Source organism: Ornithorhynchus anatinus, chromosome X1 (genome assembly GCF_004115215.2).
Source record: "Ornithorhynchus anatinus isolate Pmale09 chromosome X1, mOrnAna1.pri.v4, whole genome shotgun sequence".
NCBI classification, from domain to species: Eukaryota; Metazoa; Chordata; class Mammalia; order Monotremata; family Ornithorhynchidae; genus Ornithorhynchus; species Ornithorhynchus anatinus.
Genome location: NC_041749.1, coordinates 114,611,389 through 114,750,503, shown reverse-complemented (window position 1 = coordinate 114,750,503; position 139,115 = coordinate 114,611,389). Strand labels below are relative to the sequence as shown.

The window sequence follows — 139,115 nt, the reverse complement described above, 5'->3', positions numbered from 1 at the left end:
CGGAGAAAACGACGGCAAGCGGGAGTATGGCCTGGGGCTACTGGTGAGCTCAGGCTCCAGGGGCCTGCAAACGAGAAGAGACCAGGGGACTCTCTGGTGAGAGAAGAGAGAAAGGAGGGCGATGAGAGAGGCGAGGAGAGATGAGCTCCATCTCCAGGGATATATATTCAGGGCCTCTCCCTCTCCGTTGGGGAGCGAAGGAGCTACAACCGGGACCATAGGGACAAATTCCTTTTCCGCCGGTGGTCTGTAAGTAGGGGGATGGACAAGAAGAATTGCGAGGGTGCAATCCGTGGGCCTCTCTCTCCCCGAAGTCTCCGTGTCCCTCTCCCATGCCTCCAGGCAGCCCATGAGCATACCCTGGACTTCAACCAATTAATTAATCAATGGCATTTATTGAGCATTTATTCTGTGCCAAGCATTGTGCTAAGCACTTGGAAGAGTACAATATAAAAGACATTCATTCATTCATTCAATCGTATTTATTGAGCGTTTACTGTGTACAGAGCGCTTGGGAAGTACGATTCGGCAATAAATAGAGACAATCCCTACCCGCGACGGGCTCACAGTCTAGAACGGGGGAGACAGACGTCAAAACAAGTAAACAGGCAACAGTAACATCATTATAAATAAATAGAATTATAGCTATATTCACATCACTGATGAAAATAAATAGAATTATAATTATAACTATGTACATATACACACAAATGCTGTGGGGTGGGGAGGGGATAGAGCAAAGGGAGCGAGTCGGGGCGACGGGGAGGGGAGGGGGAGCAGAGGAAAAGGGGGGCTTAGTCTGGGAAGTCTTCCTGGAGGAGGTGAACTTTCAGTAGGGCTTTGAAGGGGTGAAGAGAGCTAGTTTGGCGGATTTGAGGAAGGGAGGGCATTCCAGACCTCAGGTAGGACCTCCCCCCGAAGTCTCCGTGTCCATCTCCCATGCCTCCAGGCAGCCGATGAGAATACCCTGGACTTCAATCAGTTAATTCGTGGCTCAGTGGAAAGAGCACGGGCTTGGGCGTCAGAGGTCAGGGGTTCGAATCCCGGCTCTGCCACTTGTCAGCTGGGTGACTGTGGGCAAGTCACTTCCCTTCCTCTAGGCTTCAGTTACCTCATCTGTAAAATGGGGATTAAGACTGTGAGCCTCGCGTGGGACAATCTGATTACCCTGTATCTCCCCCAGCGCTTAGAACAGTGCTCTGCACAAAGTAAGCGCTTAACAAATACCAATATTAATTAACTAATCAGTGGTATTTATTGAGCATTTACTCTATGCCCAGCATTGCGGTAAGCACTTGGAAGAGTACAACATAATAGGAGATAAATGCTCAATAAATGCCATTGATTAATTAATTGGTTGAAGTCCAGGGTATGCTCATGGGCTGCCTGGAGGCAGGGGAGAGGGACACGGAGACTTCAGGGGTGGAGAGGGGGAGGCCCACGGATTGCACCCTCGGAACTCTTCTTGTCCATCCCCCTACTTCCATGATCCCTGCCCTTAAGGGGTTTACAATCCAGCCGAGATTTGCATCCCCAAATTCCCTACCTACATTTTCTTCAATTTACAAATAATTTAAGTAACATAAGCACTCAGAAAGTGTGCCCATTTGCGGCTCAGTGGAAAGAACGCGGGCTTGGGAGTCAGAGGTCATGGTTTCTAATCCCGGCTCTGCCGCTGGTCAGCTGTGTGACCTTGGGCAAGTCACTTCACTTCTCTGTGCCTCAGTTACCTCATCTGTCAAATGGGGATGAAAACTGTGAGGCCCACATGGAAGAACCTGATCACCTTGTATCCCCCAGCACTTAGAACAGCGCTTTGCACATAGTAAGCGCTTAACAAATACCACAATTTATTTTATTTATTTTATTGGGCGGTCCCTCTGCGGGCAGGGTCCGTGGTAGAAGGAGTCACGTGAAGGGACGAAGCCCAGATATACACACATGCGCCGCCATCGATTAGACAACCTATGTATATTTGTCAATTTATTATGCTTTTTACCCACTTCGATTACAAGCACCTCGAGGACAGGGATGGCGTCTTTTATTCCGCAATCAATGAATTCAGCGTTTATCACATGCTGAACACTGTACTGAGCGCCTGTTGTGGTTGCCCAGCGCGCTCTGCACACAGGAGGCACCTCGAATATACCGCCGATGAGTCATATGTGAAAACACTCCCCAATTCGGCGTTTGAGTTACCGCATCAACGCCAATCGGAAGGCTGATGGGTCTGGATTTGGGGGGTTCGAGGTTCACTGTGTTAAAAGTTTAAATTTTTTACATTTTCTCACTACTGGGACGGCGATTCGCCACTAATCCCTACAGCCAGGCTAACCGCCCCTATGAATCGCTTTCTCACTCGCTCTTCGACTCCGTTGAGCTCCTCATCCCTCACTAGCGGTATCGGTCATGGGTTCGAATCCCAGCTCTGCCATTTGGCAGCTGGGCGACTGTGGGCAAGTCACTTCACTTCTCTGGGCCTCATCTGTCAAATGGGGATGAAGACTGTGAGCCTCGCGTGGGACAACCTGATGACCCTGTATCTACCCCAGCACTTAGAACAGTGCTCTGCACATAGTAAGCGCTTAACAAATACCAACATTATGATTATTATCGCTGTTCGATCCTCCGTCTCGCTTACCCAAAACAACCCCAACTCCCCTGTCCTCTCCGTCGGGGCCCCCTGCTCCCCCCGCCCCCCACCATCAGGCCCACAGCCGTGGCCTCAGGAGGTGCATCCCCCAGCTCCAAATTCATGGTCCCCCTGGGCCAAGAGGTTCCTCAAAGTAGTCGCCGGCCATCTGGGCCTTTCCCTCTCCGTTGGGGAGCGAAGGAGCTGCAACCGGGACCCTAGGGACAAATTCCTTTTCCGCGGGCGGCCTGGAAGTAGGGGGATGGACAAGAGTTCTGAAGAGGGCGCGATCCGTGGGCTTCCCCCTCCCCTACTCCTCCTGGGCCAAGAGGTTCCTCAAAGTAATAATAATAATAATAATGTTGGTATTTGTTAAGCGCTTACTATGTGCAGAGCACTGTTCTAAACGCTGGCGTAGACACAGGGGAATCAGGTTGTCCCACGTGGGACTCACAGTCTTCATCTCCATTTTACAGATGAGGTAACTGAGGCACAGAGAAGTTAAGTGACTTGCCTGCAGTCACACAGCTGACAAGTGGCAGAGACGGGATTTGAACCCATGATCTCTGACTCCAAAGCCCGTCCTCTTTCCGCCGGGCACCTGGATTCCCGAAGTCCTGGTCTCCGCCCTCAGATTCTGTGGGATCGAGGACCCAGGGAACAAGGGGGTCCCGCTCCGCCCGCAGATTGGCCCTACAGGGAGAGGTTGGTGGGCCCCTCTTCTTTTCCTATCTCCGATTCTTTCCCCGGCCCCGCCTCCACGATCCTCTTCATTCATTCATTCAGTAGAATCTCTGGAGCGCTTACCATGTGCAGAGCACTGGACTAAGCGCTGGGAATGGACAAATCGGCAACAGATAGAGACAGCCCCTGCCCTTTGACGGGCTGACGGTCTAATCGGGGGAGACGGACGGACAAGAACAATAGCAATAAATAGAATCTAGGGGATGAACATCTCGTTAAAACGATAGCAAATAAATAGAACCAAGGTGCTGTACATCTCATTAACAAAATAAATAGGGTGATGAAGATATATACAGTCGAGAGGACGAGTACAGTGCTGAGGGGGAGAGGGGGAGGAGCAGGTGGGGGGGAAAGGAGGGCTTAGCTGAGGGGAGGTGAAGGGGGGGTAGAGGGAGCAGAGGGAAAAGGGGAGCTCAGTCTGGGAAGGCCTCTTCCTCTCCCCCCATCTCGGGCTGACCCCTGCCCCTTCTCAGCTTCGCCGAAATTCGGGCGCTGGCCCCCCGCCTTCCCGGCGACCCGTGGGAAGCTGCCTAAAAAGCTGGGAAAGGAGGACACGGTTCCGGCCGCCACGGAATAAATCAGGGGCTGGCGCCGGCGCCTGGGGCCAGCTGGCCTGGTCCCCGGTTTGCCGAGCGCCCCGAACCTCTCTGCTGGCCTTCCCGTCACAGAGAGAAGCAGCGTGGCTCAGTGGAAGGAGCCCGGGCTTAGGAGTCACCGGTCGTCGGTTCCAATCCGCCACTTATCGGCTGGGTGACTTTGGGCAAGCCACTTCACTTCTCTGGGCCTCAGTTCCCTCATCCGGAAAATGGGGATGAAGACTGTGAGCCTCACGGGGGACAACGCGATGACCCTGTATCTGACCTTAGGACAGCGCTCGGCACATAGTAAGCGCTTAACAAATACCAACAATATTATTATTATTATCAAAGCCCGTCAATGGGCAGGGATGGTCTCTATCTGATGCCGAATTGTCCATTCCAAGCGCTTAGTACAGTGCTCTGCACATAGTAAGCGCTCAATAAATACTCATACTCAATAAATACTCATAAGCGCTCAATAAATTTCCGTTACCCTATTTATTTTGTTAATGAATTGTACATCGCCTTGATTCTATTTAGTTGCCATTGTTTTTACGAGATGTTCTTCCCCTCGACTCTATTTATTGCCATTGTTCTTGTCTGTCCATCTCCCCCGATTAGACTGTAAGCCCGTCAAACGGCAGGGGCCGTCTCTATCTGTTGCCGACCTGTTCATCCCAAGCGCTTAGTACAGTGCTCTGCACATAGTAAGCGCTCAATAAATACTATTGAATGAATGAATGAATACTCCTGAATGAATCTCCCCTTCATAACTTCCGAGGCGAAACCTACCCCCGGGAGCCATCGAACGGACCACCCGCGCCCCGTTGCTGTGCGTGGCTCAGTGGAAAGAGCCAGGGCTTGGGAGTCAGAGGTCATGGGTTCGAATCCCGCTTCCTCCACTGTCAGCTGGGTGACTTGGGGCAAGTCACTTCACTTCTCTGGGCCTCAGTTACCTCATCTGCCAAATGGGGATGAAGACTGTGAGCCTCACGTGGGACAACCTGATGCCCCCGTATCTCCCCCAGCTCTTAGAACGGTGCTCGGCACATAGTAAGCGCTTCCAACAATATTATTATTATTATATCTCTGTCTGTGTCTTTTCCCTAGCCCCTGGCGGTGGCCAAGTGGAAGAGGAGCGAGGAACGGCACCCCTCTCTGCCCGGGTGACCATTGCCCTTGTCCCAGGCCGGGCACCTCTGTGCCCGCTTTGAAATCTCTCTTTTCGGTTGCCCCGGGGTTGGGTCCCGGGGTCGTGCCGTGCTGCGATCCGCCAGTGCCCCCTGCGGGCCCTGGGCGAAAGTGCACCCTGCGCGAAGCTACGCCGAGGAATCCTCCGGAACCTAGGGAGGATAATAAGAAGAAGAAGAAGAAGAAGAAGAGGAAGAAGAAGAAGAAGAATGTTGGTATTTGTTAAGCGCTTACTATGTGCAGAACGCTGTTCTAAGCGATAAGGTAGATACAGGGTCATCAGGTTGTCCCACGTGAGGCTCACAGTTGATCCTCATTTTCCAGATGAGGTAACTGAGGCCCAGACAAGTGAAGTGACTTGCCCACAGTCACCCAGGTGCCAAGTGGCAGAGCCGGGATTCGAACCCATGACCTCCGACTCCCAAGCCCGGGCTCTTTCCACTGAACCACGATGCTTCTCTGCAGACCTCTACGGACAGAAGGAGGCTAAGGGTTCCCAGGCCCTGAGCTCATTGGGATGTCACGTCTTGGTTTTTTGGGGTGGTTTTTTTTGTTTGTTTTTTTCCCCAGAAGCCCCACAGCTTTCTCTCCTGAATTTCCCAGATTAGGGAGGTTCAGCCAACCCCGCGCTAATTAAATCTGTTATTCCAATTTGAAGGTTTCATTGTTTTAGAGGGTAACCCCGTGACTCATCCGGGGAGCCTCTGACAGTGTCTCCATGACAGCCACCTCCTACACGACCATCTACCCCCCAACCCCCCTTCGGCTTTTCGCCACTTGCTCCAAGATTCCTCCGAGGAGCCTATTATCAGTGTGGGGGTCCTTCTGAGTTTTTGTTTTTCCAGCCCTCTCTTTCTATGTTCCCAGATGGGAAGGCCCATGGCGAGAGGATTTGGCCTGTCCCAGGACTTCTAAGCTTCTGTGGTTTGGTTTCCCTAATTATGGCAGAGCACAAAGGCTGACTGGGGAAGGGATAAAAAGCAATAGTCTAGTTGGGCTTGGACCAACAGGAGCGTTTGTGTTTCTACACGTCTCTGGAAAACACAGCAGGCCCCTTCTTAGAGAGGGCTGGCTCTCTAAGATGGCTGCCTCCTCCCTTCCCTTCAACCATGGCAGCAGCCATTTTAGGGAATTCTGAGATTTCACTCCCCTTCTTCCCCGCTTATATACATGTGTTTTTTCAATTGTACATTCGATTATTAATTTTGATTACTCCGTAAATAATTTTATGTCTCCTGCCCCCATCATCGTCATCATCATCATCATCATCATCAATGGTATTTAGTGAACGTTTACCATGTGCACTGTACTAAGCGCTTGAGAGAGTACAATACAACACAGTAGGTAGACGTGTTCCCTGCCCACAGCGAGCTTACAGTCCAGAGGAGACAGGCGTTAATATGAGTAAATCATTTATAATATATAATGTAGAGATATGTACATAAGTGAGAGCTCACCCCCTCCAGGAGGCCTTCCCAGACTGAGCCCTCCCTTTTCCTCTGCTCCTCCTCCCCTCCCCATTCCCCCTTCTCTCGCCCTCTGCTCTTCTCCCTTCTCCTCCCCACAGCACTTATGCATATTTGTATATATTATTTATTACTCTATTTATTTTAATGATGTGTATATATATCTATGATTCTATTTATCTTGATGATATTGATGCCAGACTACTTGTTTTGTTTTGTTCTGGTTTGTTTTGTTGTCTGTCTCCCCTGTTTAGACCGTGAGCCCATTGTTGGCTAGGGATTGTTTCTATCTGTTGCCGAATTGTACATTCCAAGCGCTTAGTACAGTGCTGTGCACATAGTAAGCGCTCAATAGATACGATTTAATGAATGAATGAATGAATGAATGAATGAAGTGTTTTGGGGCAGGGTGGGGTGAATATCAAATGCCCAAAGGTCACAGTACAAGTGTCATTAGAGTGTCAGCTCCTCCAGGGCAGGGATTATATCACTTGGTCGTTTTGTACTTCTCAAGTAAGGGAAGCAACATGGCAAGAAGGTCATGGGTTCTAATTCATTCTCTGCCACCTGTCTGCTGTATGGCCTTGGGCAAGTCGCTTCACTTCTCTGTGCCTCAGTTATCTCATCTGTAAAATAGGGATTAAGACTGTGAGCCCCATGTGGGACAGGGTCTGTGTCCAACCCGATTTTCTAGTATCCACCCCAGTGCTTAGTACAGTGCCTGGCACATAGGAAGTACTTAACAAATACCAGAATTATTATTATTTAGTACAGTGCATAGCACCCAGAGGGTGCTCAATAAATACTTTTACTATTTAAAGGATTTAATAACAATAATTATGGTATTTGTTAAGTGCTTGCTATGTGCCCAGCAAGGTACTAAGCGCTGGGGTAGATAGAAGCAAATCGGGTTGGACACAGTCCCTGTCCCAGATGGGGCTCAGAGTCTCCATCTCTATTTTACAGAGGAGGTAACTGAGGCCCAGAGAAGTGAAATGATTTGCCCAAAGTCACACAGCAGACATGTGGATTTGTTCTGCCCAATGTTCCCGTTAACCTGCCCTAGTGGTTAGTGGGAAGTTCTTCCTAGTGGGAAGAACAAATAACTGGGAGTCAGGAGACCTGGGTTCTAGTTCCGGCTCCAGCACTGGTTTGCTGTGTGACCTCGGGCAAATCACTTAACTTCTCTGAGCCTGTTTCCTCATCTGCAAAATGGGGATTCGATGCCTGTTCTCCATTCCCCTTAGATTGTAAGCCTCTTGTGGGACAAGGACTGTGACCTGATTGTATCTACCCCAAGGCTTAACATAGTGTTTGTCACAAAGTAAGTGGTTAAGCAGCAGAGAAGCAGTGTGGTCTAGTGGATAGAGCACGGGCCTGCTAGTCAGAGATGTGGTGAGCCCCCAACAAGCTGCCTTATCAGTGACTGTGATCCAGTGGACAACGAGGAAGAGACTGGTGAAGGCGCTGACCTACTTGGGACAGGTGATTGCCGGCCTGGGGGAGCCGAACATGGAGGGAGGCACGGCCTTCCCTCCCTGCTCTAGCCGGTAATGGGCCTGGACCTATCAATGACTGCTATGTGTAGCAGAGTCACAGGTGAGATGCCTACAGTAGATAAAAGGTGGTCGCTTTGAATGGAGAGGAAGCAGCTGGAGTAGAAGCATACAGGCAGGCCGAAGCAGAGCAGGGGAGAGCAGCACTCAGAGGAAGCACCTTTTGGGAGAAGTGGTGTGTGAAGGAGGCTTGATGTCAGCAGTCTGTGTCACCAGGATCTTCTCCCAACTATCTGCAGTGGGATTGACAGATCAGACAGAATGGGTTTCCCTTGACCAGCAGACTGGAAGTGGACCCCTGGTGGAGTGTGTGTGTGTGTGTGTTTGTGTCACTCCCTTGCATGTTGGTAAAAATAAGTAAAAAAACTTTCCACAGTAACCTTGGTGGCGGATGGTGTGGTGTGACTCTGCTATGTGTCAATGAGGCTCCCCCCGGTCCAGGAAAGTTCTGGTGGTGTGAGCTGGGGGCTCGTGACAAGAGGACCTGAGTTCTAATGCTGGGTCTGCCATTTGTCTACTGTGTGACACTGGGCAAGTCACTTAACTTCTCTGTGCCTTGATTCCCTGATCTGTAAAATGGGGATTAAGACCTGTGAGCCCCATGTGGGACATGGATTGTGTCCAACCCACTTATCATGTATCTATCTCAGTACCTAGAACAGTGTCTGGCACATAGTAGGTGCTCAACAAATTCCATTAAAAAGTCACAATTATTATTTGCTTGAACCCTTTCACCTCCCATCCATCCTTCCTCCTTCCCTCAGCTAGTCACTTCCAGTCAGTGCTTGACCACTGCTATCTGCCTGGCCCCTTCTTTTCCCTCTCCTCTGTCCCATCGCTAAGTTGAGGAGTCAGATGATTTTCCCCTTTCCCTCCATGACCCCAAATGATCTCAGTCTGATCATCCAACTCAAATCCAAGGGCAGGATCACAATCAATCATTTATTATTTACTAAGTGCTTACTGTGCACAGAGGTCTGTACTAAGTGCTCTGGGGAGTTCAGTGCAGTAGAGCATGGAGCTTACCGTCTGGTGGGAGGGCCAGACGTTAAAATCAATTACAGTTAGAGGAAGCAAAGACTACAAGGATATATAAATGCTTAGCGGGTACATACCCAATTACATGGGTGATCCAGAAAGAGAGGAGAATGGGGGGATAGATGAAGTTAGAGAAAGCTTCCTGGAGGAGATAGGGTTTTAGTAGGGCCTTGAAGATGGGGAGAGTGGTGGTCTGTTGGGTATGAAGGGGGAGGGGGCTCCAGACAGGAGGGAGGATGTGACCAAGGGGTCGAAGGCAAGAGAGATGAGATCAAGGTACGGTGAGGAGGCTAGTGTTGGGGGAATGAACTGTGCAAGCTGGGTTGAAGTGGGAGGGGAGTGAAAATAGGAAGGAGAGAGAGAGCTGATTCAGTGACGTAAAGCCAATGGTGAGAAGTCTCTGCTTGATGCCCCCTTCTTCTTCACCTCGCTACTCTCCTACTCCAACCCAGCCTGCACACTTCACTCCTCTAATGCCACCCTTCTCACTGTGCCTCGATCTTGCCTATCTCGCCGCCGATTCCCCGCCCATGTCCTGCCTCTGTCGGATTTGAGGAGGGAGGGCGTTCCAGGACAGACAGTTACTCTCCCCCTCTTCAAAGCCTTATTCAAGCTGCTTTACACTGAGAAGCAGCGTGGCTTAGTGGAAAGAGCCTGGGCTTGGGAGTTAGAGGTCATGGGTTCTAATCCTGGCTCCACCACGTGTCTGCTATGTGACCTTGGGCAAGTCACTTTACCTTTCTGTGCCTCAGTTCCCTCATCTGTAAAATGGGGATTAAGACTGTGAGCCCCATATGGGACTACCTGATCACATTGTATCTACCCCAGTGCTTAGAACAGTGTTTGACATAGTAATTGTTTAACAAATACCATTATTATTATTATTATTATTGAAGGCACATCTGTAGGAGGCCTTCCCTAAGCCCCTTTGCCCCTTTCCTCTTCTCCCACTCCCTTCTGTGTCACTCTGACTTGCTCCCTCTATTCTTTCCCCCCTTCCCAGCCCCACAGCACTTAGGTACATATCTGTATTTTTATATATATATATGATGTCTATCTCCCCTCCTCTAGACTGTAAGCTCGTTGTGGACAGGGAATGTGTTTGTTTATTGCTGTATTTTATTCTCTCAAGCGCTTAGTACAGTGTTCTGCACACAGTAAGTGCTCAATAAATATGATTGGATGAATGAATGAATGCAGAGGTGGATGGGCAGCCAGTACAGGTGTTTGAGGAGTGGGGAGATGTGTACAGATTGATGCTGTGGAAAAACTATTCAGGCAGCAGAGTGAAGTATGAACTGTCAAGGGATGAGGCTTCTTCTGTGACTCTAGGTCTGAGGTCTGGTGTTGGCTGGGATTCTAGTGTGCCTTCAAAATTACTCATATTTCATTACTCTTACATTTCAATTAATAGTATTTATTGGGTACCTACTGTGTGCAGAACTTGGGAGAGTACAATATCATTAGAAGATGCAATTCCTGCTGTCAAGGAGCTTACAACAGTCTATATTTCACTTAACTGGTATGATTAGTAAATAAGTGAAATATGGAAGGAAACAGTGTGGCCATTGGAAAGAGCATAGGGCTGGGAGTCAGAAGGCCCAGGTCCTAATTCTGACTGGGCTTCTTCCCTGCTGTGTGACCTTGGGGAAGTCACTTAACTTCTCTGTCCCTCACTTTCCTCACCTGTAAAATCCAGGGCTGTGGGTTAGTGGAGCGAGAGCGGCGGAGGGAAAGGGGGGCGAGAGAGTCGAGATGAGTAGAGAGGGTGGAGTTGAGAGCGGAGACCTGCTCGTCGAGAGTGGGAAGAGAGGACAGGGCGGCGAGGTGAGGCGAGATGCTATTGGAAAGACGGATGGGATCGAGAGAGCGGAGGTCTCTGTGGGGCAGTAGCGAAGATTTGCAGGGGGAGGGAGTGTGAGAGATGAGGCAGGTGAGAAGGTTATGGTCAGAGAGAGGGATTTCAGAGTTGGTGAGGGAGGAGATAGTGCAGCGGTGGGAGATGACGAGATCGAGGGTGTGACCGAGTCGGTGAGTGGGCGCGGTATGGTGGAGGAGGAGGTCGGCAGAGTCAAGGAGGGATAGCAGGCGGGCGGCAGAGGAGTCGTCGGGTACATCCGTATGGATGTTGAAGTCTCCAAGGATCAGAGTGGGCAGAGAGAAGGAGAGAAGGAAGGTGAGAAAGGGGTCAAGGTGGTTGAAGAAGTCGGAGGTGGGACCGGGAGGGCGGTAGATGACGGCGACAAGTAACTGGAGTGGGTGGTAGAGGCGAATGATATGGGCTTCGAAGGAGGGGAAGGAGAGGGAGGGGGGAGGAGGGATAGTGCGGAAGCGGCATCGGGGCGAGAGGAGGAAGCCGACGCCTCCTCCCTTACCGGTGAGTCTGGGGGAGTGGGAGAAGGAGAGGCCTCCGCTGGAGAGAGCGGCGGCGGAGACCGTGTCTTCGGGAGAGAGCCACGTTTCCGAAAGGGCGAGGAGGAGGAGAGAGCGGGAGAGGAAAAGGTCATGGATGAAAGGTAGCTTGCCTGTAATAGAGCGGGGGTTCCAGAGGCCACACTTGAAAGTAGCTGTGGGTGCAAGGGGAGGAGGGGGGGAAGGGCGGGGGGAGGGGAGGGTTTGGATGGGAAGGAGGTGGCGGGGCCCTGGACGAGGAGAGGGGGATGAGGGGTGGCGGTGGGACAAGAGGACTGGGATGGGGCATGGGTGGGGAAGAGAGAAGGGGGGAGGGGGTGAAGAGGGGGTTTGGTGGGGGGAAGAGTAGGGGGAGGGGGAAGAGGGGTAGCGCTGGTAAAGTGGGGTTCTAGGGCGGGAGAGAGGAGGGGGGGAGGAGACAGAGGAGAGAGCGGGAAAGAGCTGAGCGAGAGAGGGGAAGGGGAAGGGGAAGGGGAGGATAGGAAGGGGCGGGAGGGGGGAGGGGGGGAGGAGGGACATGGCGAGGCCAGAGAGGTGGGTGGCAGCACTGACAACAATAAACAGTAATAAACGAAATCGGTAATATAGCAACATGATACAATATGATACAATACAGTAGTGCTAATATAGCAACATGATACAGTATGATACAATATAGTTGTGTTAATAAAAGGGGTGATGATCAGGGTCGGGGGTAGGCTCGATTAAGGGGCGACCTGATCAAATTCAAAGTCTGACGACAATAAACAATAAAAAGCGAGATCGCAAATATAGCAACATGCTACAGTAAGGCACACTACAATAGTGTTAATAAGCAGGCGATGACCAGGGTCGGGGGACGAGCCGACCCTACCCGATCAGACTCAAAGTCAAGCGGCCTCCGTCCGCCTCCTACGCTCCTATGCTCGAGCTGCTGAGCGCTGCTGGCGAAAGTCCAAGCACCAAGCCGACCTCACACACTTCAAATTTATCCTTTCCTGCCTTAACTCTGCCCTCTCCTCCGCCAGGCAAAGCTTCTTCTCCTCCCTCATCGACACCCATGCCCGTCACCCCCGCCGATTGTTCCGGACCTTTAATTCTCTCCTTAGGCCTCCTGTTCCTCCCCCTCCCCCATCTCTCACCCCCAATGATCTGGCCACCTATTTCCTCACGAAAATCAACACGATCAGGTCTGAGCTCCCCAAAGTCACCCCTCCGCCTCTCCCCTCCCCCCCCACAACCCCCTCCCCTACTTTCCCATCCTTCCCTGCAGTATCCTCAGAGGAGATCTCCTCCCTCCTCGCAAGTGCCACCCCCTCCACCTGCGCCTCGGACCCCATTCCCTCTCACCTTCTTAAAACCATCGCCCCTGCCCTCCTCCCTTCCTTAACTTCTATTTTTAACCACTCACTCTCCAAGGGCTCCTTCCCCTCTGCCTTCAAACATGCCCACGTCTCCCCCATCCTAAAAAAACCCGCTCTTGACCCCACTTCCCCCTCCAGTTATCGTCCTATCTCCCTACTACCCTTCCTTTCCAAAATCCTAGAACGAGTCGTCTACAATCGATGCCTAGAATTCCTTAACTCCCATTCTCTCCTAGACCCCCTCCGATCTGGCTTCCGTCCCCTCCACTCTACCGAGACTGCTCTCTCTAAGGTCACCCGTGACCTCCTTCTTGCCAATCCAATGGCTCCTACTCCATTCTGATCCTCCTTGACCTCTCTGCTGCCTTTGACACTGTCGACCATCCCCTCCTCCTCCATACCTTATCTCACCTTGGCTTCACGGACTCCGTCCTCTCCTGGTTCTCCTCTTACCTCTCTGGCCGGTCATTCTCGGTCTCCTTCGCGGGCGCCTCCTCCCCCTCCCATCCTTTAACTGTTGGAGTTCCTCAAGGGTCAGTTCTTGGCCCTCTTCTGTTCTCCATTTACACTCACTCCCTCGGTGAACTCATCCGCTCTCACGGCTTTGACTACCATCTCTACGCAGATGACACGCAGATCTACATCTCCGCCCCTGTCCTCTCCCCCTCCCTTCAGGCTCGCATCTCCTCCCGCCTCCGGGACGTCTCCACCTGGATGTCGGCCCGCCACCTAAAACTCAACATGAGCAAGACTGAGCTCCTCATCTTCCCTCCCAAACCCGGTCCTCTCCCAGACTTCTCTATCACCGTGGATGGCACGACCATCCTTCCCGTCCCGCAGGCCCGCAATCTCGGTGTCATCCTTGACTCGTCCCTCTCGTTCACCCCACACATCCTATCCGTTACCAAGACCTGCCGGTTTCACCTCTACAATATCGCCAAGATCCGCCCTTTCCTCTCCGCCCAAACGGCTACCTTACTATTACGGGCTCTCGTTATATCCCGGCTAGACTACTGTGTCAGCCTTCTCTCTGACCTCCCTTCCTCCTCTCTCGCCCTGCTCCGGTCTATTCTTCACTCTGCTGCCCGGCTCATCTTTCTGCAGAAACGATCTGGGCATGTCACTCCCCTTCTTAAACAACTCCAGTGGTTGCCTATTAACCTCCGCTCCAAACAAAAACTCCTCACTCTAGGCTTCGAGGTTCTACATCACCTTGCCCCTTCCTACCTCTCCTCCCTTCTCTCTTTCTACCGCCCACCCCGCACGCTCCGCTCCTCTGCCGCCCACCTCCTCACCGTCCCTCGGTCTCGCCTATCCCGCCGTCGACCCCTGGGTCACGTCCTCCCGCGGTCCTGGAACGCCCTCCCTCCTCACCTCTGCCAAACTGATTCTCTTTCCCTCTTCAAAACCTTACTTAAAAATCACCTCCTCCAAGAGGCGTTCCCAGACTGAGCTCCTCTTCCCCCTCTACTCCCTCTGCCATCCCCCCTTTACCTCTCCGCAGCTAAAGCCTCATTTTCCCCTTTTCCCTCTGCTCCTCCACCTCTCCCTTCCCATCCCCACAGCACTGTACTCGTCCGCTCAACTGTATATATTTTCGTTACCCTATTTATTTTGTTAATGAATTGTACATCGCCTTGATTCTATTTAGTTGCCATCGGTTTTTACGAGATGTTCTTCCCCTTGACGCTGTTTAGTGCCATTGTTCTCGTCTGTCCGTCTCCCCCGATTAGACTGTAAGCCTGTCAAACGGCAGGGACTGTCTCTATCTGTTGCCGACTTGTTCATCCCAAGCGCTTAGTACAGTGCTCTGCACATAGTAAGCGCTCAATAAATACTTTTGAATGAATGAATGAATAAAATGGGGATTAAATGAAAAGCAGGATGGCCTAGTGGAAAGGGTGTGGGCCTGGGAGTCAGTGGACCTAGGTTCTAATTCTACTCCATCACTTGCCTGGGCAAGTCACTTAACTTCTTTGTGCCTTGGTTTCCTTATCTGTAAAATGGGGATTCAATACTTCTCCCTCCTCCTTAGTCTGTGAGCCCTCTGTGGGACAGGAACTATATCCAACCTGATTAATAGCTATCCCAGTGCTTAATACAGTGCTGGGCACATAGTAAATGCTCAATAAGTACCATTGATTAATAAATACCAGTGATTATTGTCAACTTTAAATATCTGTTTTCCCCACCCACTTAAGACAGTGAGACCTGTGTGGGACAGGGCTGATGTCTGATCTGATTGTATCTACCACAGTGCTTTGCAGATACTTAATGAACATCACTATAACTTTAAATTGACATTAACTGAAGTTCCTTTTGTGAGTTTTTCACCTTCCTTTCCCTCAGAGCAAGAGATGCCAGGAAAAAAAGAAAAGATTATGACCATTTCCCAGGGTAGGGAAATTGAGGTGCTTGAAACTACATCCCAAGTTGACCCAAGTTGTATCATCTCACCAGCCATCTCTACTACTTCTATACTTTATTCCTGTCGTCAGTACTGGTGTGTGTGTTTAACTGTAAATTCAGTTTCTGTGGTGATTATTTCTAAATGTTTTTATACCTGTCTCCCCCCCCTTAGAGTGGAAGTTCTTTGTGGGGAGGGAACATGTCTCTTCACTCTAGTATACCTCCCAAAGCACTTAGCAAACATTGCATTCAGTGGGAGCTCAATAAATATTCATTCAATAGTATTTATTGAGCGCTTACTATGTGCAGAGCACCGTACTAAGCGCTTGGAATGTACAAATCGGTAACAGATAGAGACAGTCCCTGCCCTTTGGGCTTACAGTCTAATCGGGGGAGACGGACAGACAAAAACAATAGCAATAAATAGAATCAAGATACTGTCAGGTAGAATCAAGATAAATACCATTATCACTACGCCTTGAAGAGCCATATGGGGTCATATGGGGCCATATGGGGTTGATCGGCCACTTCCAGCTCTACACGCATGCGTTGGTTCCAGTTGCATAGTATGTTTGCATTTCCAGTTCAGCCATTAGGCTACCGCATCAAACACCACTTGCAGCCTGCATTCTCTGACCTAGTGCCATCATGTTCACACACCACATTTTTTAAATGAATGAATCAGTCAATCCTTTATTGAGTGCTATATGCACAGCACTGAATAAGGGCTTATTGTACAATACAACAGAATTAGCAGACATCTTCCCTGCCCTTAATTTTCTTCCAATCTAGGAGGGAGACAGACCTTAATGTGAATAAGTGATTTATAAAAATTTAAAGATATGAACATAAGTACAGTGGGGGTGGGGTGAATATTAAGTGGCCAAAGATTGAAGTGCATAGATGACACAGAAGGGAGAGGGAGACAGAGAAAAGAGAGTTTAAGCGGGGAAGGCCTCTTAAAGAGATTCATTCATTCAGTCGTATTTATTGAGCACTTACTGTGTGCAGAGCACTGTACTAAGTGCTTGGAAAGTACAATTCGGTAACATATAGCGACAATCGCTGCCCACAACGGGCTTACAGTCTAGAAGGGGGCAGACAGACATCAAAACAATAATAATAATAATAATAATGTTGGTATTTGTTAAGCGCTTACTATGTGCAGAGCACTGTTCTAAGCACTGGGGCAGATACAGGGGAATCAGGTTGTCCCACATGAGACTCACAGTCTTAATCCCCATTTTACAGATGAGGGAACTGAGGCACAGAGAAGTCAAGTGACTTGCCCACAGTCTCACAGCTGACAAGTGGGATGCTGATGCCATAATCCAGTCAGGATATGATGAGTGATTGTACAAACGTGGTAGCGATCTGGATGGAGAGGAAAGGAAGAGATGTGACCTTAGTAATGTTCTGAAGGTGGAGAGTGGTGGTCTAGTGTAAATGGAGGGAAAGGGAGTTCCAGGCTAGGGGGAGGATGTGGGAAAGGGGCCTGCGGCGAGATAGACAAGTTTGGGGAACAGTGAGTAAGCTGGTGCTAGAGGAGCGGAGTGTACAGGCTGGGCTGTAGTAGATTAGTGAGGTGAGATAGCACTGAGTTCCTTAAAGCTGATGGTAGGGAGTTTCTGTTTGATGTGGAGGTGGATGGGCAGCCACTGAAGGCTCTTGATGAGGGGGGAGACATGAACAGAATGTTTTTGTTGATTAATGATTTGTGATTGGAGTGGGAAGAGACATGCCAGGAAGAGGCCAGGAGCGAAGAGGCTAGTAGTAGTAGTCAAGGCGAGATAGGATTTTCTCCTTTTCCCTCTGCTCCCTCTGCTGCCTCTCTGCTCCCCCCTTTCATCTCCCCTCTGCTAAGCTCCCTTTCCCCCCTTTCCCTCTGCTCCTCCCCTTCTCCCTTCCTCTCCCCTCAGCACTGTGCTCATTTGCTCATTTGTATATATCTTTATTACCCTATTTATTTGGTTAATGAGGTGTACATCCCCTTGATTCTATTTGTTGCTATTGTTTTTGTCGGTCTGTCTCCCCCGATTAGACTGTAAGCCCGTCAATGGGCAGGGATTGTCTCTGTTGCCGAATTGTACATTCCAAGCGCTTAGTACAGTGCTCTGCACATAGTAAGCGCTCAATAAATACTACTGAATGAATGAATAGGACAGAGGTTGGATCAGCACGGTAGCAGTTTGGATGGAGAGGAAAGGGCGGAATTTAGCAATGTTATGAAGGTAGAACTGAATACGTGGATGGAATGAGAGATGAGTTGAGGACAATGCCAGGTTTAAGGGCTTGTGAGTTAGAGAGTCCAGAGCAGTCCATGGTTAAAAATCACAGTTTAATTTCCAAATTTTCAAACTTTGGGATTAAGACTCTCTAACAAATCCTGATTCTGTGACTGGGATGCTAATCACTAGCTGTTGTTTGATCCGAAGCACGACCTAGTGGATAGAGCCTGGGAAGGACCTAGGTTCTAATTCTAGTTCCACCACTTGTCTGTTTTGTGAGTTGGAAAAGTCACTTCATTTCTCTGTGCCTCAGTTATCTTTTTATGGTATTTAATTGCTTTCTATGTGCTAGGCACTGTACTAAGCACTGGGGTAGATACAAACTAATCAGTTTGGGCACAGCCCCTGTCCTAAATGAGCTTCTCAGTCTCAATCCCCATTTTACAGATAACTGAGACCCAAAGAAGTTAAGTGACTTACCCGAGGTCACATGACAGACAAGTGGCAGAGCCAGGATTAAAACCCAAGCCCTTCTGACTCTCAGGCCCATGCTCTGTCCACTAGGCCACACTCCTTCTACCTCATCTGTAAAATAGGGATTAAGTTTGGAAGGTCCATGTGGGACATGGACTTTGTCCAATCCGATTAGCTTGTATCTTCTCTAGGTTGTAAACTCGGTAAGGGCCGGGAACATGTCCGCTAATTCTGTTGTATTTTACTCCCCCAAGCGCTTAGTACATTGCTCTGCACATAGTTAGTGCTCACTAAATACCACTGGTTGATTTGATTAATTGATCTATTCCAGCGCTAAATACTGTGCCTGGCACATAGTAAGTGCTTAACAAACACAGACCTTGAGCCCCCCGCTTAGACTGTGAGCCCGTCATTGGGCAGGGATTGTCTCTATCTGTTGCCGAATCGTACATTCCAAGCGCTTAATACAGTGCTCTGCACATAATAAGCGCTCAATAAATACTATTGAATGAATGAATTGGTCTGCTGTGTGACCTCGGGCAAGTCACTTCACTGTGCCTCAGTTATACCTCATCTGTAAAATGGGGATTGAGACGGAGCCCCATGTGGGACAGGAGACTGTCCAACCTGCTTACTTTATATCTACCCCAGTGCTTAGAACAGTGCTTTGCACAAGCGCTTAAATGCCCTCTAGACTCTGAGCTCGTTGTGGGCAAGAATTGTCTCTATTGCTGTGTTGTACTTTCCCAAGGGCTTAGTACAGTGCTCTGTACACAGTTTTATTAAGTGCCGTCGGGTCATTTCCGATTCATGGCGACCATAGATATATTTTCTCCAGAACGTCCTGTCCTCTGCCATAATCCACAACCTTCCTAATGGCTCTTCCGTTACCGTTGCTATGGTTTCTAGCCATCTAGCTGCCGGTCTGCCCCTTCCACGTTCTCCCTGGATTTTTCCTAGCATCAGTGTCTTCTTCAGAAAATTAGTCCTCCTGATGATGTGGCCAAAATATCCTCATCCAAGTCGAGTCATTTGGCCTTCCAAAGACCACTTTGGTTTCATTTGCTCTAAAATCCATTGGTCTCTTTTCTGGGCAGTCCATGGTATTGGCAAAAGCCTTCTCCAGTGCCACCTTTCGAAAGAATCGATGAACTTTCTCTCCTGTTTTTTCACTGTCCAGCTTTCGGATTCATACACTGTCACTGGAAACACCATAGAGTGGACAATCTGTATTTTTGTGGCCATTGTTAGGTCAGCGCATTTCACAACTTTTTCCAGGCTCTTCATTAGCAAGTCCAGTGAGCGCTCAATAAATACTGTTGAATGAATGAATGAAAGTCTTCCTCACATTTAATCTTTGGCGTATTTCTTGGCTAAATACCATTAAATACCTTTATTTATTCCTTTATTATTATAATAAAATTATTATTGTATTATTCCTTTATTATTGATTATCGATCCTAGGAGAGAAAAGTAAGCGCTCAATAAATACGACTGAATGAATAAAATGACTTTATTGGGGAGCAGCGTGGCTCCGTGGAAAGAGCCCGGGCTGGGGAGTCCGAGGTCATGGGTGCGAATCCCGCTCTGCCCCTTGTCAGCTGTGTGACTGTGGGCAAGTCACTTCACTTCTCTGGGCCTCAGTTCCCTCATCTGGAAAATGGGGATTAAGGCTGTGAGCCTCACGTGGGACAACCTGATTACCCTGTATCCACCCCAGCGCTTAGAACAGTGCTCTGCACATAGTAAGCGCTTAACAAATACCAACATTATTAAATACCATTTTTTAAAAAAGGCGGTGCGGGGGCGAGCACTGCCTGAGGGAAGAGGTGAGTTGACGGAAAGAGGAAGGGCGGTGTCTCTTTAAGACGCCCGCGGGAGCCCCGCCCCCTCAGCCTCACCAGGAAGCAGTTCGGAGTTGGTCGGGCCGCGCGCGCCTCGAGCTGCCCCCGGCGCGCGCCTCGTCGGCCCCTTTCGCTTTCCGCGCCTCGTCGGCCTGGCTCGTGAGTTGCCCCGAAGACTCCTCCCACCCCACAAGCTCGGGGGCCCCGGGGAGGCCGCTGGCGGTCGGTCAGTCAGTCAGTCGTATCTACTGAGCCCTTACTGCGACGATCTAAGGGGATTAGGGGGAGGAGAGGGGCTAGTCTAGAGAAGCAGCGTGGCTCAGTGGAAAGAGCCCGGGCTTGGGAGGCAGAGTCATGGGTTCCAATCCCGCCACCCTGCCAGCTGTGTGACTGTGGCCAAGTCACTTCACTGGGCCTCAGTTACCTCATCTGTAAAATGGGGATTAAAAGTGTGAGCCCCATGTGGGACAACCTGATGACCCTGTATCCACCCCAGCGCTTAGAACAGTGCTCTGCACATAATAAGCGCTTAACAAATGCCAACATTATTATTATTAGTCTGGGTGGAACCGGCGAAGAGGAGGAGCCCGGTTTCGGGAGAGAGAGCTGACGGGCCACGTGACAATTCTTTTTCTAGCCTCCCGTCGCCCTTCTTTTTTTCTTTTTAAACCCTTCGTGCTCCGGCATTTCACTCCACCCGTCTGACTCCCCCGGGCCCTCTCTGGAAGCCGCAGACCGTGACCTTGCCCTGGTTATTACAGTCATGTTTATGATGATGATGTTGGTATATGTTAAGCGCTTACTATGTGCAGAGCACTGTTCTAAGCGCTGGGGGAGATACAGGGGAATCAGGTTGTCCCACATGAGGCTCACAGTTAATCCCCATTTGACAGATGAGGTCACTGAGGCCCAGAGAAGTGAAGTGACTTGGCCACAGTCACACAGCTGACAAGTGGCAGAGTCAGAATTCGAACCCGTGACCTCTGACTCCCTGATGACCCTGTATCTCCCCCAGCGCTTAGAACAGTGCTCTGCACGTAGTAAGCGCTTAACAAATACCAACATTATTAGGGGTTCTAATCCCAGCTCCGCCGCTTGCCAGCTGTGTGACTTTGGGCAAGTCACTTCTCTGGGCCTCAGTTACCTCATCTGTAAAATGAGGATTAAGACTGTGAGCCCCACGTGGGACAACCTGGTTACCCTGTATCTACCCCAGTGCTTAGAACAGTGCTTGGCACATAGTAAGCACTTAAATGATGATGGTACATCATTATTATTATTACTAGTCTCCCGCCTCTTCTCCACTCCAGTTCACTCGGCTGCCTTCCCCCTCCAATTATCGCCCTATCTCCCTACTACCCTTCCTTTCCAAACTCCTAGAACGAGTCGTCTACAATCGATGCTTAGAATTCCTTAACTCCCATTCTCTCCTAGACCCCCTCCAATCTGGCTTCCGTCCCCTCCACTCTACCGAGACTGCTCTCTCTAAGGTAACCCGTGACCTCCTTCTTGCCAATGGCTCCTACTCCATTCTGATCCTCCTTGACCTCTCTGCTGCCTTTGACACTGTCGACCATCCCCTCCTCCTCCATACCTTATCTCACCTTGGCTTCACGGACTCCGTCCTCTCCTGGTTCTCCTCTTACCTCTCTGGCCGGTCATTCTCGGTCTCCTTCGCGGGCGCCTCCTCCCCCTCCCATCCTTTAACTGTTGGAGTTCCTCAAGGGTCAGTTCTTGGCCCTCTTCTGTTCTCCATTTACACTCACTCCCTCGGTGAACTCATCCGCTCTCACGGCTTTGACTACCATCTCTACGCAGATGACACGCGGATCTACATCTCCGCTCCTGTCCTCTCCCCCTCCCTTCGGGCTCGCATCTCCTCCCGCCTCCGGGACGTCTCCACCTGGATGTCGGCCCGCCACCTAAAACTCAACATGAGCAAGACTGAGCTCCTCATCTTCCCTCCCAAACCCAGTCCTCTCCCAGACTTCTCTATCACCGTGGACGGCACGACCATCCTTCCCGTCTCTCGGGCCCGCAATCTCGGTGTCATCCTTGACTCATCTCTCTCGTTCACCCCACGCATCCTATCCGTTGCCAAGACCTGCCGGTTTCACCTTTACAATATCGCCAAGATCCGCCCTCTCCTCTCCCAAACGGCTACTTTACTGCTACGGGCTCTCGTTATATCCCGGCTAGACTACTGTGTCAGCCTTCTCTCTGACCTCCCTTCCTCCTCTCTCGCCCCGCTCCGGTCTATTCTTCACTCCGCTGCCCGGCTCATCTTCCCGCAGAAACGATCTGGGCATGTCACTCCCCTTCTTAAACAACTCCAGTGGTTGCCTATCGACCTCCGCTCTAAACAAAAACTCCTCACTCTAGGCTTCGAGGCTCTCCATCACCTTGCCCCTTCCTACCTCTCCTCCCTTCTCTCTTTCTACCGCCCACCCCGCACGCTCCGCTCCTCCGCCGCCCACCTCCTCACCGTCCCTCGGTCTCGCCTATTCCGCCGTCGACCCCCGGGCCACGTCCTCCCGCGGTCCCGGAACGCCCTCCCTCCTCACCTCCGCCAAACTGATTCTCTTCCCCTCTTCAAAACCCTACTTAAAACTCACCTCCTCCAAGAGGCCTTCCCAGACTGAGCTCCTCTTCTCCCTCTACTACCTCTCCCACCCCCCCTTCACCTCTCCGCAGCTAAACCCTCTTTTCCCCCTTTCCCTCTGCTCCTCCCCCTCTCCCTTCCCATCCCCTCAGCACTGTACTCGTCTGCTCAACTGTATATATTTCCGTTACCCTATTTATTTTGTTAATGAATTGTACATCGCCTTGATTCTATTTAGTTGCCATTGTTTTTACGAGATGTTCTTCCCCTTGACTCTGTTTAGTGCCATCGTTCTCGTCTGTCCGTCTCCCCCGATTAGACCGTAAGCCCGTCAAACGGCAGGGACTGTCTCTATCTGTTGCTGACTTGTTCATTCCAAGCGCTTAGTACAGTGCTCTGCACATAGTAAGCGCTCAATAAATACTATTGAATGAATGAATGAATCTTTCTACAAAAACGTTCAGGACATGTCACCCTCCTCCTCAAAAAATAATGTTGGTATTTGTTAAGCGCTTACTGTGTGCAGAGCACTGTTCTAAGCGCTGGGGTAGACACAGGGGTATCAGGTTGTCCCATGTGGGGCTCACAGTCTTAATCCCCATTTTACAGATGAGGTAACTCAGGCCCAGAGGAGTTAAGTGACTTGCCCACAGTCACACAGCTGACAAGTGGCTCCAGTGATTGCCCATCCACCTCTGTATCGAACAGAAACTCTTCACCATTGGCTTTAAAGCAGTCCATCACCTTGTCCCCTCCTATCTCACCTCTCTTCTCTCCTTCTACAACCCAGCCTAAATACTTCACTCACCTAGTGGTAATCTTCTCACTGTGCCTCGGTCTCACCTGTCTCACCGCTGACCTCTGGTCCACGTCCTGCCTCTGGCTTGGAACGCCCTCCCTTCTCAAATCCACCAGACGTTTACTCTCCCCCCCTTCAAAGCCTTATTGAAAGCACATCTCCTCCGAGAGGCCTTCCCAGACTAAGCCCCCCTTTTCCTCATCTCCCACTCCCTCCGCTTTGCCCTGACATGCTCCCTTTGCTCTTCCCCCAACCCCACAGCATTAATGTATATATCTGTAATTTTATTTGTATTGATGTCTGTCTCTCCCCCTCTAGACTGTGAGCTTGTTGTGAGCAGGGAGTGTCACTGTTTTATTGTTGTACTTAATACAGTGCTCTGCACACAGTAAGCGCTTAATAAATGCGATTGAATGAATGAATGAACTGTAGCCCAGAATCCCAGCCCATGTTCTGGAATTTTGGGCCCCAGTAGATAATGGCATATGATATCACCAAATGGAGTCCAGTGCAAGCTCAAAAGTCTCTAAACGGTCTCTCTTTCTGCAGCAGAAGACAGGCGCTGTAAGTGCCAGGCGTAGCCAAGGTACAGTTGGATCTGCTTCCTCCCTCCAGCCTACTTTCAGAAGCTCTTTGGTAGGATTCCCTAGCTGCCTGGCCCTTGCCAAGATGGCCCCAACAGTGCCCTTGATCTGCAGTGGGACAGTGAGTAGGTGAGACTCCTTTTCTGCTAGCAGAGGGTTGACTGAACCCTTTTGCCCTAAATCTGGGAAGTTGGGCCGTTCCCTCCCCTGAGAGGAAAAGAACACTTATCTGCCCCAACTTGCCACTATACTTGGCCCTGATGGCCCGCCATTCGTTGAGCATGGATGATCTAAGACCAGACCCCCCCCCCCCCATTTGGAATGGCAGAGGAAAATTGGCATTGACTCAGAGAGAGGGAATGAGGCTCTGCTCTTACTTGGGGCCTTTTCCTGCCACTGGCAGATGGCTGGTTGGTTGCATGCCCACTGTGCGTGTGTGTGTTTGTGTGGGGGGGAGGAGATATGATTCAGACCTTCTGTGCCCTATGTGCCCACAGGGTGAGTTCTGTTCTCAACCGGGATGTGAAGCAGTTTGGGAAGAAGCATCTGTTTGACCAGCGGGAGGAGACCTGCTGGAACTCAGACCAGGTGAGCCAAGAAACAGGGGAGCTGGAAGGATATCTCCTTCTGCTCCGATTGGACAGGGCTCATAACCCATTTGCTGTCGGAAATCCCGGTTGCCCGACACCACACGAAACCTTTGTGTGTCTTTACCCTACCCTCCCTTTAATAATAGTAATAATAACTGTGGTATTTGGTAAGCGTTTACTATGTGCCAGGAACCGTTCTAAGCTTTGGGATGGATACAAGCAAATCGGATTGAACAGTCCCAGCCCCTATTTTACAGATGAGAGAACTGAGGTACAGACAAGTGAAGTGACTCACCCAAGGTCACACAGCAAACAAGTGGCAGAGGCGGAATTAGAACCTATGACCTTCTGACTCTAGGGCCCGCGTTCTATCCACTGTGCCATGCTGCCCTTGCTTTTGGGTTTTTGCTCATTGCCTTTTTACTGACTTTTCTCCACTTGTCTGCCACGGAGAGGGGTTTGAGGTCTACCCTATATCAGGTGAACAGCTTGAATTTTTCAGAGGCAGCCAGCGAGGCCATCATAGGGTTGGAACCAGGCAACCAGGTAGTGATGGCTGACAGGCCCATTGCGGGCAATATCATTATTACTGAGAAGCAGCGTGGCTCAGTGGAAAGAGTCCAGGCTTGGGAGTCAGAGGTCATGGGTTCGAATCCCAACTCTGCCACTTGTCAGCTGGGTGACTGTGGGCCAGTCACTTAACTTCTCTGTGCCTCAGTTACCTCATCTGTAAAATGGGGATGAAGACTGTGAGCCTCACGTGGGACAACCTGATTACCCTTTATCCACCCCAGTGCTTAGAACAGTGCTCTGCACATAATAAGCGCTTAAATACCAACATTATTATTATATTAGGGGAAGCAGCGTGGCTCAGTGGAAAAGCCCGGGTTTGGGAGTCAGAGGTCATGGGTTCGAATCCCAACTCTGCCACCTGTCAGCTCTGTGACTGTGGGCAAGTCACTTAACTTCTCTGTGCCTCAGTTACCTCATCCGTAAAATGGGAATGAAGACTGTGAGCCTCACGTGGGACAATCTGATTACCCTGTATCTACCCCAGTGCTTAGAACAGTGCTCTGCACATAATAAGCGCTTAACAAATACCAACACTATTATTATTATTATTACTCCACGGGTAGGCACAAATCCTTTGCCGCCTGCCAGCCGAGGGGGAAGGCAGAGCTGGGCTTCAGGCAACTCCCCCTAATACCCAAGGCTACCCCTGTGGACTGGTCTCCCCCTCTAGACTGTAAGCTTGTTGTGGGCAGGGAGTGTGTCTGTTATATTGTTATCGTATTCTCTCGAGTGCGTAGCACACAGTAAGTGATGAAGAAATACGATTGACTGACCGACTGGTCTCCACTTCTTGGGCTACAGGGTGTCCACTGGGTGTAACCGTGAGCCCGTCATCGGGCAGGGATTGTCTCTGTGGCCGAATTGTCCATTCCAAGCGCTTAGTACAGTGCTCTGCACATAGTAAGCGCTCAATAAATACTATTGAATGAATGAATGTAACCCCCACCTATCTCTGCTTTCTGGTTTAGGGCTCCTCCCAGTGGGTGATGCTGGAATTTCCCCAGACGGTCAAGGTGTCCCAGATCCAGATCCAGTTCCAAGGCGGGTTCACGTGCCGCCAGGGCCGCCTGGAAGGTAATGCTGTTCTTTGGGGGTGGGAGGGTGGTGATAGACGTGTACTGTTGACTGGGGCCAGCGGCTCTGCCCTCCTGGGTCCTTGCAAGGGTCACCCTGTGGCAGAGCCGGGCTCCTTGTCCCTCGGCCAGGGACCCCCATGTGACCCGCTCTTCCCTTCCTGTTGTAGGCGGCAGGAAGAGTGAAACGTTGGTGAAGATCACAGATTTCTACCCCGAAGACTTCAATTCCTTGCAGATATCCTTTTCTGCTATCAGGCCTCTAGCTCTGGCTTTCAGTTCAATCCCATTCCCCCCTGGAATGGGAGGGATGGGAGTGCCTCTTAACCAGCCCCTTGGAGTAGTAGAGGATGGCTTTCCTTTCTTATCGTAATGTCTTGTTAAGTGCTCACTATGTGCTAAGCACTGGATTAAGTACTGGGATAGATACAAGGTAATCAGGTCAGACACAGTCCCCGTCCCACATGGGACTCTCATTTTAATGGAGAGGGAGGATAGGTATTCTATCCCCCTGTTACAGATGAGGAAACAGAGGCCCAGAGAAGTTGTGACTTGTCCAAGATCAGCCAGCCGGCCAGGGCTAGAGTTGGGATTAGAACCCAAGTCTCCCGCCTCCCAGGCCCATGCTGTTTCCATTAGGCCTCACACAGCTTTCAGTGCAGTTTAAACAGTGGAGCAGGCATCTGAGGAAGGATGTGTTTTCTGCCTGGACCAGGGGGCTGGACCAGATGACCTCTTGCTCCTCCCCACTTTTGGAGGCACTATCTGTTCCACAAGGGTTCTGTTGGTAGAGCTCAATGCTGTCCACCCCTTCCTTAGGAAGGTCCTCTGACCCAGTTTCGGCACAAGGGTTGTCAAACTTTAGAGTGCAAAGATCCTGGGCCTGTTTTGCCTTCACTGTTCTGTGCACAGCTTTCCCGTGGCGGACGTGATGCTGGACAAGTTGAAAGTCACCTTCGAGAACAGTACCGACTTCTTTGGCAGGATCATCATCTACCACCTGCGAGTTTTTGGGGAGAGGCTCTAAATGACTTGGGGGTGAGGAGCAAGAGTGAACAAACCCAACTCCAACCCTTTCCCCATCCGTTCCTGTCCAAGCACAGTGGCCCTGGCCTTTTCCCTGTTCAACCTGGGTCAAGGCAGGGCACATCTGTGAGCGAGAGACGTGAGAGTAGGGATGCTGTGACTGGGAGCAGCTTCCCGGTGTCTTTCTACGCCCGGTCCCCAAGGAAGTAACTAGCCACAACTGGACCTTGTTGCAAAACCAGTTCCTTTGAAACCTTAAGCCTAAAACCTTTGGACCCAGGAGCCGTGGCAGGCACTAAGCTAAGCTGGGTTCTGGGCCTGAGAAAACCGTTCCCTGTTATCACCTCCCTCACCCTTAACCAAGATCCTCCCCTCTGCCCTGATCCCATTTTCAGCCCAATCTTGATGGCACCTTGTGGCTATAATCAACTGGGAAGCAAAGGGGGGAGGGGGAGACAGCCAGCAGGTCTGCCCAATCCTCCCTCTCTTCTCAGCTGCCTCAGAGCCAGAGCGTTGCTACATGCCTTTCCTTCTCTGGGACTGAAGCAGGGCTGCCCACGTCACACGATGGTAGAGGAAATGTATAGCCACAAGGCCAAGGAAGAGCATGTTTGATTTTATTTGTCGCTGCCCCTGTTGGCCAAGAAGCAGGAGCTGGCGAGTGGGTGTCTGGCTGAAGCTGGAGACAAGGTGGAGGGATTCAGCTAGCGGTGTTAAACCTGGCAGATTAGCAGGGCTCTTGCCTCCCAAGCCCAGCAGCAGAGACTGGATCCCAGGCCTGGGGGAACTGCTTAGCCAAGGACCAGAGAAGATGTCCACTTGGCCTTCAGGTGAACCTCACTTCTGACTGAAGGCAGTCCACACCCTGCTGCAGAGCTCCCGAGAGGACAAGAGAAAGGAGGGAGGGGCCCTATTTCTGGTCGCAGTGAAGTCTGGTCCTCCAAGTCTCAAGACTCTGCACTCGGAGAGGTGACTTTGACTCTCAGTCCCCGAGGGATGGAGCCTCTAGTACTGGTGACAGAGCCAAGAGACCCAATCTGGAGTCTTGGGCTCTTCTCTGACCTGCCTGGAAACCAGCACCCTAAAGTAACGGAGCTCCCGGCCAGCTAGTCAGCCAGCCTGCCTCCTGCCGTGAGAGGTAGTGAACCAAAGCGTAGAGGGTTAAGGCCGTGGAGAGGTTGGGGGTGACCTTCATGCCGTCTCCGGAGGCAGCTTGTTCTGGAACAGTTTGAGAATGTGATTTTCGATCACCTGTTGAACTGAGGTGGAGAGAAGAGAGAGTGAGTCTTTAAGGCCATACCGACAGAGGGATGGGAATTTTATAACATCAGTAGGTGTCAACCCAAAATGGAAAAATAAAAATAAATGGGCACTCTCCAACCACCCCCTTGCTTCCTGAGATAAATTAAATCTTTTTTAAAATGAGACTGAAGTCTTGGTTTTCAAGAATACAAGATCCCCGTCTGCATGAAAGCAGAAGAGAACTACTACCATCTTTCAAACCTGAGGTTAAACAGCCAGTTCTGGGCAGAAGGGTCTCAGCTGGGCCCCCTGCTGTGGATGTCAGTTTGTTCCCTTGATTGCCTCAACCAGGGTTGGTGGGCAATAATGGGGAGGGGTTAAATGGGAGGAGGTGGAGGGTGCAGAGAATGCCAACCCTGGCCCCAACCTCTACATGCTGGGAGCCTGAGACTGCATTAAGGGGGCTGGACACCCACCTGAGTCTGGAAATGCAGCCTAGGATTCTGCCCATCAACCCAGTTGCCAACTTGTTAGCACTCACCCACTAACACTGTTGACTTGTTAGCACTTGCCTGTTCACCCTAAACAGCCGCTACTGAATCCGCCCAGCTGGGAGCTCCTGGGTGCCTACCCATTTGAGGAGCGTGCATTGGTCACTGGATGTTTCAGGTTGGCTGATGCAGCTCTGGACTTTCTTCATCACTCTGATCTCCCCAAGTCCCCTCCCTCTGGTCAGCCAGTGCCAATTCCCCTCAGTTGACTCCCATTGAACCCCTCCCTGGCCTCCCCCTTTCCCTTCTGTTGTTTCCCCCTGCCCCCCAACACATACAGCCTCAGTCAAGTAGGGCCTGTGGAACTCCTGCTCCGTCATGGAAATCTTCCCTTCATTTTTGCCCTCTTCCTGACGCAGTCACTGATCCTCACCATTCCTGAAACCTGGCTCTCCCCAGATGAGTGTCTCCCCTGCCAGTCTCTCCCAAGGACTTTTCTCCCACTCTCAAGACTCACTGGGAAAAGGGGAGGAGTTGGCCTCCTTCTTGCCCCCCTCCATGTCACTCTCATACAATCCCATCCTCCCCAACCCTCTCTCCCTTCCTATAAAGCCCATTCCAACCACCTCTACCACCCACTCCAGTTGTTGCCATTATTTACCGTTTCCCCCCGCCGCCCCCCCCACCAGGCTCCACCTTCAACTTTCTGAACCATTTTGACCTTGTTCTAACTTTCCTTCTCTCTCTGCCCCTACACTGATCCTCGGAGATTTCAACATCCACATTAATGCTCTGATGAACTTCTTGCTGCCCACTTCCTCTCACCATCAATTCCACTGATCTCCTGTTCCACCCCACACATTCACCAATTTGGCTACATGCTCATCATTAGCCAAATTCAGTGGCCTCTACTCCATCCCAATCCTCATTGATCTTTTTGTTGCCTTCGACCTGGTGGACCAACCCCTTCTCCTGGAAATATCTTACCTCGATTTCACCGACACTGTCTTTTTCTGGTTCTCCTCCTATCTCTGACCGCTTCTTCTCAGTCTCTTTTACAGGCTGCTTCTTTGCTTCCCACCCTCTAACTGTGGGGGTGCCTCAGGGTTCAGATCTGGGTCTCCTATTCATCTACACTCACTCCCTTGGAGAACTCATTCGCACCCATGGCTTCAACCACCATCTCATTCCCAAATCAACATCTCCAGCCCCGACTTCTGTCCTCTGCAATCTCACTTTTCTTCCTGTCTTCAGGATGTAATATAATAACTGTGGTATTTTATAAGCGCTTACTATGGGCCAAGCACTGTACTAAGTGCTGAGGTGGATACAAGCAAATCAGGTTGGATACAGTCCCTGTCCCATGTGGGGCTCACGGTCGCAATCCCATTTTACAGATAAGGTCACTGAGGCACAGGGAAGCAAAGTCACTTGCCCAAGCTCACCCAGCAGACTTGTAGCAGAGCTGAGATTAGAACCCATGACCACCTGACTCCCCGGCCCGTGCTCTACCCACTACACCATGCTGCCCCGCCAACACCTCCAACTTTAAATTTCCAAAACAGAACTCCTCATTTCTATCCAAACCCTATCCTCCTCCGACACATAGCCAGTACTTAACGAATACCACAATTATTATTATGCTACTCTTTCTTCTAAACTACTTTAACGTCTGTCTCGTGTGAACCGTAGTCTCCAAGTGGGCAGTAATCACATCTATGAACTCTGTGTTGCTTTTTCAACAGCATTTGCTAGGCGCTCACTATCTGCCAAGCACTGGGGTAGTTAAAAGCTAATGAGGTTGGACACAGGCCATGTCCCATGTGGGGTTTACAGTCTTAATCCCCATTTAACAGATGAGGTAACAGACACCGAGAAGTGACTTGCCCAAGGTCACACAGACAAGTGGCAGAGTCAGGATTAGAACCTCAGTCCTCTCGACTCCCAGGCCCATGCTCTTTCCCTTAGGCCTCTCTGCTGTACTGTACTTTCCCCAAGTACTTAGTCCAGGACCCTGCACATATAAGCGCTCAAATCCCATTGACTGAAAAATGCTGTAAGAACAGAAGCTCACCCCTTAGTGGGTCAGATAATAAAAATAATATGTGTTCAGCATTTAAGTTTGTACCAAGCACTGTACTAAGCACTAGGGTAAATTCAAGCTAATTAGGTTGGACACAGCCTCTGTCATCTGTGCACCAGAATCTGTGACCTTGAGGCATCTGCTATTCTCCCCAGCCCCGCAGCACTTGCGTACATATCTTTAAATTATATATTATTATTTATATTAATGTCTGTCTCTGCCTCTAGACTGTAAATTTGTTATGGGCAAGGAATGTGTCTGCTAGTTCTGCTGCACTTTCCCAAGTGCTTAGTACAGTGCTCTGCACATGGCAAGCATTCAAATACCACTGATTGATTCTCACTGGTCCATTCTTCCCAAGCTTCTGCCTTCCTGGAGGATCTACAAGCTGGTTGCTCTCCGGGAGACCCATTCTCATGATTAGGAATGGACCACCCTAACACCCTAATCCTGGCTCCACCACTTGTCTGCTGTGTGACCTTGGGCAAGTCACTTCACTTCTCTGTTCCTTAGTTTACCTCATCTGTAAACTGGGGATAAAGACTGTGAGCCCCATGTGGGACCCAGACTGTGTCCAATTTGATTAGCTTGTATCTATCCCATCACTTACTACAGTGCCTGGCACGTAGTGAGTGTTTAATACCATAAAAAAAAACCCAAACTCTTCAGGATAGCATAGTGGATAGAGCGTGGGCCTGGGAGTCAGGAGGTCATGGGTTCTAATTCCAGCTCCGCCGCTTGTCTGCTGTGTGACCTTGGGCAAGTCACTTCACTTCTCTGTGCCTCAATTACCTCATCTGGAAAATGGGGATTGAGACTGTGAGCCTTATGTGGGTTAGGGACCTTGTCCAACCCGATTTGCTTGTATCCACTCCAGTGCTTAGTACAGTGCCTGGTTTTAACAAATTCCATAATTATTATTATTATTCCCCTCTCTATCCCTAACTTTCCCTCTAGTAATGCATTTTGGATCAGTCAGCCATTTCTTTATCCAAACCCCTCTTGAGCCTGCTGCTGTTTTTGACCTCAAACAGTTTCCTATGGTAACAAATTCCATTTCTTTACCACCCACTAGGTGACAAAGGGCTTTTTCTGTTTGATCTGATTCTCCCACCCTCAAGCTTCCACAGAAGCCCCCTCCCCTAGGAGCATGGCATTTGGCAAACGACAATCATGTGTTGGCTCAATCCACACCCTTCCTGGTCCGGTAGGCCTCAATCATGTGCCCCCTCTGCTTTTGGAGCCTGGAACTGAGCGGGAAAGGCCAGAACAAAACAAAAACATGTCCAGATCTGACTTACAGGGCAGAAGGACTAGCTGTCTGCCACCTCAGGTCAGTGAGCAGATAACAACAGGCTGCGGGAGAACGGCTTCAGTAGGCAAGTATAAAAAAGAAAAAAATCAGTTGCTGGAAACCATTGGGGGGCAGATTTTCTGTTTTCCAGTTAATTCTCCAATAGTGGAGATGCGGAGGGTCAGAAGGAAATTAATTTGGTTTCCTTTAGGCCTAATAGGGCTCTCCACCTATTAGGCCTAAAGGAAACCAAATTAATTTCCTTCTGACCCTCCGCATCTCCACCCACAGTAGAGACATGGCTCTTGATATGGAACCCCCCGAGGCCCCCTAAGGTGAAAAGAGTTCATCCTGGCCCTAGCTCCCAGAAGGAAAATTGCCTTTTTTGTGTCCCAGAGCCACAGCGAGGTCCATTGGGGTGTAGCCTGAATCCGCCTCGGTCGTCAAGTCAGCCCCTCGTGCTGAAAACCAAAGCCAGAAACAGTAGTGAGCAAAACAAGAAACCCAAGACCTGCCTTCCAAGACCCCCAACCCAGCATCCTGAATGATGCTTCATTTTAGCTTCCCTGCTCGGAAGCAGTGCCCGGTCTGAACCCACTTTGGGAGCATCCCCCTGTAAGACCTCCCCAAGTTACCTGGGGGGGCGGGGGGGGTTCTGCTTTCTTTTGCAAGGGAAAAAAGGGAAAAGCATCCCAGATGCTCCTTTTCCCATTCCTCAGATCCCTCTGCCCGCTCCTCTCCATACCCCACAAAAGGCCTGGATCTGAGACTCTTCCTGCCCTATGATAATTAATAATTATGGTATTTAATAATAATGTTGGTATTTGTTTAGCACTTACTATGTGCAGAGCACTGTTCTAAGTGCTGGGGGAGATACAAGGTAATCAGGTTGTCCCACATGAGGCTCACAGTCTTAATCCCCATTTTACAGATGAGGTAACTGAGGCTCAGAGAAGTGAAGTGACTTGCCCAAAGTCACAAAGCTGACAACTGGTGGAGCTGGGATTCGAACCCATGACCTCTGACTCCCTAGCCCGGGCTCTTTCCACTGAGCCACGCTGCTTCTCACTTACTTCTAATTTAAGCACTTACAATGTGCCAGGCACTGTATTAAGTGCTGATAGGAGGGGCAGTCAAGCCCCAGCTGTCACTTACCCAGTAACGCTTCCACACACTTCACGTGGTTACCCCGCACGGCATACAGCAGAGGCGTCCCCCCATTCTGCAGGGAAATAATAATAATGATGGTAGTTGTTAATAATAATAATAATGCTGGTATTTGTTAAGCGCTTACTATGTGCAGAGCACTGTTCTAAGCGCTAGGGTAGACACAGGGGAATCAGGCTGTCCCACGTGGGGCTCACAGTTTTCATCCCCATTTTCCAGATGAGGGAACTGAGGCACAGAGAAGTTAAGTGACTTGCCCATAGTCACACAGCTGACAAGTGGCAGAGCTGGGATTCGAACTCATGACCTCTGACTCCAAAGCCCAGGCTCTTTCCACTGAGCCATGCTGCTTCTCTTAAGCACTTACTACATGCCAGGCACTGTACTAAGCGTGAAACGAGGGGTTGGGATCACCACCAAAGAAAGCTGCCCTCAAATCCACCGCTCTTCTACCCTCTTGTTTTTCCTCCTTCTTTCCAGCTGACTCTCAAGAGGAGATCTCTCACTGGCCTTCCACATCTATCCCCTCCACCCGCACTTCTGACCCAAGCCCCTCCCTTCCCACCCACCAAAATCCCTTTCCCTTCAAACACACTCAAGTCACCTCCATCCTAAAAGTGTCAATCATATTTGTTGGGCACTTACTACGTGCAGAGTACTGGATTAAGCGCTTGGGAAAGTATGCTGTATCAGACACATTCCCTGCCCCAAACGAGCTTACAGTCTAGAGGGAACGTCTGCTCCAGATCCCAATGCCCCATCTCCCTTTCCCTGACCAAGCACCTTGAAGGGGTTGTATACACCTGTTGCTTCCGCCAACTGTCTCCTTGACCCACTATAATCTGGTTTTCACCCGTTTCACTCCACTCTCCCAGCATTTTGTATGGAGCTGCCCATTTATTCATTCATTCGTATTTATTGAGCATTTACTGTATTCAGAGCACTGGATTAAGCGCTTGGGAAAGTACAATACTGCAATAAAGAGAGACAATCCCTGCCCACAACGAGCTCACAGTCTAGAGGTGGGAAGATAGACATCAACAGCCACTTAGCAAATATTACACAGGAGGAGGAGGAGGAGCATGGCCTTACCCAGTCATAGATGTTGATGTCGACATCCCGCTCCAGAAGCATGACCACAATATCTGTGTAGCCGCCCGTGCTAGCCAGCGACAGGGCGCTCTCCCGTTCCTTGGCCAAGACATGGGGGTCGGCACCCTGCAAGACCAGATGGCATCATGAAGAGAAGGCGTTAGAGGGCAACACGATTGGGTGAAGATGAGGGGGGCCGGGGCCCCGTTCACCACCTCTGAATCAATCACTCGATCATATCCATTGAGTGCTTTACTGTGTGCAGAGTTCTGGACTAAGTGCTTGGGAGGGTACAGTGAAACCGAGTTGGTAGACAGAGTCCCTGCCCGACAAGCTCACAGTGCAGAGGGGGAGAGAGACATAACAAAAATAATAATAATAATAATGGTATTTGATAAGCGCTCACTATGTGCCAAGCCCTGTTCTAAGTGCTGGGATAAATAGAAGGTAATCAGGTTGGAAACAGTCCCTGTCCCACATGGGGCTTACAGTCTTACTCCCCATTTTGCAGATGAGGTAGTTGAGGCAGAGGAGTAGAGTAACTTGCTCAAGGTCACACAAGCAGACAAGTGTCAGAGCCAGGATTAGAACCTATGCCCTTCTGACTCCCAGGCCTGTGCTCTATCCACTACACCATGCTGCTTCAGATATGTACACAAGTGCTGTGGGGACTAGAGGAAATGCTACCCGTGGAATACAGAAAGATAATTTCCTGTTTGGACCTTAACTTGAGAGGTGTTTTCATGCCTACTAATGCTAAGACATGCTACTCAGACTGGTCTCGTCCTTGGTTGTATCCTTCACCGAGGTAACTGATGCTGTCATTTGACTGGTTTTTCTTCCAGCTAAGAGTTCTACATCCTTAGCCTTGTTCCGTTCAATGCTTTTACCGTTGGACACCAAGGTCGGGCCACTCTCCTTACTGGAGGACTAAGCCTGTCATCCAAACCGTCTTGCAAAGACTTCTTCCGAAGTACATTTTTACACTTTCCCCATACAGGTGTCAAAATTCTGGGCTACAAGTCCATGTTCTGGTTGGGTGGTTTCTAGAGGGCCTGCATTCTCCACGAATTGAAATACGTCACCCCAATGCTGGGATTTGGATCTTGTGGCACTCGGAGATTTACCCAAAATCAGTTTTGCTAGGCAGAGTCGAGGAACACACTGGGGTTTTTACAAGCAAATCACAATTTCATTGATCCACACCCTTCATCTGCTAGCATGTTTCTTTGACACCCACATCTCCTCAAACTCATAGCTGGCCAGGCTAAGTCAGGGCAAGGCATTGATCTGAAGCTGGTTGCAGGGAAAGGGGCTTCAGATGATGTGAGCTCGTTGTGGACAGGGAATGTATTTGATGTTAGAGTGTACTCTCCCAAGTTCTTAGCACAGTGCTTTGCACACAGTAAGCACTCAATAAATACGATTAATAATAGAGTGGTTCCAAATTTTCATTATGAGCATCCAATGTGCTCCCACCCCCATCTCTTCTTATTCTATCAGTCTCTGGAACTGACTGGCACCACTTCTGCTGACCTACAGACATTGCTTTCTCTGCTGGGAATGTACCAGCCTCCGAAGGGCTGGGCGTACCACCCAGACCCTTCAGTTGTCCAAACTCCTCTGGGTGTGTGTCCGAAGTCAGCACGTACTGGGGATCACTGGGTTTCTTTATGGTCTTCTCGGTAGTTTTCTGCCCCCTTTGGAGCCACAACATGGGAAGCAGTGTGACCTAGTGGATGGAGCACAGGCCTGGCAGTCAGATGGACCTGGGTTCTAATCCCAGCTCGGCCACCTGTTCCGCTGTGTGACCTTGGGCAAGTCACAACTTCTCTGTGCCCGTTATCTGTAAAATGGGGATTAAGCCTATGCCATGTAGGATATGGGCTGCGTACAACCTGATTATCCTGTATCTACCTCAGCTCTTAGTATAGTGCCCGGCACATAAGCACTTAAATTCCAAAACAAAAATAGCACAACCATTTCCTTCCATATACACCTAGCACACCCAGGCTCTCTGACATTTATGACAGCTGTGGTCTTCCTCCCTGAAGGTCTTTCAGAAAAGAGCGGAGCTTGCTTAAGTGCAGGCCTGCCTGGAGGCGAGAGAATTGACTGGATGACCTTTCTAGTTTCCTCCCGGGTAAAGGTTTTCTGCTGGGGGAGCTCACCCCTGACAGAGCATGAACCCACCTCTCACCTTCTTAGCTTTGGCTTGCTGTGGCCAAGAGGATGAGAGTCTCTCCAGAAGCAGAGTACTCTCCTGCTTGGAACTACCCCCACTTCTTATCCAACAGGTCACCAACTCTCCCCAACTTCAAGCACTACTTTTAAAAAAAATTACACTTCCTCCATGAAGCCTTCCCTGACTAACCTCAGCTCCCCACCTTATTCTTCCTCCCTTCTGCATCACCTAGGCACTTAGGTCCATACCTCCTTACACTCTACCATTTCCCCTACCTGTAATCACTGAATGGTATTTGAGTGGCGTACTCTGTGCAGAACACTGTAATGCAAGTATACAGGGTCCATGCCCAGCAGCTTACAGACTAAAGGGGGGAGACGGACATTAAAATAAAATTACAGCTGCCTATGTACATAAGTGCTGTGGGGCTGGGGGGGGGGGGGGAATTGACGACAGCGTGGCTCAGTGGAAAGAGCACAGGCTTTGGAGTCAGAGGTCATGGGTTCGAATCCCGGCTCTGCCACTTGTCAGCTGTGTGACTGTGGGCAAGTCACTTCACTTCTCTGGGCCTCTGTTACCTCATCTGGAAAATGGGGATTAAGACTGAGCACCACGTGGGACAACCTGATTCCCCTGTGTCTACCCCAGCGCTTAGAACAGTGCTCTGCATATAGTAAGCGCTTAACTAATACCAACATTATTATCATTCTAACATCTATCTCCCTCACTAGACTGTAAGCTCCTTGTGGGCAGGGTTCCTATCTGCCAACTCTATTGTATTGTACTCACTCAAGCACTCAGTACAGTGGTCTGCACACGGTAAGCACTCAGTAAATACCACTGATTTATTGACTGACCGAGGGGGGTTGGCTATGCTCTTTGCCTGCCATTCTGGTCCCCTGGGAATGCTCCAGGCAGCCCTGCTTAGTGCTTTAGGATTGCTTTTTTTTTTTTTTTTTTTAACCCCCTTGCAAGACACTCCCTGGCTTTAGGGGTCTAAAGTTGGTAATCAGAGTGGCTGAAAATAATAGAGGCCCAGCTATGTGACAACCTCCCCTTCACCGTTACATTGTCCTCTCCCAAGCGCTTTGCACAGAGTAAGCGCTCAATAAATACAACTGAATGAATGAAAGAAACACAGCCAATCCTCGTACTGAAGGATCTCTGTAGCTTGGTGATGGTATGGGTTGGAGGTCAGTCCTAACAGGCCCCCGCTTAATGAGCGATAGTGGTTTGTCCGAGAACCCTCCTGGAACCAGCGGGCTGGCTCCTTCAGCAGCGTCACCGCGGTGCTTAAGGTTAGCTGTTGGATTCGTTCATCTTGCAAACTGCTCCTCTTTCTTGCTGCTCTTGGCCGGCAGGCTGGGTGTTTCGCGAAGAAAACACACGCCCCAACACCTCTCCTTGAATAGCTCGAGCGGAAACCGTCCCGCTGGCCGGAATCTGAACTCAGCTCCTCTAGAGAGGAGCCGCGGAGGCCTCTTAAGAGCGAATGGTTGCTGGCGCAGGTGGGTGTGGAGGAAGAGCCCAGCTCCAGGCTCTGAATTTAAGTCGGGATGTCACGCACCCAGTCCACGTGTGAGAAAGGGAGGTGCAGCTTAGAGGCTGGCCCGAGCTCGGATTTGGTTACGGGTCCTTGGTTCGCCTCAGGTCCCAGAAGGGCAGCCTGGGCCTCCTCAAGCTTTCAGTGGCTAGTCCCTGGCTGGGGGAAACGTCACAAAGAGGAGCCATCGGGACCCCTGTTTAAGGCTCCGGTGGACCCGCCTGCCCCAGTCCCCTCCCTGGAGCCACGTCATTCATGCTGACTGGATCGCATCCCCCTTGGAATGAGCGAAAACACACACGTTTGCAGGGGTGTCCTTGCTGCCGGGCTACAGTCCCAAGAAAAACAAGGGGCAGGACAGGCCTGGAGGGCACAGAGCCAAAAGCTCTAGCGGAAGACGAGAGCCTCAATAAGCCCCTCGAGCTTCTTGAAGAGACGGGGAGGGATGAGCTAACAGGAAGAAGGGAAAATGCCAGGTGTGTTTCCCACCTGCTGTCGCTATCCCCTTACCCGCTCCAGCAGGTAGCGGACCGTCTCGATCTCTCCAAAGGCGGAGGCCCAGATCAGGGGGGTGAAGCCGCGCTCGTCCGGTTTGTTTATCAAGTTGTCACCTGGCAGTGAGGGAAGTGGGGCTGAAACACCTCCCCGCCCTAGTCTCCAGAGCAGCAACCCTGCTGCAGCCCAACCCGACACCTGGCAGGGGGAGGGGAGAAGGGCGGGGAGAGAAAGACTGGTGACAGCAGTCACCCACCCAGGTTGGTCAGGGATATTTTCGGGGGGGAAGGGGCGGGGGGGGGCTCAAGCTGGTGCCCAGTTAGATCTGAAGCCAGAGAGGAGAGGCTACAATACCAACATTTTTCAGATAGAGGAAGAAACAAAAACACCCAACCGTTGACTTTCCCCGCAGAGCCAAATGCCAGTGATGGGGCAGACGGAGGAATAAAAGCAGCCATGCAAATGAGCACTGGCCCATGGAAGAAGTCAGGCGGCTGATGTTTACCATTGCCAGATGCATCAACACAACGAGATTGGTAAGCGTGGGGAGGGCTGGTATATGCTGCAGGCTGGTAGGTTTCTGAGCATATCTGCATGACTGGTTTAAAAATCTTCCCTGTGCTGAGCCAGGATGATGCATCAGGAGGGAGGTGTTCACTGACACCCGACAGCTGTGTTTCCAAGCAAAGCAAACACACGGAGGCCACGGCTGAAGGTTCTCCCAGTCGGCGGCTTCATCCGCCTCGGAAATACTGGCTGAGAAGTAGAGAGTTCAGGGAGGAGAGGAATTCCTGCTCAAAGTTTCACGCACCTTTTCGAAGATATTCTTTCAACTGGTTCAGTTCTCCCTGAGCAGCTACTTGGTGGATGGACAGAGCTGTGATTTCCCAGATTGAGGTGGGGCGGGAGGGTGGAGAGAGAGGAAAACAAACAAAAAAAACAAAACCAAGAAAAACCCAGCAGCTTGTACAAGATCGGAATCACCTTGCTGTTCTGAATGTGTGCGTGCTGCAAACTGACAGAGTTCTGTGTTAGGATTCGGGGGAAAAGAGCCAAGATATCAAACTTTGGGGAGGTATAGCAAAGCTTAAAAACTTTAGCACCTCAATCCAATTGATTCCTCCTGTCTCCCGTTAGGATTCACAGCCGTTTGAAAGACTACTCAGTCAGTGTCCAGGGGCTGTTCACAACCTAACAAAGCCATGACCTTGAGGGATAGTTTGCAGTTGACTAGTGACCACCTGTGGGTGGATTATCCATGGCAGATGTCAAAACCCACCTGCCTTCTCTGTAGCCTCCCACGCTGTAGCATCTGCAGTTCCCCAGGGCCCTGTCTCACATCTCCGGGACAAGTCCTTTGGTTAACTTCTTCCCTGCTGCCCAGATGGGGGCACAGGTTCCTTCCCCTGCTTGGTAGTATTCGCCCCACATCACCCCCCTCCATCAATGTGGACAACTGAGAGCTGTGTGTAGTTAGGCAGCAGCCGAGGACAGATGTCGGGCTGGTCAAGATTTCTGGGCCGGAGTAGCCTTCCCCCACTCCCTTTTTCTGAGCAACCCTCTCTTAGTCAGCCTTCCCCCTCCTCCTGCTCTTTAGCTGTGGAGTAAACGTCCACGTGCCCAGCCCCTCCCCGCGTCGGATTCGACGGAGCCACCTGGTCCGGGGTCCCCGGGACGGCCGATACTCACAGTCGAGCGTGGCGGGCAGAGCTGAGATCTCGTTTCCCCGCTGCCGATTTGTCAGGGTTGTGGAGTGCTTCAGTGAATTGCCCACTGAGTGACAAGAGAAGGGAAGTGAGGAGAAGGAGGTGGTGGGAGAGGCAGGGGGAAGGAGTGGGGGAGGGTGTCTCTCAGGGCTTCCTGGTGTGGTGAGAATCGGTAAACACATTGGAAAAGAAAATGCTTTTAGCTTCTTTGGAGCCACGCGGAGGCTTGACACGGGTGGAATTGTACTTTCCAAGCGCTTAGTACAGTACTCTGCATAGAGTAAGCACTCAATAAATCGTGGCTCAGTGGAAAGAGCCTGGGCTTCGGAGTCAGAGGTCATGGGTTCGACTCCCGGCTCTGCCACTTGTCAGCTGTGTGACTGTGGGCAAGTCACTTCACTTCTCTGTGCCTCAGTTCCCTCATCTGTAAAATGGGGATTAACTGAGAGCCTCATGTGGGACAACCTGATTACCCTGTATCTCCCCCAGCGCTTAGAACAGTGCTCTGCACATAGTAAGCGCTTAACAAATACCAACATTATTATTATAAATGTGATCGAACTGAACTGGCATGTGCTCTAGGTCCCACATCCTAGAGGTGCACAGCCGTTGCCCCCCCAAACCCGCCACATGCATACCAACTGCAGGGAGCACTTTAGCACAGTGCTCTGCACACACCCTCCAGGATTCAACTGGGACCCGAGGGGCCAGAGCAGGGTAAGTGAAGAGCGGGAGGTGGAATGCAAATTGCTTAGTCCCACCAGTCCACATTCACGGTCATGGCTTGCAGCTGTCACTGTCAGGAAAAGCAGCAGGGGAAGGGAGAGGAAAAGAGTCGCCCCTCACACCAGGCCAGGGTTTGGCCTAGATGGGACAGGGCCAGTCTTCCAGCCTGGTTAGAGAACTACTGTGTAGCCTCCTGACTGGAGCCAGTTGCACTGGTCTGGCGTATAGAGAGCAGAGAATTTTTGGCAAATTCTGGTCTCTGGCATTTCAGCTCTCACACCGCTTGCCCCATTCACTGGAAGCTAAAGGTCTGGGATACTGAAACTACCTCGAGCCAATAATAAGATCAGAAGGTTTGCTGCCAACCCCTTGCTCACACCCTCCCTTCTGCCCGGTACAGCTGGCAGATCACTTCTCTCCCCATCTTCAGTGCCCTTCTGGAATCACATAATAATAACTGTGGTATCTGTTAAGTGCTCAGTCTGTGCCAAGCACTGGACTATGCGGCGCCGGGGTAGATACAAAATAATCGGGTTGGTCACGGCCCTCATCCCACGTAGGGCTCACAGACTGAGGAGGGAAAACAGGTACTGAATCCCCATTTTACCAATGAGGTAACTGAGGCCCAGAGAAATTCGGTGACCTGCCCAAGGTCCTCGTCCACCAGACGTCTATGCCTCAGGGAAAGAGACAAGTATGTTTCTCCCCTGTTCGTGGCATTGGTGAATGTGGGGGAGGGGACTTGGGGGAGGGTCTTAAGGCCTCCTAGGGGTTACGATCCCAGAAATAGAACATGTTCATCGGCAGCTTCCAAATCCCGAGGCTCCGAGCCGTGCCAGGCCCCATTCCTTGTTCCAGGTGACCCATCTGCAACTTTTGGGGGGAAGGGGGGAGGGGACAGAGCCCCTGCCTCCTGCCCAGTGTGGAACCTGGAGGACGGCAAATGGGTTCCCCCTTGTTATCCCAGCTCTCCCAAGGGGAGCACCACCCAGGCCTCGGCTTCCCTTTGTCTCCCTCTGATCTTACGGCCGCCTTCCCTGAAAACTCACTATTTGGCGGGCAGAAGCCAGGATCCAGATCCGAAATCATTTGGTCTGGGGTGCAAGGGAGGAGACGCAGCATCACGGTTTCTGAGTCATCCGGGTCATCCCCAGGGGTTTCCTTTGCTTCTCTGAGGTCGGTGGGAGACAGCTCCTGGGTTTGGCTGGGACTGCTGGCAGTAGCAGAACCTTTAGAGCAGGAGTCGGCGGCTTCCTCCTTCCCCTCCATGAAAGCAGCTTCTGTGAAAACAAGAAATGGCAAAAATGAAGGCCAACCACGGAGCCTCCTGCCGACCCCTCCTGTCCCAAATCCCTGAGCCGCCACCCTCCTGGTTCTTCAGAGCGCTGACCCTCTCCACGGCCCTACTGTTGGCCTGGCCGAAAGCTCTGGTCTGGGAAATCGGAAACTAGGGTTCAAGTCCCGGTTCTGCCTTTCCCATCAGTGGGGAAAGCTCCTAGGGTGTTCCGGGAGGTGGATGGGCCCAGCAGGAATCCTAAAAGAACGCAGGCCGATGCAGGCGGCAAAGACCACAGCAACTGGGTCATAAGTGCTACGGCACCGCTTCGGTGGCCGTCACTTTGGTCGACAATGGGGTCTGCGCATTAAAAAAAAACAACTGCATGCACTGTACACTGTGCAGCACCCCTGCCCGCCTGCTGGATTGTTGCGCTCCGTGCCCTACCAAGACCCGGCCCCTTCAATCAGTTCCTTCTTTCAGGTTCTCGGTCCCAAAGTTTCAGGACCGAAGCTCATCGGCCCACTAAGACCCCTCCTGATTTTTTTTTCTTCGCAAGCTACTTTTTCCACTTGAGGCTAAAGGGAGGAGGCCAGGGTCAGCTGGACTCTGACAATTTCTAAGATTTGCATATGGCATTTCAGTACAAAGGGCAGCTTTATATTCTGACAGAGGATCAGGGAGCGGCGGGAAAGGGAGAGAAATGGGGAGAACGGGAAGCATGGGGAGTCGGAAAGGAAGAAGAGAATAATCCTAAAAGGGTGCACTTCCAAAATGTCCCATTTTCCTTGCACGACCACTCTAATCTGCAAGTCCTTAGGTGCGCCCTTTCCCATGGGAAGCAAAGTTCACCCACAATTCAGCCTAGAGAGCTAGAGGGGAAGCTTCCAAGGTTAGGGGGATCACCCACCCGGGGCCTGACCGGTTGGGGTGTCTCGTGGTGGGAGAAGAAACCCGGCGTGTGCCCTTACCGTCCGGGCTGGATGCCCGCTCCCCGCAGCTTGTAATCAGGGCTGTGGGTTAGGGTGCCAAGCTCTCTCCAGGAGCAGTAGTACAGCCTCCGGGCCTTTGTGTGGGTGGAGGGAAAAACTTGCAGCTTTCCTTTCACTCCCTGGCCCGCAATTCCCTAATCCCTTTAGCGGGGCTGCCCACAATGGACCCGCATTCTGTCCCCTCCCACCCAGCAACAGCTGCAGAAAGGAAAGAAGTGAAGAAGGGGATGGGTTGGGGAATAGGAGCACATTGGCTCTTTAAAAATTCGGCTCGGGCCGGAATGGAGAGGGTGGGGTTTAGCTCGGGCAACGCGCCCCTTTAACTGGGAGAATTCCTTCCAAGAGCGCGCTCGTCACAGCCTTTTCAGGGCCTCCCCTGAAACCAATGTGCGAACAGCGGGGGCGGGTGGGGGCTTCGGGACAATTTGAAGGTTTAAAGGGACAATGCCACTTCCTTTCCTTCCCTTTACCCTCTTACTCTCTTCCCAAGTGCCACCCTGTGGGTGAGGGTGGTCTCATGGGCATGTGTGGGGGCCTAGGAGAAGCTTTGTCCAGGGCCGGTGACACGCATTCCGGCAGTCGTGGAGGGCGTAAGGAGAGGCCCTTCATAGTCAGTGGTGAGTCCAGGGGCTCGAAATAGGGATGCAGCCCCTGCAAACTGTGTAAGAGCTGGGGGGTTGGGTAGGGGGAAGTAAAGTCAGGGACCTGGAGTTCTTCCTCCCATAATCACCATCGAATAGGACAGGGCGACTCCTCTCCCCCGCCCCACCCTGTGATCCAGGGGGCTTTTCAACTCCTCCACCCGCCTGTGGTCATGCCCCCGTCCTGCCCCTCCACCCACCGGGGCTGAAGTTACTCACCGACCCCTTGCTCCTTGCTGCTTTGGGGGGAACCTGCCCGACACCGGAACTCTGGGCGCGCGGCCCCGGGTTTCCGCGGGGAAAGAGGGGCGCCTTGCACCGCCTCCCCGCTCTCCTCCGTTTCCGCCGCCTTCTCTTCCTCCTTCCCCGCTCTGACCCGGCCCCTTCCTACCCCCCTCATGGAGGAGCCGGAGATGCAGCTCAAGGGAAAAAAAGGTAGCGGTGGGGGCGGGGACCGCATCTCGCAACGCGGCGGGGGCCCCCTACCCCTGAGGACCTGAATTTGGATTTTTTTTTTGAGGGGAAGAGATAAAGGGTAACACCGGAAGTGTGTGCGGGGGGGCAAGGCAATGAAAAGGACAATAATAATAATGGCATTTGTTAAGCCCTTACTCTGTGCAAAGCACTGTTCTAAGCGCTGTGGGGGGGGGGATACAAGATGATCAGGTTGTCCCACATGGGGCTCAGTCTTCACCCCCATTTTACAGGTGAAGGAACTGAGGCCCAGAGAAGTGAAGTGACTTGTACATCGCCTTGATTCTATTTAGTTGCCATTGTTTTTACGAGATGTTCTTCCCCTAGACTCTATTTATTGCCATTCTTCTTGTCTGTTTGCCTCCCCCGATTAGACTGTAAACCCGTCAAACGGCAGGGACTGTCTCTATCTGTTGCCGACTTGTTCATTCCAAGCGCTTAGTACAGTGCTCTGCACATAGTAAGCGCTCAATAAATACTATTGAATGAATGAACTTGCCCAAAGTCACACAGCTGACAAGGGGGGGGGAGCTGGGATTAGAACCCATGGCCTCTGACTCCCAAGCCCAAGCTCTTTCCACTGAGCCACGCTGCTTCTCAAAAGAGCCCCTCTCCCCGCAAACGAAAACAGATCCACCCTCAAACTAGCTCCGAACAAACAAGTTCCAAAAAGCCCCGGAGATCCAAAGGAAACTGCCAAACCAGTGGTTTGGTATGACCCTGGAACAGTCACCTTGGATCGGTACTGGCCGTTAATTCTGAAGGCCTTTCACTCTATAAATATTCCTCCATATGTTGATTTTTCTTATTGGAAGGAAGCAACTGAGGTACAGCGACATTTAGTGACTACTGAAAATTATCCAGCAGTCAGTCGACTTCTCCAGCCTCGATTTGCCGGAAGGGAGGAGAATACCTCTTAAACCGCTGCAGACAAAGGATCGTGGTGCATCGGGGCTTTGCTGCAGACTCATTTCCCTGGCAACAACTCCCCGGTGGAAGTTGTTGCTTTCTGTTAAGATGCACTCGTCTGTTCTCCGGCCGGACTGTAGTGGCCCAGGCGATTGAATCTGCCCAAAGGTTCAGGACGTAGGCCTGGTCTTCACTGAAATCACTTGTTCAAGCCTCCGGCGGATCTGGTGAATGGGTGGGGGAAATGCCTCTCAATCCTTGCCCAATCTGGTTAAGCCAGTTTGAGCTGTTGGAGGGGACTTCTCTCCCAAGGGATGCGAAGGAACAGAAATGGCACTGTTACAGAGAGCAGGCTTTGATGTCAGGTTATGTAAAGAGGAATGTAAGGGGGTGATTTTAATTGTTTGCTTCTTTCCCTGTCTTGTCCCTGTCTTTGCTGCAATCAACACAGTTACAGACAAATTCACAGAAAGCGTGTATGTCTTAGCCAATGAGCCATCGGTGGCACTGTACAGGTTACAGGAGCATGTGAGGCGGTCACTCCCCGAACTGGCACAGCACAAGGTGAGCCCTGAATCTGCTTTAAATTATATTTAAGCGTTCACTATATGCCAAGCGCTAAGCCCTGGGGTCTACCAGTCAAGCTAATCAGGTTGGACACAGTCCAGGTCCCACCTGGGGTGCACAGTATTTATTCCCATTTTACAGATGAGGCAACTGAGGCACGAAGAAGTGAAGTGACCTGCCTAAGGTCACCCAGCAGACAGCTGGCGGAACAGGGATTAAAGCCCAGGTCCTTCCGACTCCCAGTCTCGGGCTCTATCCACTAGGCGACACTGCTTCTTGAACCTCTTCCTTAGGTGCGTCTTTGTTTTTCTTCCCCCATGATTCTTGTACTCGCCCAGGTGCTTCGTGCAGTGCTCTGCACACAGGAAGCCCTCAATATTGTTTTGTTAATGAGATATACATCACCTTGATTCTATTTATTGCTGTTGTTTTAATGAGATGTACATCCCCTTGATTCTATTTATTGCTATTGTTTTTGCCTGTCTCCCCCGATTAGACTGTAAGCCCGTCAGTGGGCAGGGACTGTCTCTATCTGTTGCCGATTTGTACATTCCAAGCGCTTAGTATAGTGCTTTGCACATAGTAAGCGCTCAATAAATACTATCGAATGAATGAATGAATAGTAAGCGCTCAATCAATGCTATTGAATGAATGAATAAATGCCAATGATTGATTGGCATGTTTTTAGATGAGAGCAGCTTTGGATAAAGCTGTTGCCTTGGATTAGTAAGAATAGATCAAGTAGAAAAGGGTGCTGATTTTCATGAAGGTTACTTCTTAGTAAGGGGCTGGCTGGGCTGTGGGTTTTGGGGGTCTCCTTTTAAAGGCATAGCCTGGTTAAAACGTTGTACTGATTGTAAAGCCTATTTTGAGTTTCTTGGCGGAGCTCAAAGCATGTCGAGATTGTTAACTCTCAGCAGCCCTGAAGCTTAGGCAGAAATTGTAAGAGAAGCTGAGCCCCCTCCCCTCCCCCACCCCACTGAGAATTTATTCATTGGCCAACGTTTTCCAGGAAGCCAGAGGCCAGAGCTGGGAGTGAAATTTCCTGTTTAGTACTTTTTCCACTGGACCCTACTGCCAGCAACTTTTTCTGTGCTCACAATTGCCACTCTGTGTGGGTATTCCTCAATGTGTGTGTTTTTCAGTCTGGCGGGGAGGGAGGGGCTGAGGCCCAGAGGGGTTTAGGGAGGGTTGAAAGGCAGAGTCAAAGAGCTACTGACTATCCAGGGTCACCCAATGGTCAGAATTCTGTAGGCCTGATTTCCTGGAAGGGAGGATATTGCCTCTTTCATAACTACAGGCCAAGGAATCTGGTCCTTCGGGATTTTCGTGGTTAAAGAGTAGCGCCGTACCCCAGTGCCAACTGCAGCCTCATTTCCCTGGCCTCCACCCGGGTGGAAATTGATATGCTCTGTGCGGCCGGACGTGCCCATTCCCAGCACCACTGTGGTGCCCAGCCCCTGCTCCCAGCTTCCAGCACAAGGGCTGTTGGAGATCAGGTGGGGTCTCACGGGACTTAATCCCTGCATCGGTTAGCCCCGGGCTGGGCGGCGGGGGAGGGAATTGCGAGGTCTGATTTTTCTGACTGGTCTTGGGCGGGCGGGGGGGGGGTATTTTCTGCTTGAAATGTGTCTGTGGAGAGAATGGGAGATGGCAGGAGAATAAGTAGAAAGATGGCCCACAAGAGGCAAAGGAAGATAATGAATTTCAGCTAGCAGATGTGGTTACATTCCCCCTCCCCTCCGCCCCCCCCCCCCCACCAAGCGCCAATTCCTGACGCTTTAATGCCAGCCCTGTTGTCCTTCTCCGTCTTCTGCCAGTCATGATTCATTAGGAGTGAGGCCCCATGCTTGGATTACTGCTCTAGGTCTATGCTAATGCAACGTCAGTCCTCATTTTTCACCTTTGCTTTACTGCCTTCGTTTTCAAATTAACCTGGATTGCGGCACTTTATTATTCAATTATTTATTACCGGTTCATATGTGTGTGTGTGTGTGTGTGTGTGTGGCGGGGGAGAGTGTGCGGATGCTGAGAAGATCCCCATCTCTAGGACACGGGGGCAGATTCTAATGTTATTCCCGAGCTGTCATCTGCCTTGATTGAGTCAGGATCACCCCAATTTCAGGGGCTTATGTCCCCTGAACAAAAGAAAATTGGGCAAAATGTAAGGCAAGTCAGGCGGAGGGAGGAAATCTGTTTCTAGCAGTGATTATAGGGTACCTGGAGGAGGAAGGGAAGAGTCGGCAGGATTAGATTGCCGGCTGCATCGGTGATGGGGCGTTCCCGCGGGGTCCCAAGGTTTCCGATCAGAAATTGTCGCCGAGTCTTCGGAAGCAGCGTGGCTTAGTGGAAAGAGCCTGGGCTTGGGACTCAGAGGTCATGAGTTCGAATCCCAGCTCTGCCACTTGTCAGCTAGCTGTGTGACTGTGGGCAAGTCACTTAACTTCTCTGTGCCTCACTTACCTCATCTGTAAAATGGGGATTAACTGTGAGCCTCACGTGGGGCAATCTGATTACCCTGTATCTCCCCCAGTGCTTAGAACAGTGCTCTGCACATAGTAAGCGCTTAACAAATACCAACATTATTATTAACCTGCATTACACTTTGGATTGACGTGGAATCGGACTTGGTACGCACGGTCCCGGTGTTGAAGACTTCTTCCCCCGCTCCTTTCGGCAGTCAGGTCCATTACTGGGGACCCAAAGGCTCTCTGCCTGGCCGCCCCTGAGCATCTCCCGTGGTTCCCTCTTCCAGACTGACCGTGATTCAGCTTTTTCTGGCGATGCCACCGGGTTTGGGCGATTGTGACTGCGGAATCAAGCAATCTAATTGATTGAGTGCTGACTGTGTGCAGAGCACTGGACTAAGCACTTGGGAGTTGGTAGGCTCGTTCCCTGCCCATAATAATAATGATGATGGTATTTGTTAAGTTCTCACTATGTGCCAAGCACTGTTCTGAGCACTGGGGTAGATACAAGGTAATCAGGTTGCCCCATGGGGTGCTCACAGTCTTAATCCCCATTTTACAGATGAGGTAACTGAAGCACAGAGAAGTTAAGTGACTTGCCCAGAGTCACACAGCTGATGAATGGTGGAGCCGGGATTAATGTTGGTATTTGTTAAGCGCTTACTATGTGCAGAGCACTGTTCTAAGCGCTGGGGTATACAAGGTAATCAGGTTGTCCCACATGAGGCTCACAATCTTCATCCCCATTTTACAAATGAGGTAACTGAGGCACAGAGAAGTTAAGTGACTTGCCCACAGCCACACAGCTGACAAGTGGCAGAGCTGGGGTTCGAACCCATGACCTCTGGCTCCCAAGCCCATGCTCTTTCCACTGAGCCACGCTGCTTCTCATGAGCTCACAGTCTGGGGGAGGTGGAGAATGACAGATGTTAATATAAATAAATAATTACAGATATGTACATAAGTGCTATGGGACTGAGGGCGGGGTGAATGAAGAGTGCAAATCCAAATGTAGGCAGTGTGGCTTAGTGGAAAGAGCACGGGCTTGGGAGTCAGAGGTTGTGGGTTCTAATCCCAGCTCCGCCACTTGTATGCTGTGTGACTTTGGGCAAGCCACTTAACTTCTCTGTGCCTCAGTGACCTCATCTGTAAAATGGGGATTCAGACTGTGAGCCCCACACGGGGCAACCTGATTACCTTGTATCTACCCCAGCGCTTAGAACAGTGCTTGGCACATAGCGCTTAACAAATAAAAAAACAAACGTAAGGGCGATGCAGAAGGGAGTGGGAGAAGAGGAAATGAGGTCTTAGTCAAGGAAGGCTTCCTGGAGGAGATGTAGAGAAGGAATGAAATGGTCAAGAGGGTGTATGCAGTTGGGGGAGGGGAGAGAGGGTTACTTTAGAGTGGCATTGGCCGGCTCACATTACTGTTTTAGTCGTTACTACGAACATTTATTACGTGGATATGGTGTGCTGAGCACTGGGGCAACGGATTAAGACTCATTCTCTGGACCCCAGTCGAAGTTGAGAAAAACAGACAGGTATAGCGAAACAACCCAAGGCAAGCCACAATGAAGACAAGTTAAAGTTCCACAATAAAATAGCACATAAAGATATGTCAGTCGAGTGGGACTTGGAAGGAAGAATCTTTGGGAACATCAGCGCACAGAGCGACAGATTTTGGCTACAGAGCTCTGCCACCTGCCCAACGTTCATTCTCAAAGTTGGTCGGGGAGTGAGGGGGGGCAGCCCTGGTCCCCGTGATGTTCGCTGCTGAGAGGAGACAGAGGGGAAGGGAGGTTGCCCCCGGGCATCAGGTGGCCCCCAAGTCCCTGGTGGCATGAGGTGGCTGGGCTGAGTGAGTCCGTGCCATGTTTGGCAGAGGGCAGGACAGACGTGTTGGTGGGAAATGAGTGGTGTTTGGCTCCCACGTGGCTTTTCATAATAATAATAATAATCATAATGTTAACCAGGTGCCCATAGGAAGAGCTGCAGTTTCTCCTCGTCGTCCTTTCCCTGGCTTTTGCAGAACCAGACAGCCCTCCTCCCTTCCCCACCTCCAAACGGTTCTGCAGTTGTATAGCCGAAGCAGAGCTTGGAAAATCCCTTAAGAACTCAAGACCAACCCCAAATCCTAGCCACTGCTGGAATCGTCATCCTCAGCAATGGCATTTATTGAGCGCTTACTGGGTGCAGAGCATGTACTAAGCTCTTGGGAGAGTTGGTAGGCGGGTTCCCTGCCCAATCCTCACTGTCCCTCTCTGCAGCTTGGGCTGGGGTCTCCAGGGAGGAGACCTGGATGAGGTCCAGTGCTCTGCCCCCCCTAAGCGCTTAATAAATGCTATTACCACTACGAGGGTCCGGCCCAGTGGCTGCCTCTGAAGACAGACCAGAAGAGGAGTAGCCATTTGGTGGCTCCGTTTCCTGTCGGCCACCAACCCCGGGGGAGTGAGGCAGGCTAGCTGCAGCTGCCCGCTTTGCTTCCATAATACCAATTTTGGGGAGAGGGCAGGGAGGGGAAATCTACCCCTTCAGTCACTGCTCTCTGTGTGCCGAGCTGCCCCAGCGCCCACTGCAGAACCCCCAGGGTCTTTCAGGGGACCAGAGAGAGTGCGCACACACACATCCCTGCTCCACTGCGTGACTCAACCTAGCACCAAAAAGAAGCCGGCAACAGCATTTCCCTACCACCAGAGGAGGTGGTTTCCCCAACCCTTCTCAGTAACCAGTTCCGCCCCAAAAAGGGGCTCCGGGACAGGCTTTACTTTTGACCCAAGGGTTGGGCACCACCGGCACCCAATGTAGAACCCAAGATGCCGGAGACCAGCGACTTCTCAGAACGAGGTGGGTCTCCAGAGGCCCGCCGTGCGGTGTCTGGAAAAGCCTCCAGGCTCTTGGGGTTTTGGGGTTTTTTTTTAGTACCCCTTCGTTGATCCACCGTTCCGTTTTGCTCTTCTGCCTTGGTTTCCTCAAAGGGCCTGAGAAAAAGAGTGCTTGGGTTTCATGTTTATTCAGTCTTTTTACAGTTTACTCCCAGGCCGCCGCCCTGGGAAAGGCCCAGAACATGCAAAGCGGATTTATTCATCACCGCTGGGATAGAGAGGCCTTTGGCTTTTTATATCATCATTTTATATCATCCTTTCCTTTCCTCATAGTCTTGCTTCTAGTGAATTACATTGAATAAAGAGCCCAGCAATGTCAGGCTCTTGCTTAAAGGGTTCTAGTGGCAGAGATTTGTCACCCCCTCTGGAAGCTACCCTTACTTAACCCTCACCCCCACATACGCACCTAGTTAGTTTTAAGACCCTTCCTGCAAGCATCACACTGGGCCAACAAAAAAGCCAGAGAACGACCAGTGAGGCTGTTACGTTGTCATGATCTAGAGGGTTATAAGGGTCTGCCCGGGGGTGGTTGAGCTCCTGCAATTTACAGGCATCAGACGTCCCTGTTTAGGGGGCCTGGAATTAGTATAGGACTGACTATTCTTGCACTAACTCCGCGGTTAGGGCCCGTCGGTTTTGTGGTAGGACGTCAACATTTGAGCTTGCCACGGGTGTCATGAGACCATTGCTCCGTGGCAGTCTGTCAGAAGCGATCTGAATCAAGACTTCTTGGCCTAATGGCTTGCCTTTTTTAATCTCCATTTTGGGCCCCCGTTCCGGGCAAGGGAGGCTCCTCTACTTCAACCTCAAATTCTAATTTTGCTTTTAAGCGTGGGGCAGAGCTCTGTCCTGAATGATATGAAATTAGAATCTGAATACCATTTATAAAATGGCAGTTTACTCTCCCCTGGCTCCCCCCAACCAGCAACTTCTCGGGGATTTTTGAAAGCACTCAAACCTATGCCGTCTCCCACCGTTTCCATTCCAGATGCCAAATGTCCGCTTCTCTCCACAATCCACTCCTGCAGCGCAAAAATGTGAGGGAGTCGTGATTGAAATGCGTGTGCGTGTCCCGTCTCCAGAGCTGGGTGTGCAGCTGCAGGAGTGTTTTTCGCAGGTGTCAGACACAAATCTGGTAGAAAATCATTCTCCCTGGAGTATGCGAATTCCTAAAGTGGCAAGCTGCAGTGAGTTGGGGGAGGAGGAGGGGGACTTCCACTGTCTGCAGCTCATTCAAAAACCATCTCTGTCTTCCCCTCTTTTCCCCATCTGAGAATTTTAAGACTATATTTTTTCCGTTATCGATGGTACATGGGCCCTACTTTGCTATCCAAGCACTGCTTTGCTTGCTATCCCAAAGATTGGGGGGTAGCGGGTCCTGGTTTCAGGTTGGGGGGGGATATCAAGTGTTTAAGGGGTACACAGCCAATGCTTAGGTGATACAGAAGAGAAGGCGAATAGGGAAATGAGGACTTAATCAGGAAGGGCCGCCTGCGGAGATGTGATTTTAGTAGAGTTTTGGAGGTGGGGAGAGGGGTGGGCTGACGGATATGAAGGGAGTGGGAGTTCCAGGCCAGAGGGAGGATGTGGGCGAGGGGTCGGCGGTGGGATAGACAAGATGGAGGTACAGAGAGTAGGTTGGCGTTAGAGGAGCTAACTGTGCCGGCTGGTAGGGTCTATGCCATTCATACAGCCTTAAAAAACAAACAATCTAATGGATGTTGCCTGGAAGTGAATCGGAGCCCAGTGTCCTGTCCCCTGATGATCTCCTCATGCATTCTGACATCACTTTTGGTCTTGGGGGGCCGGGTTTCGAGGGGCGGTGGGGGGGGCGGGGAGGGTAGCTAGCAATAGCACAATAGCGGATGGATCTTTTGTTCCTCTGGAGGTTCCATTTAAATGCAAATGGATCGAATAAAAAGAAACAAAAACAAAAAAGGGTGAGGAAAAATTTGGAAACCTAGACAGAAACAGAGTGGTTTCTAAATATAGCGTTTGGTGGGAGGTTTTTTTCCACCATTCTTAATGTCTGCGGTTCCCATGTTGGGTGGGTGCAAAAAGTTCAACGTTTCTAGTCCTGCCTAGGAGATGTAAAACTTTATTCAGCAGGACAGCTGGATAGGAAGTGTCCCTGCCTGACTATCCCCAAAAAACTCAAACTGCATCCTGGGGTGATCAGATAATAATGATGATAATGGTATTTGTCAAGCACTTACTATGTGCCAGGCACTGTACTAAGCGCTAGGGTGTATACAAGCAAATCGGGTTGGACACAGTCCCTTGTCCCACGTGGGGCTCATAGTCTCAATCCCCATTTTACAGATGACAGAAGACACTGAGGCACAGAGAAGTTAAGTGACTCGCCCAGATTCACAGAGCAGACAAGTAGCGGAGCCGGGATTAGGACCCACGACCTTCTTTCTCCCAGGCCCGTGCTCTATCCACTATGCCAATGATATAATAATGATTGTTATAATCATTGTGGTATTTAAGTGCTTATTCTGAGCCAAGTACTGTACTAAGGCCTGGGGTAGGTGCAAGATCATCAGGTTGGACACAGTCTAAGTAGGAGGGAGAATCCCCATTTTACAGATGAGGAAACTGAGGCATAGAGTAGTGAATCAGTCCATAAGTGGTATTATTGAGCATTTACTGTGTGCAGAGCACCGTACTAAGTGCCTGGGAGAGTGCAAGGCAATAGAGTTAATAGCCACGATTTCTGTCTTCAAGGAGCTTACAGTCTAGTTGGAGAGGCAGACATTAAAACAGATTACAGATAGGGAAAGTGTCAAAGGATAAAGTTATGTACATAAGTGTTGTATTTTGGGGGTGGGGTACGTGCTTACGTGCATAGGCGACACAGACTAGACTGTAAGCTCCCCCTCTAGACTGTAAGATCGTTGTGGGCACGGAATGAGTCTGTTTATTGTTGTATTGTACTCTCCCAAGTGCTTAGTACAGTGCTCCGCACACTGTAAGTGCTCAATAAATATGACTGCTCAATAAATACAACTGACTGAGAAGGGAGGACAAATAGATGGGGAAGTGAGGGGTTAGTCAGGGAAGGCCTCTTGGACGAAATGTGATTTTAGTAGGGCTTTGAGGATGGGAAGAATGATGGTCTGTTGGATTTAGTAATAATTATGGTATTTGTTAAGCACTTGCTATGTGCCAAGCACTGTTCTAAACACTGAGGTAGATACAAGGTAATCAGGTTGTCCCACGTGGAGCTCACAGTCTTAGTCCCCATTTTACAGATGAGGGAACTGAGGCACAGAGAAGTGAAGTGGCTTCCCCAAGGTCACACAACAGACAAGTGGCAGAGTCGGGATTAGAACCCGCATCCTCTGACTCCCAAACCCTTGCTCTTTCCACTAAGCCACGCCGCTTCTCTGATATGGATATGAAGGGGGAGGACGTTCCAGGCTAGAGGAAGGACACGAACAAGGGGATATTGGCGAGAAAGACAGGGTCGAGGTACAGTGAGCAGGTTGACGTTAGGGGAGTGAAGTGTGCGGCTGGATTGCAGTGGGAAATTAGCAAGGTTAGTTAGGAAGGGGAATGCTGATTGAGTGCCTTAAAGCCAATGATTAGGAGTTCCTGTTTGATGCGGAGCTGGAAGGGCAACCCTTTGAGGTTTCTTAAGAGAGGGGAGACGTGGACTGACTGACACATTGTTTTTTTAGAAAAAGGAACTGGACCGCAGAGTGAAGTAAGGACTGGAGTGGGGAGAGACTGAAAGCAGGGAGGTCAGCAAGGAGGCTGATGCCGTAGTCGAGGTGGGATATGAGATTCTGGACCAGCATGGTAGGAGTCTGGATGGAGAGGAAGGGGCAGATTTCTGCAAAGATGTTATAAAGTGAAATGACTTGCCCAAGGTCAGAAAGCCTTCCCATCTTTCCCTGCAGTATCCTCAGAGGAGATCTCCTCCCTCCTCGCAAGTACCACCCCCTCCACCTGTGCCTCGGACCCCATTCCCGCTCACGTTATAAAAGCCATCGCCCCTTCCCTCCTCCCCTCCTTAACGTCTATCTTTAACCGCTAACTCTCCAATGGTTTCTTCCCCTCTGCCTTCAAACATGCCCATGTCTCCCCCATCCTAAAAAGCCCCTCTCTCGACCCCACTTCCCCTTCCAGTTGTCGCCCTATCTCCCTACTACCCTTCCTTTCCAAGCTCCTAGAACGAGTCATCTACACTCGCTGCCTGGAATTCCTTAACTCCCATTCTCTCCTGGACCCCCTCCGATCTGGCTTCCGTCCCCTCCACTCTACCGAGACTGCTCTCTCAAAGGTCACCCGTGACCTCCTTCTTGCCAAATCCAATGGCTCCTACTCTATCCTAATCCTCCTTGACCTCTCAGCTGCCTTTGACACTGTCGACCATCCCCTTCTCCTCCACACCTTATCTCACCTTGGCTTTGCGGACTCCGTCCTCTCCCGGTTCTCCTCTTATCTTTCTGACCGTTCATTCTCGGTCTCCTTCGCGGGCTCCTCCTCCCCCTCCCATCCTCTAACTGTTGGGGTTCCTCGAGGGTCAGTCCTTGGCCCTCTTCTGTTCTCCATGTACACTCACTCCCTCGGTGAACTCATTCGCTCTCATGAACTCATTCGCCCTCACGGCTTCAACTGTCATCTCTGTGCAGATGACACCCAAATCTACATCTCCGCCCCGTCCTCTCCCCCTCCCTTCAGGCTCGTATCTCCTCCTGCCTCCGGGATGTCTCTACCTGGATGTCTGCCCGCCACCTAAAACTCAACAAGTCCAAAACTGAACTCCTTATCTTCCCTCCCAAGCCCTGTCCTCTTCCTGACTTCCCTATCACTGTGGACAGTACGACCATCCTTCCCGTGTCTCAGGCCCGTAACCTCGGTGTCATCTTTGACTTGGCTCTCTCGTTTACCCCACAGATACAATCCGTCACCGAGACCTACCGGTCTCACCTTGATAATATCACCAAGATCCACCCTTTCCTCTCCACCCAAACGGCTATCTCACTGGTACGGGCTCTCATGATATCCAGGCTGGATTATCGTGTCAGCCTTCTCTCTGATCTCCCTTCCTCCCGTCTCTCCCCTCTCCAGTCTATTCTTCATCCCGCTGCCCGGCTCATCTTCCTGCAGAAACGCTCTGGGCATGTCACTCCCCTCCTTAAAAACCTCCAGTGGTTGCCTATCGACCTCCGCACGAAACAAAAACTTCTCACTCTAGGCTATAAGGCTCTCCATCACCTCGCCCCCTCCTACCTCTCCTCCCTTCTCTCTTTCTACTGCCCACCCCGCACTCTCCACTCCTCTGCCGCCCACCTCCTCACCGTCCCCCGTTCTCGCCTGTCCCGCCGTCGACCCCTGGGCCACGTCCTTCCGCTGTCCCGGAACGCCCTCCCTCCTCACCTCCACCAAACTAATTCTCTTCCCCTCTTCAAAGCCCTACTGAGAGCTCACCTCCTCCAAGAGGCCTTCCCAGACTGAACTTCCCCTTTTCCCTCTGCTCCCTCTGCTGCCCCTCTACCACCCCCTTCACCTCCCCTCTGCTAAGGCCCCTTTCCCCCGCTTCCCCTCTGCTCCTCCCCCTCTCCCTTCCCCTCCCCTCAGCACTGTGCTCGTTTACTCATTTGTATATGTTTTTTATTACCCTATTTATGTGGTTAACGAGATGTACATCTCCTTGATTCTATTTATTGCTATTGTTTTTGTCTGCCTGTCTCCCCCGATTAGACTGTAAGCCCGTCAATGGGCAGGGATTGTCGCTATCTGTTACCGAATTGTACATTCCAAGAGCTTAGTACAGTGCTGTGCACATATTAAGCGCTCAATAAATACAATTGAATGAATGAATGAATGAGAAAGCAGGCAAGTGGCAGAGCTGGGATTAGAACCCAGGTTCTCTGATTCCTAAACCGGGCTCTTCCCACTAGGCCATGCTGTTTCTCTCTGGGGACTGTTTCCTGCCTTAATCCTAGAAAGCAGCGTGGCTCAGTGGAAAGAGCCTGGGTTTAGGAGTCAGAGGTTGTGGGTTCTAATCCCGGCTCTGCCACTTTGTCAGGTGTGTGACCTTGGGTAAGTCACTTAACTTCTCTGTGCCTCAGTTACCCCATCTGTAGAATGGGCATGAAGACTGAGAGCCCTACGTGAGACAATCTGATTCCCTTTTATCTACCCCAGCACTTAGAACAGTGTTTGGCACATAGTAAGCGCTTAACAAATACCAACATTATTATTATTATTATTATTAGAGAGGAATGGAGTGTCTTCAGGCCTATCAGCCCTACCTTCACTACATTGCAAAAATCTGCTCTTTCCTCTCCTTGCAAACTGCTTCCATGCTGATCCAAGTACTTATCCTATCCCGCCTTGACTTCTGCACTAGCCTCCTCGCTGATTTCCCTGCCTTCTGCCTCTTCCTGCTCCAGTCCATACTTCACCCTGCTGCTTGGATCATTTTTGTACAAAACCAATCAGTCCACGTCACCCCACTCGGGAACTTCCAGGGGTTGCCAGTCTACCTCCTCATCAAACAGACAATCCTCACCGCTAGCTTTAAAGCACTCAATTAACTTTCCCCCCTCCTACCGTACTGATTTCCTACTACAACCCAGCCCTCGCACTTCGCTCCTCTAATTCCAACCTACTCACTGAACCTCGATCTCGTCTTTCTCGCCGCCGACGCTTTGCCCGTGTCTTCCCTCTGGCCTGGAACGCCCTTCCCCTTTATAGCTGACAAATGGTCACTCTCCCCACCTTCAGAGCCTTGTTAAAATCACATTAAAATACCGTCGTCATTATTATTATTCGTTCAGAGCCCTAGTGTAGCTCTCTAGTATTAATAATTGTGGTATTTATTAAGCACTTACTGTGTGCCAAGTGGATACAGGAGAATCAGATCGGGCACAGCCCCCGTCCCACACGGAGTTCACAGTCCCTGGAGAGAGGGAGGAATGCGTATTTAACCCTCATTTTACAGAGGTGGAAAGAGAGGCCCAGAGAAGTGGAGCGACTCGTCCGCAGCGGGCAAGTGGTGGAGCCGGGATGAGGACCCAGGTCCCTTGACTTCTAGCCCTGTGCTCATGCTAGGTGATACCTGAGGGACTCACGAGAAGACCGTTCATCCTTTCCCGTTCCCTTGTAGGATTAATCTCGTTATGGCTTTGTGGAAAAAACACTGGACTAAGGAAGGCTAGATTGAGAAGCAGCGTGGCTCACTGGAAAGAGTACGGGCTTGGGAGTCAGAGGACGTGGGTTCTAATCCCGGCTCCACCACCTGTCAGGTGTGTGACTTTGGGCAAGTCACTTAATTTCTCTGTGCCTCAGTTACCTCATCTGTAAAACGGGGATTAAGACTTTGAGCCCCACATGGGACAACCTAATTACCTTGTATCAACCCCAGCGCCTAGAACAGTGCTTTGCACATAGTAAGCACTTAATAAAGACCGTCATCATTATTATTATTATTGGTGAGTAAAAGCATGAGGGTGGGGCGAGGGCGGGAAGGAGAAAAGTCCACTCTCTCCACTCACTTCAAGCAAGACCCTTGTTTTTGGTTTTCTTTAATTTAAAAATTAACCAGGGAACTCCAAAACCCGCACCTCAAACGTGGCAGCGTGGCTCAGTGGAAAGAGCTCGGGCTTGGGAGTCAAAGGTCATGGGTTCGAATCCTGACTCTGCCGCTTGTCAGCTCTGTGACTGTGGGCAAGTCACTTAACTTCTCTTTGCCTCAGTTCCCTCATCTGTAAAGTGGGGATTAAGGCTGTGAGCCTCGCATGGGACAATCTGATTACCCTGTGTCTACCCCAGTGCTTAGAACAGTGCTCTGCACATAGTAAGCGCTTAAATACCAGCATCATTATTATCATTATTATTAAATGGAGCATCAAGCAGCAGTTCTGGGGACCCCTTGCCCAAGCTCTGCCTGGGACTGACAAGGATGGAAGGGGAAGAGCCTCCCGCTCCCCACACAACCCTGCTAAGTGGGGTGGACCCACCGGGAATTCTGGAAAACTCCAAAACCAGTTTGGAGCTGGTGCGAGACAAGCTCAGCAGCTCTGGGCAACTTTTGACAGTCCCCTCCCTCCCCCGGCCTTTAGGAGAACTTAGAACCACTCATTAACATACCGATGAGCTACTCTGTAATCTGCCATTAGGGCCATTGTACATCATTAACTGACTTTAGTTATCCAGCCAAGGGGATGTCCTGGGAATTTCAAGAAAGGACACTGAGAAACAGTGTAAAACGTCAGGCGCTCTAGGGGAAGATTGCTTGTTCCTAATTAAGGGCCTCCGAAAGCCCCGGGAAGTAGTAACGATGTTTGTGGATGTGGACTTACATAGGGACGGGTGGCATTTGAAATCCACTAGTAAACGCTGGAGGGCTGGGAAGATCAGTGTCTTAATTTTCAGGACCCGTGCTTGACAAGGGAAAAATAGGAGAGTCGGTCCCCCCTCCTTGAGCTAATCTTCAGTTTCTGAAAGTTGTCTGAATTCATCCCGAGCCCCCTTGAAAGATTTCTCGGGCCCATGCCACGTGAGCTACGTGGTATGGTGTATGCCTGACCGGTGTGTGTGTGTTGGGGGTGGGTGTTAGAGGTGTTTGTACCCTCTGACCAAGGCGAGTGGGATGAGACCAGGCCTTGCCATCGTCGCTCAGTGGAAAGAGCCCGGGCTTGGGAGTCAGAGGTCATGGGTTCGAATTCTGGCTCTGCCACTCGTCAGCTGTGTGACTGTGGGCAAGTCACTTAACTTCTCTGTGCCTCAGTTACCTCATCTGTAAAATGGGGATTAACTGTGAGCCTCAGGTGGGACAACCTGATGACCCTGTATCTACCCTAGCGCTTAGAACAGCGCTCGGCACGTAGTAAGCGCTTAACAAATACCAACATCATTATTATTATTATTACCACTAACGAACACAAAGGAATTCCACTTGTCAGGCAGTACCGATCCTGCTAAGGGGAGCACCTCAATCCCAGGTTGGGGAGAAATATTCCAGTTCCTGGCATAGATTGTCCAAAATATCTGAGCCCAGCTGAATGACTCCAAGCCCTGTGGCCTCTTGGGTTCCCCCTCCCCGTGTAGCATAGTCAAAGACCCCCGGAGCTGGGGGCGGGGGGGGGGGTCTCTGGCCCGCAGGTTTCCCAACTGGGGAGTAAGAGCGCCATCTTCTGAATCGCTAGCCTCGCCTCGGCCAGCTCTGAAATATCCGGCTCCCACATCCAGGCCGAGATCGACGACACTGAACTTGGGTAACTTGCGAGGCTCCATTTGCCCTTAGGACTTGGGATCATATGGGCCCCTCGACGTTAAAACAGATCATTTTTTCCCCCCCTCCTCCAAATCTGCTTCCCCGTGGAAGCTCCCCGATTAGACTTTAAGCTCGTCAATGGGCAGGGCTTGTCTCTATCTGGTGCCGAATTGTACATTCCAAGCGCGTAGTACAGTGCTCTGCACATATAGTAAGCGCTCAATAAATACTATTGAATGAATGAATGAATCATGCCAGAGCTGCAGCTGATCAGCTGTACCTTGATCTCGTCTATCTCACCGCCGCCCACCTCTTGCCCACATCTGTCCTCTGGCCTGGAATGCCCTCCCTTTTCATATCCAACAGACAGTTACTCTCCTCACTTTCAAAGCCGTCTCCTCCAAGAGGCCTTCCCAAGCAGTGTAGCTCAGTGGAAAGAGCACGGGTTTAGGAGTCAGAGGTCATGGGTTCTAATCCCGGCACCGCCGCTCGTCAGCTGCGTGACTTTGGGCAAGTCACTTAACTTCTCTGTGCCTCAGTTACCTCATCTGGAAAATGGGGATTAAGACTGTGAGCCCCGCATGGGGCCTGATTACCCTGTGTCTACCCCGGCGCTTAGAACAGTGCTCGGCACATAGTAAGCGCTTAACAACTACCAACATCATCATTCCCTCTTTCCCGCTTCCTTCTGCGCCACCCTGATTTACTCCCTTTATTCACTCCCCCCACCCCTAGCTCCACAGCACTTATGCACATATCTATAATTTATATTAATATCTGTCTCCCCCCTAAACTGTAAGATCACTGTGAGCAGGGAATGCGTCTGTTATTTGTGCTCTCCCAAGCACTTAGTACAATACCCGATTGGTTTACAAGCAGTATATGCATACAGAATTCATATGTTTTTGGCAATGGGGCGGGGGGCGGTGCCGTGGGTGTCTATGAGAAGCGGTGTGGCCTAGTGGAAAGAGCACGGACCTGGGAGTCATTAGGACCTAGGTTTTAATCCCGGTTCCACCGCTTAACTTCTGTGTGACTTGGGCAAGTCGCTTGACTTCTGTGGGCCTCAGTTCCCTCACCTGCAAAATGGGGATTAAATCCCTCTCCCTCCCATTTAGACTCAGAGCCCCATGTGGGACAGAGACTATGTCCAGTCTGATTACCGTGTCTACCCCAGCATTTAGAACAGTGCTTGCCCCATAGGAAGTGCTTAGCAAATACCATAATTATTAATTCTTATTATTAGTAGAAAGAGCACGAGCCTGGAAGTCAGAGAAACTGGCTTCTAATCTTGGCTCCACCACTAGTCTGCTGTGTGACTTTAGCCAAGTAATTTAACTTCTCTGTGCCTCAGTTCCCTCATCTGCAAAGTGGGGACTCAGTATCTGTTTTCCCTCCTACTTAATCTGTGAGCCCCATGTGGGACCTGATTATCATGTATCTACCTCAGGGCTTGACACATAGCAAGTGCTTACCAAGTGCCTAGCAGCACGGATAGAACGCGGGCGTGGGAGTCAGACGGTCATGGATTCTAATCCCGGCTCCGCCACTTGTCTGCTGTGTGACCGTGGGCAAGTCACTTCACTTCTCTGTGCCTCGATTCCTTCATTTTTAAAATGGGGATTAAGACTGTGAGCCCTTGTGTGGGACAGGGACTGTGTCCACCCCAATTATCATTAGAAAGTACCTGGCATATAGTAAGTACCGAACAAATATCATCACTGTCATTATTACTGTAATTATTGTTATTATGCTGCGTTTTCTGGGTGGACTTGACCAACTCACTTTCCTATGTGAATTCTGGAGCTTCTACAGCCGCCTTCACTTTGTCCTCTCTTTTGTCTCCCATGTAGTCTGACATGCAGAGTTGGGAGGAGCAGAGTCAAGGCGCCATATACACGGTGGAGTATGCTTGCAGGTAGGACACTTGAGAAGCCCTTGGCCTTTCTGCTGCTTCTCCCGCCACTCACCCTTCCTTTTCTTCTCCATCAGAGCAGCAGCATGGCATAGTGGAGAGAGCACTGGACTGGGAATGAGAAGGTCATGGGTTCTAATCCCGGCTCCACCACTTGTGGTCTTGGGCATGTCACTTTACTTCTCTGTGCCTCGGTTACCTCATCTGTAAATTGGCGATTGAGATTGTGAGCCCCATGTGGGACAGGGACTGTGTCCCACCCGATCTGCTTGTATCCACCCAGCGCTCAGTACAGTGTCTCGCACATAGTAAGCGCTTAACAAATGCCGTTATCATTATTATTATTATTATTTCCAAAACGCACAGACATCATTGAATTCGAGGACCGGGCAGGAGAGGATGACTGTTCTCCACTGTGTCCCCCCCCGCCCCAAACTTTAGTCACCCCTCTCCCCTGACCCTAGGTGGCTTTCCAGAACTTTCCAGGCCATCCCTTGTGCACTGGGCTGGGTCCTGTCTAGGCTTATGGCAATGTGGGTGGAACACTTCAAAAAGCAAAACCACATCTTGATCCCAAAGCTGTTGTGCTGGTTTCAAAGAAGGGTCAGGGCTTTATTAAGCATCTAATGTGGTGGGACTTCCCATTATTCCACTGGCCGCTGAGACTTCTCCCAGCACACGCACGGTCTCTCGGTGGATTTCACTACCGTCAGAGTCGACGGAGAAAGCCCCTTCCACAGCCCCTTCCTCCATCCTCGGACCCCCACCCCAGTTGCATCCTGCATATTGTCTGCTGACCGCTCTTACAGCTTCCAGATAGATTGTATTTACCCTGACCTGTCTTTCCCTGCTGTGTTCCAGCGCTATAAAGAACATGACGGACAGTAGCGTGTATTTCCGCAGCATCGAAGGGCTGCTGAAGCAGGCCATCAGCTTCAAGGACCAGATGACTTCTTCACAGGGTCGCAGGTAGCTCTGGAAAAGACGGACCAAACTCTCTTAGCCGCCGTTCCTGTTTCTTTTAGGGAGCTTCAAGCTCTCTGTAAAGGAATTCCCCCGGTAGAAGACCATCCCGACTGATGCTTCCTCAGTCCTAAAACCGTTATAATGCCTGGTGGCTTTTTCACCTCACAGTTCTCATGCGGGAGAGCATTTGCAAGATGTTAGAAGAAAAATAGCTAAAATAACTTCATGCCTACTTGGAAAAGTGGGGGAGGGCGGGGAGGGTCGTGTTTTGGGGGGTTTCCGTTCATATTAATGGATGAATGCTTGAGCTGCAGAGCAGGTTTTAACCCTGAGTCTAACTAACCTGGGATGTTGTCTTTGGATGGAGATATTTAGAGATCAGAGCCCCTCCGTAGGCAGGAGGAGCAGAAAATGCCTATTTGGTCCCAAGCACTTGTATTCCACCCCTACGCCCTATCTGGCACCTGACTGTAAAACAGGTTGGCAGAGCTGAAGACTACAAGCTCGTGTCGACGTTACCATGGCAAACATCTGTTTAAAGGGAACGAATAAAAGTCCCACCAGTGGAAGGTGTGCGCCTCATTTATTTAGAGCTGCCTCGCTAGGCCCATTGGGGCATCGGCACCACAAACCCACCGCTTGTTTCAGAATGTAAACCTCAGCCCACCCCACCTCGTGCTAGGCGCTTCAGACTTCACCCTCCCCTCTCCCTTAGCCCCCGGCTTAGGGGTCTTGAGCCCCGAGGTTTTATGGAAGCACGGCCATTTGACTGCAGATAACTGGTGCAGGGCAAAGACCAGGCTCCTTTCAAACTGCCCGATGACTCCCTAGTTTGAAGCTGCGGGCAAAGGGACCCCCCGGGTCAGTATTTGGCTAATTGGGCCCTGCGTTCAAGTCTTGCAGTCCGCTTTCCCTAGTGCATCGAGACTGCATACAAATCGCACCCGAGGCCCAAGCTTCTCCCGCCCATTGCGAACGTCTTGGCTGGGTTTCCCCACTTGTCCATGACTGCCGAATGTGTGCAGATGTAATGATAATAATAATTGTAGTATTTCTTGAGCCCTTATTATATGTCAAGCACTGTTCTAGGCGCTGGAGTAGATATAAGTTAATCAGATCAGACACGGTCCCCGTCCCACATGGGGCTCATGGTCTAAGTAGGAGGGAGAACAGGAATCGAACACCATCTTGTAGTTGAGGAAACTGAGGCAAAGAGAAGTGAAGCAACTTGCCTACGGTCACACAGCAGACAAGCGGCAGAGCCGAGATTAGAAACCAGGGCCTCTGACTCCCAGGTGAGTCTCCAGCTGGGCTCCTAGGTTTGGGGTTCGGCTCCCTGCCTCCTTCCTTCCCCCTGGTGGTTTGTCCTGATTTTTGTGTGATTTTTTTTCCACCTCCCCGTTGATGTGACACAAGCATTTTGTTCCAGCCCCAATGAGCAGCAGCCTCCATCCTCGACCTGATCTCAGACCAGACGAGTCTTGCTCCGCCTCCCCAGCCCAGGTCAGTGTTGACGAAGGGGAGAAGGGCTCTGGCTCCTTTGGGACTAACAGCTTGGTCGCCTCCTCAGCCCCTTGCCGGCTGCTCTTTCTTTGCTTCTGTTTCCGAGCGGAACTTGGCTTCTCTAACATACCTGCAAAGGGCAAGTGTGGGGGAGGGGGCACCAGGCTGGGTGGATCTGATTCCCGCCTTTTGTTCAGACAGAGTGGCCAGGAGAGAAATAGTTTGTAAGCAGTGAGCCCTCCTTCCTTACCCCCTGAGTTGTTTTTGTGTTTTAAATAAATGGTATTTGTTAAGCGCTTATTGTGTGCCAGGCGCTGTACTAAGTGCTGGGGTTCATACAAGCTAATCAGGTTGGACACACTCCGTAACCCACATGGGGCTCACAATATTAATCCCCATGTTACAGATGAGGTAACTGAGGTGCAGAGAAGTGGAGCGACTTGCCCAAGATCATACCAGCAGCCCAGTGGCGGAGCTGGGATAGAACTCAGGTCCTTGCGATTCCCAGGCCCGTGATCCATCCACTAGGCCATGCTTTTCTCTTGTTCTTTTTCCACCAACTTACTGAATGTGCCCCATCTCCCAGGTTGGAAAACTACATCCGGCCCAGTCACGCACCCCGAAGTGTTTCCATGGGGTGTTGAGACGCTCCCATGCCCACCATGTGTCCTGTTCCCCAGCACCCCAAGGGTCGGGCATGTTTCTGGCCGATTAAACTAGCTCCCATATTCTGCGTCTTCTTTCAGGGGTTCTTTTGGGTCGCCCCTTCGGGTACTAGTCCATTTATTCCCCAAAGCAACTCGAAGACTGTCTCTCTTTTTTTTTTTTAATGGTATTTGTTAAGCACTTACTATGTGCCAGACACTATACTAAGCACTGGGGTAGATACAAGCTAATGAGGATGGACTCAGTCCATGTCCCACACAGGGCTCATAGTCTTAATCCCCATTTTACAGATGAGGTAACTGAGACACAGAGAAATTAGGTGACTTGCCCAAGGTCATACGGCAGACAATGGGTTCTGATCCCGGCTCGGCCACTTGTCTGCTGTGTGGCCATGGGCGAGTCACTTCACTTCTCTGTGCCTCAGTTACCTCATCTGGAAAATGGGGATTGAGACTGGGAGCCCTACATGGGGCAGGGACTGTGTCCAAACCGATTTACTTGTATCCACCCCCATGCTGAGTACAGTGCCTGGCACATAGTAAGCGCTTAACAAGTACCATAATTATTATTAAGTGACAGAGCCGGGATTAGAACCCAGGTCGCCGACCTGTTCATCCCAAGCGCTTAGTACAGTGCTCTGCACATAGTAAGCGCTCAATAAATACTATTGAATGAAAGGTCCTCTGACTCCCAGACCCGTGCTCTATCCATTAGTCTCTGTCGCTTCTCCTCAAGGAATGCTTTGGAAGAAAGGCTGCCTGTCCTCCAAGCAGTACCGGTAGAATCATATCTGTTCTTATTAGAAGGCACTGGGGAAAAAAACCAAACAGTAGCCCAGCAGTCTCATTTGACTGCACAACAGAATCCTTCATTTGTGACTCTGAACAGTCCCATGGGGGTTTAGCCTGTTGTAGTGAGCTGCAGCGCATTTGGGGGAAAAGAACAAGCAGAGATGAATTCCGAAGGACAAAGATCTCGTTGACATGCAAAAGACCTTCCTCCACAGAGGCCAAGGGACAAGAGGATTTTGCATCAGTCGTCGTCGGGTTAGTAGCCCAAACAGCAGCCTGGGCACATAGAGAAGAGGTGGGGTTGCCCTCTGAAAGCATCCGTGCTCATTTCACACAGCAGATGAACCTAACCCCCTCCCCGCTTAAATTCTCAGCTCCTCTCTCTGCCCTTCAGTCACCTCAAGCCTTTCCCAATGATTCTTTATTCACTGGACTTGCAGGCCCACCCTCAGCTACTGAGCTGGCTGAGCCAAGAGGAGAGAACATTGAACCAGGAGTCAGGGCTGAGGATTCCTGGGTTCCGTTCTGAGCCTATCTAACCTACTTCATAAAAGTAATAAGAATAATTACTTGTTAAGCGTTCACTCTGTGCCAAGCACTCTACTAAGCGTCGGGGGAAAGCAGTCAATCGATGGTATTTATTCAGCACTTACTGCGTAGAGAGCCCAGCTTGCCCAGATGTGATCCCTGCCCGCCAGGAGCTTACAGTCTAGAGGGGGAGACAGACGGAAGAAACTGCAGATAGGGGAAATGGTAGAGGGTAAGGAGATGTATATAAGTGCTGTGGGGCTGAGGGTGGCATACGGATACAAGTGCTTAAAGGGTACAGTTACAAGTTTGTAGGTAACTCAGAAGGGAAGGCGAGTAGGGGAATTGAGGGCTGGGTAGGGTAAGGCCTCACGGAGATGTGATTTTAGGAGGGCTTTGAAGGTGGGGAACAGGGTGGTCTGTCATGTGAAGGTGGAAGGAGTTCCAGGTCAGAGGGAGGGCGTGAGCAAGGGGTCGGTGAGACAGACGAGGTCGAGGAGTAGAGTGTAGGTTGGCATTAGAGGAGCAAAGTTATAGGAGATCATCGAGTTAGGAGGGGAAGAGCTGATTGAGTGTCTTAAAGCCCAACAGGTGTCTTATCCCCGTTTTACAGATGAGGAAACTGAAGAACAGAGAACTTCGGTGACTTGCCCAAGGTTACATGGCAGGCAAGTGGCAGAACCCAGATTAGAACCCAGGTCCTTTGACTCCCAAGTTCATTCTACTAGGCCATGCTTCTCTTTGCTACTGGGTGAGTGTGGCTAAATCTAGCGGACTCTCCCAAGTGCTCAGTACAGTGCTCGGCACACGATAAGCACTCAATAAGTACCATCGATTGATTAAACCCCGCTGAACTCAGTTTCCACTAAATAAACCGAAGGTAGTAGTATCCCAGAGGCAGTGACCACCTCAAAGGGAAAGGGATCATTTCAGTTACAGGATGGCAGGGTGTTCCGTTTCACCTTCTGACCTCCCCCTTCATCCCTCCCCCGGCAGTCTCTGGCCACAGACTGAGCCGCTTCCTTCTTGCCAACCTTCAGACACACGGCTGAAATGGCATTTGGCTTTTGGGCACATGGGTTGGCAGCGATGCCCAGGGGGTGAAACCTTCAGCAAAGCTTTTGCACCCACTCTAGGGCGAGATGATGGGGGTTTGTCCGTGAAGCCGGGGCGGGCGGCTCTCTGACAAGGTACGATGTCCACATCTCACAGGGAGGCGACTCTGAGAATCACGGGATTGTTTTTGTGCCCACCCCGCCCCCCTTTTTTCTCCTCCTGTGTTTCTCCATATCTCTTAGTCCTGTAAAATGTGCAGAGCAGTTGCCAAACTGCTGCTACAAGAGGTTTCTTCTCACCTAACGGTGGCGGGCTCAACTACTTCCTCTGCTGGCGAAATTTGAAAGACGCACACAAGAGCTCTTTGTGAGAAGCCAAAGGGCCCCACGGAGAGCCAGGTTTTGCTGCCGCTCAGGGAAAATCGGTCATAACCTGAGGCCCTCAGTTCCAGATTCCCTGGAACCGTTCGGGCTGAATAATCCTGCGATGATTTGTCTCACACTAATGTGGAGTCTTTCCCGGGGCTGCCCGCCTTCCTGCTCAGCACATCCCTCATCTCCCGGGTGACCCCGTTCCAGGACTCGGTCTGCGCCTGCAACGGGCCCGACTCGGCGGACGGCGTCCGCGGCAGCTCGGGGCCGGCGGGGACCCGGGGCACCGTGGGAACGGCGCCTTCTGCGGGGGTGGGGTCGCCGGCGCCCAGCGAGGCCAGGCGGAGCTGGGGCTCTAGGAAGGGCGGGTAGGAGAACTGACGGTGGATCTCCGGCCGGCGCCGGGCGGCCCTCTCGCTGAGGCCCCCGGCGGGGACGTCCCCCCGCTGGGCCGAGCCGTTCTCGAAGAGGGTGTGGGCCGGCTCCGGCCGACCGCCCCGGGCAGCCCGGGAAGCCCTGACGAGGGCGTAGGCCACGGTAATGAGCAGGACGACGATGCCAGAAGACGAGATGCAGGCGCCGATGATGCCAGTTTCAATCTCAAAGAGCAGCAGCATGTAGATGGACAGAGCTGGGGAGAGAAGAACAGCAGGGACGTGGGTCTCCTTAGCTAGGCATTCCTGTGGGTAGCCCCACCTCTTCTGAGCCTTCGCTCTGGGTCACGGTCACGACAGGAACCGTCATCTGGGCCCTCGAACTCCCGAGTTGTGCAGTTCTGGCTGCCCCAGATTCTCTGTCCGTAAAACGGGGGCAGGCGAGGGTTCATCCGAGCATTCACTATCACCCGGTTTAAATGTCAGTCATCTTGTCAGAGCATCGGCTCGGTTAGAGCGTCGTGCCCGGAATGACTGTAGAGGATTCACCCAGGATCACTCTTTGACGTTTGGCGACTGCACGTTTCATAATTAGATCCCCCGTCAGCATCATCATAATGATAATTATGGTATTTGTGAAGCATTCATTAGGTGCCCGGCACCATGTTCCGTACAAGGTAATCTGGTCGGACACGGTCCCTGTCCCATATGGGGCTTTTACAGCCTGAGGAGGAGGGAGAACATCCTTATTTTAGGGATGAGGACACTGCGGCACTGAAAAGTTGTGGCTTGCCCAAGGTCGCGCAACAGGTGACAGGGTTGGGATCAGAATCCAGGTCTTCCGACTCCCAGGTTCGTGCTCTTTACAGTAAGCTACGCTGTTTCCCTGCCCTCCCTTGAGTGCCATGATAATCGGACTCTCTGTTCAGTATCCGTAAAGCACCTTGTGGGCTTTACTTAGCGTCACTGCCGAGGCGGGTCCAGGGGCACTGCTTAACAACAGGCCTGGAGATTTTAAGCTGCTATTGTAGGGCTGTTAGCGTGGTCTAGTGGAAAGAGCGTGGTCCTGGGTGTCGGGAGACCTGGGTTCTAATCCCGGCTCTGCTACGTGCCTGCTGGGTGATCGGGGAAGCAGCGTGGCTTAGTGGAAAGAGCATGGGCTTGGGATTCAGAGGTTGTGGGTTCTAATCCCGCTCCGCCGTTTGTCAGCTGTGGGACTTGGGGCAAGCCACTTAACTTCTCTGTGCCTGTTTCCTCACCTGTAAAATGGGGATTAAGACTGTGAGCCCCACGTGGGACAACCTGATAACCTTGTATCTACCCCAGCGCTTAGAACAGTGCTTGGCACATAGTGTTTAACAAATGCCATCATTATCATTATTATTATTATTATCTGGGGTGAGACACTTCACTTCTCTGGGCCTCCGTTTTTTCATCTGTAAAATGGGGATAAAGCTCCTGTTCTCTCTCCCACTTAGATTGTGAGCCCCGTGTGGGACTGGGACTGTGTCCAGTCCATCTTCTAACTCCTCTGGCATGTAGTACAGTGCTTGGCACATACCATTATAACTAAACTGCACAGAGGTTACTTTTAGGCTGAAAGTTCTGCCTCTTTATTCCATAATTGTGGATCTGCTCAGGTTCTGTCTCCAGCCTCTCTTCTACAGACCCTCCATCCTTAGCATGCTCCTGATTTCCTTTGACATTTCCTCTCCCTTAAGAGTTGCAGCTGTCTTGCCGGGGCCTGCTCCCCCCTAAACCCCTTAAGAAGCAGAGAAGTGGGGTTTGAAGGGTTTGTGTTTCAGTGGAATGTAGCTTCTCTAGGTGTTCCACGGTCTGAACCTCTTATCTGTATCTGAATGTCAGTTCCACTATATCTCTGTCCTCTTTTCTCTCTGTCAATCCAATCAACCAATGATATTGATTGAGCTCTTACTGTGAGCAGGGCACTGTACTAGGCGCTTGGGAGAGTACAGTACAAAAGAGTTGGGAGGCACTATTTCTGCCCACAAGGAACTTACAGTCTAGAGGAGAAGACAGATTAAAATAAGTTACAGCTAGAGGAAATGGAAATCTCTCCTCTCTTCTATTTCCTCCTCCCCCCGCCACCTCCTCTTTTTCTTCTCTCTCTCCCCTCCCTTCCCTTCCCCCCTCTCAATTCCTCCCCTCTCCTAGCTTTTCCTAGAATTGTTCCCTTTCTCAACCGCTACAGCTCCTGGACTTTCCTGTTCTGGGTGAAGACTTTTTATCGTCTTCCTCCACTGGCTTTTGTTGCCGTTTGACTTTCTGCCCTGGTGGCCCATCTTGGCCCCTTCTGTTTCCCGTGGCCCCTCAGCTCGGCTCATGAGGATATGTGCGTGTCTGTGTGTGTGCGCCGTGTGTATTCCAGATGGCCCCGGAGCTCACAAGCCGACGAGACCTGGGAGGCGGCAGCCGTGAGACATTCTTCAGAACCGGCTGCGGCGCTGCTCACGGTACATATCTTTGTCCTTCATATTCGAAGAAGAGCCCGCTGATGGTGAAATTCACCTCGGAGCACGTGTGTGACTGAAAAGGCCAATGGGGGACCCACTGTCCCAGCCACTCGGGGGACACCAAAAGGCCACCCTTGTGTTGTTGTGCTTAAATGTTTGCAGCACCTGGTGCTGTTTTTCCTTGTCTCTCACAGCATCTATGCAGCTAAAAAACCCTAGTATCTCTCCAGGAAAACTAAAGACTTTTGCTCTAGAGCCTCTGGTGTACAATCAATTTTGAGTCCAAAATCCAGACCATTCCAACACACTGTTTCAAATTTCCTTCCACTCCCTAGAGCTCGGGTGCTTGGGACAACTTGGTTCTTCTCCCACTCCTGCCGTCACCCTTGTAGGCACGGGGCATGGGGTAGCGTTCCCTGAGAAGCAGCACAGCCTAGTAGAAAGAGCCTGGGCCTGGGACTCAGAGGACCTGGGTTCTAAATTCAGCTCTGCTCATTGCTTGCTGTGTGACCTTGGGTAAGTCACGTACCTTCTCTGCACCTCAGTTAACATCTGTAAAATGGGGATTAAACCCTCCTGTCTCCAACTTAAATTGTGAGCCCCGTATGGGACAGGGACTGTGTCCAATCTGATAAACCTGTACTTACCCCAGTGCTTAGAACAGTGCATAACACAATAGTAAACACTTAACAGATGCCATTGAAAAAAGGAAACAAAACAAAAAAACCCACCAGAATCACATACATCCGCTCTGTTGCTCTGGGGAAGGGGAAGAGCAGGGGCAGGATACGGCTTCCTGATCTCTGCTGGGAGTAGCCCTCTGCCCTCCTAGCAGGCCTCAGGAAAGCCACCTGGCAGAAATGTGATGAGAAAGTTTCTTTGGACAGCAATATCGAATCCTCAACTGGAGGCGGCTGGTGGTAATGAACGCGTGACCCCCCCCCAGTCACCTCCTTCCACTGGTCAGCAAATGCTGACTAGTAAAAAGGATGCATACAGCCTCCAACCAGCCCCGAGGGGAAAGCGGAAGAGAGAGAACGAGGGACCTGACCCTTGCAGAGACTTTGGTTCCCGTGAGGGAGTCCTGCCCCTAGGGTGCCGACGGAAAGGAAGACGCTTACCTGCAAAATACACCGAGACCCCGCAGCAGAGGAAGCCGATGGTGATGTGCCGGAAGAGGTGGCTGTCCAAGGAGAACCAGTCAGCCCTGCGACACAGGGAGAAAGACGGGTGGGAACATGACTCATGAGACCGAGGTCAGGGTTACTCCCTGTGGGATGATGGCTGGGCAGGAATGAACAATGCGAAAGCTGGGTGGTGTTTGGAGAACTCGTCAAGGGAAAATAGGGTGGTTTGGGAAGTCTCTTTCCTGGGTTAGGAGGAGTTAGGGTTTCCCAAGCCCAATCTTCAAGGCATTATTTCTTCCTGAGTTCTTTAAGGAGTACTGGGAAGTAGCGTTAAAAGATGATGATGATGATGATGATGATGAAGGGTATACCGTGTGCCAAGCGCTTGGGTGGACACCAGATAATCATATCCCTCACCTACACGGGGCTCACAGTCTTAAGAGGGAGGGAAGGCAAGTAGGTTTAAGTGACTTGCAGCGTGGCTTAGTGGAGAGAGCCCGGGCTTGGGAGTCAGAGGATGTGGGTTCTAATCCCTGCTCCGCCTCTTGTCTGCTGTGTGATCATGGGCAAGTCACTTCACTTCTCTGGGCCTCAGTTACCTCAGCTGTAAAATGAGGATTAAAAGCATGAGCCCCACATAGGGCAACCTGATTACCCTGTACCTACCCCAGCGCTTAGAACAGTGCTTGGCACATAGTAAGCGCTTAACGAATACCATCATCATTATTTCCCCTCACCCATTTAGGACCATCGGATGGGGTCAGGTGTAGCGGCATAGCCTAGTGGAAAGAGCCCGGGCCTAGGAGTCAGAGGACCTGGTTTCTCATCCCGGCTCTGTCTGCCATCTGCCTGTTGGGTGACCTTGGACAAGTCACTTCACTTCGCTGGGCCTCGGTTTCTTCATTTGTAAAATGGGGATGAAATACCCATTGTCCCTCCTATGTAGACTGTGAACCCTGTGTGGGATGGGGACTGTGTCCAACCTGCTCAGCTCGTATCTACCCCAACACTCAGGACAGTGCTTGTCACATAGTAACTGCGTAGCAAATACCACGATTATCATTATTATTACTGTTATCATTAATGGTTAAACACCATCTCTAGGTCTTTTGGCAAGTCACTTCTCTATGCCTCAGTTTTCTCATCTGTGAAATGGGGATGAAACATCGGTTGTCCTTCCCTCCTGGAGGTGAGCCAGCCGGATGACCTCGTATCCGCTGCTGTGCTTTGTGCAGTGCTTGGCACGTAGTAAGCGCTTAATAACAATGATGGTATTTGTTAAAGCGCTTTACTATGTACCAAGCACCGTTCTGAGCGCTGGGGTAGATACAGGGTAATCAGGTCGTCCCACCTGAGGCTCACGGTTTTAATCTCCATTTTACAGACGAGGTAACTGAGGCCCAGAGAAGTTAAGTGGCCTGCCCAGGGTCATACAGCAGGCAAGTGGCGGAGCTCCCGAGCCACGCTGCCTCTCAGTGATGGTTAGCATCACGGGCCTGTGAACCTGGGGATTCGGTCCTCCCAAGCGTCCAACCGGACCTAACCCTGGCACTCGGCGCACTGAACTTCACGGGTCGGCTTCCCCGAGCAGCCTTTCTCCTTAATAACGATCAGTGTGGGACAGGGGCAGGACGGCTGCCTCTGCAGTGAAGACGGACCAACGGGCTTATGAAATGCTCTGGTTTTGAGCCACTGAATGGCGAGAGTTCAGTTGCTAAGCCTATGGCCCTCCTCCCCTGGCACACCATCTCAGGCTGGTGGTGGGCAAGCTGGGAAGAAGAGATTCTGCCAAGTCTGGCTCCCAGGATCAGGGTCGGGATAGGCCTGGTGGTTCTGGCAGGAGACTACAGAGTGGCTTCCCTTCCTGACCGCCGCCGACCTGCCGGCCTCCGGGGCTACGGGCGCACAGATCCTGGGCCTCCCGATACCCGATTCCCAGAGATCTCCAGGTATCTTCCTTGCGAGGGGCGCCCTCTGAGAGGGAACCGTCTCGATTTGTTTCTGCTCCTCGCTCAGCTGGGAAGAGAAACGACTTTGCTGTATTAATTAAACGCTTTGGTGGAATGGGGAGGGAGGGGCTCAGGGGACAGGAGGGAACACGCTTTGTTCAGCCCAGACCCGGACTATTCAAGACCCAGCTGAGCCCAACGGACGTAATTGAGTGTGACAGGTCGGACGTGAGAAAAGCCGCCGCTCGGCGAGGAGGGTCGTGAGTGGCAGCGGGAGCGGTCCGGGGGGGCTCCCCCGCCACGGGCCTGCAGGTTTAGCCAGAGTGAGTTAAGGAGGGCGCCGGTCGCGTAGTGACCTGAGAATCGATCGTATTTATTGAGTGATTGCTGTCTGCGGAGCACTGTACTGAATGCTTGGGAGGGAGCGATATAACAGAGTTAATAATGTTGGTATTTGTTAAGCGCTTACTACGTGCAGAGCACTGTTCTAAGCGCTGGGGTAGACACAGGGGAAACAGGTTGTCCCACGTGGGGCTCACAGTTTTAATCCCCATTTTACAGATGAGGTAACTGAGGCACCGAGAAGTTAAGTGACTGGCCCAAAGTCACACAGCTGACAAGTGGCCGAGCCGGGATTCGAACCCATGACCTCGGACTCCAAAGCCCGTGCTCTTTCCAGAGAGTTGGTAGACACATTCCCTGCCCACGGCGAGCTTACAGCCAGCAAGCCGGCAGCGTGGCCTTGCGGATAGGGCACCGGCCTGGGAGTCAGAAGGACCCGGGTTCTAATCCCAGCTCCGCCACTTGTCTGCTGGGTGACCTAGGGTATGTCACAACTTCTCTGTGCCTCAGTTCCCTCATCTGTAAAATGGGAATTAAGACTGTGAACGCTGTGTGGGACGGGGACTGTGTCCAACCTGATTACCTTGTATCTACCCCCGTGCTTAGAACGGTGCCCGGCACATAGTAAGTGCTTAACAAATACCATAATTTATTACTATTATTAATAACAATAATAAGCGTAGCTTTTTCAATAACCCATATCTGGCTGGCTGATGATGACTGGGAGACGGCCTGCCCTAGCACTTTTTAGTCACTGGTCGGGGAGTCAGGATACCTGGGTTCTGTCCCCAGTTCTGCCCAGAATCCCCTTTCTATGACCTAGACACCGAGGCCACGGAGAATTTACAGAAAGGAAAACCTCATTTGATGAAGAAGGGGAACCGCCCGACTTGGCCACCAATTTCAGCCCCTCCGCAAGCGGAGAAACCAAATGTCAGGCTCCTCCTTCACCCGGCCTGGTGTGCCCCTGGGGTTTTCACGCCCCCCCCTCAGCCAGCCACACACCTACCGGGTCTCCACGGCAGTGGCCTTCAGGCCCTGACCTCTACAGGTGGCCTCACAGGGTCTCCCAAGAGCTTGTTTAAAAATGCAGACATCCTGGCAATGATTAAGTCTCCGCTTCAAGGGCTCCGGGGGTTAATGATCCCTCGTCAGAAATCATTCTGTTTGCTTATTTTGTGGGGACTGCCTCTTTACATTTCACCTTTAACAGTCCCAGAAGGCGACAGATGTAGGTCTGATGTACAAATCCAATCCTCCAGCTGTGTCTGTCACCACTGGCAGAGACAGAATACTGGGCTGAATGGACCTTCGGTCTGACCCCGGATGGCATCGTTGCTCACGGTCTTAGGGTCTGCCTCTCTTGGCCCCTCGTTCCCTTTTCTCTTGAGAAGGAAACTCGACACAGCTCCAGATTTCAAACCAACCAGATCTTTACAGCTTCTGCTCACCACAGGCCAAACAATGCCTGGCACCTTGAACCGGGGGCATCTCAAAGCAACGTTACGAAGCTGGATTCAGCCTTCCACGGCCCCGAAAGGGCAGGAAGAGTGATTCCGAGAAGAAAATGGCGAAGCCGGGGCTGTCGGTTATGGTCAAAATGGCGGCTGGGGCTGGAATGGTTTGGGCAGGGGTCGGGGATCAGGGAGAGCCTGGAAAACTGGGAACTTGAGGCCAGCGAGGAAGAAGGAACTTGAGGAGAACTTCCCTGGGAGATTGAAGGTTTCTGTTCGAGAGGCTGCCGTCACCCTCAAAAGACCAGCGACCCAAGCAGGGTCCTCGAGCCCCTTGTGGCCCGGCTGGGATGAAGGAGAGCCAGAGGGGACGACAGAAGGAGAGAAGTGGGCAGGGTATAAAAGAAGAGACAGGAATAGATAATGTCGGAAACCTCGGAGGGACTCCCTCCGTGCCATGTCGGTCAATCAGTAGTATTTGCTAAGCACTAACTGTGTGCAGGGTACTGGACTAAATGCTTGGGAAAATATGGTACAATAGCATTGGTAGACACACTCCCTGCCCACAAGGAGCTGAGAGTCTAATGGGCGAGACAGACATTAAAATAAATGACAGATTGGGGAAACACACCTCCTCCAAGAGGCCTTCCCTAAGCCCCCCTTTCCTCTTCTCCCACTCCTTTCTGCGTCACCCTGGCTTGCTTCCTTTGTTCTTCCCCCCTCCCAGCCCCACAGCACTTACGTACATATCTGTAATTTATTTATATTACTGTCTGCCTCCCCCGCTCGGGACTGTAGGCTCACTGTGGGCAGGGAATGCGTCTGTTTACGGCTGTACTCTCCGAAGCGCTTAGTACAGTGCTCTGCGTACAGTAAGCGCTCAATAAATATGATTGAAAGAAAAGGAAGGAAGCAGCAGAGTAAAAGGAGATGGGCCCAAGTGGGGTGGGATGAGTATGGAAGTGCTTAAAAGGTCCAGACCCAAATCTGTGCACAGGGAGGCATCTACAGAGACAGAATGAGGACCCAGAGACCCCAATCCTAGCAGACCTTCTCTGCTGAGTCAAGCCATCCTGTGTCCACTGGTCCCCACTGGTGTTGTGGAAAGAAAGAAGAAAAGTAACCCTACTAACCTCCCTGCTGGTTTGACATTTGGATCGGGGGAGAGGAAGGGTGGAGACAGCCCTCCAGGACCCTCCCCCCCCAATAATAATGATAATTATGACATTCGTTAAGCGCTTACTATGCGCCAGGCATGGACTAAGCGCTGGGGTGGGTACAAGCAAATGGAACACAGTCCCTGTCTCACATGGGGCTCACAGTCTCAATCCCCATTTTACAGATGAGGGAACCGAGGCCCGGTGAAGTGACATGCCTAAGGTCACACAGCAGACAGATGGCAGAGCCGGGATTAGAGCTCATGACCCCTCCCGACTCCTGGGCCCTGCTCTATCGACTACACCACGCTGCTTCTCCTCCAGCTCAACAGGATCTAATTCTGGTAGGTTGGTGCCTACCTACTCTGTTGTCCTCTCCCACGTGCTTAGTACGGTACTCTGCACAGTCAGTGCTCAGTAAATACCACTGACGGATTCCTTGAATGGCACCCCGGCGCTTAGTACAGTGCCTGGCACATACTAAGCGCTCAACAAATACCATAATTACTAATTATTATTAATTATCATGGCACCTGGTCCCCGGGTCAGTGACCTCGGTGTGGACCGTGCAGGAGGGGAAGGGCCCCACTTTCCCTTCCTCCGGCTCTGCACATTGGAGCCGAACCCAAGAAGGAATGTGTCTGTTTATGGTTACGGTGTATTCTCCCAAGCGCTCAGTACAGGGCTCTGCGCACAGTACGCGCTCAATAAATACGACGGACTGTATGAAAGGGCCGTTGACCACCGTTCCTCCAGCTGGCCTGCATCCGGGGGGAGGCGAAGGAGGGATGGAGGAGAGGGTGTCCAGGAGCCCGGCAGCATTGGCTGCAAAAGGGGAATCCATCAAGCAATCGAGCGATCGTATTTATTGGGCACTTAAGCGCCGTGCTAAGCCGCCCGGGAGAGAGTCCCACTCCGACAGAGTGGGTGGAGGTGGCTCGGTGGGAAGAGCAGAGGACGTGGGTTCTAATCCCGACGCCGCCACTTCTCAGTTGTGTGACTTTGGGCAAGTTAGTTAACGTCTCTGCGCCTCAGTGACCTCATCTGTAAAATGGGGATGAAGGCTGTGAGCCCCAAGTGGGACCACCTGATCGCCTCGTCTCTCCCCCAGCGCTCGGAACAGTGCTCGGCACCATCATCATCATCATCGTCATAGGAAAGACTCCAGGCTTGGGAGTCAGCGGTCATGGGTTCGAATCCCGGCTCTGCCACCTGTCTGCTGTGAGACGGTGGGCAAGTCACTTCACTTCTCGGTGCCTCAGTTCCCTCATCTGTAAAATGGGGGTGACGACTGTGAGCCTCATGTGGGACAACCCGATTACCCCGTAATAATAATAATGATGGCATTTGTTAAGCGCTTACTACGTGCAGAGCACTGTTCTAAGCGCCGGGGGGGGGATACAAGGTGATGAGGCTGTCCCACGTGGGGCTCCCAGTCTTCATCCCCATTTGACAGATGAGGGAACTGAGGCTCAGAGAAGTGAAGTGGGTTGTTTCCACCCCCTCCCCGAGCCTGAGGAGAGGTCGCCGCCATGGGAGGCCGGGGGTGGGGAGAGGGGAAGGAGACGAAGGCGGCGTCCACGCCGCCCACCTGCTGCTGCTCCGCAGAGGGACGCCCATCCGTCCCTCCGTCTGTTTCTACGATTCTATTGATTCTATTTATTTGCTATTGTTTTAATGAGATGTTCAGAGAAGCTGCGTGGCTCAGTGGAAAGAGCCCGGGCTTTGGAGTCGGAGGTCACGGGTTCGAATCCCGGCTCGGCCACTTGTCAGCTGTGTGACTGTGGGCGAGTCACTTCACTTCTCTGGGCCTCAGTGACCTCATCTGGAAAATGGGGATGAAGACCGTGAGCCCCACGTGGGACAACCTGATTCCCTTGTGTCTACCCCAGCGCTGAGAACAGTGCTCTGCACATAGTCAAAGGGGCAGGGCCTGTCTCTATCTGTTGCCGATTTGTACATTCCAAGCGCTTAGCACAGTGAGTAAGCGCTCAATAAATACGCTTGAATGAATGAAGCGACTCGCCCAAAGTCACTCAGCTGACCAGTGGCGGAGCCGGGATCAGAACCCATGACCTCTGACTCCCAAGCCCGGGGTCTCTGCACCGAGCCACGCCGTATCTCCCGGCACGTAGTGAGCGCTCAACAAATACCAACAGGATTATGATTAGGAGAGGATCCCCGCCCACGGCGAGCACAGAGGCTGGAGGGGGGCCGTTCCCCCGTGGCCAGGCGCGGGTCGGGGGGGGGGGCATACCTGCGGGCGGGGAAGCAGCGTGGCTCAGTGGAAAAGAGCCTGGGCTTCGGAGTCAGAGGTCATGAGTTCGATTCCCGACTCCGCCACTTGTCAGCTGTGTGACTGTGGGCCAGTCACTTAACTTCTCTGTGCCTCGGTTCCCTCATCTGGAAAATGGGGATTAACTGTGAGCCTCACGTGGGACAAGCCGATTCCCCTGTATCTCCCCCAGCGCTTAGAACGGTGCTCTGCACCTAGTAAGCGCTTAACAAATACCAACATTATTATTATTATCATTATTACCTGTCGGTGCCCTGCTCGGCCCCGCTGAGCTGGGCGCCGCAGGAGAGGCGCAGGAGGGTGAGGAGCAGACAGCCGACGTTGAGCACCAGGCAGAGCGCCGCCAGCGCCGCCGCGACGGGGACCAACAGCCCGCCGGCCCCGGGGGAGAGGCCCCCCGGGGGAAGGGCCGTCTCCTTCGGCTCGGCCCGGCCGGCCCGGAGCTGGAAGATGAGCAGCGAGGACAGCACGGACATGACGGCCGCCAGGAGCCCCAGCAGCCCGGGAGCCGACGGCATGGTTCGCCGAGGGCGGGGAGGCCCGGCCTGCAGGCGCCGACAGGCGGAAGCCACAGAGAAACTTCGCGCTCGACTTTCTGCCTCCCCTGGAGAGGAGTGGGCTTGGAGGCCGGCGCGAAGGGAGGCTATCTCCTTTTGGGGGGGGGGCGGGAGGGTCCGGCCTCCCCTCCCCTCTGCCGGCTACCGCGCCTGGTTAGCGCGGAGCTCAAACGGTTGGGAAGGAAGGGAGGGTGTGCGTGCGCGCCTCTCTGTCTGCAGCCTCTCCCTCCCTTCTCCTCCACCTGCTCCCAAGCCCCGAGCGAGACTTTCCCTCTCCGCCTGCCAAGTCTGGACCACTTCAAACCACCCTCGGCTGGGTGCGGGGGGAGGAGGGGGAAGCGAAGTGGAAAACGCACCAAGAGAGAATCGAGAAAGGAACGGGTCTTTCTGAGCACAGGCTCCTAAAGAACCCCGCGGCTGAGGCCGAAATGAAAACAGCACCTGGTGCAGTAAACCACAGATATATTTACGAGAGAAGGGACGATCTCTGGTGGGGTCGGGGACTGCGGTCTCACCTTAGTCTTTTCAGCCACACCCGCAGGTAAACTGCACCGCCGGCAGCGTCCCGTTTGCCTAGAAGGACAACTGGAGATATCCGATGGAGCCGTGTGGGACATCTGAGGAGTGGGGATGGCCCGCTGCTGAGAAGGCCGTTGGGGAAACCGAGCCCCTGATAAGGAAGCTGGGAGCTGTGGAGCCGGGGGGCGGGGGGGGGGGGGGGTGGTGGTGAGGCGGCTTAGAGAAGCAGCGTGGCTCAGCGGAAAGAGCCAGGGCTTGGGAGTCGGAGGTCATGGGTTCGAATCCCGCCTCTGCCACTTGTCAGCTGTGTGACTGTGGGCGAGTCGCTTCGCTTCTCTGGGCCTCGGTTACCTCATCTGGAAAATGGGGATGAAGACTGTGAGCCTCGTGTGGGACAACCTGATGACCCCGTATCTCCCCCAGCGCTCAGAACAGTGCTCTGCACATAGTAAGCGCTTTAACAAATACCAACCTTATCACATTATTATTTGCAGAGAAAACTCTGCAAAGTTATGGTTTCTTGGCCTTTCTTGCTTCCCCCCCCCCCCCCCCCGTGTTCCAGTTTGAGCCAGTTCCTTCCCTTCCGCGCCGGGCAAATCCCGGGATCCAGGAAACCTTGGCAGGGCCACATTCGGCCCGAGGGAGGGAGGGTACAGATGAGGAATTCAGTGATCGAGGGACACCCCCCCGCCCTCCCGCAGGCCCCCATCTCCACATACCAGCTCTGAGGTGCCCCTCTCCCCTCCCTCCCGCTCGACCTGTGGCGCTCTTTCCTTCTTTGTCTAACCCTTTGAGCCTCGTTCGAGTTTCATTTCCTTGACATTTTTCTCCCCCTGTTCCCATAGCGACCGGCTCACCCTGACAGCAGGCGCTGTGGGAAATGAGGCTCGAGGCAACGGGGTTTGAGCTGGAGCTGAGTAGCATACCTGAGGCCTGACTGGAGCTCTTGGTGCTGAGGAGTTCGAGTTATTTTTAAAAAGTGTCAATGCGATCGACTCGGAGTGCAGCGATGATTGATTGGTCGGTTGTGCGATTTGCGTGTGATTTGCATATCTGGGTTTTCCGTTACCTCATTCGAAATATCTACATGCCACTCTCCTGTCAGCCCTCAGGGAGGCAAGGCTGCCCCCGCTATCGAAAGGGATGCTCTCCCACCCTCTCCATCTCATTCACCGCCGAGGAGATGCAGCCACCTCTGGAGTGGGACAAGGGGGCCGGAGGTGATCCCCCACCCCCCTCAAAAACAACCAAACAAAAAACCACAACCTCTTGATAGGAAAGGAGAAAGTCAGAGGGAGGGACAGCAGTAGGGTGAGCCTGGAGTGATACATCTAGGAGAAGAAGCGAAATCCTGCCAGATTCCAAGAGACAAGAGCAAAATAATAATGATAGTAATGTCGGTATTTGTTAAGCGCTTACTATGTGCCAAGCACTGTTCTGAGCGCTGGGGTAGATACAAGGCAATCGGGTGAGGCTCACAGTCTTAATCCCCATTTTACAGATGAGGTAACTGAGGCACCGAGAAGTTAAGTAATAATGTTGGTATTTGTTAAGCGCTTGCTATGTGCAGAGCACTGTTCTAAGCGCTGGGGTAGATACAGGGTAATCAGGTTGTCCCACATGAGGCTCACAGTCTTAATCCCCATTTTACAGATGAGGGAACTGAGGCCCAGAGAAGTGAAGTGACTTGCCCACAGTCACACAGCTGACAAGTGGCAGAGCCGGGATTCGAACCCCTGACCTCTGACTCCCAAGCCCGGGCTCTTTCCACTGAGCCACGCTGCTTCTCGAGAGACAGAGACGCAAAGAGTCTTTAGAGACAGAGATAGACGCGGTGACACGTTCACATACGGAGAGACATAGAGAGCTACAGAGAGAGAATGACTCGCCCTCTCCCTCCACATCAAGCAGAAACTCCTTATCGTCGATTTCAAGGCTCACTGGCGGCCCCTCTCTCCTTTCCTGCTATTCCTCCCCCCGCCCCCCCCCCGGCCTTGTTTCCTACCCTCTTCCCCCGCACTCATTCCAATCAATCAGTGGTCTTTAATGAGTGCTGCATCGCAGCTGCCTGTGTAGTGGTACTTCGCTTTCCAGTCTCCTATCTCCGACCCATTGTTCACACCGTTTCAATCGATCGATGGTATTTATCTCTCTGTGCAGAGCACTGTACTAAGTGCTTGGGAGACTACGGTATAACAGAGCTGTTAGACGTGTTCCCTGCCCAAAACGAGTTTACAGCCCAGAAGGGGAGACAAGACATTAAAATACGATACATATGTACATAAGCGCTGTGGGGCTGAGGGAGGGGTGAATAAAAGGTGCAAATCCAAGTGCAAGGGCGAAATAGAAGAGTATGGGATAAGAGAAAATGAAGGCTTAGTCGGGAAAGGCCTCTGGGAGGGGATGTCCTTTTAATAAGGTTTTGAAGGTGGGCAGAGTGATCGTCTGTCAGATGTGAAGAGAGAGAGTATTCCAGGCCAGAGGCAGGTCGTGGGCAAGAGATCGGTGGCGAGATAGATGAGGTTGAGGTACAGTGAGGAGTTTAGCATTAGAGGAGTGAAGTACGCGGGCTGGGTTGTAGTAGGAAAGCGGTGAGGTAAAGCAGGAGGGGGCAAGGTGATTGAGTGCTTTTAAGCGGACGTTAAGGAGTTTCTTTTTGATGTGGAGGTGGATGGACAACCACTGGAGGTTCTTGAGGAGTGGGGAAACATCGATTGAGCTTTTTTTCAAAACCAGGCAGCAGAGTGCAGTATGGACGGGAGTGGGGAGAGACAGGAGGAAGGGAGGTCAGCAAGGAGGCTTGATGCAGTAATCCAGGGGGGATAGGATACTTTGGATTAACATGATAGTAGTGGATGGAGAGGAAAGGACGGATTTTAGCGATGTTCCTAAGGTTGAACCGACAGGATCTGGTGACAGATTGAAAACGTGGGTTGATCGAGAGAGATGAGATGAGGATAATGCCAAGGTTTCGGGCTTATGAGACAGGGAGGATGGTGGCGCTGTCTCCAGCGATGGGAAAGTCAAGGGGAGGACAAGGTTTGGGTGGGAAGATAAGGAGTTCTGTTTTGGACATATTAAGTTTGAGGTGTTGGTGGGATATCCAAGTTGAGATGTCCCGAAGGCAGGAGGAAATGTGAGACTGCAGTGATGGAGAGTGATCAGGGCTGGAGAGGTAGATTTGGGAATCATCTGAATAGAAATGGTAGTTGAAGCCATGGGAGTGAATGAGTTCTCCAAGGCAGTGGATGGAGATGGAGAACAGAAGGGGATCCAGACCTGAGCCTTGAAGGACTCCCACATTTAGAGAGTGGAAGGGAGAGGAAGAGTCTGCAAAAGAGACTGAGAAGGAGCGGCCAGAGAGATGGGAGGAGAACCAGGAGAGGACACTGACAGTGAAGGCAAGGTCGAATAATGTTTTCAGGAGAGGAGGGTGGTCGACAGTGATGAAGGTATCTCAGTGGTCAAGGAGAATTAGGATGGAGTAGAGGCCATAGGATTCCCCCAGTCTAGATCTCTTTCCCCCACTAAATCCCTTTTCCAGAGCCTTTCTAAAAAATCCCACTTCCCTCAAGAAGTCTTCCCTGATTAATTCTCAACACCCAAGTGACAGCAATCCAACAGCCACTCTAAGCACTTATGTCTTCATGCCCCCTCCTCAGCACCGACATATAAATGTATATTCAACCCTCCGTTCGATTGTTTAGTCTGTTACGGATTTACAAGATTACCTATTTCCTCCTTCCTGTTCCCCTGTTCCCACTGTTTGTCAATCATTTTTACCTGTCTGTCTCCCCCATTAGATTATTAGATTATAAACTCCTTGAGGGCTGGGAATGTGGAATTTGCTTCCAGGGTACTCTCCCAAGGTCTTAGTTCCATGCCTACACATGGCCCAGGGGATAGAACATGGGCCTAGGAGTTAGAAGGACCTGGATTCTAATCCCACCTCTGCCACTCATCTGCTGTGTGCACTGGGCAAGTCACTTCACTTCTCTGTGCTTCGGCTACCTCATCTGTAAAATGAGGATTGAGATTGTGAGCCCTATGTGGGACAGGGGACTGAGGCTGTGAGTCCTATGTGAGACAAGGACTGTGTCCAACCCGATTAGCTTATATCTACCCCAGCATGACCTAGTGGGTAGAGCGCGGGCCTGGGAGTCGGAAGGACCTGGGTTCTAATCCTGGTTCCGTTGTGTGACCGTGGGCAAGTCACTTAACTTCTCTGTGCCTCGCCGTAAAATGGGGATTAAGACTGTGAGTCCCGTGTGGGACAGGGACTGTGTCCAACCTGATGAGCTTGTATCTACCCCAGTGCTTAGAACGGTGCTTGACACATAGTGAGCACATAACAAATACCGTCAATATTACTATTTTTATTATTATTATTACAGTGCCTAGCATATAGTAAGCACTTAGCAAATACCACAATTATTATTATTATTGTTGTTGCACTCAGTAGGTGCTCAGTAAATACTCCTGATCTACCAAATGAAGAACATAAAATCATGCACAAGAGCACTGCTGATTCAGACCAGTAGGCCACCCAGACTAATAGTCTACCTCCAAGCGAGTCACTGAATGCTATATTTGGAGCTCGCCCTCCTAGATACCATCCAAATGGTTAGAGATATATATATCACTGTCCTTCATGTTCAAGCATGATCAGTGAATCAATGGTATTTATTGAGCACTTACCTTGTGCAGAGTACTGTACTAAATGCTTGGGGGAGTACTATACAACAGAATTGGTAGACACACTCTCTGCCCACAAGGAGCTCACAAGTCTACAGGGGGAGACAGACATCAAAAGAAATTACGGCTAGGTAATTTGCCATGCACCTCTCAGGGTCGCACCTGGAGAGTTCCCAGTACTCTACCAGTCTCGACTATGGGAGAGAGAGTCAAGCAGAGGCCTATCCATTCCATTCCTAGCTTGGGCAGTGGCTAGCGAGTAGAAGGCAATCGGCTACAAGTCAAAACTCGCTCGTGCTGGGCAGCAGCGGCATGGGAGAGAGGCGAGGGCGGAGACTCAGGTTTACTGCGCGGAAGGAGGCAATGGTAAACCGCTTCCTTATTTTCACCAAGAAAACTCTATGGATCCACTACCAGAACGATTGCAGAGGGAGAGCGGGGCGTTCTGGGAGAGATGTGTCCGTGGCGTCGCTATGGGTCGGGCATGACTCGACAGCATAAGACAACAATTTGCTGTGAGGCAGATATCAAGGGCTTATAGGGTTCAGATCCAAGTGCAGTGCTTTTCTGGCAGTGAAATTGCATCCATCATCATCATCATCAGTTTGAATTGTGCACTTACTAGGTGCAGAACGCTGTACTAGGTACTTGGGAATGTTCAATCAAACCCGGCTTTCAAGGAGCTCACAGTCAAATGATGGAGACAGGCAGACACGGGTAGCGCGCATGCAGTGAGAACAAGAAGGAAAACAAATACAACTGGAAGCAAAAAAAAAAAAAACAACACGAAAAAGGAATTAACAAATTGGAATAAATAAGTGCTAAGGTGGTTAATGGGATGACCCGATCAGGGAGCGGGGGAACAGTCTGGGAATGCCTCCTGGAGGAAGTGATCTTTTTGGATGGGAAAGAATACACTTTGGCAGACTTAAAGGGAGCAGAGAATTTCATGCAAGGGGAAGGGCATGTGCAATGAGTCGGAGGCAGGAGAATTGAGAGTGAGGTACCACTTGGGAAGTTGGCTTGGGAGGAACAAAGTGCAAGCTGGAGTATATTAGGAGAAGAGAGTAGGAGCTGAGAAGGAGGGGCGTTTCTGCTTGTTATGGAGAGAACTGAGTAGGCATTGGGGGATTTGGAGGAGGCAGTTTCATTCAATAGTATTTATTGAGCGTTTACTATGTGCAGAGCACTGTACTAAGCTGTTGGAATGTACAACTAAGCGCTTGGAATGTACAGTTTAGGACAGTGACCTGTGCCACTGAATGGAGGTGAGCCTGAAGAAGGCAGAGGCCGGGAGTCCAGTAAGGAGGCTCTTCCGATAATACACCCGGTAGGTGATGAGAGCTTTGATCAATAGCATTTTTGGATTACCTATTGCGTGTGGAGGTCTATACCTAATGCTTGGGGGAGTACGGTAGAGTTAGTGGCATGTCCCCTGCCTTCAAGGAGCTGACAATCTAGCAGGAGGGACAGTCACTAAAGTAATTGACAGAGAGGAGAAAAAAGAAAAAGGGGGTATGTCAGGGCTTAAGTGAAGGGGTCGGGGGCAGGGAACATGTCTGCCAACCTCTGTTGTATTGTACCGTACCTATCTTGCCACCTACCGCTTGCCCACATCCTCCCTCTGGCCTGGAACTCCCTCTCCCTTCAGTTATGACAGATCACAACTCTCCCCATCTTCTACGCCTTATTAAGATCACATCTCCTACAAGAGGTCTCCGATTAAGCCCTCTTTTCCCCAGCTCCCTCTCCCTTCTGCACCGTCTACGCACTCGGATCTGTGACCTTTGGGCATTTGATATTCACCCCACCCTCAACTCCACAGCGCTTATGGACATCTCTTTAAATGATACGTTATAAATTCTTCATTTATATGAGTGTCTGCCTCCCCTTCTAGACTGCAAGCTTGTTATGGGCAGGGAACATGTCTGCTAACTCTGTTATATTGTACTCTCCCAAGGGCTTAGTACAGTGCTCTGCACATAGTAAGTGCTTAATAAATACCATTAATCGATTGATAGGGATCCTTTCCTAGTTCCTTGCCATCCAGGTGAACCCCTGACCATTGGTTTTGAGGCACTCCATCAGCTCTCTTCCTCTTACTTGCCTAACTCTTCTCCCACCAACCCCACCTTGCACTCTTAATTCCTCCCGAGCTCAACTACTATTGTGCCTTGTACATGCCCCTCCTGCCTCTGACCTCTTGTTCACTCTCTTCCCCCTGCCTGGAACTCCCTTCCGCTTCAAATCTGCTAGACCACACCTCTCCCCATCTTTAAAGTCCTTCTGAAATCTCACTTCCTCTAGGAGGCTTTGCTCAGTGAATTTTGCTTCTCCCCAAGTTATATTCTCTTTTGTGCCATTTCTACACTTATTCCCTTATTTCAACCTGCTGCAGGAGCCCATTCTTCACCCTAGCCCACCTCTCCCCCGACCTGCCCTTCTTGAAATTGTCCCCCTACGACCGTGTGTGTGTATGAAGTTGTTTTTTCCTATTTGAAGATGATTAAACTGTAAGCTCGTTGTGGGCAGGAAATGTGTCTGTTTCTTGTTATACTGTACTCTCCCAAGCACTTAGTACAGTGCTTTGCACACAATGAGCGCTCAATAAATACGATTGAATGAATGAATGAATTCGGGGTGGCCCATTAACATCCCTAACTTTCCACTCCACTGTCCCTTTATGGACCACTCGTCGGACTCGCAAGTTTTTTTTTTTTTAAATGGTATTTATTAAGTGCTTACTATGTATTTACTTACTAGAGAAGCAGCGTGGCTCAGTGGAAAGAGCACGGGCTTAGGAGTCCCAGGTCACGGGTTCTAATGCCGGCTCTGTCAGCTGCGTGACTTTGGGCAAGTCACTTCACAGCGTGGCCTAGTGGAAAGAGCCCAGGCCTGGGAGCTAGAGGTCGCGGGTTCTAATCTCGGGTCTGCCGCTTGCCAGCTGTGTGACTTTGGGCAAGTCACTTCACTTCTCTGGGCCTCAGTTACCTCATCTGTAAAATGGGGAGATTAAAACCGTGAGCCCCACGTGGGACAACCTGATCACCTTGTATCCCCCGGCGCTTAGAACAGTGCTTTGCACATAGTAAGCGCTTAACAAATACCATCATTTTTATTTATTTATTCTCGGTGCCTCAGTTACCTCATCCGGAAAACGGGGATGAAGACTGTGAGCCCCACGTGGGACGACCCGATGACCCTGTATCTCCCCCAGGGCTCAGAACAGGGCTCGGCACATAGTGAGCGCTTAACAAATTCATTCATTCATTCATCCAATAGTATTTATTGAGCGCTTACTATGTGCAGGGCACTGTACTAAGCGCTTGGAATGTACAAATCCGTAACAGATACAGTCCCTGCCCTTTGACGGGCTGACAGTCTAATCGGGGGAGACGGACGGACAAGAACGATGGCAATAAATAGAATCGAGGGGAAGAACATCGCATTAAAACGATAGCAAATAAATAGAATCGAGGCGATGTACATCTCATTAACAAAATAAATAGGGTGATGAAGATATATACAGTCGAGCGGACGAGTACAGTGCTGAGGGGATGGGACGGGAGAGGCGGAGGAGCAGAGGGAAAGGGGGGGGAGAAGAGGGTTTAGCTGCGGGGACGTGAAAGGGGGGGTAGAGGGGGAGCAGAGGGAAAAGGGGAGCTCAGTGTGGGAAGGCCTCTTGGAGGAGGTGAGCTCTAAGTAGGGTTTTGAAGAGGGGAAGAGAATTAGTTTGGCGGAGGTGAGGAGGGCCGTTATTCTTATTATTTAGTGCTCTACTAAGCGCCGAGGTAGATACAAGATAATCAGTCCCTGTCCCGCTCGGGGCTCACGCTCTAAATCGCGGGGGAGGCGGATTGAATCCCCATTTTACATCCGAGGCCTGCCCCAAGTCACCCAGCAGACCCAATTCCTCCGGCTCCCGGGCCCGTGCTCTTTGCATTCGGCCCACGCCGCTTCTCTCCCAGCCTCCTGGGCCACCCCTCAGGCCCGGACGGAATTCGGAGAAAAGGGTTATCCCAGCCCGGCGTCGCAGAGCGATTTCCGCGGCGATTTCTCGGCTCCGTCCCCGCCGGTTGCCGCGGCTGGGCGGGGGGCGAGGCGCAGAACCCCGATCGGCCGCCAGAGGGCGCCGGAGGATCGGCGGACCTCCGTCCGGCCCGGGGACCTAAAGGGAGCCAGGGAGGCTCATTCATTCATTCATTCATTCATTCGTTCGTTCGTTCTTTCCTTCGTTCTTTCTTTCCTTCTTTCTTTTTCTTTCTTTCTTTTTTCTTTCTTTTTCTTTCTTTCGTTCTTTCCTTCGTTCTTTCTTTCCTTCTTTCTTTTTCTTTCTTTCCTTTCTCTTTCTTTCTTTCTTTCTTTCTTTCTTTCTTTCTTTCTTTCTTTCTTTCTTTCTTTCTTTCCTTCCTTCATTCTTTCATTCGATCGGATTTATTCAGCGCTTACCCCGTGCAGAGCACTGCAGCGCCGGCTCAGTGGAAAGAGCCCGGACTTGGGAGTCAGAAGTCATGGGTTCGAATCCCAGCTCTGCCGCTTCCCAGCTGGGTGACTTTGGGCAAGTCACTCCACTGCTCTGAGCCTCAGATACCTCATCTGGCAAATGGGGATTAAAACTGGGAGCCCCTCGTGGGACGATCTGATCACCCTCTATCCCCCCAGCGCTGAGAACAGTGCTTGGCACATAGTAAGCGCTTAACAAATACCACCACCATTACTGAGCGCTTGGAATGGACAATTTGGCAGCGGATAGAGACGACCCCTGCCCAGTGATGAGCTCACGGTCTATCGGCGGGGGGAAGGAGACTTTTATTTTATTATGTTATTTTATTTTATTATTTTGTTAATGAGGTGTACATCCCCTTGATTCTATTTATCGTGATAACGTTATCTTGGCTTTGTGACATTCTGTTTCGCTCTGCCGTCCGTCTCCCCCGATTCGACTGTGAGCCCGTCACTGGGCAGGGATTGTCTCTCTCTGTTGCCAAATTGTACATTCCAAGCGCTTAGTACAGTGCTCTGCACGTAGTATGCGGTCAATAAATACTATTGAATGAATGAATGAATAGTAGTCGAGCTAATTATTATTAGCATGATGATGATGATGATGAAGTGCCGTCGAGTCTTTTCCGATTCACAGAGGCTCCGTGGATATACTTTCTCCAGAACGTCCGGTTCTCCTGCGTGACCTAACGGTCCTTCCGTTATGGTCTCTCTCCATCTAGCTGCCGGTCTGCCTCTTCCACGTTTTCCCTGGACTTTTCCTAGCATCAGTGTCTTCTCCAGAGAATTAGTCCTGCCGGTTATGCGTCTAAAATACGCTCATCTGAAGTCGAGTCATTTGGCCTTCCGAAGACCACTTTGGTTTCGTTTGCTCCAAAATCCATTTGTTGGATTTCCGGGCAGTCCGTGGTATTGGCAAAAGCCTTCTCCAACACCACATTTCAAAAGAATCGATGTCCTTTCTGTCCTGTTGTCACTGGAAACACCATGGAGTTGACACATCCCGGTCCGGCCCTCCGCGACGCTTCTCAACTCAACTCGGGATGAAAGCAATGGGAGTTTGGTAGGAGGGCGAGGAGAACGGGTTGGAAAAAAAGCGAATGAGGGACTAGGGTCACAGTCAGTCAGTTGATGGTATTTATTGAACGCTAGTGGCAAGGGCACAGGCTTGGGAGTCAGGATGTGGGTTCTTATCTCGGCTCTGCCACTTGTCTGCTGTATGACCTTGGACAAGTCGCTTTGCTTCTCTGTGCCTCAGTTACCTCATCTGGAAAATGGTGGTTAAGCCCCATGCAGGACAGGGACTGTGTCAACCTGATTACCTTGTATCTACCTCAGCGGTTAGAACGGTGCCTAGCACATAGTAAGCGTTTAACAAACACCATAATTATTCATTATTATGGTATTTGGCAGTGCTTATTATTATGTACTAAATATTATATAACACAATTATTATGTTATTTGGTAAGTGCTTACTATGTGCCAGACATTGTACTAAGCACCGGGGTGAATACAAGCAAATCAAGTAGGACACAGTCCCTGTCCCATGCGGGGCTCATAGTCTCAATCACCATTTTACAGATGAGGTTACTGAAGCACAGAAAAGTTAAGTGATATGCTCAAGGTCACATAGCAGACAAGTGGCCGAGCCGGGATTAGAACCCATGACCTTCTGACTCTCAGGCCTTTGCTCTATCTACTAAGCCATATTATTATTACTAAGCTCTCGGGAGAGTACAGTATAGCAATATAACAGACGTATTCCCTGCCCATAAACGGACTTACAGTCTAGCGGGCAGTGGTTCCCCAGTTGGGGGCTCCCCACCCGCCTCCCTTTCTGGAGTATCAAGGAGATTCGTTCCCCTTTCACTGCCCCTGCCCCTACCCCGCCCCCCCCCCTTCTCTTTTCACTGCCCTCTCTCGACACCCCCATATCGGCTCCTCCATTTCCAGTGAGGGAAATCGGTTTCTTGTCTTAATGGAAGCGACAGGGGTGGGGATAGGCCTGGCTATCTGGTGGAACCGAGAGGGGGGTCAGACCTAGCATTTCCCAAATAAATCCCCCTCACCACCGCTGAGCCCAGGCGGGACCAGACCGCTGGGCCTGTGACCAGCAATGACCTTAGAGCTTCCTTCCTGGATCCTCTTTCCCATAGCCCTATCCGTGTCCATCCTGGGAAAAGTGAAGAATCCTCCTCTAGACCTCCTTCCCTTCCCTTCCCCATCCTCTCACCCCCCACCGTGGGCTCCAAAGAGGGGAATTCATTAGCGGGGGATCGAGGCCCGACACCCTCTCGGTTCCGCCAGATAGCTGGGGATCAGGCTAACTGCCTCCCCTAATTCTGAAGAGACCCCCCCCCCTTCCCCTTACTCCACCCCCTTCCCTGTTCCGCTTGGAACCTGGAACACCCCTGGGGAAGAAGGTTTGGGGATCTCCCCTCTGGATACTGGCCACCTTCCAATTAAGGGTCACTGGGAGTGGGATCCAAGGGGAAAGGGAGGGTGGGAGGTCAGGTTCGGGGGCCCAGAGTCAATAGATCCTTCCCCCAAGGGGTTGGAGTGGGGGTTGGGGGCGGGGGGGTTGGATGCTGGGAGTTGGGCCTGGGAGAGGAGCTGGTAAGGCAAGAGGCCTGATATTCCCTTCCCAAGCCCTTTACAATCAAGTCCTCCACCTGGTCCCTCTGCCTCTCCATCTGCCTCCCTCACGTAACTGGAGCCCACAGGTTGCATCAGAGTCCTCTGCAGCAGCGGTAAACAGTGTGACTCTCCTGGGGATGGACCATGCCTCCCCCCATCCCCCCGGCTCCACCAGCCAGCCGCCTGGGCTCCCTCACTCACATTTGACCCTTATTTTTTTTATCCTTCTTCAGTAAGGGTTGGAGACAGCCACCTCCTCTAACCACCCCATTCCCACTGCTGGGTCCCTCTCCTCCTTCTGTGGATGCTGCAGATGAGGGTGGAAATGAGTTCGGGACCAGGTGAAGGGCAGCAGTCGGGAAAGGGGGGTTCAGGTTCGTGAAGACGCACAGAGGGGATTCTTGAGCGGAGGACAGTCTGAGTTCGGTTGGGGGAATCAGACCAACCCTGAGGAGATGGGCAGAGAACCATTCTAGGGGCACTGAGCATTGGGGGGTGTTGGTTGGCGGGGCCCTATGCCAACCGTGGGCTGGTCCAGAAGAAGGGAAAAGAGAGTATGGCACTCTTCCCTGTGCTCCTTCCTACTAACCAAGAGGAGACTGGAGGGGCTGGGCTGGGGCCAGAAAGAGCCATACTTCCCAAGGGCTATTTCTCAGCCCCAGGGGGAAGCTGTCTTGAAAGGCCGGCGGGTGATTCGTGGACATTATTCTGAGCTCTGAGCGTGGGGGCTGGGGCAGGGGTGAGGGGTGAAGAGCCACCATCTTGTGCACTGCTTGAGGCTCACGAGAGATCCAAATGCCTTGGTAAATCCTCCTCACTACGGGAACCTGCTGTCAGCAAGGGGAGCCAGGAAGGACCCTCTCCTGGCCCATAGCTTGGTTGGTTTCCGTGTGGGTCCCTTCCCGACCACCCGAAATCCAATGGCCTACCTGCTCTCCTTCTCCCGGTCCTCAGTGTCAGATTGTGGTTATCACCAGCTACTCAGCCCTTTCCTTCTCAGTTTCCATTTCCTCCTCCTCCTCCTCCTCCTCCCCTTCCTATTCTTCTCCTTCTTCTATTCCTCCCTCTTTCTCCTTAAAATTCTAGACATTTCCAAAACACAGTTCTGAACAACTCCCTTACTCCAAGTCTGGAGCCTCTGTCTGGTTCATGTGGGCAAAACAAATCAGTACATGAACAAATTAAATCAATCCGTTGTGGTTTTTTTTTTTTTTTTGAGGAGGGGTTTTCCTTCCTGCTGTCCTTGCCTCTTGGCCTGGCTCTGACCCTAAAATGAGGTCACCCGTGGGTATCTGGGAGGGGCGGCACCCATTGAATCCATATGCTGTTTAGATTTTTCCAAAGCTCTTTCATAACAGTTACCTCATTTTATCCTTATAACACCCCTGTGAGGTAGGGAAGAGACCAGTATTATCTCCATTTCACAGGTGAGGAAGCTGAAGCCCCGAGAGAAGAAGTGACCAGCCCAAGGTCACCCAGCAGGCCAGCCGCAGAGCTGGAACAAGAGCCCACATCTCCTGACTCCCAGGCCCCTCGCACACACCACTAGACCGCACCGCCTCCCCATCCCCTCCACCACTACAAACCGAGGTAAGTGGCCAGGGCCTGTGGCCTCTGAGCCAAGGTGGTCGCAAGTGGTTTCCTCCCTACCTCTCTCCTTCTCCCCCAACCCTTCCCCAGGTCCAGGAAGGAGGAGGGAGGCGCTAAGTCTCTGCTTCTCTGCTTGGGGCCGGCCTGCTCCCCAGAATCCCTGCTCCTCTCTTCGCCTCCACATGGAGCTTCCCACCTTCCCCCACACTGGGGTTCCCCCCATGCCCTGTTAACTGGAGAAGAGGGTGGGGGTGGAGTGGGATCGCCCCAGACCCCACTGAGCTGGGCAAAGTGCAGTTTCCTGCTGAGTCCCCGGGGCGCTTCCTGGCAGTGAGCGTCTGTGGTGGGCGGGGGGCCGGTGGGGGGTGGGGGGGACGCTTCCTGCTGCGGCCCAGCTCACGGAAACCCCCCCCGCCCCCTGCTGCAGGGCTGCTGCAAGCAAAGGCCTCCTGTGACCCAGAGCTCAGCTCCCTAGCATGCCTCCCTGCACACCCTGCAAGGATGGCCAGAGCCCAGGGGCACCTAGGTCCTGGGGCCGGGGCCGAGCCTGGATCTGGGGCTCGTAGCGAGTGCCCGGCACAGCACCCAACGTCCCGGGGGAGTGGCCCCCTGGCTCCAGGGGCGGGGGGAGGGCCAGAGTCTGCTCCCCACAGGTTAGCCCTGGCAGGGAGGGCATGAAGGGCGTGAAGGGAAGAGAGTCCCCATCTCTGCCTATTCCCAGGCCCAGGCACACAAACAACCTTACAAGAGCAGAGAAGTGAGAAAGGCCAAAAATCCCAAAAGGGACTTTTTACCACGGTCATCCACGGAGCACTGAACTGCAGGACTGGATCTAGATATTCTCGACACCAGGCAGATCTGAACTTCAGTCCCCTCTCCGGGAGCTGGGGACATTTCAGAAGGCCTTCAGTTGAGCAGATCTGCCCTTCTGTCTCACAGCCAGGAGATTCAAAAGAAGGGGGTTTAGGCCGCCGAAGAATGAGAGGTCATTCCCTGACTAGGGAAGAGTGTGGAGAATGGGAGTAGGGAAGAGGGTGGGAAGCAAGGTGTTGGGGGGGGGGGGGTAGCAGAAAAGGAGAGGGAATGGGGGACCGCGAGTGAGAGTAAGAAGTTGAGATTCGATGGGAAGTTCCTTGAGGGGAGGGATCGTGCCTACAAAGTCTATTGCATTGTACTCTCCCAAGTGCTTAGTACACAGTCAGTGCTCGATAAATACCGCCGATTGACTGATGAGGAGCCGCCGGAGGGACTGTGGAGGGTCAGAGCAGGGGAGAAGGACAAGCCTAGATCGGGGCCTTCGAGGGGCTAGGCTGCGAAGGAAGCCTCTGAGGTATCTGCCTAGTGGGGTTTCCAAGCCGCAGCTAGGGGAGAGTTGAGCGAAGGAAGGAGGGGGTGGGAAGAATAGGGGAAGATCAGCAGCCGGAAAGTGGGAACACTGAAGGTGAAGCCAGGGGTCCCGAGGGAACCGGTCCCAGGAATTCTGAGTTCTAATTCGGCCTCCTCCCCCACTCTCTAGGCTCCTGTTTGTTCCCAGACTTCCCCTTCTCCGTGCCTCCGTCTCCCCCCTCTGTCGTTTAAGGAGGTCAGCGACCTGCCACTCCTCCCAAAAGGAACACCCTGGGGGGAGAAGTGCTTTACAGAAATATAAAGGTAAAAGAGCCCAGCGCCGAGGTCAGGAGAGAAAAGAGCGGAAAGAGGAGCCGACGGGGAGTAGGGGGTGAGGGAAACCAGAGGGAAGGAACTTCTCTCGGGTCCTTTGTTCAGGGTTTGCTGGATTTCAAGAGGAAAAAACACCTTCCTGAGACTGCAGGGCTGAGTGACACTGTGAACTTCCCCTCTGAGAGACTTTCCCACCACTGCCAAATGCCATGGGGGAGAACCAGGTACTCGACCCTCAGCCTCACTGCCCCAGAAGCCTGGCCCAGTCTCGGGGAGAGGGGGGCGTTGGGGGCGGAGGAGGAGGAGGCAGAATGGGAAGACTCTGGCCCCCTGGCACCGATCCTCGGTGGGGAATTCTGCTTCCACTTCCCATTAGGCAAGGGGACATAACACTACTTTCTGAGGAGCGGGTCTCCTAGGGACCAGCCTGAAAAAGGTGGGGAGGGGCGGCGTGGAATTGGATGTCGGACAACGGTAGCGTTTCAGGGGGCTGGGGGTGATGGCAGAGGGGTGGAAAGGGACCGACCGGGAAGGTGCCTTCGGTGGGCTTTGCGGCTCGGCTTCCGCTTCCAAACAGCTGAAACAGCCAATGGCCCAGAGGCAGACCTTCCCCCCTCAAGCCTAAAAATGCCTCTCCTTTTCCGCAGACACCTCCCCCATCTGATTCCTCCTTTTGTTTCCATTCCTAACTTCCTTTCCCAACCCACACTCCACTCCCAACCCATACCCTTCCCCTTGCCTCTCAGAGCCCCCACTCTTACCCGGCCCCCTGTGACCCGGCTCGGCCTCCGGCCCCCCCCCCCCCCCTCTGGCCTCTGACCTCGGCCTGTTGATTCCTCCCTCTTCAAACCCCTCGGTGGGCCGGATCGCCCTCTTCCAGACGAGGGGCTATCTTCCGGCCCCACCTCCACAAGTTACCTAATCTCCAAAAAATCAGAGTGACCGGATCTGAGATGCTGTTGGCTCCCCCCCCCCACCCGCCCCCCACCCCTTCCTCCGCGGCCCCGACCAGGCTCCGCCTCGGCCTCGGGCTGCCGGCGCCCGAGAGCCGATTTACAAACCCCGCTTCCTCGGCACGGGGGCGGGGTGGGCGGGGTCATGCAAAACCCTTCCCCGCGCCCACCAATCAGCTCCCCCGCGGAGGCGCCCCGATGCAAATTCCACCGGGGGCGGTCCAATGGCCTGCCGGAGAAAGAGGGTGCATGCAAATGAGCGTCCGCCCCTCCTATGAATTAACCTGAAGCCGCGGTCGCCGCTCCACCCGGGAACTTGCTCTCCCCCGACTTTCCCAGGGAGCGGGGCCCCGCCGCGCTCCGACCCCCGAGAAAGACTCCGGGGTCCCAGGGCCGCCGTGGCCCCCCGATCCCCGCTCCTCGCCTCCCGGCGGCCAGCTCATGCCTCGGAGACGCGGCGCTTCTTGAGCCTCCTCCAGCCGGCGCCGGCAAGTTTCCGGAGAGGGACGCGCTGAGCAGGTGTGGGGATGGAGCGGGGGGGGGGGGGGGGTGTCTGGGTCTCCACGGGGTGGGGAGGGCGAGAGGGCCCGGGGATGGGGGGAGGATGGGCGATGCGGGTCTCAGAGAGACGGGCGAAAGGGCACGCCCCCAGGGACGGGAGGCAGCGCGCTTGGCTATCCTCGAGGTTGCTCTTCGGGGAACCCCGCCTAGACGCCGCTCGATGGCTCCAGATGTGCAGGGCGCTCACGGAGGAATATGGGCGCGCGGAGTCCGGGCCGGGGGTGGGTGGGTGGGGGACGCTCCCCTCTTGCCCCTCCTCCTCTTCTTCCCCCTCCTTCTCCTTCCCGGACCTCTCGCTTAGCTCCACCGGCCGCGTTTTTCATCCATTCATTCATTCGATCGTTTTTATTGAACGCCTACTAGGTGCAGAGCACTGGACTAAGCGCTTGGAATGGACAATTCGGCAACAGATAGAGACCATCCCTGCCCACTGACGGGCTTACGTTTTTCTCCTTCCTCTCCCCGCCGACCCGGCGGAAGGAGCCGGCTTGGGGACGCATCTCAGTGCGGGACAGAGGCTCGCCCCTCACTCTCCACCATGCGCGCTCCCGACGGCAGGGAGCGCCGGGGGAGTCTCGCACACTCCGGGCCCCGGGCCTCTCGCTTGGGCTCGGCCTGCAGCCCTCTCCCCGCTGGCTGTTTTTGGCCGTCCGTCTCCCCCGATCAGACCGTGAGCCCGCCAAGGGGCAGGGATGGTCTCTATCTGTTGCCCCATTGTCCATGGGACAGTGCTCTGCACATAGTAAGCGCTCAATAAATACTATTGAATGAATGAATGGCACGACCCCGGCCGAGGGGAGGTGTTCGTGGTCCACCCCCCGGGGCAGCTAGCCATAACGGGGGTGAGGGGATCCGATCTTAGGGTCGGCCTGGGGGGCGGAAAGTGGCCTCGACCAGGTTGAGCGGGGGAGCGAGGTGTGGAGGGGGGGGCGGTGGTGGTGGTGGTGGGAGGCCCGGGGGGGGGGGCGGGGGGAAGTGGGTGAAAGTGAAACCTTCCGCGGGGCGGGGGGAGAAATCTCAGGCTCCCGGGGTAAGAGACTGGCTAACATGGATCGAACCCCTGGTTTGTGGGGCGAGGCCTGCTTATTCCCGTTTCCGGGCTTTTCCTTCCCGCACGACGGCACCGTCGGTAGCCCTGCCCCCAGCCTCGCCCCCTCCAGCCCGGGAGCTTCGTGGGGTCTCGGGCCAAAGGACGGTTTGCCCAGGGGGAGTCGGAGGAGGCCTCGGCCGGAGGGGGAGAGGAGAGGAAGGCTGTGAGAGGGGGAAAAGAAAAAAAGGCCGAGGCGGGTGGGTAGGCGATTGCTGGCCAGTTTTTTCGGGGAGGGGAACCGGGATGGCACAGGGAAAAGCTTCTCCCGTAGGCGGCTGGCATGTCCTGGGTCATGTGCCAGTGCCTGGCAGCGGGCTGTTATTTTTACCAGAGTGTCTGCTGCCGAGATGGATGTGTCATCCTCAACCGAGCAGCCTTCTCCTGTCGCAGGAGCCGGGCTCGATCGAGGGGAGATGATATCTGTTGCACGCCGGCCAGGCCCGGGCTGTGGGGTGGAGCCAGGACAACTCAGCCCTTGGGCTGGTCGCTCCTCACAACCCGAGAGGCCCCCTGAACTTGCAGGTTCGGGCTTGGGCAGACCGACCTGAGCCTCTCAGCCTTCTCTTTCCCCTCGGTCCCCGCGGGGCTAATCCCTGCCCCGCCACTCGTCCGCTGTGTGGCCCCGAGCAAGTCACTTCACTTCTCTGTGCCTCGTTTTCCTCAACCGTCCAAGGGGGAGTGAATACCCGTTCTCCCTCCCACTGCGACCACGGGCCCCATGTGGGTCGAGGCCTGGGTCCGACCTGATGTACTCAGCACTTAGTACAGAGCTTGGCACCCAGTACCCCCAGTGAGTAATATTATTAGTGCCATGTCTCTCACCTTCCCTATCACAGCCCCCGTGTTTCTGTGTGAGAGGGAAAAGATACACCTCAGAGTTGACGGGATTGAGCCTGTGCCGGGCCGGGACTGAGGACCCAGGAGTTTGGGGATCCTTACCACCCCGAGGGGAGCAACACCCTGCCTCCCCTGCCCAAGAGTAAGCCCCAAAGACAAACTGGGGTTTCTGCTCTTCAGGGGAGGGTAGCTGGGATGCCCCCTGCCTAAATCTCAGGTTTGGACAGTGACCTTCCCCGATCATTACCGTGCCGCCGACACCAACGGACCAAGATCATTTTCCCGATAGGGAAACCGAGACCGAGGGTGCTCAGAGCACATCTGTTGACCGACTTACGCCTCTGAAGCCGGACGGCAGAAGGCTGGGTTCACATTAGTCTTTATTCTTGAGGGGGTCAGTCAACCAATCGAAGGTATTTATTGAGCGCTCACCGTGCGCAGAGCACTGTACTAAGCGCTGGGGTAGAGAGCTGGTAGACACGATCCCTGCCCACAAGGAGCTTACAATCTAGTTAGGGAGACAGACGCTAAAATAAATTACAGATAGGGGAAGCCACAGAGTATCAGGATATGTCTATAAATGCAGGTGGGGGCGGGGCGAATACCTACCTTGGGGGGGGTACGGACTCAAGTACAAAGGTGACGCTGAAGATTGGGAATTGGGGGGGGCCTCGAGCAGTGGGTATGGGGCAAGCTGGGTCAATGCCTTTGGCTCCGGGCGGGCAGAGGGAGGCCTGGGCTCCGTAAGAGCTGATGTCAGTTGTCTTGACCAGGGAAAGCCCAGGGAGGGATTTGAGAGCCGACCAGCCCCACCTGCCATCAGTATTTGGGAACCTCACAGGACAGGAGAGATGAGGAGGAGGAGGAGTAAGGGGTATGGGTAGTGTAAATCCGGTATGGGCAGGGATTGTCTCTATGGCTGGATTGTACTTTCCAAGCCCTTAGTAGAGTGCTCTGCACACAGTGAGTGCTCAATAAATACGATTGAATGAATGTAGTGAGAAGGGACAGAGTGGTGGGGGGAGCTGTGAGGGGCTGCGATGGTCAGGAGACAGTCCTGAAGGGAAGGGGAAAGATGCAGTGTTACTCGGAAGCAGGGATCTGGACTGTTGCTTTCTTTAATGGTATTTGTTAAGCTCTTACTATGTATCAGGCACTGTACTAAGCGCTGGGGTAGATACGAGATAATTAGATTGGACAAAGTCCCTGTCCCACAAGGGGCTTACGGTCTAAGTGACAGAGAGAACGGGTATAAATCAGAAGGAGGAGGATTTAATCCCCATTATACAGATGAGGTAACTGAGGCCCAGAGAAGTTAAGTGAAGTTAGGTAAGTGAAGGAGTTAGGAGAAGCAGCCTGGCCTAGTGGAAAGAGCCCAGTCCCGGGAATCGGAGGACCTGGGTTCTAATCCCAGCTCCGCCACATGTCTCCTGTGTGACCTTGGGCAAGTCACTTAGATTCTCTGGGCCTCAGTTTCCTCGGCTGTAAAATGGGGATTAAAACTGTGAGTCCCATATGGGACAGGGACTGTGTGCAACCTAATTATCTTGCGTCTACCCCAGCGCTTAGTGCACTGACCGGCACAAAGTAAGTGCTTAACGAATACCATTTTGTAAAAAAGGGACTTCCCCAAGTCACAGAGGAGACAAGTGGCAGAGCCGGAATTAGAATTCAGGTCCTCTGACTCCCAGACCGGGCCTCTTTCCACTAGGCCACGCTGGTTCTGCGAATGGCCTCTCGAAAGTCCCTTCCATTTCTAATTGATTCTGGGAGGGAGGCAGGGAGGAGTTCTCCACCAGCGGTCCCCCTTGCCCCCCCACCCCCATCAGTCCCGACTCCCCCAGCCCACCCACCCCTCACCCCCATTGGATTGTGGAGAAGCAAAAGGGCTGGATCAATTTTAGACTCGAAGCCCACTCCAGGAGCAGGGGCGGCGGTGACAGATTTTGCTAATTTCCCAGAGTAGCAAGAATGAGAGTGGGGATTAATTTCTTGGGCTCCACTGGGGCCCTGCTTTTGCCATCTGCAGAAGGAGTTTCTCCCGGAACAAAGAGCCAGAGTCTCAGAGCTGCTTTCGGGCCTGACACGCCACCCCGTACCCTCATGCACCTACACAGCAACACCCCGGGGACTGCCGCCCCCAACCCCCATCCCTTTGAACAGAGTCAGGGTGGCCCGGACGAGAGAAGTGTGGAGGGTCGGGGAGAAGGCAGTAGGGCAGTGCTTTTCTGCCATATCACCTGGGCTCTCTCTGATAAGTGAGAATGGAAAAACAAACAGCAGCCTTTGCTGTCTTGAACAACCCTACAGTAACATCCAAGGGAGCAAATGTGTTTGTGCATTTCTGCATGTACACTTCTTGGGGGTGGGTGAATAGGTGTGGCTGTGGGTCCACCTGTGGGTTTGTGCAGCTGGGGGCGGGGGGGAGTGTGTGGGGAGCGGCTGTGTGTGGGTGTGTGTATGTGTGTGTGTGTATCTGGTGCTGCAGGGCAGGGGATATACTGGGCTGTTCACGAGGCTGGAGTTGGCAATTCCTGTGCCCTCCTGCCTCCATCCCTCCTCCAACCCTTGTTCCCATTTCCACTCCCGGTGGATCAGACCAGCTTCTCCCCAGCAGCTGGAAGTGGAACCGACCCTGACCCGTGACGGGGAGTGGACGCCGGTGGTGGTGGTGACAGTGACAGCCCTGTGGCCACACCCTTTCTGGCTACCCTTTCAGAGCAGGTGTCCTGCTCCCCACACCCTCCTTGTAGTTGTGTGTGTGTTGTTATATATCTCAGTGGATAAGTGTGTGTGTATGTGTTTTCCTACCTATACGTGAATTTATGTGTGGGACCATTTGTGAGCATTCAGGTCTGCGTGTGAATGTATGCATTTGTGTGTGAACCTATCTAGATACGTGTATGTGTGGGTGTATTCAGGTCTACCTGTGAATGTGTGTGTGTGTGTTTGGGTTACTTGCGTGTGGGTGTATATGAGTGCCTCCAGATTTGGGTATTCATTCAGTCGTATTTATTGAGCGCTTACCGTGTGCAGAGCACTGTACTAAGCGCTTGGGATGTACAATTCGGCATGTATGTGGGTGTGTATTTGCGGGCATTCTGGCCTATGTGTGAATGAGTGTATTTGTGTGGATCCAGAGCTAGGTGTGTCTGGGTGCATTTGGGTTTCTTATGACTGTGTACATCCAGATATACGTACAAACAGGTGCGTATTAGTGTGAATGTGTGTTCAGGTCTACACATGAATGTTCATGAGAATAAGCATGAATGTTTATATCCGCATGTACCCAGACCAAGGCGCGTATGTGTATTCAGGTCTATATGTGAATAATGTATCGGTGTGCATCCAGACCTAAGTGTGTGTGTGTGTGCGTGTGTCTGTGTGCGTTTGCATGTAGGCAGCGGTGTGTGTGTGTGTTTATGTGTGCATATATGTAGGTATGGGTTTTTGACTTGGGTTTGGATTTTTTCCCTCTCTTGGTGCATGGCTTTGCCAGAGAGCCCAGGGCTAATCAGGTGTCCCTTCCCCAGGGACTGGGGATGGTGCCTTGACCGTGTCCTGTGGAGGAGGGGCAGGGCTGAGACGCTCTGACTGGATTGGGAGTGGGTGCGAGGAGCGCCCAGCGCTATTTCTGGCAGCTGGAACCTGGGCAGTGGGCGGAGAGCTCAACTCTCGCGGATGGTGCCGATCCGGCCTGGTGACAGACGGTGCAGAGGAAACACTGTCATCCCAGCCACCCACGGGCACGGAACACGGGCAGCAGCGGGGCTCGGGCCGGGGCTGCCAGGCAGCCTGGCCGCTGGCCAGCTGTGTGGATGGATCCTCTCCAGAGAGGAGCCCAAGGGGTCCCTGATTCACAACGTTCCCCTCTGAGAGAAGGTTGGGACCAGAGCTAGGCTCAAAGGGCAGCAGGAGGAAGGATGCCAAGTGGGAGCCGACTTGAGGTCCGGCTCAGGGCTGGCAGGGAGGGGAGGAGGAGCAGCCACTCGGAGCTCCGCTGATTGGCCCCATCGCCTGACCGGGCCCACCTAAGCCCGCTTCGGGGACTGCTCCCCCCAAACTCCTCCCCATCTGGCCTGGCCGGGTCAGGATGGGGATTTGGGGTGGGACTAAGGGATGGTGCCATCCACACAGGTTCAAGGTGGGCTAGAGTGCAAAATGGAATGGGCCAGAGGTGGAGGGCATCCTCTCACCGCGCTCTAGTCAGTCAGTAGCATCTATTGAGCACCTCATGCATGCAGAGCACTTTAATAAGCGCTTGGGAGAGTGCAAGAGAGTTAGAACATACATTCCCCACCTTCCGAGAGCTTCCAGTCGACTTTGTGCAGCGCACTGTACTAAGCGCTTGGGAGAGTGCAGGAGAGTTAGTAGACACACTCTCTGCCTTCCAGGAGCTTCCGGTCTATCGGGGGAGACAGACAGTACAATCAATTCCAGATGGGCCCCCCCACACCACACCCCTCTCGGTTTCTCCCACGCACCCTCATCTCTCCCTCCTCCGGAGCCCTTTTTTCTTTGCCTGGTCCGTGCCCGTTCCCGAGCTGTCTCGGTGGGGACTCAGAACGCCCTCGACTTTCAGGTGCCCGCTCCCCGCGCCGGTCCGCGGAGTCGGGGACGGGGTGAGGCGAGGCTTGCCGGGTATATTGGGAGACGGGAGGGCACATTTATGGGTCATTTATATCACGGCAGAGTATGTAAACTTCCTACTTGGAGTCTTAATTGGTGCTCTGAGACGCAGGCTGATCCCAGGGGGCTGCCAATGTTTTCCAAGGGCTGCTGCAATGCCCTGATGCCAGGAGCTGGGAGGAATGAGTGGGAGAGTAGTGCCACCTGCCCCCAGCCCCAAAAGGGGCTCTTCTGCTAGCGGTACCCGAGCTGGCACTGCCCACTGGGAAGACTGATAACTTTGGGGCTGAGCCTGGCCAGCCAGACCAGGGAAGGACTTGGCACTCTGGAACTATTTCCCAAGGGACAAATGGAGTGTGGCTTGATGGAAAGAACAACGGCCTGGGAGTTAGAGGACCTGGGTTCAAGTCCTGGCTCTTCCGCTTGCCCGCTGTGTGACCCGAGGAACCTCTATTGGGAGTGTGAGCCCTATGCACATAGTAAGCACTTAACAAATACCAACTTATTATGTGGGACAGGAACTGTGTCCAACCCGATTTGCTTGTATCCAGTGCCTGGCACGTAGTAAGCACTTAACAAATACCACGGTTATTCTCCTTCTCATTCCGTTTCCTCATCTGTAAAATGGGGAGAAGATTCCTGCATTCCCTACCTCGTGGGGATGTTTTGAGGACAAAAAATGAGATGAAGAACATGAAAATATCGTGAAAAATAAAAGCACTAACTATGCAAATTCATGGTATTAAGGGGTGAGGTCATTACCTCCTCCTCTTCCAATGTTCTAAACAACATTACAGTAACAGATGGGTGTCCTATCCGTGACCCTTGGACAATAAACCAGGGTCTTCTGTCCCACCCTGCAACAACAGCTGCCTCTCAACCCCACTCCAAGATCACCCCACCTGGGACAGACTCAAGGTGCAGTTTCAGAGATGTCTGAGTGTCCCAGAGAGACACCTCCCCCACTCCCCTCCCCCCTTACTCATCAGCAGCGTTGACTTAGTCCCTACTGGGGGCAGAGTACTGTGCTAGATGCTTGGGGAACAAACATTAGGAAAAGAAGCAGTTCCTACCCTTGAGGGGTTTATAGTCTAGTGGGGGAAACAAGCAGACATAATCGATCAAATTGCCAAATATGCAATAGGTTAAAAAAAAAAAGAGGAAAATGTAAAAACCACAAAGAAGGAATCGTGTAACTACATAAATGCCAAAGAAATTAATTGATATGTCTACGGATATTAGGGAGGTTGTTGGGGTGGCATGATCAGAGGGGTAGGGATTAGTTAGGATAAGTTTGGGGACTCAGAGGAACATCATGGCCTAATGGAAAGAGCACAGGATTGGGAGTCAGAGGACCTGGGTTCGCATACTGGTTCTGCCACTTGCCTCCTGTGTGACCTTGGGCAAATGACTTAACTTCTCTGTGCCTCAGTTTTTATATCTGTAAAATAGCCGATTAGACTGTAAGCCCGTCAGTGGGCAGAGATTGTCTCTATCTGTTGCCGAATTGTACATTCCAAGCGCGTAGTGCCGTGCTCTGCACATAGTAAGCGCTCAATAAATACTATCGAATGAATAGGCATTGAATACCTCTTCTCCCTCTCCTTACACTGTGAGCCCCCTGGGAGACAGGGACTGTCTGACCTATGATCTCGTATCCATCCCGGGGTTTAGTACAGTGCTTGGCATAGAGTAAATGCTGAACAAATACCATAATTATTGTTATTATCCCAAAAGAAGTAGCTATTTGGAGAGCTTTGAAGGCGAGGAGAGTCGTGGTTTGGCAGATCGGAGGCCCAGGCTAGGGAAATTCCAGAAAGTGGGATAAGCTAGAGCAGCGGGTTGGAGATGGTCAGTCAGTCAATGGTATTTATTGAGCGCTTACTGTGTACAGAGCACTATACTACGCTCGTGGGAGAGTACAGTATACAGACACATTTCCTGCCCACAGCAAGCTTCCAGTCTGGGGGGGGGGGGGAATTGCAGACAAGGCTCAGTCAGAAGGTTTCTTGGGAAATCCCAAGGAAACCGCTCCCAAACACCAGTTTTGCTTTCAGATCATAGTCCTCAGCCCTACACTGGCCCTATCCTTCCGAATAAGCTGGGGTAGCTGGTGAAGGAAAGGAGGGGAGGGAGGTGGGAGACCTTGTTTCTTGACCCAAGGAGGTAGCCAGACTACCAGGATCCATGGCAGGAGCAGGATGGGACTGCTCACATTTAGTTTCTAGACTTACAGAGGGGCTCGGTCCGGTGAAAGGAAAGGGCAGACGGGAGGGTTGCCCAGCCATGCCTGGCATTGAGGAGATGCAGCGGGGCCATATCTTTCCCTGGTATCACGCCAGGTGCCCTCGGGCCCTGTGCCACCCACCCCCATTCCTACCCATGCATAAGCTCAGAGCACCTTCCTTCAGCACCTGACAGACAGCCACCGACCCTCCTCCCACTTCTCTCACCTTCCCTAGGTCTCCGGACAGAACAAGCAGCAGCGAGGCCTAGTGGATAGAGCACGGGCCTGGGAGTCTGAAGGACCTGGGGTCTGGTCCCAGTTCCGCCACTTGTCTGCTGTGGGACCTTGGGCAAGTCACTTAACTTCTCTGCGCCTCAGTTCCCTCATCTGCAAAATGGGGATTAAGACTGTGAGCCCTGTGTGGGACAGGGAACTGTGTCCAACCCGATTAGCTTGTATCTACCCCGGTGCTTAGAACAGTGCCTGGCACAAAGTAAGCATTCAACAAATACCATGATTGATTAATTAATTGATTAACGAGGGGTGGCCAATGGGGGTCCAGGCAGTCCTGCCAGCTCTCATCCTGCCATGGAGCCCCTGAAAAGGAAGTTGCCTGAGCCCCAGCAAGGAGCAGTGGAACATTTGGGAGTCCCTGAGGTCCCCAGGACAGACAGACCCTGAGCCATGACCCTGAGATGAGTCCCTGTACTCCCTGACCCCCTCCCCACTCCACCTGCAGCACCTCTCCTCCAGGTTGCTTTCCGGGGTTCCCACTGGCTTTGCTGGGATCAGAACGAAGGCTCCACCACCACCTCTTCTCCCTCTTCTCATCCCTCCTCCCGGTCTGGCACCCTTCCCCTCCGCCCCCACCCGAAACCTGAGCGAAGCTTTAATTTAATTCCCTGTGGTGATTGTTCGGCGCTTACTGTGTGCCAAGCACTGCACTGAGCACTGGGGTCGCTACACGTGAAGCAAGTCAGATACAGCACTTGCCCCCCCAAGAGACTCGCAGTCTAAGAGGGAGGGAGAGCTGGTGTTTCAGGCTTTCGGAGGTTGGCACCCAGTCTGAGGACTCCCCTGTCTCGTTTCATGCCCCGCTCACCTCAGATGACTGCTGCGACCCCGCAAGACCATAAGCTCGTTGTGGGCGGGGAATCTGTCCGTTTATTGTTATACTGTACTCTCCCCCCAGCGCTTAGTACGGTGCTCTGCACACAGTAGGTGCTCAGTAAATACGATTGACTGACTGACCCACGGTCCCTGCATTCCTGCAGCAGCTACCCTGGGAGCTGTCCAGGTCCCCCGCTACAGCGGGCAGTCGTCAGCCGGCCCACGCCGCTCCAGCCCTGGTCGGAACTGCTTTACCCTACGGCCCAGGCTGGCAGAGTCAGGCCTCAAGGCCAGGCCCAGACTCGGGGGTGGAGGAAATGGGGGAGAGGGGCACATACAGGCTTGGGGACAGCTCTTCCTCTCATGGCTTGGGCAGAAATTGGCCCCCGGCCCAGCCCCAGAGTGGTGCAAGAGGAAGTATTCACATCCAAAACATGCTCACATCAGCTGTCTCGTTTATTCTCCAGTCCCTGGGAGCTAGGGAGGGCAGAAAGTGTCCTTCCCATTTTACAGATGGGAAAAATGGCCCAGAGAGGTTAAGCCACTTGACTAAGGTCACACAGCGAGGTCCTAGTAAAGCCAGCGCAAGACCCAGTTTGGCCCAGTTTCAGATGGAAAGAGCACGAGCCTGGGAATAAATACTATTGAATGAATGAATTAATTAATTAATTAATCAGGCGATCTAGGTTCTCATCCCAGCCTCGCCACTTGCCCGCTCTGTGACCTTGGGCAAGTCACTTCTCTTCTCTGTGCCTCGGTTTCCTCATATGTAAAATGGGGATTCAGTGCCTGTTCTCCCTCCTATATAATACTAACACTAATTGTGGTATTTGTTAAGCGCTTATTATGCGCCAGGCATGTACTAAGTGCTGGGGTGGGTACAGGCAAATGGAACACAGTCCCTGTCCCACGTGGGACTCACAGTCTTAACCCCCATTTTACAGATGAGGTAATTGAGGCGCATAGAAGTTAACTGATGTGCCCAAGGTCACAGAGTAGACAAGTGGCAGAGTCAGGGTTAGAAACCATGGGGACTGTGAGCCCCATGTGGGATGGAGACTTGAGTCCAAAGTGATGAACTTGTATCCACCCCAGTGTTCAGTCCAGTGCTTGGCACATAGTAAGGGCTTAACAGATACCGTCATTGTTATTCAAATCCAATGTGCCGCATCACACTGAAAGAGAACATAAATGGGCTAAGCCAGGGGCCTCTCTGGGGTCGGGGACACAGCTCCCGCTGACAGATCAAATAGCAGAGCTGGACTCATCTCTGGGTTACGTGGGTCCCCTTCTGTTCCAGGCCCTGGTTGGGGCGGGGTGGGCGGGTGAGGGAAGAGGGAAGCAAAGGGTGCCCAGAAGGCAGGGACATCCTGCAGCCGTGGCCTAGTGGATAGAGCACGGGCCTGGGAGTCAGCTGGGTTCTAATTCCGGCTCCACCATTCGTCTGCTGTGTGACCCCGGACGGGTCGCTTCATTTCTCTGGGCCTCGAGTGACCTGATTAGCTCGTTTCTACCTACCCCAGCCTTACCATTAGGGTGTTTGGGGGTGGCGAGATGGGAAGTGGTTGGGATGAGAGAAGTGGGACCTGGATCCCTTTTCTGTTGAGACCCAAAGAGTTACTAAGCGCCCCCGGGACGAGCGGGGGTTTGGTGGGGAGGCAGAGGGTCTGGCATTGTACGGGACACCCTTTTCTGCCGGTGGAGTCCCGGGCCCAGAAGGGGCCGCGGGACCCGAGGGAGGGCTCGTGGAGACGAGGAAGGGGAAGGGAGGACGGCAGATTCCGGGCCCGGGACATTCCGGAAACAGAGCTAGGACTGGTTTTGAGGATCCCCTCTGGGCCGGGTGGCAAATGAGCTGGGAGAGGGGAAGACTGAGCATCTGACCCAAAATGACCGGGGAGGATGGAGGGGGTGGGGACAGAGAGGCAGGGAAGAGCGCCAATGGTGCCGGGCCAGGAGCGAGGGCTGGGGGTGGGAGGATTTTCCTGCCTTCCACCCTACTGCTGGATATCAGAGCTGGGACCGGGCCGGCTTCCGGGGGAAGCGCTGCCGCCGACTTCTGCGGAATTCCACCCCTTCCAGAGCTGGACCTGCTAGGAAGAGGGGGCAGGCAGTTCTGGGCCATCGGGTGGGTCTCCTCCATTGGGAGGTTGGGGGCAGCCAGAGGGAGAAGTGGGAAGGGGAGGGTGAGCAAGGGAGGGTCGCAGCTCCGGCCCCAGCCCTCCTTCCTGCCACCTATAATGAGCAGCCTGGGGAGAGGCTGATGAAACCTGGGTGCTCGTTGCGTGAGCCGATTCCACCTGCCTGATTAGTCCATCCCTCACAGAGGGGAGCGCTGGGGGGGAGGGGGGAGCTGGCAGGGACCAGAGGGGCTGACCCCGAGTGCCACAGGCCCACACCCGGCAGCTCGGCAGGGGGTCTCCAGAGCTCAGCAGCCGTCCCTCCCGCGGCCCCCTCCCCCCACAGCGCCCCGGAAGCGCCCGTCGCCTGCCTGTGGCCCTCGGCTCTCACTTCCCTCTTCCTTCTCGCTTGTCTCAGCTCTCCTCCCCCCACTCAATTCCCCAGGGGCTATTCCGGGCGCCCGTGCCGAAGACCACAACAGCTACCAGGTCTGACCAGAGACCACAGCAGCTGCCGCCCCAGAGGAAGAAGTTGGGAACACTCCCCTCACCTCCCCGTCCTCCCTCACCCCCCCAACCCCTAGAGTTGTCACATGGGTTACCCACATGGGTAACTGCAACTGGGGGCTCTGAGAGCCCAGCTGGGGGGTGAGAACCGAACTTTCCCAGAGACTCACAGCCTCTTCTCTCTTCCTCTCCCTTTCCCTCCCCCAAAGCGGCTGGGGAATCTCTTGTCCCGGAGGTCTCTGTGAATAGGCGAGTGGCAGAAGGATAGACGTGTTGATTTCTGTGGAACGCTGCCAACCTTCAGATCGAGTCCATGTCTTCTTAGGTTCTCCTCTGACCCCGGCCAACGAGGCCAACACCACCCACTCCCCCCCCAGGTCCAATACAGTCCCTCTCTCCCCATCCCGTGCCTCTGCCCCGCGTCCCACTGAATCCAGGGCCGGGCCTCCGGCCGTGATCCGATGAATTCGGTGCCTTGTAGGGAGATGATACCTGTGGCCCGTGACCTTATTGCAACTTCCTCTGGGGTGAAAGTCGGGGAAAGGGGACGGTTACGGACTCCCCATTTGCCCCACTTGTTTCACCTGCGTTCCCCTTCTGCCCTTCCCCCCACAGCTTTACCGGCTAGCATCCTCTCGCCCAGTCAGTCATCCCAAGAAGCTGCCGCGGCACCTACCTGTCCCCCGTCGAGTGTCCGGAGACGCAGCTTCCCGACTGCCCGATAAGGACTAAGAATAGAACCCGGGGTCCCTGCCTCCCACACAGCCTCCCTGTCCCCTGTTGAGCAAGGTCGTCCACCTTTGACCCCATGATGATGTTTGACCACTTGATCCCCCTGGATGAGATTGTCGTTGAAGGGGCCAGAGGGGCAGGGGACCCCTCCTTCTGTTTCAACTGATATGAACCCCAAGTTACTAAAACCCCGAGGGGATACACTAGATGACCTCTCTTATTCCAACCGATCAGAATCAACAAGGCAGAGGCAGGAGTAAGTCAAGAAGATGGTGATTGGCTCGAAAATAGATGTGTTCCCCGTCCCTGCAGTGGGTCGTCCCTCGTGCCCAGTTCAGAGAGGAGTTGGTGGAGCTCATTTTCTTCTTTTGCGAAGGTTTCTTCTTCACCGTTCTTCCAAAGAGCTCAAGGACCAGAACAAGCATCTAGCAAAGGCGGAGAGGGAGAGGAGTGGGCTGGGGAGAGGGTGTCACAGGCTGTTGAGATTGGAACTTAGAATCCACCTGCCCCTTCTTGCCACTCTAGGCCCCACTGCCTCCTTCTCTGTCCACTGTGTACTCTCGGGGCCTGAGCTAGCTGCCATCTGGGAGACTCAGGCAAGACGGGCGGGAGCTCCTAGCTCGGTGTCTTTAGTGTCAAAGGGCAGAAAACGGGGTCCCTCCAGCTGGAAAAGGGGGCAGTCTAACATCCAATTTCCTCCCAGCTGGCCTGAATCCTGGGAACAAGGTGGCTGGAACGGGACTATGCCTGATCCAGTTTGTCTTGTATCTACTCCAGGGCTTAAGATGGTGCTTGGCACGGAGTAAGCGTTAAACAGTTCACAGTACCTTTAAGCACTTGATATTCACCCCACCCTCAGCCCAACGACACTTATGTACATATCTGTAATTTATTTGTGTGAATATCTGCCCCCTCCTTTAGACTGTAAGCTCCTTTTGGGCAAGGAACGTGTTTAGCAACTCTGTTATATTGTACTCGTCCCACCGCTCTGCCTACAGGAAGCACTTTTAAATATTATTGATTGGTAGATTGATTAACAGATTCCAATCAGTTGTATTTATTGAGCACCTACTGTGTGCAGAGTACTGTACTAAGTGCTTGGGAGAGTACAACAGAGTTGGTATACATGTTCCTTGACCACAAGGTGCTTGTAGTCTAGAGGGACTTATTCACTTATCTTTCCATTTTTTAAAATGGTATCTGTTAAGCCCTTACTATGTGCCAGGCACTGTACTAAACACCGGGGTAGATACAAGCTAATGAGGTCGGACACGGTCCCTGGCTCACATGAGACTCACAGTCATTACTATTTTATAGATGTGGTAACTGAGGCACAGAGAAGTGAAGTGACTTGCCCAGGGTCACACGGCAGACAAACGGCCAGAGCCAGGATTAGCAACCCGGGTCCTTCTGACTCTTCTTCATTCTCCTCTTATAACCAGTTGGATCTCTCTTACTATCTAAAAATTGTTTCTGTTGGAGACGCACGCCCCTGACCCACACCCCAGAGATCATCACATCTATCCACCTGCCTCCGGGCCCAAATCTGTCTCCCCGATTTGAATGCTTCCCCCCCCCACCCCCATTCCTGGGAGAGGATTGATTAAGCCCAGGATGTCAGGCGGAGTACCCTAGGGGGAGTCTCACCCTTTCATCCCACACCTGTCTCTTCTGATCCTGCCATTCTCTGGGGGGGCATCTTTTCTCTGCCTGGCAATGGGGCAGCCAGGCCCACCCTTGGGCCCCAGGGCCCTCTCGACCTCAGGGTTTGCATGTGTTAAATCTGTCCTGATTCGCATACCCACGCAGCAGGATTTGCATACTTATATATAAATGTGCATTTCTCCCTCCCCCTCGCCAACATGTGCGCTCACATCTGGGGCTTCAAAGGGTTAAGCGCCCTGCTGAAACCCGTGAGACAGAGGTCAGCAGGATTTGCATGTGGATTTATTTCTGGAGGAGAGGACAGAGGGCTGAATGGGTCCCAGGCTGCCAGGTTAGCCCCCCTGAGGGCCTTTCCTGGGCATGGCCCCCCGCCCCCAACTCTCCCTTCTCCAGCCCAGACCATCCCCCCAGACATCATCTGCGCATAGGGGGACCCAGTTCTCCGCCCTCTTGGTCCAGTGCAGGGGAGAGCAAACAGCGTGGCCTAGTGGAAAGAGCTCAGGCCTGGGAGTCAGAGGACCCGGGTTCTACTCCCAGCTCTACCGCTTGGCTGCTGTGTGACCTTGGGTGAGTCATTTCACTTCTCTGTTCCCTCATCTGTAAAATGGGGATTAAGGCTGCGTGCCCCATGTGGGACATGAACTGTGTCCAACCTGATTGGCTTATATCTACCCCAGTGCTTAGTACAGTGCCTGGCACATAGTAAGCCCTTAGCAAATACCGTAAAAAGGGAGAGCGAGAGACAGAGGTTCTGACTGTGTGGCCTGAGGGCTCTGGGCTGCAGGACTTCTCCCCCCTCCCTCCTACCCCCCAACCCTAGCTATCTCCTTGGAAGAGGTTCTGGGGGAGCTATGGATTTCCCAGGGATTTAATAATGTAATCATAATAATAGTGATATCTCTCGGCACTATCACTAGATATCACTAGATATCACTTGGCAGCGCTATCTGCCAAGTACCATACTCAGCTCTGGGGTAGATACAGGGTAATCAGGTTGGACAGAAGAGGAAACCGAGGCATGGAGAAGTGAAGTGAGTTACCGAAGATCACACAGGTTGCCAGAGATGTCAGGGATGAGAACCCAGGACCCCTGATTCCCAGTACCCGGGCTCTTTCCACTGGGCCATGCTGCTCCTCCTCCAGCTGCTTTTCCAACATGGACTGGATCTCTGAGATTTAGGATGGGGGATCTGCTGTCCCCACCCATGAGCTCAGAACGGCAGCTGCGAGCATCTGCCCAGCCAAGACCTGAGAAGCAGAGTGGCCTCATAGAAAGAGAAAGAAATAATAATAATAAATATTATTATTATTATAGCTTGGGCCTGCAAGGCAGGGACCTGGCTTCTCATCCTCAGTTACCTCTTCTGTAAAATGGGGATTAAGACTGAGAGCCCTATGTGGGACAGAGACTGTGCCCAACCCGATTTGTGTGTCTCCACCCCAGCGCTCAGTACAGTGTCTGGCACACAGCAAGTACTTAACAAATGCCATAGTTATTATTATTATTATTATCCCTGCTCCGCCACTTGCCTGGTGTGTGGTCTTGAGCAAGTCAGTTCACTGAAGCAGCGTGGCTCAGTGGAAAGAGCCCGGGCTTGGGAGTCAGAGGTCATGGGTTCGAATCCCGGCTCTGCCACTCGTCAGCTGTGTGACTGTGGGCAAGTCGCTTCACTTCTCTGGGCCTCATTTACCTCATCTGTAAAATGGAGATGAAGACTGTGAGCCTCACGTGGGACAACCTGATTACCCTGTATCTACCCCAGCGCTTAGAACAGTGCTCTGCACAGAGTAAGCGCTTAAGAAATACCAACATTATTATTATTATTCTCTGTGCCTCATTTTCCTCATCTGTCAAAGGATCGAATACTTGTTCTCCCTCCCCCTGTGACCATGAGCCCCACGTGGGTCAAGGACTGGGTCTGATCTGATGATGTCGGACCTGCCCCGGCACTTAGTACAGCGCTGGTACGTAGTAAGCACTGAGCAAATCCTCCAGTGAGTAATATTATTAGCGCCTTGCCTCTGGGCAGAGGTAGGGTCCCCTGCTAACCTGGGCTTGGGCTGGGAAGGGCAGAGGGGCAGGGATAAAGGGACCTGGCAGAGAACTGCTAGAGGGTCACCCTCTGGGGGCCCCGAGACCTCGGTGAGTACCCCAGGCCTGTGACTCCCCTGGCCAGCTCTCCTGTGACTTGTGCAGAGGAGGGCCGGGCTGGGAACAGGAGCCCAGCTGGGGCTTTCCCTTGAGAATGCCGGGAACCAGCTTCCGGGACGGCACCCCCACCCTGCCAGAGCCGGGCACTAGGACCCCGCCCTCCCCCCCCTCCCCCCCGACCTCCCCAGTCCCCAGCGCACCCAGAGGGGCCGGAGCACCAGACGGGGTCGTGGGAATGGCCAGGACTGTGCGGCTGTTTCCGCCTGGGAATTAAAATTAGCCCTAGCAGTTAAATTTAGCAGGCAAGCTCAGGAGCAGTGGCTGGGATGGAGGGTGGTGGGCGGGGACCAGGACGAGGGAAGGTGGGGAGGCCAGTGGGGAGTGGGATGAGAACCAGCCCGGGCCGTGGCGCAGGCCCCAGCCCTCTGCCCGCTTCCCAGCTCCCAACACAGGTGGGCGTGATGGAGATTTCCTCTAGCTTCTCCCCTCCTCTGGGACACCGTCTGGGACAGCCCTGAGCCAAAGAACCCAGAAAATCCGGGAACATCATGGGGGCAGTCAGATGCTGGGAAAAGCCAGGATTGGGGGGGCGGGGGGGGGCGGTCCTCCAAGTCATCCGGTTTATCCCCCAGCCCCGTCCCTTCCCGTTAGGTCGCCGCCTCCGGAACCCCATTCCATAGCATGACCCATAGCACGGCCCCTTCTCTAGGCCAGTAGGTGTTAACATCAGGTCAGAGACCCCCACAGTCAGCTGAGAGAGACCCCCTCCACCCCCACCCCCTGAGCCCTGCTGCATCCCAGCAGGTTGGGCCATGGTTCCAACCTGGGACAAAGCAGGGAGGGGACAGTTCCTTTCCCAGCATCTTCCCCAAGAAGCTATGGGACCATGGGGTGACCCCAGCGCCTTCCTGCCCCCCAGAGAGCACCTTGAGGTCTTCCAACCTTCCACTCCAGTCTGTGCCACAGACTCGGTCATTCCCGCCACCCCTTCCTCTCTGGAGTTCGACCAGTCAATTCCTCCCCTCACGCCATTACTCTATACCAGACTTCCTGCTGAGAAACTACAACTCCCAAGGGTCTCGGCAGCGGCCTTCCCCTCCAACCAGACGATCCCCACTTTGGACCCAGTTCCCTGCTGCCGGGGCAGGTTCCTGGCCCGGTGGCTCAGGACCAGCAGGGAGGAAGGGAGAGCGATTGATTTGCCTCCGATCCTCCCCCCGCCACCCCACCCCCTCGGCCGGCCTCCTCCCTCACTGAGGGGCCGGTAGGGGACCGGCCCACCTCCCCGGGTCTCACGCTGCCCGATTGCCCTCTTTATATATACCCGTCTGCGTCGGTCCCACAGCCGCTTCCTGAGCCGGACGAGGCCAGGGTTATATTTAGCTGGCAGTGCGTAGGGGGAGAGAGAATCGGTTAAAAAACCCTAATCCCCTAAGCCCTCTCTCCCGCTTCACCTCCCCCGCCCCACACTCCAGGGCTGGGTTGTCCCTGGAGACAGGTGATGGTCGGGGACACTGCACCCAGCTCAGAGCCCAGGTTTTGGAAAGTATGCAGGTGTGAGGGGAGGCTGGCTGGGTCAGGGTTGGGCTGAGACTGGGCAGGCGAGGCCATGGAGTCAGCCTCCAGCTCATCAGGTCTCAGATGTCTGCGCCTGTCCTTAGCGGGCCTAGGGCCAGGAGAGCCCAGCCGGGCGGGGTTAGAAAATTAGTCGGAAAATTAGCTCCAGGGGCACAATGGTAACAAAAGCCAGGCCAGGTGCCTGGGAGCCAGCCTGCCTTCAGGTCACTCACCCCACAGGAACCGAAGTAGGATTCTCACTTCAAAACAAGCCTCCAGACAAAGGAAATTCTACTCCCTGGGTGGCACGAGGTGGCTTGCGGGGTGGCGAGGACAGGGGGAAGATTTAGCATGGCCCTTCCACCCCGGCTCCCGAACCAGCTGCCCTGAAAGACAAGACTGCCAGAGCCTGGGGACAAGGACAGTGCCGGATGCCTGTTCTGTGTGGTCCCTGGCACCCTGGTAACTCCGGGTTGAAACGAAACCTCAGCAGGCCCCAGCTTGCTCATTCGCTTTTCTCTCCTCCCTTGCCCAGGTCCCAGCTTCTCCGCGCGACCACCACCGCTGCCGTCGCCAGAGCAAAGCCCGAGCCATGGGGAGGAAGAAGATCCAGATCTCCCGGATCCTGGACCAGCGGAACCGGCAGGTAAAGAAGCAACGCAGCCTAGTCGATAGAGCGCAGGCCTGGGGGTCAGAAGGACCTGGGTTCTAGTACCGGCTCTGCCACTTGTCTGCTGTGGGACCTTGGGCAAGTCACTTCAGTTCTCTGGGCCTCAGTTAACTCATCTGTAAAATGAGGATTAAGACTGTGAGCCCCGTGTGGAACGGGGACCGTGTCCAACCTAATTACCTTCTATTTACCCCAGCGCTTAGAACAGTATCTTGGCACCAAAAAAAGTGCTGAACAAATACCATTTGAAAAAAAAAAAGGCAGGTGGCCGGCAGAAGGAGGGGGCCCAGCTGGGCTCCTCACCTGGGTTGCAGCCTGGCATTTCCTGGAAAAGGAGACAGCCAGGGGGTGGGGAGGGGAGTCTGGATCCGGGAGGCGGCTCAGGCAGGCCAGAGGCCTGGTCTGCCTCCACCGTCAGGAGAGGAGGACAGCTGAGCGCCGGCTCGGGTCTAGCAGCTAGAGAAGCAACGTGGTCTAGTGTAAAGAGCCCAGGCCTGGGAGGATCTGGGTTCCCCTCCTGCCTCTGGCACTTGCCAGCTGTGTGACCTTGGGCAAGGCATTTGACAGCTCTGTGGCTCAGTTTCCCCACCTACAAAATTGGGGGTTAAATACCTGTTCTTAGACTATAAGCCCCATGAGGGACAGGGAGGACTGTCTAACGTGATTATTCTGTATCTATCCCAGTGCTTAGTACAGTACTCGGCACGTAGGAAGCGCTGAGTAAATATGATCGTTATTATTATCAGCTAGAGACAGACCAAGCCAGCTGGTCAGAGGTCCCTGGGCCCAGGTGGGGCCTCCAGGGACTGGCAGAAACCAGTGTGGGGAGGGAAAATCCACTTGGCCCCTGTGGCCAACTTGGTTGTGAGACAGCAAAGGGCCTGGGTTCCCCACCTTCCACTGCTCAGGCCTCAGCCCCGGAGGACAGAGTGGGGCAGGGGGGAACCCCCCCCCGGGTCCTGACTCCCCCACACCCCGACTTGACCCTTCCTCCTCGAAGGTGACCTTCACCAAGCGGAAGTTTGGACTGATGAAGAAGGCCTATGAGCTGAGCGTGTTGTGTGACTGCGAGATAGCCCTCATCATCTTCAACAGTGCCAACCGGCTCTTCCAGTACGCCAGCACCGACATGGACAAAGTGCTTCTCAAATACACAGAGTACAGTGAGCCCCACGAGAGCCGAACCAACACCGACATCCTGGAGGTAGCCGGCCCTGTGCCCGGGCAGCGAGAGTGGGCCACCGGGCTCCCCGGGAAGCCAGCGGGCTGAGGAGGGGATGGGCAAAATGTCGGGGGTGGGGTGGTGGCCGGGGTGGGGGCCTGAAGTGGCCCAGATCCCTTGCGGGCCCTGAATCCCATCTGCAGAAGCTGGGGGAGAGACGATGACCCCGGGGGTGAGGGGGTGGGGGTGGGGCCCTCGGTCCCCGAGTCCCCCACCACCACCCCCTCCGTATCCATCACCTCCACAGACCCTGAAGCGGAAGGGGCTGGGGCTGGAGAGCCAGGAGCTGGAGCTGGACGAGGGGCCAGCCGAGCCCGCGGAGAAACTCCGGCGACTGAGCGATGGGGTGGACCTGTCCCTGACACGGCAGAGGCTCTATGTGAGTGTGAGTGGCTGTGTGCGTGGGTGAGGGAGAGTGTGCGCGCGCACATGGCTCAGTGTGTCATGTGGGCTCCTTGTCTGTGTCTGTGTCCCTGTCTCCTGCCTGCTCCCAAAGTGGTTTCTCCCTCCTTCCTCCCCACCTCAGCTAGATTGGTTACATCTCCCACCACCACCTGCCCACTGGATTTCTGCACCCCAACCTCCACCCCGTCCGGATTGGCCCCACCCATGGATTCCCCAGCATCCAGATTTCCCTCCTCGTCGGCATCTGGATTTTCCCCCAACTGGGGATTTGCCCTCTCTGCCCTGCCCTCCCCAACATCTGGATTTTCCCCCACTTGGGGATTTGCCCTCTCCCCCGCCCCGTACCTCCCCCCCCCCGCACCCCACATCGCCAACATCTGGATTTTTCCATCCCCTCCCTCCTCCCTCCACACCTGGCTTCCACTCGGCTGTTCCCCTGGGACAGGAGTGGGGGGTGGGGAAAGAACTGGGGAGTTGTCCCGGCTAATTGGCTTTCCCCTCCACTTTGCCCCATAGTCGGCGGCCCCACCCCTGCCCAGCCATAATGTGGCATATGGGGCAGTGCCTCCCCCCAGGACTGATCCAGCTGGCCTGGGCACCCACGGGGAGCCCTCTCCCAGCCAGAGCCACCCACCCCCCTTCAAGCCAGCGGGGCCCAAGCCCGGCCCCCCAGCAGGACGCTCCCCGGGGCCACTGCCCCCAGGTAAGAGCTGGCACCTTGGGGGGCAGATGAGACCCCCCTCCCCCGTGGCTGGGGAGTGCCCGGGAGGCCAACGTTGGGTGGGAAGTGCCTGGGGATTTGGTCCCCACAGGGACCTGAGGGGGTCAGGGAACCAGAAGGGAAAGGCCCAGAGCCTGAGGGAGGGGAAGGCACAGGAGAATTCTGGGAGTGGGATCTAGCGGAATGGCACCCTGGCAGCTGCTCCCACTCATCCTGCCGTGCCCTTGCCCCTCTCCTCTCACTAGGACTCAGCTACCCACTCTTCTCCCACGGCAACCTGACTCGGGCCCTGGCCAGCAAGACCCCACCCCCGCTCTACCTGGGGGCTGATGCCCGGAGGCCAGATCTGACCAGCAGCCTGGGCGGGGCCCGGGGGACCCTGAGCTCTACGGTGAGAGCCTAGGGAGGATGGGCCAAGGCAGGGAGGGACCCAGAGGCCAGGAGAAGGAGGGGGCTGGCCAGTAAGGGGTGGGGGCAAGGGGTGGGGGGGGGGATGTCTGACAGCCCCTGCCTCTTCTCCCTGTCTGCAGAGGACCCTCTACTCTAGTCTGCAAAACTCCAGTCCCATGGTAGCTACTGGCAACAACAACCTTCCCGGTCACGGGCTGGGGGCCTTCCCTTTCCTGTCCACTAGCCAGACAGGTAAGTGACAACTCAGCCCGTTCCCCAACTCACCCCTAGACATGGTCTTACAAAGTCGCCCCCGCGAGGTTCATTTAAACAAAGCCGTGCTGAGGGGGAGGCCAGTGTAGGAGCTAATCGTGGGCTGGGGTGGAGGGAGGGAGAGGCGCTTGGCCGAAGCTGGGCTTTTCAAATCACATGATTTTGAGCCCGAGTGAAAGCAGTTTCAGATGAGTGAGGGTTACGAATTTAGGCAAGGGACTTCAGGAATAGCCACACAGACACACACACGCACCCCCCTCCCCCGATACCAAGGTAAGGTGTCCTGTTTAATTAATTAATCATGGTATTTGTTAAGCGCTTACCATGTGCCAAGCACTGTTCTAACCGCCGAGGTTGATACCAGATAATCAGGTTGGCCCACGTGGGGCTCTCGGTCTTAATCCCCATTTGCCAGATGAGGTAACTGAGGCCCAGGGAAGTTAGGCGACTTGCCCAAAGTCACACAGCTGAGAAGCGGCAGCGCCGGGATTAGAACCCGTGACCCCTGACTCCCCAGCCCGGGCCGTTTCCATTAAGCCACGCTGTTTCTCTCACCGCCTCCCCTCCTCCCACCTTCGGGCCCCACAGAGTACGGACCTGGAGAGGCTTCCCCCCATCCTGGCTTCCTCCAGCCCAACGCCATGGCTTCTTGGCAGCCCCCTCGGGACAACCCCACGTCCTTGCACTCGCAGCTGGGGTAAGCTCTTCCTCATCCCCCACCCCGTGCCCGCTCAGAGCTAGGGCGGGGACCAGAGGAGGGGAGGAGGGAGCGACAGGGCCCGACCAGACCATGCGAACCAGGGATGAAGGGGCCGTTCTACTTGGCAAAAACCAGCCAAAAGTTTTTCGTTCGTCTGGCTTTCGGCCCCTGGGTTAGGAGGGGAGCTGCTGCCCCCTGGTGGCCGTCTCCGGCGCCGCAGCCCCCTTCCCCTCTGACCTGGGAGGCTCAGGCGGGCGTCGAGTGGGAGAATCCCCAGGGGGAGAGCGGGGTCGGTGGGAGGTCATCCTTCTAGACCTTCCTTTTGGTTCCCAGTTCCCCGAACCCTCCCTCCAGGAGGTCCCAACCCCCAGGCCGAGAAGAAGAAGGGGGCCTGGAAGGCGGCTAGCCCAGCCCGCTTCTCCCTCCGGTCTGCGTGGGCGTCTCCCCTGGGGCGGCCCGTGCCCGGGGCCCCAGCAGGAGGCTATTTCCAGGCCCGCTCACCCCCGACCACGGGCCTGGGAATACAGCTCCCGAGTGGGTCCCAACTGCTCCGTTCCCGAGAGTGGCCAGTTCCCAGGGACCCTCACAGGGATCACCGAAGCCTGAGTCAACAGGGTAGGGGCGGGGACGAGGAGAGAGCAGCCGGGGTTGGGAGGGGGCCCTCCAGGCAGAGGTGGGGGCCACCTACGGGGGCCCGCGTGAGATGCCGTGGGGTTACTGAGCCCACCGGTCCTAAGGGCAGGGAACGGGGGAGGCACGTTTACCCCGCCTGTCCGACATCGCGAAACGCCCCCCGCCATCTTTCCTCAACCGGAGGAGGATCCCAGCCTCTTCTCAGAACCCCCTCCTGACTCTCCGCTCACCTCCTCCCTCCTTTTCTCCCCTCTTAGCAGCGTGGCCGCTCGCATCCCGCCTGGCGATGAGGGTCCCCCGGCTCCCGGAGTGTCCCCCCACCCCCAGCCCATCAGCATCAAGTCAGAGCGCGTGTCTCCCGGGGCCACCTGCCCACCCACCAACCCTCAACACCACCTGTCCAGCCTGTCACCCGGTGCCGAGCTCCGCCCACGCGAGGACTTCACCAAGGGCTACCCCTACCCCCTGGTTCTAGCCCGGCCCCTGAATGAAGAACCCCGCACCGGCCTCCCCACCCGACGCCTGCAGGTGGCGGAAAGTTGGCAGAGATAGTGAGGGGCCCCAGGGGAAGGGAGTGGGAGGTGGGGGCGGAGGGGCTTTGCCTATCGGCTCCCCCCGACCCAATCCACTCTTCCAGGCCTCCCTCATCCTCCCATCTCCCCCGAGTCGACGCGGAGGGGCCGAGGGGAGCCGGGGGCTTGGGCTCAAGCCTAATTTATCGCGGGCTCCTGGGTTGGGCTAGAAAGGGTGGAGAGGCTGGGGCCCTAAGAGTTCTCTGACTTACCTCCTGAGAGGGTTCACTCTGCCACAGGGGAGTCTGAGATAGGCGGACCCCTTCCTCCACAACCCACCCTTTGCCCTTCCCCCTGCTAGTGGTGGTGGTGGTGGTGAAACCAACCCTAAGAGAAAGGCCGACGGATATAGGGATCGAGGACGGGAAGCCGGGGTGGGTCATGGGATGAGATCGGAGGTTAATGGGAGACGGGGGCTGGGGGTAGACTAACCTGTAGGGACAGAAACCGTGGGTGGGGTGGGGCGCGGGCCGGCACGCTCGTGCGGACCAGAGCCTGCTCTAGGACACAGCCCACTTCTTACCAGACCCCTTCCTAGGCCAGAGGTGGGAACTGAGGCTCGGGTCCGGTGAACCCCAGAGGTTCCTTTCGTCACTTCCCGTGTCCCATCTTTGGGGACCAGGGAACCGAGCAACACCCTCGGGGGCCCCCACCGTCCTCCGTGTCCTCTGTAATTACATTTGGGGTGGGGAGGGAAGACCTGGTGCTTGGAAGCGAAGTCGCTGGCTCCCTCCCTCCTGCTTCCCCCACGCTTCTCGCCGTCACCACCTCCCGGCCGGGGCCCTACAGTGTTTGGTTTGCCACGTGGGATTCATTTCTATTTATTTTGTGTCCTCGTCGACCACCGTGTCCATCCACTCACCCAATAAAAGAAACACAGGAGAGATGTAGCTCGCGAGCTGTTCTTTCCCCCTCCTCATGCCTATGGGGCTAGGGAAGCCGGGAGCAGGGGAGAATCGGTCTCCCTCACCACCTCCCCCATGGGTTCCTTCCTTACCTTGGTAGCGGCCAGCAGGGGAAAGCCGTAATCCTAGCCAACTCCACTCCAGATTCTGGAAACCACTCATGCGTACCGGAGGTCATTTCATCCGTGGGGGGAAAGTTAGCTAGTGGGAAAATTGGAAGTAGAATGAGGGATCCCCAAATTGGAGACAGGGATCACTTTTCAAGGGGAGGCAGGGTTTGGAAGCTGGTTATGATTGGCAGGTGGGTCACTGCCTGGGCTGTCGACTGTCCTACGCGTGGGCCACGCATTCCGCCGCCCCCCAAATAAAGGTGGTGGGCAAGGGGCAAGGACCTGGTCCCAAGGGTCAGGAAGCCCAGGTACTAGTCCCAACTCTGCCACTGGCCTGCTGTGTGTCCTCAGGCACGCATTTAGCCTCTCTGCACCTTGGTTTGTCACCTGGAAAAGGGAGGATATAATGATAATCCACCCTACAAGGCTGACTTGAACATACAGGCAAATTAGGCAATTGCCCAGAGGACTATTCAGCCAGGGGAGCTGCTTTCTGATTTCCGGTGGTTGGCGGCCTTTGGGGTCAATTAATCAATCAATCAATGGTATTTATTGAGTGCTGACTGTGCAGAGCACTGTACTAAGCACCTGAAAGAGTACAACACAACAGATGTGATCCCTGCCCACAGGGATTTTACCGTCTACAGGGTAGGCAGACATTAAAGTAAATAAATTACAGGTAGGGGAAATAGCAGAGTATAAGAAGATGTACGTAAGTGCTGTGGATAGGGTGATTATCAAAGTGCTTAGACCTAAGTGATGCAGAAGGGAGGGAGAATAGAGTGGGGAGATGAGAGGTTGGTCGGGGAAGGTTTCCGGGGTAGATGCGATTTTAGTAGGGCTTTGAAGATGGGGAGAGTGGTGGTCTGTCGGGCACAAAACGGGAAGGAGTTCCAGACAGGAGGGAGAACATAAGCAAGGGGTCATTTTCTTTTGCTAAATTTTCTTGAGCTGGCCCTGCCTACCTTGTGAGGCTGATGGGAGAATAAAATGAAATAATGGAGGTGAAAGAGATTTGGAAAGATGACTTATAAAGCACCGTATGAACGTGTTAGTACCTAAGGTTCCAGATCATTGCCCAAGTGGGTTTTTCTCCCAGTTCTAGATGAAGCAGGCTGTCCACTTAGCCCTATATATTGCACCTGGGTGGTTGGGTTGAGGCCACCTCATGATCAGTCAATCAGTGGTATTTATTGAGCACTTACTGTGTGCAGAGCGCTTTACCAAGTGCTGTACTACACACTTGGGAGAGTCCAATACGATGGAGTTCGCAGACACGATTCCTTCCCATGGCAGTCTAGTGACTCAACTGCAGTCACACCCTGGGGATGGGTCCTTGCCTCAATCATCAAAAATCAGGCTGCCAACGCTCAGGCTTTAAAGCAGAGGACAGGGAGGAGCCCCCTCCATCGAATTTATTAGTTTTTTTCTGGGCCACGTTGTTCAGCTGTTGGAGACCCATCTCTAATGATTTCCTGATTGGGGTAAGTGCCTCTTGCACCATTCTGGTTGCTGCCAATGATGAGCAGTTTCCTGTGCTATCAGTCAATCGATGGTATTTATTAAATGCTTACTGAATGCCGAGAGAAGTGTACTTGGGAGAGAAGTGAGTTGGAGTGCTACAGGCTGCTGTCACCCCTGCTGTCCTTAATCTTCGGTATCTCAGTTCATCTTCGTTGTCTCCCCTTCTAGCCTGTCTGCTCACTGTGGGCTGGGAACTGGGTGCTAATCCTGTGGTATTCATTCATTCATTCAATAGTATTTATTGAGCGCTTACTATGTGCAGAGCACTGTACTAAGCGCTTGGAATGAACAAGTCGGCAACAGATAGAGACAGTCCCTGCCGTTTGACGGGCTTACAGTCTAATCGGGGGAGACGGACAGACAAGAACAATGGCAATGAATAGAGTCGAGGGGAAGAACATCTCGTAAAAACAATGGCAACTAAATAGAATCAAGGCGATGTACAATTCATTAACAAAATAAATAGGGTAATGGAAATATATACAGTTGAGCGGACGAGTACAGTGCTGAGGGGATGGGAAGAGAGAGGGGGAGGAACAGAGGGAAAGGGGGAAAAGAGGGTTTAGCTGCGGAGAGGTGAAGGGGCGGTGGCAGAGGGAGAAGAGGAGCTCAGTCCGGGAAGGCCTCTTGGAGGAGGTGAGTTTTAAGTAGGGTTTTGAAGAGGGGAAGAGAATCAGTTTGGCGGAGGTGAGGAGGGAGGGCGTTCCAGGACCGCGGGAGGACGTGGCCCAGGGGTCGACGGCGGGATGGGCGAGACCGAGGGACGGTGAGGAGGTGGGTGGCAGAGGAGCGGAGCGTGCGGGGTGGGTGGTAGAAAGAAGGGAGGAGAGGTAGGAAGGGGCAAGGTGATGGAGAGCCTCGAAGCCTAGAGTGAGGAGTTTTTGTTTGGAGCGGAGGTTGATAGGCAACCACTGGAGTTGTTTAAGAAGGGGAGTGACATGCCCAGATCGTTTCTGCGGGAAGATGAGCCGGGCAGCGGAGTGAAGAATAGACTGGAGCGGGGCGAGAGAGGAGGAAGGGAGGTCAGAGAGAAGGCTGACACAGTCCCGAGCAGTTAGTACAGCGCTCTGCACGTAGTAAGCACTCAATAAATACCCTCGATTGGTTAATAGCATGGGGGTTAAAAGCTCCAGACTCAGAGGAGACGATATAACCCAGGGTATTTGTAGCTAGCTACCAACAAAGAGAAGAGGCAGAAGAGCACACTCCTGTAGGAGGGAAAGGTAAGTGGAGAGCAAAAACTATTTGGAGCCTCAGAAAGTCTCATCTCTGAGATCTAGAGGAAACTAGTTATCTTAGCCATCTCATTCCTTTAATTCATTCATTCATTCAATGGTATTTATTGAGTGCTTACTCTGTCCAAACCACTGCACTAAGCCCTTGAGAGAGTACAATATAACAATAAACAGACACATTCTCTGGCCACAACAAAACAAAAAACCCTGGGCTACTCACCTCCTGACATCCTGGAGCTTACAATCTAGAGGGAAAGACAGACAATAATATAAATCAATCCAAAACAGATATGTACATTAATGCCATGGGGCTGAGGAGGGATGAATAAAGGGGGAGGGGAGATGAATAGTCAACCAGACTAAGGTTCTGGTCCTAGTGTTTTTAGAGCTCCCAGCCATGACACTCAGGGAGCCAGGCACTTGGAGAATGGGGAGAGAGAGAGCCATATGGAGAGAAGGCCAGCCGGTGGGATGAACAGTCTAGTGTGAAAAGTCACATCATCCTGTCATCTTGGTGGGGGAAAGAAAAAGAATCTCGGCTTTGCCCTGTTTCCCAGTTCAGAGGATCCCACGGCCACCCCGAGCCCTGGCAGACCAGCAGCAGAGAGGAGGGCTGGGCAGTGCCACCAGCATCTCTGAACATCACTTGTCAGTTGTGCACAGTCCCAAGCCACTCAGGCAAGGTGGGCTCAATCAATCAGTCAATTGTATTTATTGAGTGTTTGCTTTTCGGCCTAGTTGCTGGACTAGACACTGTTTAGTCCAGGTCAAATGGCTTGTGGCCTTTGTCCTCTGGGAGCTGACAGGCCAAAGCTAATGACAGAAGCCATGAAGAAGAAGCAAGAGACAGTGTACTGTAGCATTAGTCAGTGACTGAGACTGAAATCCAGACAGCAAGTTGGCCGTTTCCAGGATGTCAGGAGTTGAGTGGTGCAGGGTTTTTTAAATGTTATTGGTATTTGTTAAGGGCTTACTTATGTGCCAGGTACTGTTCTAAGTGCTGAGGAAGACACAAAGTAATCGGGTTGGACACAGTCCATGTCCCACATGGGGCTCAGCTCACAGTCTTAAAACCCACTTTACAGCTGACGTAATAGAGACACAGAGAAGTGAAGTGATTTGCCCAAGGTCACACAGCAGACAAGGGGCAGAGCTGAGATTAGAACCCGGGGCCTTCTGACTCCCAGACCCGTGGTCTGTCCACTAGGCCACGCTGCTGGTTGGGTAGGATAGCGCGGGAAAGCGGGCAGGGGAGAGGTGATGGGTCTTACAGCCACAACGCACACATACACACCGATTTGTACATTCCAAGCGCTTAGTACAGTGCTCTGCACATAGTAAGTGCTCAATAAATACTATTGAATGAATACACAACCCTCTACCCAGGTGCTGGAAGCTGTGGACCGCCCCCCCACCCAGTGAATATAGGAAATCATTCATGCATTCGATTGTATTCACTGAGCATTGTACTAAGTGCTTGGGAGATTACAATAGAACAATAAACAGGCACATTCCCTGCCCACGAGGAGCTTACAGTGTAGAGAGGAAGACAGAGTTTAATATAAATGAATAAATTACAGATATGGACATAAGTGCTGTGGGACTGTGGGGGGTGGGGGGAGGAGGGGTGAATAAAGGGACCAGGTCAGGACAACGCAGAAGAGAGAGGGAAAAGAGGAAAGGAGGGCTTATTCAGGAAAGGCCTCTTGGAGATGTGCTTTCAATTAGGCTTTGAAGGGGGCGAGTAATTGTAGGATTTGAGGAAGGTGGGCGTTCCCCAGATCTCAAAGTGATTTTAAGGTTTCTTTTGCTCAGGGCAATAGGTTCTGCAGCTGCTAAGGAGAACAAGGCCAGTAACTGGGAGGCTGAAAGAAAGGTCAAAATTAAAGCATATTGAGGTCGTGGGGAGGCTGAGCCCTCTCTATAGTGAGTAAAGGGCCGATCTCGAGTCCTGGCCGCCTGACCTCTTAGTCAGGGCCACCAGCTTCTGGGGTTCGAGGGAAGGAGGCGATAGCTTTCTCCTAGAGGTTTGCAGAGTTAGGGTTTTAGTTGGTTTTTTGGGGGGTGGGGTTTCCCCGGCACTTCCTGATCCAAAAGGGATGTTGAGAAAACGGCGAAGAGCCCGGGCCGAGATTCATAATAACGACGGGGGGATGTGGGGGGTGGGGATTTCTTGGTGCTACTGCACGTCCGGGACCGAATGGAGCGACTGGGTCGTGGCCACGAGTGGATCGTCCCCGGGCTTCGTGGGCATGAGGGAGAGGGGAGAATGGCTGTAGTTCCCGCGGTTTCCCACTGGATGGCGCCCTCGGCTGCATTTTACTCCCTTCTTCCCCTTTGATTCCCAGGGAAGCAGGTAGCAGAGGTTGAGGCCTTCTTCCCCCCTCTAGGACTTTCAACTTGACTTTCACATTCTAAGGGCGGTGCTGGTTATTCGAGAGGACAAGCCAAGGGGTGCAGGATGAAGCATTACTAATCCCCCCTTTCCCTACTTTCCCTCAAGAGCCCATTCCTCTACAAATGCCCCTTCCCTTTTCCCCTTCCTCCCCCCACCCAAACCCCCACATTCCCATCCCCCACCAGTCCAAGGACTCAGCTCTTCACTCTGCCTCGGTCGGGTAATAATAATGTTGGTATTTGTTAAGCGCTTCCTATGTGCAGAGCACAGTTCTAAGCGCTGGGGTAGATACAGGGTCATCAGGTTGTCCCACGTCAGGCTCACAGTTAATCCCCATTTTACAGATGAGGTAACTGAGGCACAGAGAAGTTAAGTGGCTTGCCCACGGTCACACAGCTGACAAGGGGCAGAGCCGGGATTCGAACCCATAACCTCTGACTTCCAAGCCCGAGCTCTTTCCACCGAGCCACGCTGGTAGATACCATATGTCAGATTACAGCCGACGGAGGCTTTCTGTCCCTTGCTCATGCACACGCTGGTGACTCCGGTTTCTGTGGAGCCTTTCCATAGAAGGAGGAGAGAGATCCTTGGGAAATGAGCTTAATAAAAGTGGCTGTTGGTTGTGAACGTGCTGTGTGTTTCACGCTACTTGGGGCTGTACGGAGGGTGTGACGATTGGTGTGGCCTTAGCTGGGGGCGGGGGGGGGGGGGCGGGCGCAGGAGGGATGTGGCCTTGGATGTGAGGGGGAGGGGAGGGGGTCGTAGGGTAGGGGGTGGAGATGGAACCCAACAGCTCCTGCCCTTGATCCTTTAGCTTCTGGGGACCTAACACCAACCCCTCCAAGGAGCAGAAAAGCCAAGAGACTCAGAGTCTGGGAGGACTCAGGGCCCCCTGGGCCTGTCTCCTTCCTCCTGGATCATTCTCAATCAGTCCAGAGCATCCACTGCGTGTAGAATTCTGAACTGGGTGTTATGGGGAGGGAAAGAGAAAGAAAACAACTCAATCCCTGCCCTCAATCTAATGGGGGAAACATGATAGGCAAAGATAAGTGGATGTGAAGTTCGAGAGGCAGAAGTCCAGACCACAGAAGCCACGGAAGTAGGTGGCTTAGTGGAAAGAGCCCGGGTCTGGGAGTCAAGGGACCTGGGTTCTAATCTCAGCTCCACCATTTGTCTGCTGTGTGACCTTAGGCAAATCACTTAAATTCTCGGTGCCTCAGTTTCCTCATCTCTAAAATGGCAATTAAATCCTCCTCCCACCGATTGAGACCTAGAGCTCATGTGAGACAGGGACTATGTCCATTCTCGTTACCTTGGATCTACCCCAGTGTTTAGCACAGTGCTTGGCACAGAGTAAGCATTTAAGTACCATAATTATTGTAAGGACAGAAACAAAAAGACCTGTGATTTATAGTGACAGGCATAAATGCTAAGAAATTCCTGGAGTAACTGGAGTCAGGCAGAGTTAACCTGAAAAGACATCCTAGAAGAGGAGAGTCTTTATTAGTGTTTTGCTCATTTCCTCTTCTCCCTCTCTCTTCTGTGTCACAGTTGCATCTGCACTCTTTATTCACCCCTCCCTCAGCCCTAGAGCACTTACGTTCATAGCCCTAATTTATTTATTTATATTAATTTCCGTCTCCCTCTCTAGACCGCAAGATCGTTGTGGACCGGGAACTTGTCTGCCAACTCTGTATAGTATTCTCCTAAGCGCTTGTACAGTACTCTGCACAGAGTAAGCACTCAATAAATATGATGGATTGATTGATTGATGGATGTAGTTTGGGGAAGAGGAGGGGGAAGGGCACTCCAGACAGGGGGAATGGCTCACTGGTCTTCAAGAGGAGATTCATTCATTCATTCAATCGTTTTTCTTGAGCGCTTACTGTACTGTGTGCTTGGGAGAGTACAATTCAACAATAAACAGGCACATTTCCTGTCCACAACGAACTTACAGTCTAGAAGGGGAGACAGACATTAATATTAAATAAATAAATAAATGCATAAATTACAAATATGTACATAGGTTCTGTGGGGCTGGGAGATTAAGAATCAGGGTATCTTTCCCGCTTCTGGCACCAATGAGAGGCCACCTGGGCCCTGCTCAAATCTGTGAGGAAAGCTGGGGGCCAGCAAACCCCTCCCAGCTGGGCGTGAGAGATCTGAGACCTCAGGTTTCCTGCCTCCACTTCTTCTGCTTCTCCTTCACCCCACAAAGCCAGAACCTGGGATGAGCAAAATCTTTAGGTCCGGGCCTGGATTTCCTCTGCTTTCAGAGGAGTGGATGTGTGAGTGTGGGTCTCTACACCTACAATTATCCAAGCCTCAAAATGAGATTGGAACTGCTCTGGCTATTTCCGACAACTAACTCCTTTCATCTGAATCGTGTGGATTATTTACGGGTACAGATCTACGTGGGGGACTGGGTGTTTTCTCCATGTCAGCCTAGAACATCCCACCTCTCGCTGGCTGGCCTTCTCTCCAAATGGCTCCCCTCTCCCTCTCTGAGTGGCCAGGTCCCTGATGTCCTGGTTGGGAGTTCTCATCAGGTCGGTTTGTGACAGCAGGAACAGAGGGGGAGAGAGCAAACCAACTTCCACAAACTGAGTGGAGACCCCCAGTAAGAACTCACTGCTTCTGAAGGGAAATTACAATCTATGTAGCAGCAACCTGCACCTGATTTTCCACACAAGAAACCAAGGGAAGTCAACTGGACCTAAACAGACAAAATTTGCAGCTAAAAGACTCACTACACTTGGGCTTCAAGTCTCTGGATAGTTCAGGAGTTCATTTGTCCTGAAATAGCCAATTCATTTTGTTTTTAGGTTATTCGATTAATCAATGGCATTTATTGAGCACTTACTATTGTGTGGACTACTGTACAGAGCATTTGGGAGGCTTAGCACAGTGCTTTTCACACAGTAAGCACTCAAAAAATACCACTGATAATAAAAGAGTTGGTAGACATGACCCTGCCCATAAGGAGTCTTGAGGGGGAGACTGACAGTAAAATAAATTTCAGCTGGGGAAAGCAGCCATGTCAGGATATGTATGTACATTTTAAGTACTGTAGGGTTGGGGGTGGGGCGCGTATCAAAATGCTTAGGGGATATGGAATCTGGTGCATAGGTGATGTAGAAGGGAGGGAGAGTAGGGTGGGGAGATAAAACTAGTTAGGGAAAGGCTCTTGGAAGAGATGTGATTTTAGTAAGCCTTTGAAGGTAGGTGTGTGTGTGTGTGTGTGTGTGTGTGTGTGTGTGTGTGTGTGTGTGTGTGTGTGTTGGGGAGGAACAGTGGTCTGTCGTTTATGAAGGGGAAGGGAGTTCCAGGCCGAAGAGAGGGCTTGAGCAAGAGGTCAGCAATGAGAGAGACAAGGTCGAGGTAAAGAGCGTAGGTTGGGCTGGGTTGTAGGAAATCAGCGAGGTGAGGTAGGAGGGGGAGAATTGATTGAGCGCTTTAAAGCTGATGGTGAGGAGTTTCTGTTTGATTCGGAGGTGGATGGGCAATCACTGGAGGTTTTTGAGGAGTGAAGAGATATGGATTGAATGTTTTTTTCTTAAAAAAAAAAAAATGACCCAGGCAGCAGAGTGAAGTACGGACTGATGAGAAGAGAGGCTGGAGACAGGGAGGTTTAAATTATGTAGATAATTTTCTGGTGTACACCCAGCCGGTAAATCCAGGGGTACCCATTAAAAGTCAGCCCCTCTTAACGTTATGGGGATTTACACAGGGCTGGGGTTAAAGAGTCGTGTGTGTGCGTGTGTGTGTGCGGGCGAATTTGTGTTTTGCCATGAGGAACATGGCATGAGGAACAGACTGTGGTATCCAACCCCGGGATGTTGAAGCGTGCGGGGTGAGTGGTAGGAGATAGTTATTTTCTGCTGATTTCTAAGATGGCTCCAGCCAGAACCTCTCCTTGGAGTGAGGGAGAGCAGTGAGGGAATGGGGCGGGAAGGGGGAGGTGGCGGTACAGAAGGTTCCTGATTCAGAGCTCTGGGAGGCAGAAACCAGTCACTAGTCAATAATGGGTTTCTGAATGCAGTGAGTGGAGCTAGGCTACCCAAGAAAGGGGGGCAGGGGGAGCGGCAAAGGAGAAGACACTGATTGAATAGCAATGAGTGCATGATTTATGGTCTGCATCCCCACATGCTTCATTTGAATATATGCTAAACAGGCCAGTCCTTTTTTTGTGTGAGATTCAAATTTCCTCTGGCAACCTACTGGCATGGAATGATTGTTTCAAAATGTCAGAAAGAGGTTAACCAGCATGAAACGGACGGGGGAGAAATCTTTCCCAGCAAGATGAATAAAAAATATTTAACCCACCATCCGCCCCACTCCCCCTTCCCGCCCCCTTTGTTGAGACTGAGGCAATTATCATAAGCACACAGGTCTCCCCAGACAGAGCGCGGAAACTGACCGCCCTCTTTTCTTGCCTTTTTCTTTTTTATTTCCTTGCCTCCTATTTCGGTAAACACCGGATCATTTCAAACCCAGGCCCAACAACCTCAAGTCTCCTTATCTGTCACCCGAAGAACGGGCCTCAGGCACCCGAAGAGGTGAAGCTGCAAACTGGTCCAGAGTAGGGGGGCGGGGGGGGGGGGGAGTCAGAGGGTTTCCTTGGGAAAGTTTTTTTTTTTCTGCAATCATCTCAAGAAGGCCCGTCCCCCACCCCCTATCCCTCGAACACTCATCTCCCATGTTCTCTTCCCCCACCCCCAGCCGCCCTGTCCCTCCGTCTTCCACAGCCCCGTCCCCCTTTTCCTTCAACCATCATCTCCCGTCCCCCATCCCCCATCCCCCTGGTCAGCTTTGTGCCGGCCTCATTGTCTGGGCTCCAGGGCCCTCCCTGTCTGAGATGAGGCATTTAGCCATCCGAAATGGACCATGTGGGCCGTCTGATTGAACCAGACACTAAATCTGCCACGGCTCCCCGGCTGAGAGGCTGTCGTGGCTTCCCTGACTTGGGCTCCAGCACGTTTCTTCTCACACCCCCAAGCCCTGGTCCTGGAGGGGGACCCGGAGGTGGCCCAGTGGCGAAGAGGAGGACAGGAGGGATGGAGAGGCTCCGTCCTAGCCAGGTCCTGGATACCTTTAGCCGGAAGAGGAAGTGTTTGCCCCCAGTCCAGATTACAAGTACAGCCCAAGGGAAAGCGGGGGCAGGGGGAAGGTTGGGCTAGGCCTAACCCTGGGTAGGGGGATGTCCATGTACACTCAGGAACAATCACTCAGGCACGGTAACTCACTCCCACCTCACACCCTGCCAGAAATCCACCTTCTCAGACCCGACCTCTGGCCCACGTCCCGCCTCTGGCCTGGAACGCCCTCCTTCTTCATGTACGACAGACGGTGATTCTCCCCACCTTCAAAGTCTTTTCGAAGGCACATCTTCTCCAAGAGGCCTTCAGACTAAGCCCTCCTTTCTTCTTCTCCCAGTCCCTTCTACCTCGCCCTTGCAGTTGGATCTGCACCCCTTCGTCGACACCCTCCCTCGGCACTTAAGTACATATCCGTAGTTTATTTACCTTAACTTCCGTCTCCCGCTCTAGACTGTGAGCTCGTTGCGGGCAGGCAACGCTTATCTTGCATCTACCCCGGCGCTTAGAAGAGTATCCGGCACACAGTAAGCGCTTAACAAATGCCACAATTATTATTATTACTATCGACCAACTCCGTCGCATCGTACTCTCCCAAGCTCTTCGTACGGTGCTCTGCACACACAAAGCGCTCAATATATACGATCGATCGATCGATCGAAGGACAAACGTGGGACCGGCTGGGGTGGACATCTGTCTCCCTCGGCTCGGGCTGGGCTGAAACAGGGCTGGGCCTCGTCATTTCGGCCCACGCAGACTGGCTTTGCAGTGAGAGGGAGGAGAAAGCTGAGTAGGTGCTAGGGTGAGTTCAGAGGGAAATCGGTGCTCCATCTCCCACACGGACTCCAGCTCCAGGAGAGGAAACCGGAGGTGGGGGGAGGAGGGAGGAGGCAACGGAATTCAGCTCTGGAAAGAAACCTCCCGCTTTTCACCCTGGCTTTGGGCCCAGAACCCAAAGAAGAGAAGCCCATTCTGGAGTTTTTTGCAGGCCGGGCTAACCCAACGTCTCCTAACAAGGGGACCTTTCTTCGGGAGCAGAGGAGCCGGGCTAGAGGGAGGAGAACGCTAGCCTTTGGGCATGACTAGGCAAATGAAATGTAAATATATGCAGATGATCATCTGGTGGGGGGGTCTGTGTGGCGAGTGGAATCGGCCGTTCGGGCACTAGGGGCTACCGGACTGCAGTGGGGGTCAGGGAGGGGAGCGGGAAAACTCCTCGGTGAGTTTGGGGAGGGCGCCCCGATTTAGTATTTTTTTTAACCTCTAAGAGTGGGAGGACCGGAGCGGTCTCGGTTGGAGCGTGTCGGGGGCGGGGCCGCCCCTCCCCGCGGGGCCCCTGGTTTCCCCCAGCCTCTCTCCTTTTCTCGACGCTCGGAAGCAGCGCACTCAGTCCTCTGGGAGGGTGGGGCCGAGCCGCTCACGGAGGAATTCCCGCCCGCTCCCCGCCGCCACCTCGGCCCCCTCACCGTCCCGGGTAAGTCCCGGTGGGGCTTCCTCTCGCCCCGGGAGAGACGGCTCAGCGCCCCCCACCCCCCGGCTCCTCTGCTCCCGGCCGCCGGGCCGCGGGAGGGTGGGGGGCGAGGAAACGGGGACGGGGCGGGGGGGGAAGGGCAGAGCAGAGCGGGGCGCCGGATGGGGGAAGCGGCCCCGGGAGCGGGAGGAGCCTCCGTCTAGCGACGTGGCCACGGCCCCCAATCCTTCCCTGGCTGGGTGTGCCCGGAGCCGGAGCACCCCCGGCCCCCGACGCCCCCAGGCCGGCGGGCCCCCCCCGGGGCGGGACTGCCCCGCTCCGGAGGGGGTCCTCCGGCTCCCCGGGGATGGGGCTCAGCGGAGGGTCCGGGCCCGGCCTCGGGGCCTGGCGGAGGGACCTGGAGAAGCGGAGTAGGGAGGGAAGCCACGGAGCATCAGACAGGCCAGGGCGACACGTGATCCGGTCTGGAGCCTGAGGCTCTGGGCCTCACCTCCCCCGGATTCCATTCTCCCTCTCGTTGCCCCCCCACCCCCACCCAGCGCCCCCTCCCACTCCCTGGAGGAGCTCGGCCCTAGAGGGAAAGGAGGGAAACGGAGTCAGCTGCCGAACAGACTTTCCAACCGGATGGGCGCCGCCGGGCCGTAGTTTTCCGTTGCTCCGAGAGCCCCGGGGCGAGGTCAAAGTCTCTTTCTCCTCCGGCCCCACCCCTCGGAACAGTAGGGCCGATGACGGAGCCGGGGCTAGTCCCCAAGTCTCCCGAGTCCCGCTGGACCACATCGCCCCCGGGAGACGTCGGACGGCCGAGCCGGCTTCTCCCCCGGGCCCCCAGCCCGCCGGGGCCCATCCTCCCCGCCCGCGGCCGATTCCTAGACTCCGATTGGTTGACGGGTTGGCCACGTTCCCGGCATTGATGGATTTCGCGCCACGGTGGACGAAATTGGCCACATCCCCTTCCTCCCCGCCGCCCTCGTGGCTGCAGTCTGAGGTGGGGCCGGCCCGGCCTGGAAATACAGCGGCTCGGGTTTCTCCGGCCGCCCCCCGCGCCCCCCCCCCCCCCCGCCCCCCGGGGCGCGGTGGTCCACACTGCCCCCTCCCGTTGGTAACTGCCGTCTGCCCCGTCCACAGGTCAGGCCGCGTGGCACTCGCCTAGACTTTGCACACACCGCTCAGTCTCCTCCCCCGTCCCTCCCTCTTCCCTCTCCCTCCCTCGCCCCCCGCCCTCCCGCCCCCGCTCCTTCGCGCTTATGGTCAAGATGAATAATAACATCATTATTAGTATTATCGATGCACCGATTCCGTTTCTAGGAGACATGGTTCGCCAGAGTTGAGGGCAGCGCCGACTCGGGAAGTCGGTTCCTGCCCGGAACACCCACCCCCCTCTCCCGGGCTCTTCCCTCTGGAGTTCGGGGACTTTGCTTTAAACGGGCCCTGGACGAGGAGGGGCGGGGGCGGGAGAGGGGGGTGCTGGATGGGTGTCGGGCCTTTGAAGGGCGCTGGGAGAAAATCAGCCCAACTAGGGACTCCGGGTCCTAACTAGGGACTCCGGGTCCTCAGACCTCCACCCCCTCCCTACTCTGGAGACCCTCAGAACTACAAGCACCGCCGGGGCCGAAGTGAAAAGGGAAATTGGGATTGGTGCTCTGGGAAGGGGAAGGCGGCAGGATCTCGGGGCCCACTGCCTTCGGGAGGTTACTCGGCGGTGGTGGTGGTCGGAGACGGGGGAGAGGGGAGGATCACGGTTTCTGATCCACGCTCAGGGGAGAGGGACTCTGGAGCTGCCCCCCCCACCCCCACCCACCGCGCACGCACACACACACACACACGCCGGGAGATCCCTGAGGTGAAAAGGACTTTGTGACTCAGTTACCCGTGGCGACCTGGCTAGAATGTACGGCGTGCGTTTAAGGTCGTTGCCCGTGGAACAGAAAACGAAGTGGAGAGCCATCCGGAGCCGCTCAATTTGATCAACGTAGACCGCCTAACGGATCACTGAGGCCAACAACCAAGATTCCTCGAGTTGGCCGCTCTCGTTGATCGGGTGAACCGGATCATTCCCAATTTCCCTTTTCACTTCGGGCCTGGCAGTGCGTGTAGTTCTGTGGGTCTCCAGAGTTGGGAGGGGATGGAGGTCTCAGGACACGAAGTCTCTGGTTGGGCTGATTTTCTCCTATTGCCTCTTCCAGTTTTCGTCTCGGAGCGATCGGCTTCTCCACTCCAGGCGCCATTGATTATTGTTAATTTTAAAACCCACCATCAGCGCTAATGCACGACGATTGATTCGGCAGAAACCACCCCCAGGGTGCCCACCTCCACTCCCCTCGGGTTTTTTTTAGGGTTTTCGTGGGGGAAGAAGGCCGTGGGATGGGCACATCCGGCTGTCTGGTCGGGCGATAGTCTCCTCTGCGCCTGGGCACGGGGCGAGGTCAGGGGGTGGATGCGAACCCAACGGGCGGCCTGGAGGTGGAAGGCCGGGCTCATGAGAAAGGCGGAACCTGGGGCCCCTGAGGTTGGGATGGGGGGATCCACCGATCCCAGGAGCTGGACTTCGAAGAGGACTCCTCTTTGGTCCGTCCAGCTCAGGGCGAAGCCCCCCACCCCACCCTCCACCCCGCCGCTCGCCCGTCTCCGGACCCTGATGAAGCCGGGTATCAGATGCCATTACCATCAGAAAAGCAGCGGCTGCAGCGATATTCGGTTCACTGTGTTTCCTTTGGCTCAGTGTCCCACGAGCGACCTCTCGCCCCTCCGAGCTTGGGAGCAAAATAGAGGGAAACGAGGATAACCAAACCGACAGGGGATTGGGGATTTGAAAACCCCAGTGAGTGTGACTACCTTCTATTAGGAAGGGGGACCCCCCCCCCCCACACACACAAACACACACCCCCTCTCCCCCCGGCCCGAAACACACACACATACCCTCTCCCCCCGGCCCGAAACACTTTCTGTTCACTGGAGGCAAAGTGAGATTTGGGGCCTGCTGGATCCCGAGGGATGTCCATTAGGTGCAAATTCTCCGGATCATCGGCCGCTTGGTGTGGCGTAGACGTGGTGCAACTATGCCGACCTGTTTTGCTTTCTGGCACAAATCAGTCCCTCGTAGCCCAAAGCACAGGGGTGGGGGGGCGAGGTGGGGGTGATATACCGATTGGGTTTCCAGCGAGAGCGGGGGGCTCTTTGGTCCACTCCCTCATCCCTTTTTGCCCCATGCGGGTCAGACCCCGAGCCGTTGCCGGCGCTCTCCCAGGTGGCCGGGGCGGCCGAAGCGGGAGAGAGCAGTCGGGGGGAGGGGGGTGGGGGGTGGGGGCAGAGAGAGGGGGAGCGACACCTGTTGGGTTCGGGGTTGGATTTAAATACAAAGAGGCCGTTGTGAATCCAAGCCTGGACAAGGCCGGCACAGGAAACCCTCGAATCCGTCTTTTTCTGGTTTTCTGGGTTTGTTTTCATTCCAGGCTGGGCTTTTCAGGAGAAAAGTGAAAAACGTAGTTACCTAAAATACCTTGGAACTCCCCCCCCACACACACACACACACGCGCGCGCGCGCGCGATAGAGCGATACACAAATGATATCAACATACACGCACAGATTTGAATTGGATTCAGATACACTTGGAAAGCATAAACACATAGAAAGGTTAACAGACGAATGAAATGATCTCTCTCCCACAGCCCCGTTCTCTGCCTCCCCTCCCCCTTCTCACCTCCCTCCTAAAGTTTCGTCCGCCCCTTCCAGCTGGTGGCCACCCTTGGTCCCGCAGCTCGACACTAGGCCTCACAGAGTGTCTCTCCCGCAATTTTGCTGCACGGGCTGGGTCCCAGGGCCCAGCCCGCCGCTCCCCTGGGGTCCAGAGGACAACCCCTCCCCCCCCACACACTTCGCCCCCCTGTTCCGCAGCCCGGCTCCTCTAAGTCTCCGTCCGGAGGAATGTTTTGAAGTGTGTGTTTGGGGGGAGGGGGTCACCTTCACCTCCCGGGTCCCGAGCCCCGCACCCTCCTCCGTCGCCTTCCCCACCCATCCTCAGGGGTAAAGGGGAGTCAAGCCCGTGCCTCGGATGCTTGCGAATCGCCATCCGACCACCTGCCGCCCGCCCAGAACCGTGACCCGGGACGGGCGGGAGCCGCCGAGCCGGAGAAGGTGGCGGCAAGGAGCCCCGCGAGTGCATGGAAATGCGAACTCGGTTCTAACCTATCGAGCTCCCCAACGTCAGGACGCAGGGGCGACGTAGTGAAATATGGAGAGAGCCGAGGAGAGAAAGAGAGAGAGAGACAGGGGAGAGAGACAGACAGACAGACAGAGGTACCCACACAGAGAGGGGAGGGGGCGGTCGGAGGGGAGGAAGGGTGAAGAGGCATTTTCCCCAGCTCCATTTCCAAAATGGATGAGGCGAGCGGCGGAGAGGGGGCGCGGGAGCCGGAGCCCGCCCTGACCGACCCGGGGTCTTAACGGAGCCGCCACGGACTGCGGAGGAGGCCGGACCCCGGGGCTGCTTAACCCCACGCACAGTGGCGTGACCCGACAACCCGCCCCCCGGACTCCCCAGCCTCTCTCTTCTTCCCTCTCTTCTTCCTCCTCCTCCCCCTTTCCTCCTCTTCCGCTGCTCCTCTTCCTCTTCTTCATCCTCCTCTTCCCCTCTATCTCAGGCTCCTCTTCCTCCTCCTCTTTTACATCCTAGCAGGGGCCGCAGGGAGGGGGCGCCGGGTTGGCACGCTCCCGCTGCCCCCCCTCCCCCTCCGCTCCGGTCGGCGCGATTCATTCGGCAGGGGAATCCCGACGAACGGACAGCGCCGGGCCCGCAGATGGCGGAGGGACCCACCCCCAGGAGGGCCGGAAGACCGGGTCCCCCCCCCCCCGCCCTTCCTAGGACAGCGTCAGGACAGGGGCCCCCGCTCCCCG

At 53.2% G+C, this 139,115-nt stretch overlaps 5 protein-coding genes and 1 non-coding gene across 13 annotated transcripts; 4 read left to right on the top strand and 2 right to left on the bottom strand.

Moving 5' to 3' along the window:
- The first annotated feature begins 19,968 nt into the window (after positions 1 to 19,968).
- On the top strand, positions 19,969 to 28,589 carry LOC114806423 (nuclear receptor 2C2 associated protein). 4 transcript variants are annotated; one of them, XM_029050451.2, is made up of 6 exons: positions 19,969 to 20,074; positions 23,869 to 24,029; positions 24,398 to 24,488; positions 26,032 to 26,137; positions 26,307 to 26,374; positions 27,047 to 28,589. In XM_029050451.2, the coding sequence occupies exons 2-6, from the start codon at positions 23,986 to 23,988 to the stop codon at positions 27,161 to 27,163; spliced, it is 426 nt and encodes a 141-aa protein (XP_028906284.1). In that variant the 5' UTR covers positions 19,969 to 20,074; positions 23,869 to 23,985; the 3' UTR covers positions 27,164 to 28,589. The 4 variants fall into 4 exon arrangements, with proteins under 4 accessions (XP_028906284.1, XP_028906282.1, XP_028906283.1 ...); XM_029050449.2 differs by having other exon boundaries at positions 23,866 to 24,029; XM_029050450.2 differs by having other exon boundaries at positions 19,969 to 20,141; positions 23,866 to 24,029.
- RFXANK (regulatory factor X associated ankyrin containing protein) lies at positions 27,763 to 44,516 on the bottom strand. Of its 2 annotated transcripts, none has more exons than XM_029050446.1 (9): positions 44,315 to 44,516; positions 42,236 to 42,466; positions 40,444 to 40,527; positions 39,566 to 39,631; positions 38,770 to 38,870; positions 34,532 to 34,657; positions 33,428 to 33,494; positions 32,653 to 32,733; positions 27,763 to 28,421 (listed from the first exon to the last, which is right to left on the bottom strand). In XM_029050446.1, the coding sequence occupies exons 1-9, from the start codon at positions 44,493 to 44,495 to the stop codon at positions 28,354 to 28,356; spliced, it is 1,005 nt and encodes a 334-aa protein (XP_028906279.1). In that variant the 5' UTR covers positions 44,496 to 44,516; the 3' UTR covers positions 27,763 to 28,353. The 2 variants fall into 2 exon arrangements, with proteins under 2 accessions (XP_028906279.1, XP_028906280.1); XM_029050447.2 differs by lacking the exon at positions 44,315 to 44,516 and adding an exon at positions 43,434 to 43,608.
- Positions 43,882 to 71,529, top strand: BORCS8 (BLOC-1 related complex subunit 8). 3 transcript variants are annotated; one of them, XM_029050452.2, is made up of 6 exons: positions 43,882 to 44,071; positions 45,930 to 46,042; positions 62,484 to 62,548; positions 63,407 to 63,514; positions 64,941 to 65,014; positions 71,190 to 71,529. In XM_029050452.2, exons 1-5 carry the CDS (start codon positions 43,972 to 43,974, stop codon positions 64,972 to 64,974), a joined length of 420 nt encoding a protein of 139 aa, XP_028906285.1. In that variant the 5' UTR covers positions 43,882 to 43,971; the 3' UTR covers positions 64,975 to 65,014; positions 71,190 to 71,529. The 3 variants fall into 3 exon arrangements, with proteins under 3 accessions (XP_028906285.1, XP_028906286.1, XP_028906287.1); XM_029050453.1 differs by lacking the exon at positions 43,882 to 44,071 and adding an exon at positions 44,451 to 44,530; XM_029050454.1 differs by lacking the exons at positions 43,882 to 44,071; positions 64,941 to 65,014; positions 71,190 to 71,529 and adding an exon at positions 44,451 to 44,530 and having other exon boundaries at positions 63,407 to 64,080.
- TMEM221 (transmembrane protein 221) lies at positions 67,669 to 80,224 on the bottom strand. The gene is made up of 3 exons (XM_029050448.2): positions 79,843 to 80,224; positions 72,396 to 72,481; positions 67,669 to 69,057 (listed from the first exon to the last, which is right to left on the bottom strand). The coding sequence occupies exons 1-3, from the start codon at positions 80,115 to 80,117 to the stop codon at positions 68,552 to 68,554; spliced, it is 867 nt and encodes a 288-aa protein (XP_028906281.1). The 5' UTR covers positions 80,118 to 80,224; the 3' UTR covers positions 67,669 to 68,551.
- A 5,290-nt stretch (positions 80,225 to 85,514) lies between these two features.
- LOC114807000 lies at positions 85,515 to 85,652 on the top strand. The gene has a single exon (XR_003755053.1). It is a non-coding gene; the product is annotated as a small nucleolar RNA SNORA7 (small nucleolar RNA).
- An 11,381-nt stretch (positions 85,653 to 97,033) lies between these two features.
- MEF2B (myocyte enhancer factor 2B) lies at positions 97,034 to 122,375 on the top strand. Of its 2 annotated transcripts, none has more exons than XM_039910411.1 (9): positions 97,034 to 97,231; positions 116,435 to 116,545; positions 117,570 to 117,773; positions 118,039 to 118,170; positions 118,713 to 118,899; positions 119,163 to 119,308; positions 119,448 to 119,559; positions 120,169 to 120,277; positions 121,174 to 122,375. In XM_039910411.1, the coding sequence occupies exons 2-9, from the start codon at positions 116,492 to 116,494 to the stop codon at positions 121,463 to 121,465; spliced, it is 1,236 nt and encodes a 411-aa protein (XP_039766345.1). In that variant the 5' UTR covers positions 97,034 to 97,231; positions 116,435 to 116,491; the 3' UTR covers positions 121,466 to 122,375. The 2 variants fall into 2 exon arrangements, with proteins under 2 accessions (XP_039766345.1, XP_028905780.1); XM_029049947.1 differs by having other exon boundaries at positions 121,171 to 122,375.
- The last annotated feature ends 16,740 nt before the right edge of the window (positions 122,376 to 139,115 follow it).

Coding starts and splice junctions, on each gene's coding strand:
- LOC114806423 (XM_029050451.2), top strand. CDS start 23,986: ATGGCCCCAACAGTGCCCTTGATCTGCAGTGGGACAGTGAGTAG. Junction 24,489..26,031: donor CCTGCTGGAACTCAGACCAG/GTGAGCCAAGAA, acceptor TTTCTGGTTTAG/GGCTCCTCCCAGTGGGTGAT. Junction 26,138..26,306: donor CCGCCAGGGCCGCCTGGAAG/GTAATGCTGTTC, acceptor TTCCTGTTGTAG/GCGGCAGGAAGAGTGAAACG.
- BORCS8 (XM_029050452.2), top strand. CDS start 43,972: ATGGGCATGTGTGGGGGCCTAGGAGAAGCTTTGTCCAGGGCCGGTGAC. Junction 46,043..62,483: donor CCGAACTGGCACAGCACAAG/GTGAGCCCTGAA, acceptor TCTCCCATGTAG/TCTGACATGCAGAGTTGGGA. Junction 62,549..63,406: donor ACGGTGGAGTATGCTTGCAG/GTAGGACACTTG, acceptor GCTGTGTTCCAG/CGCTATAAAGAACATGACGG.
- RFXANK (XM_029050446.1), bottom strand. CDS start 44,495: ATGAGGGGGGTAGGAAGGGGCCGGGTCAGAGCGGGGAAGGAGGAAGAG. Junction 39,632..40,443: donor TCTGCCCGCCACGCTCGACT/GTGAGTATCGGC, acceptor GGGAAATCACAG/CTCTGTCCATCCACCAAGTA. Junction 32,734..33,427: donor GTGTGTGGAAGCGTTACTGG/GTAAGTGACAGC, acceptor TTTGGTTTTCAG/CACGAGGGGCTGACTTGACG.
- TMEM221 (XM_029050448.2), bottom strand. CDS start 80,117: ATGCCGTCGGCTCCCGGGCTGCTGGGGCTCCTGGCGGCCGTCATGTCC. Junction 72,482..79,842: donor GCCGAGCAGGGCACCGACAG/GTAATAATGATA, acceptor CCTGTGTCGCAG/GGCTGACTGGTTCTCCTTGG. Junction 69,058..72,395: donor GGTCTCGGTGTATTTTGCAG/GTAAGCGTCTTC, acceptor TTCTCTCCCCAG/CTCTGTCCATCTACATGCTG.
- MEF2B (XM_029049947.1), top strand. CDS start 116,492: ATGGGGAGGAAGAAGATCCAGATCTCCCGGATCCTGGACCAGCGGAAC. Junction 117,774..118,038: donor CCAACACCGACATCCTGGAG/GTAGCCGGCCCT, acceptor TCACCTCCACAG/ACCCTGAAGCGGAAGGGGCT. Junction 118,171..118,712: donor TGACACGGCAGAGGCTCTAT/GTGAGTGTGAGT, acceptor TTTGCCCCATAG/TCGGCGGCCCCACCCCTGCC.